This window comes from Lycium barbarum, chromosome 10 (genome assembly GCF_019175385.1).
Source record: "Lycium barbarum isolate Lr01 chromosome 10, ASM1917538v2, whole genome shotgun sequence".
NCBI classification, from domain to species: Eukaryota; Viridiplantae; Streptophyta; class Magnoliopsida; order Solanales; family Solanaceae; genus Lycium; species Lycium barbarum.
This window is the reverse complement of record NC_083346.1, coordinates 55700710-55844888: the sequence shown is the minus strand read 5'-3', so window position 1 is coordinate 55844888 and position 144179 is coordinate 55700710.

Genomic DNA, 144179 nt, shown 5'->3' with positions numbered 1-144179 from the left:
ATCTATTAGAACTTTCAAGACAATTTGAGAAAGGAGAAAAACAAGAGCAAGAACACCACAAAAAAAAAGGGCCATTCGGCCAAGACCCATAAATTTTGCCCCTTAAAATCTTGCTTCAAAAATTGTTTTCTTGTGGTATTTCTACTAATTCAAGGGTCCTCTACAACGTGGTGTAGTTATTTCGGGAGATAAGTCGCTTGTTTTGTAGATTTGGCACTTGGGTCAAGTGAAAAAGCTAGGAAGAAAAGGTAAGAATTAATTCCTTTTTATGTGTTATGAAGGTTTTATTTATGTTGTGGAATGTAGAAAGAAGAAGAATTCATGAAAATATGGAAGTTGCATGATGAATATACATATATATATATAGTCGTGTGCATGTGTTGTTGTGTAGGCAAAAATGAGTTAATTTTATGTAGTATTCTAGTTGTGGTTGTTGTGAACTCTACATTGGAAATGAAAGTTTAAAGGTTTTGGTTGAAGTTGGAAATGAGAGGGGTGAGCCGTGGGTGTGCATGTGTGTGTAGAAGGATGAACCAATTTTATTTATGATGTTAATTGTGTTGTTGTAGCCTTGTGGTGTCAATGGAAGAATGCTAGTCCATATTAGCATGAAATATTGGTTGTTAAATTGTTATGGGAAGTTTTGTGATTTTATGGTAGATTTATGTAATGATGAAAATGAAATTGTTAAGGTGCGAATTATGATTATTGTTAATGAAATTGGAAGATGAAAATGTGTTATGAATATTTATGTCGAAGATTAGAAGTTTCGGATAAATTATGGTTTTGGTGGAATTTTTGTATATTTTGTAGAATGATATGAAATGCTTCCGAATTGTATTGGAATGAGCTTGATTAGTAAATGACTATGAAAACATTGATATTGGATTGGAAGTGCGAAGTTAGATTAGGAGTTGTCGCACTATTTAGAAAGGAATACTATTCATGCTAGAATGCGTTTTAATTCGATTGTTGATGTTGTTGGTGTTGTTGTGGTTGTTGTTGTTGACTTTTTGGCCGAGTTAAATTCTCGGGGATGCTGTATGTATAGGGGAGATGCTGCCCAAATTTCTGTAGACAAGTATGAGTTAAGATTGAATTCCTAAAGGCTTGTAATTGATATTTGGTAATTATGACCAATTGTAGATTTTGGAGGAAACGGGAATTGAGTTTGGAGAGGCGTAAGGAGCGTATAAGGTATGTAAAGCTTTACCTTTCCTTCTCTTGGCATGTCTTAGACCTAATGGGTTTAGATACGAGCCTCGGGGACGATTCTATTCCTAGAAATCCAAGTTTGAGTTTAACCCTTTTTCATTCAATAGAATTGAATCATATGTTCTATGGTTTGTTGAATGAATGGTGTAAGAGCCTATAAATTACCTAAAAGGATATGAGATTGTCCTAACACCTTCATAGATGACTCCATAGGCTTAATGTACATAATTTGAGCCCACCACCTCAATTGACCCGAGGTGGGCCCACTATTCCCGATTCCTCTCCTCTCCTATGGTGTGTATTGACTTATTTTCGAACGATTTCAAAAGGGAACGTTTTAACTACCCTTCTAACTATTAAACGATAATTGTTTTAAATATTCCATGGAGTCTTATAAACTATTTTGGAACATGGAAACGATTCCAGAAAAATTTATTTTTACGTAACCTATTGTGGTATCCGAAATACATGCACTGTGATTATCGTGCGATTTCATTATTAAGGTTTGTTATCGAGATATTCCATCGAGTCCTTGTAAATGTATTATGTTTTATACTGCATTTATTTTCTCACTACTCCACTCGTGGATGCCTCAATGTTTCCTTCACTGAGCCCGGGCCAGGATATGTTATCAAGCGTATTCCACTGCATTGTTCGCCGTGCCTCGAGGTGAGGGGGCAGGTATACATGTACATGGGTTGTGGAGTATGCTGTGCCATGTACGCCTATTCTGATATGATATGATATGATACGATATGGCCATCTGATATGATATGATATGCTACGGAGTTATTCCCTACTTTGGAGTATGATGTGTTGTGGCGCTAGTGTCGGGGTGGCGACCACGTTCTGTTCACCGAGTCCCTTGACGGGGGTCGGATATGGCATATGATTTTGCATACACTATTTATGTTTTGTAAATATGCATTTGATATTCTGGACATTACACTCATTTTCTATACGTTCTGTTCCGATTATGATTTTATTACTATACTCCAGGCTTTACATATTCAGTACATATTCCGTAATGACCCCCTTTCTTCGGGGGCTGCGTTTCATGCCGCGCAGGTACAGACGACCGATTGGCTGATCTGCCCACTTAGGATTTTATTCTGCTGTCTTGGAGTGCTCTCTCGTCCGGAGCCTACATTTTGGTACAGACGTTTTCTATTGTACATATATATGTTATTCAGGGGTATGACGGGGCCCTGTCCCGTCTTATGATTCTGTTATTGTTCCGTAGAGGTCTGTAGACATACTTGTGGGTTGTGTATATGTTTTGGGTTGATATGTTCTGCGATAGCCTTATCGGCTTCCCCGCGTTATATCTGTTTATCTGTGGTAATTAGTAACGCCAATTGCCTTCTATATCTGTATATTCTATTTATATGCTAGTTTGGGTTATTGGGTACGTACGGGTGTCCAGCACGGACACTAGTCGCGGCCCACGGGGTTGGGTCGTGACAATTTCATCCACTCATTTCCTTATAAAACCTTCCGATATACCTTATATACGTCCTTCACTCATTAAATATACTTAATACTGCTTGCTCCTTATATTCCAAAGTGGTTTTACTTAACCATAACTCAACGTACTTTTGTTTCAAATTTTGATAAGTGCTTCTTCGAAGATTCAGAGTGTAACATAGGAGATCAAAAATGTATGTTAAGGCAAATCCCTTTCTTTCTAAAGGCATGATTCTTTCTTACAAACCTATACGTGTTTTCCATAACATTCTTATTTCCGAAAGTTAGAAGTTCATTATTTTTAGAGTTTCTTATGATGTTAAAGATAAGATGTTTTATATGATGACCATGATGACCATGACGATTCCATTCTAGAAGTTCCAAAGTTTATGGTTTGATGCTATTGTGAGATTATTGAGTTAATTCATAAATTCCTTGATTTTCTTCATTGTTGTTGATCTCACCTCATGTTAATTGGGGAAAGGTGGTGGAACAACAACAAGAAACCCTAGAGCTTCTCTCTCTAGGCGATTGTTGACCTAGTGAGAGAAGACAACTTTCAGGCCATTCATGGCGTCTCCGACCACCATGCAGCCTCCACAAGAGGTTGCGCAACCTACATTGCCTTCAACACATCCCATGCAAACCCTAGACTATGCCAAACTATTGAAACCTTCAACTTTAAATGCTACTGATTCAAAACAGCCAACTACCATGACTGTTTTACCTATTCCTATGAAATCTATTGTGTATCACCATGGTGAACCAACAATACAATATACCATCGAAGAAATAGACATGATGATAATTCATGAGAAACTACAATATGCAGTAGTGGGGAAATTTAGCTATGGACTGCCAGATCTGCTTGCATTACGTATGTTGATTCCACAACAATGTGAACTAAAGAGTACTGCCACCATAGGACTGCTAGGCAATAGACATGTTCTGATCAGGTGTGAGTTGTTCGAAGATTATGTAACATTATTGTCGAAACCATCCTTTTGGATCAAGGAGAGTGGAGGATATTATCCCATGAGGACACTCAAATGGGATCCATGGTTTAATCCTGAAGAGGAGACTTCCATTGTCATTGCTTGGATCTCGTTTCCTACACTAGCACCAAACTATTTTGGTCAGTCGCAGCTGTTCTCTATGGCCTCAGCAGTAGGCAAGCCATTGACTTTGGATGTGGCAACCAAAAATAAAACAAGGCCAAGCTGTGGTCGTGTGAAAGTTGAAGTGGATTTGTTGGTTGAACATCCTAAAAGAGTGCAAATACAGGCTGTGGATAGCAAAACTGGAGAAAGTAAATCAAGGTGGGTGAAAATTCACTATGATTTCCTGCCTAAATATTGTAAGGAATGCTGTTTGCAAGGCCATGATGAAGAAGGATGTTGGAAGTTCAATCCTGATTTGTTACTAGAGAATGAGAGTGAGGAGGAAGTTAATGGTGTTAATGGAAATAAAGGGAAGCATGCTGCAGGCCCTAACAATGTTAAGGAACCAAACAAGATGGCAAATAAGGTAAAACAGGTTAATAACAAGCAGTCACACCATGCAGATAATAAAAATCCCAGATAAGTAATTAAGGTGTTGGAGAGTGGCAAGGTAGTTAGTAATGTGCAGAATGTGTATAAATGGAAGACTCAGAATGGAAAGAAGCAGGTTGAGATTGGCAGCAATGCTCAAAACCAGGCTGCTTTGACAATAACAAAGGAGAATGGTGGTGCAAAGAAAGCAAGTGAAGTACATAAATCTAATGCTGTGCAAACCATCAACAAGTTTGCAGCATTAGAAAATGATTATGGTATACAAGAAGATGTTTTTATGGCCTTGGATGTGATACAAGTACAACAAGAACATGCAAATGCAGTAAATACTCAAAAATAGTTGGTTGTTGCACCTGGGGTTAATGGGGTGGCAGCTGATGTTGCAGAGAGGGTATTGAATACCAATGCAGCTATATTTACTCCTGGTAAGCCACATTCTTTACCTATTAATACTAAAGAATGGGTTGAAACAGTTTTTCAATCAGGAGTAGATAAGGTCACCATTAATCAGGCCTGTCATGATATTCCTTTAAATACATTTGCTGAGGCTGGAGGCACTAGTAGTGCAAGGAAGTTGTTGTTACACCTCAGAAACTTTCCCGTTGGTACGCAAGTAAATGAACTAATGATGGGTGCGAGGAGTGCGAGTAACTTCTCTCTACATTTATTATATGAGTTTTCAAGGATTATAAGCCATCAATAACATTAAGACAAGTGAATCAAGGATAAGGGAATCACCAAGGACCATCCAAGTCAAGAAATCCAAATGGAGAAAAACTAGGGTTTTGCACAAAGAAGAGTATTATCAACCAAAGCTTGTTCCTACAAATTCTAAGGTAAGATTCATGATTTTTACAAGATGTTTAAGGTATTAGAGAACTAAAATACATGGATTGTAGAAAATGTGGTCAACTAGGTCATGAATGATGAATAGTGACATTTTGAGAAATAGTTTGAATTGAGTTATGCATGTTGTTGGGTTGTGATATGAATGTGTTATAAATGGTATTAAGATCATGAACTAAACACTTTAGACGAATGGACGAAGATGGGTGTTATGACCATGAATGTGGGTGAATTAGAGGCAAATTGAGGAATCTAGATAAGGTGGATAATGTGAATGACTAATAGCCATTGTTATGATATTAATGAAGGTATAAACGCTAGCATTGGAAGGGAACGTGCAAGTGTAGAATAGTTCGATGGAAAGGTATCTAAGGCTAACCCTTCTTTCATAAGGCATGGTTCTTGGCCAAATTCCTAAATTCCTCTATATGAGTATGTTGTCTTCACATGGTTGACATTCCGAGCTCATAAGCTCACGACCCTTGATATGTACTATGATTATACTACGTTCCTCGTATGACGAGTAAGTCTATAATGTAAATGTAACGATAATGATGAGGATAGTAATGATGATGAGAGTAAAATGAGACTAGAGATGCTTACGAGCTACGATATATGTATATGTATGCCTATGAGGGCTATGATAAGACCCCGAGCTTATGCTGCCGGGTAAGACTATATGTATATGACTATGTATAATGTATGCATACGATTACGAAACGCGCGCACACCTCTGCAGATGGTACGGATAACCCTGACGCCTTGGTAGGGCCAGGTATGTATGATCTTGAGCCTTGGTTGGCCAAGTATGTATAAGACACCGATCCTATGAGGTCGGGTATGCTATGTAAATGCTATGTATATGAAATGACTATGTATATAATATGAATATGAATGTGATAAGACTATGTATAAGGATACGAATAAGGACATGTATACGAATATGAGCACAAGTATGGTACGAGTGTTATTATGGGATACGAACGACGATGTATGCAAGTAAGCGACATGATGATGATGATATTACTGTCTCCCCTCCTATGCTATTTTCATATGATATCTATTATGCTTCTATATTGATGTTGATCATGCTTTACATACTCAGTACATTCTTCGTACTGACGTCCTTTTGTTTGTGGACGCTGCGTCATGCCCGCAGGTGCACAGGGAGACAGACTTGATCCATAGCTGCTTATTCAGAGATTGCATAGCAGAGCTCCATTTCTTTCGGAGCCGTAGCTTTTGGGTACTTATTCTTTTGTGTATGTAATTATGGGCATAGCGGGGTCCTGTCCCGCTCATACGATATGTCACACTCTTAGAGGCTCGTAGTCATGTGTATGTGGGTAGAGATGCTCGGCCATGTCGGCCCATGTTTTGTATATCTTTTTTTAGCCACGTCGGCCTTGTACTTATGATGTGGCATAGATGCCTATGATATGTTAAATGATGATGGTCGTCTAATGGAATCATTATGATTAAAGATAAGAAAAGCACGAATTGACTTATGGTTCACACAGATGCTATGTTATGTACGATAAGGGGGTGCTCGGGTGGGGTAGCACCGGGTGCTCGTCTGTCACGACCCAACCCCGTGGGCCGCGACCAGTGCCCTAGATGGGCACCTATACGTACCCGATACCCAAATTAGCATATTAACAAAATAATATAATAATAATATTAGTGGACGCTACAGAATTTAGCATAAAAAGCAGACTTGGCACACATAGGCCGATAAGGCCATCATAGAACAAAGTATCCCAAACATATGTACAGAACCCACACAGATATATCCACAGACCTCTACAGAACATATCATAATCATAAGACGGGACAGGGCCCCGTCATACCCAGAACAATGTACATATCCAGATAGTAGTGACAGACTGTACCAAAAGATGGGTTCTGAAGAAGAGAGCGCCCCAAAATAGCAGAAATGGGATCCTAAACGTGTGGATCAGCGAACCTGTCGTCTGTACCTGCGCGGCATGAAAACGCAGGTAAGTACGAAATATGTACTGAATATGTAAAGCGGAATCACAGAAGTCAAATCATAATGATTTCAGAAAATAAGTACAAAATCCAGAGTGTCAAATGCATATTTCCAAAATAGACAGAATGTGTACAGAAACATATGTCATATCATATCCGGTCCCTGCCACGGGACTCAGCAGACAGAACGTGGCCACCCTCCCGACGCTGGTGCCACAATACAGAGGAATCAGAAAAAGGGGCGTGGCCCCGTATCATAAAATGTCATATCAAAATGGCCATAACAGATCAGATCAGAATAGGCGGACATGGCACATCATACTCCTCAGACCCATGTACGCGTATACCTGCCCCCTCACATCGGGACGCGGCGAACAATGCAGAGAATCACGCTTGACAACATATCCTGGCCCGGGCTCAGTGTGGGAAACATTGGGGCATCCACGAATGGAGTAGTGAGAGACTAATGCAATTTAAAAATATCATAAACATTTTCAAAGACTCGAAGAGGCATATCAAAGATAAACAAATCCAATGAAGTCGGACGGAATCATAATATATGCATTTCGGATATCATAATAAAGTACAGAAATATAACCTTCCCGAAGTCATTCCGAGTGTCAAAATAATTTATAAGATTTTATAGAATATTTAAAACAATATTCGTTAGGCGATTAGTAGGGTAATCAAAACATTTCTTTCAAAAATTGCTTTAAAAGAAAGCTTTAATACATTAAGGGCAAAACCGGGAATAGTGGGCCCGCCTCGGGACAAATAAGGCGACGGGCTCAAATTATGCCCTCTAAGCTTATGGTATCACCTAAGAAGGTTCTACAAGCATTCTATGACTTTCCAAGTAATTTGGAGCAAAGTTGCATTATTTCAAGAAAAGTGTACCAAAGTAGTTCAATTCTACTGAAGGAAAAACTGAATTTTCTCTTGCGGATTCCGAGGGCCAAGAGGTCCTTCGAGGCCCGGATCCGACCCTAACACACTAAGGGCATGCCAAGGGAAGAATTGGGGTTGCTTTACATACCTTTCACGCTCCTTACGCCTTTCCAAACTCACTTCCCGTTTCGTCGAAAAACTGCAATTGGTCAAGTTTACCAATTGTAAGCTATAAATACCAAAGTTTCAACTTAATGCATATTTGGCTACCAAAATTTCGGCAGCACTTCCCCTATACATATGGCTCCCCGAGAATTCAACTCGGCTAGAAATCATCAACAACAACCCAAACGGCAACATCAATATCAACAACGAACATTAAAAACATAAATATCGTTCAACTAGTCATCTTTCTAACAAGTTGACATAATCTTCATTTCAACCCAAATTTCAACTAATATCAATAATTTCACATTCATCAACAATCAAGATCATCACCATATAGTTCTAGAAACATTTCATATCATTTTCCTCAAGTTATACACTCGATATACATAATATACAACCTTCCGTCAAAGTCATATCTTATGCAAAACATCAAATCTTTGGCCTACAACTTCATAACATGTTTCCAACTTCCAAATTCATCAATGATCATCACAATTAACAACCAAACAACTTCATTTCCTTAATGTCGGCAAATCATACTAAAACGACATAAGTTTCTACATTCCAATTCAATACAAACTTATATCATTTTAACTTCATTTACATTACAAACATCACAATAACACACTAACACACTAAACAACTTAATTCATTTTTATCCCAAATCCAACATACCACACGGCCAAGAACCCTCTTTGTCAACTTCAACTAAATCATTCAACTTTCAAACCCAATATGCATTTCATCACAATCACAACTAGAATATAACATGAATTCAACACATTGTGGGTATACCACCTATATATACACACGGCTACACCCCATATTCCAAACCCACTTTGCAAACTTCCATTTTTCCATACAATCAACACATTTATATATACTACAACACAATCAAAACTTCATAACACAATAAAAAGGTAGAAATTCTTACCTTTTCTTCAAGTCTTCTTCACTTGGAGATATGATCACTTTGGTGATTCTAATGCTTCCCACTCCAAAACAACTATACCAAATTACAAAGGAACCTTGACTTAGTAGGAAATCAACAAGAAATAAATTTTTTGGACAATATTTTGGAGGGCTAATTTTTGCTCTCCAAGCCGAGAGCCTCACTTTCTCTTCTTCTATTTTGCTCTTGTTTATCTTCTTTGTTGATCTTATCATAGTCTTCAATTGCTTAAATAATTGAAGTTCTTGGTCACATGACCAAGCACATGACCCATAAAATGGGCTTGGACCTAGCCAAAGTGGCCGGCCAAGCACCCCATTTTGGGCCTCACATTACTTCATTTTTTTTTAGCCCAATACTTATGAATCACATTTTGTAATTCCCGAAACAAATTTCCAAAATTCCAAAATTGCCCTTAGCCTTGTCCCACACTTTCATGACTCTATTCTTTCATACATAACTCCTATGTTCAACAAATTATCAAATTTGACCTTACATCTCAAAAATCCCATATATGACAAGTTTTTTCAAACGTGTGAAAACACGGGTTATAACATCCTCCCCCCCTTTAGAACATTCGTCCTCGAATGTAAAATTAATCTTATAGGGTTGTAAAATACTTTGGGGGAGTTCAGGTTTACAACCAACACATACGACATACGATTGATATTGAAATGAAATTAAGCAGGATTTAAGGTTACCTGTGGGCATAGGGAACAGATGAGGATATTTCTTCTTCATTTCCTCTTCGGCCTCCCATGTCATTTCCTCCCTATTATCGTTCCGCCACAGTACCTTAACAGAGGCTACATCTTTATTCCGGAGCCTCCTTACCTGACGATCCAAAATAGATACGGGCTGTTCCTCGTACGATAGTTGCTCCGTCACCTGAATATCATCCGCAGGAAATATTCTGGAAGGGTCACCAATGCATTTGCAGAGCATAGAGACATGGAATACCGGATGTACCGCTTCCAAATCAGATGGCAAATCTAACTCATAGGCGACATTTACAACTTTTCGAACAATCTGATAAGGCCCAATATAACGCGGACTGAGCTTACCCTTTCTGCCGAACCGCATCACGCCTTTCATAGCAGATACCTTCAGAAATACCCAATCGCCTACCTGAAACTCCAACGATCGGCGCCGTTTATCCGCGTATGACTTCTGTCGACTCTGGGCTGCTAACAGTCGCTCTCGAATAAGTTTCACCTTGTCCACGGCCTGCTGGACCATATCTGGGCCAATCAACTCTGTCTCGCCAATATCAAACCAGCCAATCAGCGATCTGCATTTCCTACCATATAAAGCCTCGTACGGAGCCATCTGGATGCTGGAATGGTAACTATTATTATATGCGAACTCAAGCAATGGCAAGTGATCATCCCAGCTGCCTCTGAAATCAATAACGCAGGCCCGCAACATATCCTCCAGCGTCTGTATAGTGCGCTCGGCCTGTCCGTCGCTCTGAGGATGAAAGGCACTCAGACTCACCTGAGTCCCTAGACCCTCCTGAAAAGACCTCCAGAAATGCGCCGTAAACTGGGCGCCTCTGTCAGAAATAATAGATAGAGGAACTCCGTGAAGCTTCACAATCTCCTTAATTTAGAGCCTGGCATAATCCTCGGCGGAATAAGTAGTCCTGACGGGAAGAAAATGGGATGATTTCGTCAGCCAATCAACAACGACCCAGATGGAATCATACTTCCGTGAAGTGCGAGGCAAACCTGTAATGAAGTCCATATTAATAACCTCCCACTTCCAAGTCGGGATTTCCATCTCCTGCAATAGTCCACCCGGCTTCTGATGCTCAATCTTGACCGGCTGACAATTAGGGCACTGGGCGACGAACTCTGCAATATCCCGCTTCATACCGTCCCACCAGTATATGTTACATCCGACATTTTTGCTTATTCGAAAATTCAAGGTAAATTGACTTGCAATGAATAAGGCCACAATTGGACCTTACTTGGCATGAATGTGTAGGTAATGAATACAATGGTGTGGAATTACGAAAGGTGGCCAAGGGCAAAATTTGGAATTTTGGAAATTTGCCTTATGGATTGCAATATGTAGCCAACAAGTTGGACTTAAAAAAAAATAATAAAACAAGGCCCAAAAGGGGAGGCCCAACCAGCCATGCTATGTAAAAAGAAGGGCCCAAGTCCATGATTTAATTAGGTAATATTATATATGGTTATACATATCCATAGAAGGTTCAAGAAAGCAAGAAAAAAATCAAGAAAAAGGAACAAGACCATTTCGAGTTTGAGAGGAGAAAAAGAAAGAAAAGAAAGAAAAATTTTGGAGCCTAATCCTTGAGTTTAAAATTCAATTCTTGTGGGAATACTACTACGTGCAAAGTCCTCTACAACTTGGTACAATTAGTTTGGCAAGAGGACAAGTTTAGTGCCAAGTGAAGAACTTGAAGAAAGGTAAGGATTTTATGCTTTTGATATGTTATGGAAGGTATATGTATGTTGTAGTATGTGTGAATGAATGAAAAACATGGAAATTTTATGTGTTGAAAAATATGCTTGTTGGCCGAATACATGTACATGTATTACATGTCTTGGATGATTTGAATTCATGTTGTAATTTAGTTGTAGTATGGTGGAAATTGTATTAGAAATGGAAGTGGAATGAATTAGTCAAAATTGAAGAATGTAGGAGGTGGCCGTGTGGTATTGTTATGTGTTGATGGAGTATGAATTTGATCTTGTTTGTATGTTAAGTATGTTATGGTGAAGTGAATGGAAAGACAACAATCTTTATTGCTTGGAAAAATGGTTATCAAGTTGTTGTAGGAAAGTATGCAACTTTGTTATGATTTATGTAAAAATGGAAATGAATGTATCAAGAGGCAAATTATGATTATTGTTGATGAATTTGGAAGATGGAAATGTATAATGAACTTGTATGTTGAAGGTTAGGAAATATTGGAAAAGTAGTGGCTTAATGGAGAGTTTGAATGTTTGCATATCTTATGTATATTGTGTGAAAATGGTATGATATGCCTTCGACGTATGTTGTAATGATTTTGATGGTTGATGAATATGAAAATGATAAGTTTGGTTTGGAAATGTAAGTTTGAAACGAAAGATGTTTCGTTATGTCGAAAGATGGCTAGTGATGCCACAGTGTATGTTTTAATGTCTATTGTTGTTTTGATGTTATTCTGGGTTGTTGTGTTGATGAATTGAGCCGAGCTAAGTCTCGGGGATGTCGTATATACAGAGGAAATGCTGCCGAAATTTCGGTAGGCAAGTATGTGTTAAGTTGGAATATTGAAAGTTTGAAACTAACAAATGGTAAACTTGACCATTTCCAGATTTTGGACGAAATTTGGATTGACGCCAAGCGAGCGTAAGGCGCTATCGAGGTATGTGAAGCATTTCCCTTTGTTCCTAGGCATGTTCTGGATGTGATAGGCTCGGCCGCGACCCTAAAGTACGACTCCGTCCCCCGAAATTCGAGACGGAAAACCGCTCCAATTCCTTCAATCCAATTGAAGCTATTTTCTTACAAATTGCCTTTAAAGTGAATATTTGTACAAAACTTCCCTAAACGGAGTCAGAACACTTCCAGATGATTTTGGATGACCTTATAAGGTCTACTATCGGTAATTTACCTATGTTGCCTCGAGTTGATCCGAGGCGGGCCCACGAGGCCCGATACCTTCTGTATGACCTTAATTACTTTAGTTTTGCCCGATTTTCTCAGAAAACACCTGGACTACTATTCTGATCACGATACGACTGTTTTTATACAAATCTTACAAAATAGTTTTTGACATTTGGAAATCTGGTTCTGGTTATAATCTGTCGTGCCTCCCCAAGTGACGTGTAGGCACGTACCTTGAAAACTATCCGAATACTTGGTTCGATCGGCCAGTTGGCCTACTTCTGTTCTGTTGAGTCTGTATGACGATCTGTATGTATGTGGTTCCTCATTAATCAGTTCGTGCACATGCTATGATTCCTTTCACCGGATCCCGGGCCGGTACGTATATCGTGCGGTGGGCCGCCGAGCCCCGTATGTGAATTCTGAAGTATGATGTGTCCGGTTTAGGGGTACCGTGTTATATGTCCGTCCCCGGTTACCGAGGATATATTACGAAGTATGATGAGTCCGGGCTCGGGGTGCTGTGTTATCTGTCCGCCCCCGGGTGTCGTGGTTATGTTATGATGTGTGATGGAGATCGGAGAAGAATTTCTGATATCTGACGTGTTGTGGTGCCAATGGCAGGAGTGGCGACCACGTTCCTGCACCCTACGTGTGATTCTTTCTGTCTGTATGACTTATGCTTCTGTATGTCCGTCTGGATTATCTGTCCGACTGGTTATGATTCTGTATGTCCGTCCGGATTATCTGTCCGACTGGTTATGCTTCTGTATGTCCGTCCGGATTATCTGTCCAACCGGTTACGATTCCGTCTGTCCGTCTGGATTATCTGGCCGACGGGTTCCGATTCTATACGTCCGTATGAATTCTGATTCTGTCTGTCTGGACTATGATTCTGTCCGTTTGTCAGGACTATGACTCTATCCGTCCGGCTTATGAGCCTGTCTAGTATATTTCTGTGCTTCCAGTCCAGATCATGATTATGTTTGATATATTTCTGCTTTGCATACTCGGTACATTTTTCGTACTGACCCCCGGTTCTTCGGGGGCTGCGTTACATGCCCGCAGGTACAGGCGCACTTGGTGATACGCCGCCAGTCTAAGGCTCGGATTCTGCTATTCTGAAGAGCTCCTTCGATCCGGAGCAAATACTTTTGGTATATATCTTCTGTTATCTATAGACTCTGTATGTATGGTATTTTGGGGTACGGCGGGGCCCTGTCCCGTCATATGATTCTGTATGTCTGTAGAGGCCTGTAGATAGATGTGTGGGTTACGGGTTTCGTCTGTATGTTAGCCTTATCGGCTTATCTGTAAATGTCTGCATGTTCAGGTATATACATATATATGTTTGCGCGCGTGCCGTATCTGTATCGGCCTACTTCTGTAACATCTGTTTTAAAAAAAAAAAAATCTGTATGATACGAAATTCAGTCAGGTAGGTATGTACGGGTACCCAGTTAGGGTACCAGTCGCGGCCCTCGGGGTTGGGTCGTGACAGTATAAGCATCGGAGATCATGATACATCTTTGTAGACCCAGGATGGACCGAATAGCGAGCATAATGTGCCTCGCTCATAACCTGCTGCCGAAGGCCTGCAATATCAGGTACACACAACCTCCCTCTGTATAACAAAGTGTCGTCCGGTAAAAACTCGAACGGAGCCCTCTCCTTATCATAGGTTGTGTCCCTGTACCGAGCTAAGACAGGATCTTCGTATTGACGCCTTTTAATATCGTTCCTGATGGACGACTCAGAAACCCCTCGAACAGAAATCCGGGTGTCTCCAGAATCAGCCAGACGAACCCCGAGACTAGCCAACTGCTGAATATCACGGGCTATCTCTCTCCTGTCTGGCTGTAAATCAGCCAAACTGCCCATAGACTTCCGACTGAGCGCATCTGCAACAACATTAGCCTTACCCGGATGATACAGAATATCTATATCATAATCTTTCAGAAGCTCCAGCCACCTCCGCTGCCGCAAATTAAGCTCTCTCTGTCTGAAAATATACTGGAGACTCTTATGATCAGTATAGATATCCACATGAACGCCATATAAATAGTGTCTCCATATCTTCAGAGCATGAATCACCGCTGCAAGCTCCAGATTGTGGGTAGGATAATTCTTCTCATGCTTTTTGAGCTGCCGGGAAGCATACGCTATAACTCTGCCGTGCTGCATCAATACACAGCCCAACCCCATGCCAGAAGCGTCACAATAAATAACATACCCGTCCGGTCCCTCTGGAAGAGTCAGAACTGGGGCTGTAGTCAGCTTCTCCTTCAGCAACTGGAAGCTCCGTTCACAAGCGTCAGACCACTGGAACTTAGCTCCCTTCTGAGTCAGCCTTGTCAAAGGCGCTGAAATCGAAGCAAACTTCTCCACAAACCTCCTGTAATAACCTGCTAACCCCAGGAAACTGCGTACCTCTGTGGGCGTCGTAGGTCTGGGCCAATTCTTCACGGCCTCAATCTTCTGTGTGTCCACCCGGACACCATCAGCTGCAATAATATGCCCCAAGAAAGCCACTGAAGACAGCCAGAATTCACACTTAGAAAATTTTGCATATAATTTCTGATGCCGGAGTACCCCTACCACCAATCTCAGATGATCTGCGTGCTCTGCCTCAGACCGAGAATAAACCAGGATATCATCAATGAATACAATTACAAACATATCCAAGAATGGCCTGAATACCCGGTTCATCAAATCCATGAATATTGCGAGGGCATTAGTAAGCCCAAAAGACATAACCCTGAATTCATAATGCCCATATCGGGTCCGGAAAGCTGTCTTAGGGATATCGGCCTCTCGTACTCGTACCTGGTGGTAGCCGGTTCGAAGATCTATCTTCGAAAAACACTTGGCGCCCTGCAGCTGATCAAACAAATCATCAATCCTGGGGAGGGGGTATTTATTCTTTATAGTTACCTTATTCAGCTGCCGATAATCAATACACATACGCAGCAACCCGTCCTTCTTACGCACAAATAATACCGGGGCTCCCCAAGGCGAAGTACTGGGTCTGATGAAGCCCTTATCTAACAAATCCTTCAGCTGCTCTTTCAACTCCTTTAATTCTGCAGGCGCCATTCTGTACGGAGGAATCGAGATAGGCTGAGTGTCTGGGAGTAAATCAATAGAGAAATCTATCTCCCTCTCTGGAGGAAGACCTAGAAGCTCGTCGGGGAAAACATCTGGAAACTCATTAATCACGGGGACTGACTGAAGTGTCGGCGTCTCTGCTTTCAAGTCCTGCACCCGTACCAGATGATAGATATAACCCTTTCTGATCATTTTCTTCGCCTTAAGGTACGAAATAAACTTACCCTTCGGCGATGTTGTATTACCAGCCCATTCCATAACTGGCTCCCCGGGAAACTGGAAGCGAACCACCTTATTCTGGCAGTCAACATTAGCGTAACAGGAAGCTAGCCAATCCATACCCATAATAACATCAAATTCAGTCATATCTAACTCTACCAGATCTGCCTTAGTGTCACGGTCACAAACAATTACGGAACAATCTTTATATACCTGTTTCGCTACAATAAAGTCCCCGATCGGTGTGGCTACCTCAAATGGCTCTATAGGTTCAGACATAATACCAATTTTACCAGCAACAAGGGGTGAAATATATGATAAAGTCGAACCTGGATCAATTAATGCATACACAGACCGAGAGAAGACCAATAAAGTACCTGTAACGACATTAGGAGATGCCTCCTGATCCTGGCGGCTGGCCAAAGCATAAATGCGGTTCGAAGGACCGCTAATACCAGAAGCTCCACCACGGCCTCTGCCGCGACCCGCTGGTGCTGGAAAACCCTGCCCCGTAGGGCGCATAGCCACTGACGAAGATGAAGACCCAGCAGCTGTTCCGGTAGGCTGCGCTGCACCACCCGAACTACCCTTATACGGGCAATCTCTCACAGAATGGCCCTGACGACCACAAGAAAAGCATGCACCGGTGGCTCTGTAGCACTCCCCCGGATGATACCTGCCACAAAGAGAACACTGAACCCTGGGTGGCCTCATCTGACCAGAACCCCTATCTGTCCGCGAACCTGAAGCCCTGGAGTTCTGGCCTGCTCCTGAATACCCTGGGCTATCGAACCTGCGACCTGTAGGCTGGGGAGGTGCGCTCTGCGCCGGCTGAGATGAAAATCTGCTAGGCTGCTGCGGCTGTTGGGGCTGTCTGCCCCGAAAATCTCCAGATGACCTGGCCCTCTTGGGCTGTCTCCGATCCTGGCCCCTGTCAGGCTGGTGTCCTCCTCTGCCCCGATCCTCCATGCCCTGGGCATGGGCCTGAATACGGGCAATGTCCATACCGGGCTGAGCAGCCAATACTAAGCAGCTATCAACAAAATACCGATCCAGCCCCATAATATATCTGTGCATCCGGTCCGCCATAGTAGTCACCACAGCAGGTGTATATCGGGCCAAGGAATCAAACTCCAAACTATAGTCCCGGACACTGCGGCCCTTCTGCCTCAATAATAAGAATCTATCAGATGTGGCTCGTCGCAACTCTGGGGGCAGAAAATGTCCAAGAAATGCCTGAGAAAAATCACCCCAAACTGCTGGAGGAGCGCCGTCCCCTCGGGATAGCTCCCATGACTCGTACCAGTTTGCCGCCACATCATATAACCGGTACGAAGCTAACGCGACTGACTCTGTCTCGGAAGCATTAATCAAATCTAGAGTGCGCCGCATCTTCCTGATAAACTCCTCAGGATCCTCTTCGGGCTTTGTCCCGAAGAACTCTGGAGGACTACAAGTCAAAAACTCACGGGCTCTCGAACTATCACGTCTGACTGCCCGGTCACCTCCCAGTCCATGCCCCTGAACCTGCCCTGCCACAAGTCTAGTCAGTAACTGGACTGCCTCCCTCATAGACTGATCCTCAGTGCCTGGCCGTGGAGCTGGAGGCTCAGGTACTGGAACTGTGGGAGCTGGCGGTGGAGCCGCCCCCCGATCTGCAGCTACGGCCGCCCCAATCTCCTCCACGAGTGGCGGTGTAGAAGAACCCTCTGTCTGGGGAAAAGTCTCCGGAGCAATATGTGCCTGGGCCCTGGTAATCCTCTGGACCCGGCTAGTCTCTCCCAAGGCTGCTGACTTGGCCTTTTAGGCCGCTGTTGCCTTTTTTAGAGGCATATCTGCAAATATAGCCACTCGTTAGGGAGGGGTCATCCTGATAACACAGCTCTATCGCACGATCTAAGACAGAAAGAAGGGTAGTATCCTAAATGCCCTGTAGCCTCCTGTTTATAGGTGTGGTGCACAACACACCGATAAACAAGACTCTACTAGACACGGTCTGTGGACAATCCGAGGACGAACCGCTCTGATACCACTTTTGTCACGACCCAACCCCGTGGGCCGCGACCAGTGCCCTAGCTGGGCACCTATACGTACCCGATACCCAAATTAGCATATTAACAAAATAATATAATAATAATATTAGTGGACGCTACAGAATTTAGCATAAAAAGCAGACTTGGCACACATAGGCCGATAAGGCCATCATAGAACAAAGTATCCCAAACATATGTACAGAACCCACATAGATATATCCACAGACCTCTACAGAACATATCATAATCATAAGACGGGACAGGGCCCCGTCATACCCAGAACAATGTACATATCCAGATAGCAGTGACAGACTGTACCAAAAGATGGGCTCTGAAGAAGAGAGCGCCCCAAAATAGCAGAAATGGGATCCTAAACGTGTGGATCAGTGAACCTGTCGTCTGTACCTGCGCGGCATGAAAACGCAGCCCCCGAAGAAAGGGGGTCAGTACGAAATATGTACTGAATATGTAAAGCGGAATCACAGAAGTCAAATCATAATGATTTTAGAAAATAAGTACAAAATCCAGAGTGTCAAATGCATATTTCCAAAACAGACAGAATGTGTACAGAAACATATGTCATATCATATCCGGTCGCTGCCACGGGACTCAGCAGACAGAACGTGGCCACCCTCCCGACGCTGGTGCCACAATACAGAGGAATCAGAAAAAAAGGCGTGGCCCCGTATCATAAAATGTCATATCAAAATGGCCATACCAGATCAGATCAGAATAGGCGGACATGGCACATCATACTCCACAGACCCATGTACGCGTATACCTGCCCCCTCACATCGGGACGCGGCGAACAATGCAGAGAATCACGCTTGACAACATATTCTGGCCCGGGCTCAGTGTGGGAAACGTTGGGGCATCCACGAATGGATTAGTGAGAGACTAATGCAATTTAAAAATATCATAAACATTTTCAAAGACTCGAAGAGGCATATCAAAGATAAACAAATCCAATGAAATCGGACGGAATCATAATATATGCATTTCGGATATCATAATAAAGTACAGAAATATAACCTTCCCGAAGTCATTCCGAGTGTCAAAATAATTTATAAGATTTTATAGAATATTTAAAACAATATTCGTTAGGCGATTAGTAGGGTAATCAAAACATTTCTTTCAAAAATTGCTTAAAAAGAAAGCTTTAATACATTAAGGGCAAAACCGGGAATAGTGGGCCCGCCTCGGGACAAATAAGGCGACGGGCTCAAATTATGCCCTCTAAGCTTATGGTATCACCTAAGAAGGTTCTACAAGCATTCTATGACTTTCCAAGTAATTTGGAGCAAAGTTGCATTATTTCAAGAAAAGTGTACCAAAGAAGTTCAATTCTACTGAAGGAAAAACTGAAATTTTCTCTTGCGGATTCCGAGGGCCAAGAGGTCCTTCGAGGCCCGGATCCGACCCTAACACACTAAGGGCATGCCAAGGGAAGAATTGGGGTTGCTTTACATACCTTTCAAGCTCTTTACGCCTTTCCAAACTCACTTCCCGTTTCGTCGAAAAACTGCAATTGGTCAAGTTTACCAATTGTAAGCTATGAATACCAAAGTTTCAACTTAATGCATATTTGTCTACCGAAATTTCGGCAGCACTTCCCCTATACATATAGCACCCCGAGAATTCAACTCGGCTATAAATCATCAACAACAACCCAAACGACAACATCAATATCAACAATGAACATTAAAAACACAAATATCCTTCAACTAGTCATTTTTCTCACAAGTTGACATAACCTTCATTCTAGCCCAAACTTTCACTAATATCAATAATTTCACATTCATCAACAATCAAAATCATCACCATATAGTTCTAGAAACATTTCTTATCGTTTTCCTCAAGTTATACACTCGATATACATAATATACAACTTTCCGTCAAAGTCATAACTTATGCAAAACATCAAATCTTTGGCATACAACTTCATAACAAGTTTCCAACTTCCAAATTCATCAATGATCATCATAATTCACAACCAAACAACTTCATTTCCTTAATGTCGGAAAATCATACTAAAACGACATAAGTTTCTACATTCCAATTCAATACAAACTTATATCATTCCAACTTCATTTACACAACAAACATCACAACAACACAACTAACACACTAAACAAACTTAATCCATTCCATTCCAAACCACTCCATACCACACGGCCAAGAACCCTCTTTGTCAACTTCAACTAAATCATTCAACTTTCAATCCCAATATGCATTTCATCACAATCACAACTAGAATATAACATGAATTCAACACATTGTGGGTATACCACCTATATATACACACGGCTACACCCCATATTCCAAACCCACTTTGCAAACTTCCATTTTTCCATACAATCAACACATTTCTATATACTACAACACAATCAAAACTTCATAACACAATAAAAAGGTAGAAATTCTTACCTTTTCTTCAAGTCTTCTTCACTTGGAGATATGATCACTTTGGTGATTCTAATGCTTCCCACTCCAAAACAACTATACCAAGTTACAAAGGAACCTTGACTTAGTAGGAAATCAACAAGAAATAAATTTTTTGGACAATATTTTGGAGGGCTAATTTTTGCTCTCCAAGCCGAGAGCCTCACTTTCTCTTCTTCTATTTTGCTCTTGTTTATCTTCTTTGTTGATCTTATCATAGTCTTCAATTGCTTAAATAATTGAAGTGCTTGGTCACATGACCAAGCACATGACCCATAAAATGGGCTTGGACCTAGCCAAAGTGGCCGGCCAAGCACCCCATTTTGGGCCTCACATTACTTCAATTTTTTTTAGCCCAATACTTATGAATCACATTTTGTAATTCCCGAAACAAATTTCCAAAATTCCAAAATTGCCCTTAGCCTTGTCCCACACTTTCATGACTCTATTCTTTCATACATAACTCCTATGTTCAACAAATTATCAAATTTGACCTTACATCTCAAAAATCCCATATATGACAAGTTTTTCCAAACGTGTGAAAACCCGGGTTATAACATCGTCGCGGCCCCCTAGCCGGGTCGTGACAAAAGTGGTATCAGAGCAGTTCAGTCCTAGGATGTGTCTACGAGCCGTGTCTAGTAGAGTCTTGGTTATGGGTGTGTTGCGCGCCACACTTACAAACGAGAAGCTGCGGACATTTTAGGAATATATGACCTTCTTTCTTCATAAGAATCGTGCGATAGAGCTATGATGTAAGAAATTCTTGTGCCTAAATCATGTGTTGTGTATTTCAGAGATGCCTAAAAAGAAAAAGGCGACAGCAGCCCAAAAGGGCAAGACGGTGGCAGAAAAGCGGGCTGAAAGAGCACCGCCACCGGTAGTAGAGGAAGATGAGTCCCAGAGTGCGGCTCAATCTCAGTCCTCCCAGACAGTGCCTATTACCGAGGAGCACGTGGGAGCCTCAGTGTTACATCCGACATTTTTGCATATTCGAAAAATTCGAGATAACTTGACTTGTAATGAATAAGGCCATATTTGGACCTTGCTTGGCATGAATGTGTCGGCTATGAACACATCGGTGTGGAATTATGAAAGGAGGCCAAGGGCAAAATTGGAATTTTGGAAACTTGTTCCATGAATTACAATGTTTAGCCAACAATTTGGGCTAAAAAAAAAATAGAAAATGAGGTCCAAAATGGGAGGCCCAACCGGCCACACATGGCCTAGCCCATATAATTAATTAATTACCATGTGATATTATATATGCATCCCTATCCATAGAACCTTCAAGAAAGATAAAGCAACGCAAGAACAAAAAAAAAAAGGAGAGGGTTCGGGTGAGAGAAAGAGAGGAGAGAAAAAAAAAAGAAAATTCTTGGAGCCAAATCCTTGATTCAAAAATCCAATTCTTGTGAAATTATTACCAAGTGCAAGACCCTCTACAAGATGGTGTAAGTATTTTGGCAAGAAAGTGATTTTGTAGCAAGTGGAAAACTTGAAGAAAAGGTGAGAAACAATTCGTTTTCTTATGTTATTAAGTTTGGTTTATGTTGTAATATGTAGAATTGAGTAGAGTGTATGGAAATATGGAAGTTTGTAAAGTGGGTATGTTGTTTGGAAGTTGGCCGTGTGTATGCATGAATTGCATGTCCATAATGACTTGAATCTTTGTTGAAATCTAGTGTAGTTATGGTAGAAATTGTATTAGAAATGAAAGTGGAATGAATTAGTGAAAGTTGGAGAATATAGTATGTGGCCGTGTGGTGTGTGTGGATGATGGAGTGTGAATTTAAACTTGGTAGTATGTTAAGTGTGTTATGGTGAAATGAATGGAAAGATAATAATCTTTATTGTCATGGAAAAATGGTTATTAAGTTGTTGTAGGAAAACATGCAACTTTGTTATGGTTTATGTAAAAATGGAAATGAAAGTATCAAGAGGCAAATTATGATTAATGTTGATGAATTTGGAAGATGGAAATGTAATATGAACTTGTAAGTTGAAGGTTAGGAGAATTGGATAAATTGCGGCTTTGATGGAAAGTTTGTATGTTTGTATATCTTATGTATATCTTGTGAGAATGGTATGGTATGCCTCCGCATCGTGTTATAATGACCTTGATGGGTGATGAATATCAAAATAATAAGTTTGGTTTGGAAATGTAAGGTTGAAACGAAATATGTTTCGTTATGCCGGAAAGATGGCTAGTGATGCCATATTGTTTGTTGTAATGCATGTTGTTGCTATTGATGTGGTTTCTGGGTTGTTGTGTTAATGAATTGAGCCGAGCTAAGTCTCGGGGTCGTCATATATACAGAGGAAATGCTGCCGAAATTTCGGTAGGCAAGTATGCGTTAAGTTGGACTATTGAAAAAGTTTGAAACTAACAATTGGTAAACCTGACCATTTCTAGATTTTGGACGAAATTGGAGTGGAAGCGAAGCGAGCGTAAGGCGCAATCGAGGTATGTAAAGCCTTCCCCTTTTATTCTTAGGCATGTTCTGGATGTAACAGGCTCGGCCGCGAGCCTTAAGTACGACTCCGTTCCTCGGAATTCGAGACGGAAAACCGCTCCAATTCCTTCAGTACAATTGAAACCATTTCCTTACAAATTGCCTTTAAAGTGAACTTTTGTACGAAACATCCCTAAACGGAGTCGGAACACTTCCAAATGATTATGGATGACCTCATAAGGTCTATTATCAGTAATTCACTTATGTCGCCTCGAGTTGGTCCGAGGTGGGCCCACAAGGCCCGATATCTTCTGCATAACCTTAATTACTCCGGTTTTGTCCGATTGTTTTTCAGAAAACCTCTGGATTATTATTTTGATCATGATATGACTATTTTTATGAAAAATCTTACAAAATGACCTCTGGACATTGAAGAATCTAATTCTGATAATAATCTGTCGTGCCTACCCAAGTAGGATATAGGCGCGTATTATCCATACTATCTGGATACTCTGATTTGGCTCGCCGTTTGGCACCCTTCAGTCTGATTGAGTCTGTATGTATGTGGTTTCTTATTAATCTGTTCGTGGCTGTCTCAATACATTCCTTCACTGCGTCCCGGGCCAGGTTCTGTTATCGTGCACATTCCTCTGCATTGTTCACCGCGTCCCTCGGCGTGCGGGCCGGGATCTGTTATATCTGTATGATTATGATATTATGATCTGTGTATGGGGATGGTGGCCAGGATGGCATATGATCTGATCTGATTCTGTCTGTCCACCGCGTCCCGTACAAAGAGGGTCGGGTTCTATTACCGCGCCCCCAGACAGGGCCGGGATCTGTATGTATGTATGCATGTGCCATCAGCATTTATATAAGCACATGACTCTGTATGATTCTGTATGACTGTGCATGCATAATTTTGTCCGGCACACGTTTGTCTGTCCGTATGTATTATGATTCTGTCTGTCAGTCTGGACCATGATTCTGTCTGTCCGTCTGGATTATGACTCTGTCCGGTATACTTCCGTCTATCTGTTCGACTTATGATTCTGTCTATTATATTTCTGTGTTTCTGGTCCAGATTATGATTATGTTTGATACATTTCCGCTTTACATACTCGGTACATTTTTCGTACTGACCCCCGGTTCTTCGGGGGCTGCGTTACATGCCCGCAGGTACAGACGCACCTGGAGATACACCGCCAGTCTAGGGTTCAGATTCTGCTATTTTGAAGAGCTCCTTTGATCCGGAGCGAATACTTTTGGTATATATCTTCCGACATCTGTATATTCTGTATGTATGATAATTCTGGGTACGGCGGGGCCCTGTCCCGTCATCTGATTCTGTATGTCTGTTAGAGGCCTGTAGATATGTATGTGGGTTACGGGTTACATCTGTTCGGGTAGGTGCGTACGATTTTGTGACTCCGTCTGTTATGTTAGCCTCATCGGCATATGAAAAAGTTTCAGTATGCATATGTATATATATTTTCGCGCACGCCGTATCTGTATTGGCCTGAATCTGTAAACACCTATTTGAAATATTCTGTCTGGTACGCCGATTCTGTCAGGTAGGTACGTATGGGTATCCAGTTAGGATACCAGTCGCGGCCCACGGGGTTGGGTCGTGACAGAAGTGGTATCAGAGCGGTTAGTCCTCGGTATGTCTACAGGTCGTGTCTAGTAGAGTCTTATTTATCGGTGTGTTGTGCACCACATCTATAAACAGGAGGCTACAGGACATCTAGGATGTTACCCTTCTTTGGATTCTTAGATCGTGCGATAAAGTTGTACGATTAGGATGATTCTCCCATACGAACTGCTGTATCTACAGCGTGGCTCCAAAAGAGCAGAAGTGTCAGTATTTGGGGGAAATGTTTCTGACCCTCTTCCTGCAGGTGATTGTAGGTTGATAAAGAATGAAGAGGAGTGCTTCTGATGATGGTGATGGGGGTGCTAAGAAGGCCCCTAGGATATCACCAGGACCGAGTAGGCAGATCCCCAGCTACTCAATTGAGACAGACCCTTCGGAGGATCCAGAGACAATTCCTCCAGAGTGTCTGATCCCCAGAGCAGAGAATCCCAGGGAAGATAGTTATGATACCGACCCCTCGGAGAACCCAGCGACGATACCTCCAGAGTTTCTTACCCCCAGGGAGGAGGATAGCCCCGATGCTGAGCCACTAGAGCATTCCTCTGGGACGCCTGAGGAGGAGGTTCCGGAGGACAAGCCAGCATCTCCTGTAGTGGAGCATTATGTTAGACAGGCTTCTCCGGAGAGTGTTACGCCCTACTCCAGTCCTTTGTCCTAGCCATCCGTGAACCAGGAATTGCCGGGCTACCTATACTCCTCCGATTCAGATGCAGGTAATAGCGGGTGCCAGGCGAGTGGGGGTCAGACGGATGATGATGATGAGGGACACAGTTCCCACGGCAGCTCCCCAGGTTAGACCCAAGATTGATCAGTTATGAGTATATAAGTTTCCTAGAATTTTCGATGTGTGTATGATATCTGTAAAAGTGTTGTTCAATGACGACGACGGAAATTTAAAAAGGATTAGAGACCTAGTGATTAAAGGCAAGGGCGACTGAGATGTCCCCACCGTCAATGTAAATCTAGAAATCCCGGATGAAAGTGAACAGGAAAGTGCCTCCGATGCCATTTGAGTCGGGCATGTGAGGTAATCCTCGACATCCGTATACTCCTATCTGTAATTGTTAGCCCCGTGTGGCTATGAGGCGACATGATATGATATATATATATATGTGTATATGTGTTGGCCCTGTGAGACATGGTTGGCATTTCTGGTGTACAGGTTCCGGATAGTAAGAAATACAGAGGAACCTGTGCCCAAACTTTTCCAGGAATTTAGTTTCCTTCTGTTTGTGGTTGGAGAGCATCTTACGGTAATATTTTATCAGATTTCATCGACTATTTGGAGACGGAATTCGTGGGACGAAGACTTAAATCCGTGGGTTGTCTGTAATCGTAGGTATATGTGTATGAAAGTGAATATTGAAGATTCAGAAAAGCAACAGGGTAATTGTATGACTTAGCCCGGGGTGGGACCCGCTACGAGAATTTTCTGAAAATTTGCTAAGACCCCGATCTTCCCTAAAATTATGTGACAAAGGTCGTGCGGGGCAATCGACGAAATTATATTAGCCCTAACACATCAAAATGCATGAAATTTTCGAGGTTAAGCGTGCTAAGGCCAGGCCAATTCTAGGATGGGTGACCCCCGTGGGAAGTAATGCAAAAGATTTTCACAAGTGTAAGTATGATGGATATAAATGGAAATTTAGGGTAACCTAAGGGAAAAGAGAATGTGTGGAGTAACTAGTGCCCCTACAGGAGACGCGCAGACCGATGCGGACTAAATGGGCAAAAATAAAAAGCGCAATACCGCTCGGAAATTGAGCGAATTTGAATAACGGTCGGAGGTGTTCGCCAGTAAGATACTTGCAAATGTATATGTATGTGTGTATGTATATGTGTATGATTTTCGTCTGGTACCCATATGGGTCAAGAGCCGAGTCCCGGCGACAAAAATTATGATTGACGAAAGGTTTTACTAAACCGAATAGATAAAACGAAGCGGGGGGTGAGGACGCGAATGTTGTCAAGGAATAGAAAAACCCCTATTACATTATAACTCAGTCTGGTATGACGATGTCTGGAAAAGAAAATGAGTATGGACAGTAGGAAAGACGAAGGATAAGAAGTGTGAATAAGCGGAATATTTGAAAGAGTTGATAAGTGACACGTGAGATGATCTGTATGACAACTTGGCGAACAAGTTTACAAATAAGGGAAATTTTCATAAATCACTGGAGCCTTAATAGGAGTGATCTGATTTTAATCCAGATTCTATCTGTTATACTTCTGCACTTCCGATTCTGATAAGGCTCAGCCTATTATGCCTCTGTACTTCTGAACTCGATTATGTTTCCGTCTGATAAATCTCTGTATGTCCGATTCTGATCATGAATCTGTCTGATAAATCTTTGTACGTCTAACTCTGAATACGTTTCTATCTGATATACCTCTGTATGATTGACTCTGATTACGAATCTGTCTGACACACCTCTGTATGTCTGACTCTGGATATGAATCCGTCTGATACGTCTCTGTACGTCTGATTTTGATCACGCGTCTGTCTGATACATCTTCGTATGTCTGACTCTGATACGAATCTGTCCGATACATTTCTGTATGTCCGATTTTGACTACGAATCCGTCTGATAAATCTCTGCACGTCTGACTCTGATCTCGGATCTGTCCAATACACTCCCATACATCGTATTTTGACCACGAATCTGTCCGCCATAGCTCGGTATACCTGACTTTGATTACGAGTCGGTTTAATACGCTTCTATGTGTCCGATTCCAATTATGAATCCGTTTGGAATAAAGTGCGTGGTATGAAGTGGGATTATGATAACGTGGCAAGGAACCGAGGGGAATAACAAGAAATGATATCGATTATGATGTCTGAAAAGCATTCGTCTGTTTCGAGAATATAGCTTATGGTCCTGTGATTATGTGGGGTATGAAAAAATAAATTATGAGGGCATTTGAATCAGTGACGTGAAGAATTACCTCATCATGTTGGTGAAGGAGCCAAGTCGGAAAGTCAACAAAGGACGATTATAAAAAAAAGAACTCTCCCGAAGTAGTATGATGCCCTATGAGGTCGATTTAACATTCGAGGAAGAATGTTTTAAAGGGGGGGGGAGGATGTTACATCCGACATTTTTGCATATTCGAAAAATTCGAGATAACTTGACTTGTAATGAATAAGGTCATATTTGGACCTTGCTTGGCATGAATGTGTCGGCTATGAACACATCGGTGTGGAATTACGAAAGGAGGCCAAGGGCAAAATTGGAATTTTGGAAACTTGTTCCATGAATTACAATGTTTAGCCAACAATTTGGGCTAAAAAAAAATAGAAAATGAGGTCCAAAATGGGAGGCCCAACCGGCCACACATGGCCTAGCCCATATAATTAATTAATTACCATGTGATATTATATATGCATCCCTATCCATAGAACCTTCAAGAAAGATAAAGCAAAGCAAGAACAAAAAAAAAAAGAGGAGAGGGTTCGGGTGAGAGAAAGAGAGGAGAGAAAAAAAAAATCTTGGTGCCAAATCCTTGATTCAAAAATCCAATTCTTGTGAAATTATTACCAAGTGCAAGACCCTCTACAAGATGGTGTAAGTATTTTGGCAAGAAAGTGATTTTGTAGCAAGTGGAAAACTTGAAGAAAAGGTGAGAAACAATTCATTTTCTTATGTTATTAAGTTTGGTTTATGTTGTAATATGTAGAATTGAGTACAGTGTATGGAAATATGGAAGTTTGTAAAGTGGGTATGTTGTTTGGAAGTTGGCCGTGTGTATGCATGAATTGCATGTCCATAATGACTTGAATCTTTGTTGAAATCTAGTGTAGTTATGGTAGAAATTGTATTAGAAATGAAAGTGGAATGAATTAGTGAAAGTTGGAGAATATAGTATGTGGCCGTGTGGTGTGTGTGGATGATGGAGTGTGAATTTAATCTTGGTAGTATGTTAAGTGTGTTATGGTGAAATGAATGGAAAGATAATAATCTTTATTGTCATGGAAAAATGGTTATTAAGTTGTTGTAGGAAAATATGCAACTTTGTTATGGTTTATGTAAAAATGGAAATGAAAGTATCAAGAGGCAAATTATGATTAATGTTGATGAATTTGGAAGATGGAAATGTAATATGAACTTGTAAGTTGAAGGTTAGGAGAATTGGATAAATTGCGGCTTTGATGGAAAGTTTGTATGTTTGTATATCTTATGTATATCTTGTGAGAATGGTACGGTATGCCTCCGCATCGTGTTATAATGACCTTGATGGGTGATGAATATCAAAATAATAAGTTTGGTTTGGAAATGTAAGGTTGAAACGAAAGATGTTTCGTTATGCCGGAAAAATGGCTAGTGATGCCATATTGTGTGTTGTAATGCATGTTGTTGCTATTGATGTGGTTTCTGGGTTGTTGTGTTAATGAATTGAGCCAAGCTAAGTCTCGGGGTCATCATATATACAGAGGAAATGCTGCCGAAATTTCGGTAGGCAAGTATGTGTTAAGTTGGACTATTGAAAAAGTTTGAAACTAACAATTGGTAAACCTGACCATTTCTAGATTTTGGACGAAATTGGAGTGGAAGCCAAGCGAGCGTAACGCGCAATCGAGGTATGTAAAGCCTTCCCCTTTTATTCTTAGGCATGTTCTGGATGTAACAGGCTCGGCCGCGAGCCTTAAGTACGACTCCGTTCCTAGGAATTCGAGACGGAAACCGCTCCAATTCCTTCAGTACAATTGAAACCATTTCCTTACAAATTGCCTTTAAAGTGAACTTTTGTACGAAACATCCCTAAACGGAGTCGGAACACTTCCAAATGATTATGGATGACCTCATAAGGTCTATTATCAGTAATTCACTTATGTCGCCTCGAGTTGGTCCGAGGTGGGCCCACAAGGCCCGATATCTTCTGCATAACCTTAATTACTCCGGTTTTGTCCGATTGTTTTTCAGAAAACCTCTGGATTATTATTTTGATCATGATATGACTATTTTTATGAAAAATCTTACAAAATGACCTCTGGACATCGAAGAATCTAATTCTGATAATAATCTGTCATGCCTACCCAAGTAGGATATAGGCGCGTATTATCCATACTATCTGGATACTCTGATTTGGCTCGCCGTTTGGCACCCTTCAGTCTGATTGAGTCTGTATGTATGTGGTTTCTCATTAATCTGTTCGTGGCTGTCTCAATGCATTCTTTCACTGCGTCCCGGGCCAGGTTCTGTTATCGTGCACATTCCTCTGCATTGTTCACCGCGTCCCTCGGCGTGCGGGCCGGGATCTGTTATATCTGTATGATTATGATCTGTGTATGGGGATGGCGGCCAGGATGGCATATGATCTGATCTGATTCTGTCTGTGCACCACGTCCCGTACAAAGAGGGCCGGGTTCTGTTACCGCGCCCCCAGACAGGGCCGGGATCTGTATGTATGTATGCATGTGCCATCAGCATTTATATAAGCACATGACTCTGTATGATTCTGTATGATTTTGTATGACTCTGCATGCATAATTCTGTCCGGCACACGTTTGTCTGTCCGTATGTATTATGATTCTGTCTGTCAGTCTGGACCATGATTCTGTTTGTCCGTCTGGATTATGACTCTGTCCGGTATACTTCCGTCTATCTGTTCGACTTATGATTCTGTCTATTATATATCTGTGTTTCTGGTCCAGATTATGATTATGTTTGATACATTTCCGCTTTACATACTCGGTACATTTTTCGTACTGAACCCCGGTTCTTCGGGGGCTGCGTTACATGCCCGCAGGTATAGACGCACCTGGAGATACACCGCCAGTCTAGGGTTCAGATTCTGCTATTTTGAAGAGCTCCTTTGATCCGGAGCGAATACTTTTGGTATATATCTTCCGACATCTGTATATTCTGTATGTATGAGAATTCTGGGTACGGCGGGGCCCTGTCCCGTTATCTGATTCTGTATGTCTGTTAGAGGCCTGTAGATATGTATGTGGGTTACGGGTTACATCTGTTCGGGTAGGTGCGTACGATTTTGTGACTCCGTCTGTTATGTTAGCCTCATCGGCATATGAAAAAGTTTCAGTATGCATATGTATATATATTATCACGCGCGTCGTATCTATATTGGCCTGAATCTGTAAACACCTATTTGAAATATTCTGTCTGGTACGCCGATTCTGTCAGGTAGGTACGTATGGGTATCCAGTTAGGATACCAGTGGCGGCCCACGAGGTTGGGTCGTGACACTCAGCCCCAGCTCCAGCTCCTCCACCGAATGCTTCGGGCCAAGACGTGAGAGAGGCCATTAATTTGTTGACTCAGTTGGTTGCGGCCCCGACTCAGAGGCCAAGCGCAGGGCAAGGTGACAGGGCTGTTAGTGCAAGGGCCCGTGACTTCATTGCTTTGAAACCCCCAGAATTCTTTGGGTCGAAACTGTAGGAGGATCCCCAAGACTTTATTGATGGTATGCTAAGGACGCTCCGGTTGATACATGCTTCAGACATTGAGTCGGTAGAGCTAGCGTCCTATAGATTGAGAGATATCTCGATCCAGTGGTATATAGTATGGATGGCTCGCGGGGAGCCAATGCACCTCCACCGGCATGGCAAGAGTTTGTTGACGCTTTTCTCCGTCATTATATGCCCCCAGAAGTTTGGCGAGCTAGGGCCGATAAATTCTTGAATCTGAGGCAAGGTAGCATGAGTGCTAAAGAGTATAGTCTCCGCTTCAATTCCTTGGCTAGGTATGCTTCAGCCATGGTAGCGGATATGGGCGATCGGGTGCACCGGTTTGTGAAAGGCATATGGCCACACTTGATGGATAAATGCTTAACTGCGTCCCTTCAGGATGGCATGGATATTGCACACATTCAGGCACATGCTCAGGAATTAGAGGAACACCTACAGCAGCGGAGAAATAAACGTGAGCAAGATAGGGGACATAGCAAGAGAGCTAGACCTTCAGGTTCGAGGAGCGAGTCCAGGGGTGGACACAGACAGCAGCTTCCCAGCCATTCAGGCTATTCTATGACCAGTCCACCTCCACGATTTTCAGGCCAGGGCCTTGATAGATCTGCTCGTTCAGTGCCGAGTCCGAGTTATACAGGACTTCAGTTCAGAGGTGATTTAGGCCAGTCAAGGCCACCCATACGACCGTGTTCCCAGTGTGGGAAGATGCATTGGGGTCGATGCCGATTTGGTTCAGATGATTGCTATTCATGTGGTCGGCCAGGCCATATTATGCGTGATTGCCCCTCAGTACATGTTAGAGGTAGGACCCAGCCATCAGGGTCGGTAGCCGGATCTTCGGCATCTGTACGCCCTACGGGGCCAGGTTCACATGTGCCAGCTGGCCATGGTAGATGCAGAGGGAGAGCTCCCAGTACTAGCGGTTCTCAGCATCATATTTATGCTTTGGCTGGACGCCAAGATCTTGAGTCTTCTCCTGACGTGGTCACAGGTATATTATCGGTATTCTCTCATGATGTATATGCTTTGATTGATCCGGGCTCCACATTATCATATGTTACTCCATATATTGCGGGTCGATTTATAATTGAGCAGGAGTCTATCAAGCCTTTTGAGGTGTCTACACCCGTGGGTGAATCGGTGATAGCTAGCCGAGTGTATAGAGATTGTGTAGTCGTGATATGTGACCACCGTACTATAGCTGACTTGCATGAACTAAAGATGGTAGATTTTGATGTCATTATGGGCATGGATTGGTTGGCTTCTTGCTACGCCAATGTTGATTGTAGAGTGAAAATGGTTCGCTTCCAGTTTCTGGGAGAACCAGTCTTAGAATGGAAAGGAAATACGGCGTCACCAAAGGGTAGGTTTATTTCCTATCTAAAGGCAAGGAAGATGATCACGAAAGGGTACATTTATCACCTAGTACGAGTTCGAGATGTAGAAGCTGAGACGCCGACTCTTCAGTCAGTTCTGGTAGTGAACGAATTTCTGGATGTGTTCCCGGAAGGGCTTCCAGGCCTTCCTCCCGAGCGAGAGATCGATTTTGCGATTGATGTGTTGCTAGACACTAATCCCATATCTATTCCTCCTTATAGGATGGCACCCGCAGAATTGAAAGAGTTGAAGGAGCAATTAAAAGACTTGCTTGAAAAAGGCTTCATTAGGCCTAGTTCATCCCCGTGGGGAGCACCCGTATTGTTCATCCGGAAGAAGGATGGCTCCTTGAGAATGTGCATTGATTATCGGCAATTGAATAAAGTGACGATTAAGAACTAGTATCCCCTTCCGAGGATTGATGATTTATTTGATCAATTGCAAGGTGCCAAATGGTTTTCAAAGATTGATTTGAGGTCCGGGTATCACCAGTAAGAGTTAGGGAGAAAGATATCCCTAAGACAGCTTTCAGAACAAGATATGGCCATTTCGAGTTCCGAGTAATGTCGTTTGGGCTAACTAATGCACCGGCAGTGTTTATGGACTTAATGAACAATATATTCAGGCCTTTTCTGGATCTATTCGTGATTGTATTCATCGATGATATCCTAGTGTATTCTAGATCCGAGGCAGAACATGCGGATCACTTGCGTATTGTCCTTGGAGTTCTTCGAACCCGAGAGTTATTCGCGAAGTTTTCCAAATGCGAGTTTTGGATGAACTCAGTGGCATTTCTGGGCTACATTGTTGCAGCTGACGGTATTCGAGTGGATAGCCAAAAGATTGAGGCAGTGAAGACTTGGCCAAGGCCCACGACCCCTACGGAGGTTCGTAGCTTTTTGGGCTTAGCAGGTTATTACAGAAGATTTGCTGAGGATTTCTCTTCTATTTCTCCACTGCACACCAAGTTGACTCAGAAGTCAGCTAAGTTTCAATGGACAGATGCTTGCGAGCGTAGTTTCCAAGAGTTAAAAGACCGACTGACTTCAGCCCCAGTCTTGACACTTCCAGAGGGATTGGAAGGATATGTTATTTATTGTGATGCTTCAGGCGTCGGGCTAGGCTGTGTATTGATGCAAAATGGTAAGGTGATTGCGTATGCTTCTAGACAATTACGGAAGCATGAGCAGAATTATCCTACCCATGACTTAGAATTGGCCACGGTGGTCCATACTTTAAAGATATGGAGACATTACTTGTATGGTGTCCACGTGGATATTTATACAGATCATAAGAGTCTCCAGTACATCTTCAAGCAGAAAGAGTTGAATTTGCGGCAACGACCATGGCTAGAGTTGCTAAAAGACTATGATATTGAAATCCTGTACCACCCCGGAAAGGCAAATATTGTGGCTGATGCTCTTAGCCGCAGGTCGATGGGAAGTCTAAGTGATGTACGACCAGAAAAGAAAGAGGTGGCCCGTGATCTTCAGCAGTTAGCTAGCCTAGGAGTCCGAGTGGTGGACTCAGGTAGCAGCGGAGCTATTATTCAGAATTCAGCAGTTTCATCGTTAGTAGCGGAAGTAAAAGAGCGACAATATGAGGATCCCATGCTAATGCAGTACAGAGATACACTCCCTCAGAAGGAGGGGTCATCATTTGACATTTCGGAAGACGGAGTTCTCCGATGTCGAGGCAGGTTATGTGTTCCCGATGTGGCAGGTCTACGCCATCAGATTTTGAGAGAAGCTCATTGTTGCCGTTACTCCGTTCACCCCGGAGCGACGAAAATGTATCATGATCTTAAGACTATATATTGGTGGAATGGGATGATGAAAGACGTAGCGGAATTCGTAGCTCAGTGTCCTAATTGCCAACAAGTGAAGATACAACACCAAAAGCCGGGTGGCTTATTGCAAGCTATAGAAATCCCAACTTGGAAGTGGGAAGTGATTAATATGGATTTCATTACAGGGTTATCCCGTTCTCGACGTAAATATGATTCTATATGGGTGATCGTGGATAGACTCACAAAGTCAGCGCATTTCTTACTGGTCAGAACGACCTATATGGAAGAATATTATGCCAAGCTTTATCTTAAAGAGATAGTGAGACTCCATGGCGTTCCAGTATCTATTATCTCCGACAGAGGAACTCAGTTTACAGCCAAGTTTTGGGGGTCTTTCCAAGAAGGTTTAGGGACCCAAGTGCGCCTAAGCACGGCATTTCACCCACAGACCGATGGGCAAGCTGAACGTACTATTCAGACTCTTGAAGATATGTTGCGGGCATGTATGATAGATTTTGGAGGAAATTGGGATGACCATTTGCCATTCATTGAGTTTGCCTACAATAACAGTTATCATTCTAGCATTCAAATGGCACCGTATGAGGCTCTATATGGGCGAAAGTGTAGATCCCCAATTGGGTGGTTTGAAACCGGAAAAGCTAAGTTGATAGGGCCAGACTTGGTCCAGGAAGCAATAGAGAAAGTTAAACTCATACAAGATCGGTTGCTTGCGGCTCAAAGTCGTCAAAAGTCCTATGCGGATAATCGTCGAAGAGACTTAGAGTTCGAAGTGAAAGATTGGGTATTCTTGAAAGTGTCGCCGATGAAGGGCGTGATGAGATTTGGCAAAAAGGGGAAGCTCAGTCCCCGGTATATTGGGCCATACGAAATTGTGCGCAAAATAGGCAAAGTGGCCTATAAGCTAGATCTACCTCCATATTTGGAGTAAGTACATCCAGTATTCCATGTCTCGATGCTTCGGTAGTGTGTTGGAGATCCTACGAGGATCGTCCCAGTGAATGATATTCAAGTGACAGAAAAGTTAACTTATGATGAAATACCCATTGCCATATTAGATAGGCAAGTACGGAGGCTTAGAAACAAAGAGGTGGCCTCAATTAAAGTTCTGTGGAGAAATAACAATCGAGAGGAAATGACATGGGAAGCGGAAGAGAATACGCGATCCAAATACCCACATTTATTTCAGCCCTTAGAAGAAGTCCAAGATGAGACGTCAAAATCATAAGGTATGCATGTTTTCCCTTTTATACATTCAGGTCGTGTGTGGCCAAATTTCTAGTGCTGTTGTATTATTTCCCTGTGAGGCATTGTTATTGTGGGTTGTTGTGGCAGGGTGGTAGTGCCACATTACAGAGGAAACTCCGGCGAAATTTTTATAGAATTCCCCAAGCCTTTAACATTCGAGGACGAATGTTCCTAAGGGGGGTAGAATGTTACTCCTCGGAAAATTTCCCGTTGGTACGCAAGTAAATGAACTAATGATGGGTGCGAGGAGTGCGAGTGTATAATGTTTCATGGGAAATGTATGTAAAGGGATGTGGATGATTAGAATGAAAAGTCGAGAAATGAGAAAAATTGAAAATTGGCAAAACTGCCCAGTGGTCGTATATTGCAAAATACGGACCGTAAAGTGCAATACGGTCCGTAAATTGGCAGTCGTAAACTGCCATGCAAAGGCTTCAGCTTTCTGCCAGTGGTCGTAAAGTGCAAATACGGACCGTAAACTGGTATACGGTCCGTAAACTGCCAGGTCGTAAACTGGCATGCCAAACTTCAACATTCTGCCAGCTGAGGAAGAGGTATAATACGACCTGGTGAACGGACCGTAAAGTGATTTACGGCCCGTAAACCATGGTCATAAATCACCATGCATGCAGGCCAAAGTCTCTGGTCCTGCTTAAGCTTAAAGACAACCACGAGGGACGGTCCGTAAAGTGGAATACGGACCGTAAACCTCCATGGACGATCACTGTTCACCCAGCACAGATTTTCCAATTCATTAAATATGAGGATCAACACTTATTTTATTTCATTACAACATTACACCACTTCTCTCTATAACTTCTGTCTACATTTATTATATGAGTGTTCAAGGATTATAAGCCATCAATAACATTAAGACAAGTGAATCAAGGATAAGGGAATCACCAAGGACCATCCAAGTCAAGAAATCCAAATGGAGAAAATCTAGGGTTTTGCACAAACAAGAGTATTATTAACCAAAGCTTGTTCCTACAACTTCTAAGGTAAGATTCATGATTTTTACAAGATGTTTAAGGTATTGGAGAATTAAAATACATGGATTGAAGAAAATGTGGTCAACTAGGTCATGAATGATGAATAGTGACATTTTGAGAAATAGTTTGAATTGAGTTATGAAAGTTGTTGGGTTGTGATATGAATGTGTTATAAATGGTATTAAGATCATGAACTAAACACTTTAGACGAATGGACGAAGATGGGTGTTATGACCATGAATGTGGGTGAATTAGAGGCAAATTGAGGAATCTAGATAAGGTGGATAATGTGAATGACTAATAGCCATTGTTATGATATTAATGAAGGTATAAACGCTAGCATTGGAAGGGAACGTGCAAGTGTAGAATAGTTCGACGGAAAGGTATGTAAGGCTAACCCTTCTTTCATAAGGCTTGGTTCTTGGCCAAATTCCTAAATTCCTCTATATGAGTATGTTGTCTTCAATGGTTGACATTCCGAGCTCATAAGCTCACGACCCTTGAAATGTACTATGATTATACTACGTTCCTCGTATGACGAGTAAGTCTATAATGTAAATGTAACGATAATGATGAGGATAGTAATGATGATGAGAGTAAAATGAGACTAGAGATGCTTACGAGCTACGATATATGTATATGTATGCCTATGAAGGGCTATGATAAGACCCCGAGCTTATGATGCCGGGTAAGACTATATGTATATGACTATGTATAATGTATGCATACAATTACGAAACGCGCGCACACCTCTGCAGATGGTACGGATAACCCTGACGCCTTGGTAGGGCCAGGTATGTATGATCTTGAGCCTTGGTTGGCCAAGTATGTATAAGACACCGATCCTATGAGGTCGGGTATGCTATGTAAATGCTATGTATATGAAATGACTATGTATATAATATGAATATGAATGTGATAAGACTATGTATAAGGATACGAATAAGGACATGTATACGAATATGAGCACAAGTATGGTACGAGTGTTATTATGGGATACGAACGACGATGTATGCAAGTAAGCTGTCACGCCCCGACTTTACTAGGGTGTGATGACTATGTATATAATATGAATATGAATAAGGAGTGGAAAACATAGTAAAGCTTTCATTTTTTTTCATCGTACTCAATCAATATTGTCTGTGATCATATGGACTTTATAACATAACATAAAATGACACATAGGCTAGTGGAGCCATTCACAATACCGACATCATATACCCACGACTCTGTCTGCAAAGTCTCTAACATTTATTAGACATCGTAGCACATGTACTCTGACTCGGTAGCGCTCCAGGAACAAGTGGAGCTTGCCAACTCTGCTGGAATGTCTTCTATATTAGCTTCAACTCATCTGGGTGTACCTGCGCGGCATGAAACGCAGGCCCCGAAGAAAGTGGGTCAGTACGAGCAATGTACTGAGTATGTAAGGCATGAATAATAACATATGAGGGACACATAGCATGGATAATGATACAAAGTAAATATAGAGCATATGATGAGATGAAGGGGTAACATGTACTTATAAATGCCCTTTTTTGGCGGTACCATGCATGCTTAGCACTGCGGAACGTGCAGCCCGATCCATATGTGCATATGCTATAACATATTGCTGCCGAACGGGCAACCCGATCCATATGTGCATATAATACTTTACTTTCTTGGAAAACATCTCTTTTCGTATATATAGAAAATAGAACATATCATATTGCCGAGGCGTCGGCTCCGATCCATTTAGCCATATATCCTGCGTCCGGGCATCCCGCCTCCGGGACGATATCATGTATCATACTCCAACTGATCAGGTGGCTGTGCGTCTATAGCGCCTTACCTTTCCCCTTACCCCATATACATATACATGTATCATGTTCATATATCAATGTCTATAGCGCTCTGGCCCCTTTTTCCCATATACATATATGTGTATCATGTACATATGTCAGCGTCTATGGCGCTCTGGCCCTTTTTCCCATATACATATATCGTGTGAGCAGCATGCAGGAGAGCCCAAGAAATACTATAAGTCTATCGGGGTGACGTAAGGTCGGTAACCTCCGATTATATTATGGAATAATCATAATCGCCATGTCTCACCTTGAAGGAACTAAAATTATAAGGCGAGGCTATCAATAAAGAGTAGCGTTAAGAGAAAACATATAATAAAATCATAAACCTCATATTGTCATATTAATGGTAGGAACATATCATCAACGTATCTATCGTAGACATTTTCTCATATTTGACTTCATCATTGTCATTATAAAACATATCCATCGTCATTGTCATAAAAGCTTACAAAACCAAAAAAAACCTTTTGTTTTAAAAAAATACGGACATTTTGGAAAACATTGACGGGTTATTGGAAAAATAATCATTGCCTTGGGACCATAGACTTCTAACCTTTAAAGACAAGGAAAATATTTTACATCTATAAATTCATAACGTTAGGAATCATGCCTTTGAAAGAAAGGGACGAGCCTTAACATACCTGTTCCACGTCCTATTAGCTACGCTTATGTGTCCGAGCTTGTAAGTCCACATTTAAGATAATTCACACTAATATTAGCCTTTTCATCGTACACTTGTACCATACTTCAAATTATACTATTTTATATTCTGCCGAAAATCGGGCAGCATCTCCCCTGTTTATATGCCTAGCCCGAATTCTTAATTCAGCAACCAACAACAACAACAATACCAACATAAATTATAATGTTTCAAACTCCAACATATCTCATAAAACAGCCCACACGCTGTTTTTCAACTTTTATAACTAATTAACTCAGTATACAATTATTTAATCGCGTCTTCTTCGTAAATAAACTGGTATTAACATAAATAAGAAGAGATTCATACCTTTCTCCCTTTAATATTGCTGTATCTCCACCTTTTCACGCTAATTTTAGGCCACCACACGCCCGCTATATGATTCTGCAGCAAAAACTATACGCTATCCGGACTGAAATTGGGAAATTATACCTGGTTTGGGCAAAAATTTGGCTTGGGGAGTTGGGGAGAACTCTCCAGATTTTTGGAGAGTTTTTGGGGTGTTTTTTGTGTGTGTTGATCTGCAAAATGGGGGATAACCCCCTTTTTATAATCGTTTCGGTTCTGTTGGAACCGACACGAAATTTCCTCTGCGCGTTCGCGTCCCCTGTGGGTGCGTTCGCGTCGCCTGTGGGCGCGTTCGCCCAGGTTTCAACAAATTCCTTCTGCGCGTTCGCGTAGTTACTTTTCTGACTGGACCTTCGTTCAGTAAAATGGTCATAACTTTTGATCCCGATATCGTATGAGGGCCCACGACATATGGTTGGAAATATATTTCAATTATCTACAACTTTTATTTCTGGGGGTTTTCCCAAATTCCAAACTTATAATGCCGGGTTTGCCCTTTCAAGTCAGATCATCCGGAAACGTTTCCTTAAATCGTCCTTTTGGAGGGCTTATGCCCATTTTTGGCTTATGGGTCCTTCTTAGGACTTGCTCGACTTTCCATATACTACTTGTATGTATCTTCATATATCCTTTATTAAACTCCGATGTGTGGGCCCCACTTAGCTTGCAGCAACGAGGGTTTTTTGTCAAATAACGTATGAACTAATCTACACCATATGGTCTCCAAATGTCATATATATGTTATTATTACCTTCTTATAACACCACCTTCATTCCGAACTTGATTCTCGAATTTTCGTTCAACGCGTTCGCGCCACGTGGGGCCGCGTTCGTGCTGTATCGACCCTTTGGCCTGTACTAGCCGTCTACAGTTTTGATAACGCGAAATTTTTCCGGGGTGTAACATAAGCGACATGATGATGATGATATTACTGTCTCCCCTCCTATGCTATTTTCATATGATATCTATTATGCTTCTATATTGATGTTGATCATGCTTTACATACTCAGTACATTCTTCGTACTGACGTCCTTTTGTTTGTGGACGCTGCGTCATGCCCGCAGGTGCACAGGGAGACAGACTTGATGCATAGCTTCTTATTCAGAGATTGCATAGAAGAGCTCCATTTCTTTCGGAGCCGTAGCTTTTGGGTACTTATTCTTTTGTGTATGTAATTATGGGCATAGCAGAGTCCTGTCCCGCTCATACGATATGTCATACTCTTAGAGGCTCCTAGTCATGTGTATGTGGGTAGAGATGCTCGGCCATGTCGGCCCATGTTTTGTATATCCTTTGTTAGCCACGTCGGCCTTGTACTTATGATGTGGCATAGATGCCTATGATATGTTAAATAATGATGGTCGTCTAATGGAATCGTTATGATTAACGATAAGAAAAGACCGAATTGACTTATGGTTCACCCAGATGTTATGTTATGTACGATAAGGGGGTGCTCGGGTGGGGTAGCACCTGGTGCTCGTCGCGGCCCCCTAGCCGGGTCGTGACAAAAGTGGTATCAGAGCAGTTCAGTCCTAGGATGTGTCTACGAGCCGTGTCTAGTAGAGTCTTAGTTATGGGTGTGTTGCGCGCCACACTTATAAACGAGAAGCTGTGGACATTTTAGGAATATATGACCTTCTTTCTTCATAAGAATCGTGCGATAGAGCTATGAGGTAAGAAATTCTTGTGCCTAAATCGTGTGTTGTGTATTTCAGAGATGCCTAAAAAGAAAAAGGCCACAGCAGCCCAAAAGGGCAAGACGCTGGCAGAAAAGCGGGCTGAAAGAGCACTGCCACCGGTAGTAGAGGAAGATGAGTCCCAGAGTGCAGCTCAATCTTAGTCCTCCCAGACAGTGCCTATTACCGAGGAGCACGTGGGAGCCTCAGCCCTAGCTCCAGCTCCTCCACCGAATGCTACGGGCATAGACGTGAGAGAGGCCATTAATTTGTTGACTCAGTTGGTTGCGGCCCCGACTCAGAGGCCAAGCGCAGGGTAAGGTGACAGGGCTGTTAGTGCAAGGGCCCGTGACTTCATTGCTTTGAAACCCCCGGAATTCTTTGGGTCGAAACTGTAGGAGGATCCCCAGGACTTTATTGATGGTATGCTAAGGACGCTCCGGTTGATACATGTTTCAGACACTGAGTCGGTAGAGCTAGCGTCCTATAGATTGAGAGATATCTCGATCCAGTGGTATACAGTATGGATGGCTCGCGGGGAGCCAATGCACCTCCTCCGGTATGGCAAGAGTTTGTTGACGCTTTTCTCCGTCATTATATGCCCCCAGAAGTTCGGCGAGCTAGGGCCGATAAATTCTTGAATCTGAGGCAAGGTAGCATGAGTGCTAAAGAGTATAGTCTCCGCTTCAATTCCTTGGCTAGGTATGCTTCAGCCATGGTAGCGGACATGGGCGATCGGGTGCACCGGTTTGTGAAAGGCATAGGGCCACACTTGATGGATAAATGCTTAACTGCGTCCCTTCAGGATGGCATGGATATTGCACACATTCAGGCACATGCTCAGGAATTAGAGGAACACCTACAGCAGCGGAGAAATAAACGTGAGCAAGATAGGGGACATAGCAAGAGAGCTAGACCTTCAGGTTCGAGGAGCGATTCCCGGGGTGGACACAGACAGCAGCTTCCCAGCCATTCAGGCTATTCTATGACCAGTCCACCTCCACGGTTTTCAGGCCAGGGCCTTGATAGATCTGCTCGTTCAGGGCCGAGTCCGAGTTATACAGGACCTCAGTTTAGAGGTGATTTGGGCCAGTCAAGGCCACCCATACCACCGTGTTCCCAGTGTGGGAAGATGCATTGGGGTCGATGCCGATTTGGTTCAGATGATTGCTATTCATGTGGTCGGCCAGGCCATATTATGCGTGATTGCCCCTCAGTACATGGTAGAGGTAGGACCCAGCTATCAGGGTCGGTAGCTGGATCTTCGGCATCTGTACGCCCTATGGGGCCAGGTTCACATGTGCCACCTGGCCATGGTAGAGGCAGAGGGAGAGCTCCCAGTACTAGCGGTTCTCAGCACCGTATTTATGCTTTGGCTGGACGCCAAGATCTTGAGTCTTCTCCTGACGTGGTCACAGGTATATTGTCGGTATTCTCTCATGATGTATATGCTTTGATTGATCCGGGCTCCACATTATCATATGTTACTCCATATATTGCGGGTCGATTTATAATTGAGCAGGAGTCTATCAAGCCTTTTGAGGTGTCTACACCCGTGGGTGAATCGGTGATAGCTAGCCGAGTGTATAGAGATTGTGTAGTCGTGATATGTGACCACCGTACTATAGCTGACTTGCATGAACTAAAGATGGTAGATTTTGATGTCATTATGGGAATGGATTGGTTGGCTTCTTGCTACGCTAATGTTGATTGTAGAGTGAAAATGGTTCGCTTCTAGTTTCCGGGAGAACCAGTCTTAGAATGGAAAGGAAATACGGTGTCACCAAAGGGTAGGTTTATTTCCTATCTAAAGGCAAGGAAGATGATCACGAAAGGGTACATTTATCACCTAGTACGAGTTCGAGATGTAGAAGCTGAGAGGTCGACTCTTCAGTCAGTTCCGGTAGTGAACGAATTTCCGGATGTGTTCCCGGAAGGGCTTCCAGGCCTTCCTCCCGAGCGAGAGATCGATTTTGCGATTGATGTGTTGCCAGACACTAATCCCATATCTATTCCTCCCTATAGGATGGCACCCGCAGAATTGAAAGAGTTGAAGGAGCAATTAAAAGACTTGCTTGAAAAAGGCTTCATTAGGCCTAGTTCATCCCCATGGGGAGCACCCGTATTGTTCGTCCGGAAGAAGGATGTCTCCTTGAGAATGTGCATTGATTATCGGCAATTGAATAAAGTGACGATTAAGAACAAGTATCCCCTTCCGAGGATTGATGATTTATTTGATCAATTGCAAGGTGCCAAATGGTTTTCAAAGATTGATTTGAGGTCCGGGTATCACCAGTAAGAGTTAGGGAGAAAGATATCCCTAAGACAGCTTTCAGAACAAGATATGGCCATTTCGAGTTCCGAGTAATGTCGTTTGGGCTAACTAATGCACCGGCAGTGTTTATGAACTTAATGAACAATATATTCAGGCCTTTTCTGGATCTATTCGTGATTGTATTTATGGATGATATCCTAGTTTATTCTAGATTCGAGGCAGAACATGCGGATCACTTGCGTATTGTCCTTGGAGTTCTTCGAACCCGAGAGTTATTCGCGAAGTTTTCCAAATGCGAGTTTTGGATGAACTCAGTGGAATTTCTGGGCCACATTGTTGCAGCTGACGGTATTCGAGTGGATAGCCAAAAGATTGAGGCAGTGAAGACTTGGCCAAGGCCCACGACCCCTACGGAGGTTCGTAGCTTTTTGGGCTTAGCAGGTTATTACAGAAGATTTGTTGAGGATTTCTCTTCTATTTCTGCACCGCTCACTAAGTTGACTTAGAAGTCAGCTAAGTTTCAATGGACAGATGCTTGCGAGCGTAGTTTCCAAGAGTTGAAAGACCGACTGACTTCAGCCCCAGTCTTGACACTTCCAGAGGGATTGGAAGGATATGTTATTTATTGTGATGCTTCAGGCGTCGGGCTAGGCTGTGTATTGATGCAAAATGGTAAAGTGATTGCGTATGCTTCTAGACAATTACGGAAGCATGAGCAGAATTATCCTACCCATGACTTAGAATTGGCCGCGGTGGTCCATCATTTAAAGATATGGAGACATTACTTGTATGGTGTCCACGTGGATATTTATACAGATCATAAGAGTCTCCAGTACATCTTCAAGCAGAAAGAGTTGAATTTGCGGCAACGACTATGGCTAGAGTTGCTAAAAGACTATGATGTTGAAATCCTGTACCACCCCCGAAAGGCAAATGTTGTGGCTGATGCTCTTAGCCGCAGGTCGATGGGAAGTCTAAGTGATGTACGACCAGAAAAGAAAGAGGTGGCCCGTGATCTTCAGCAGTTAGCTAGCCTAGGAGTCCGAGTGGTGGACTCAGGTAGCAGCGGAGCTATTATTCAGAATTCAGCAGTTTCATCGTTAGTAGCGGAAGTAAAAGAGCGACAATATGAGGATCCCATGCTAATGCAGTACAGAGATACACTCCCTCAGAAGGAGGGGTCATCATTTGACATTTCGGAAGACGGAGTTCTCCGATGTCGAGGCAGGTTATGTGTTCCCGATGTGGCAGGTCTACACCATCAGATTTTGAGAGAAGCTCATTGTTCCCGTTACTGCGTTCACCCCGGAGCGACGAAAATGTATCATGATCTTAAGACTATATATTGGTGGAATGGGATGAAGAAATACATAGCGGAATTCGTAGCTCAGTGTCCTAATTGCCAACAAGTGAAGATAGAACACCAAAAGTCGGGTGGCTTATTGCAAGCTATAGAAATCCCAACTTGGAAGTGGGAAGTGATTAATATGGATTTCATTACAGGGTTACCTCGTTCTCGACGTAAATATGATTCTATATGGGTGATCGTGGATAGACTCACAAAGTCAGCGCATTTTTTACCGGTCAGAACAACCTATATGGCAGAAGATTATGCCAAGCTTTATCTTAAAGAGATAGTGAGACTCCATGGCGTTCCAGTATCTATTATCTCCGATAGAGGAACTCAGTTTACAGCCAAGTTTTGGGGGTCTTTCCAAGAAGGTTTAGGGACCCAAGTGCGCCTAAGCACGACATTTCACCCACAGACCGATGGGCAAGCTGAACGTACTATTCAGACTCTTGAAGATATGTTGCGGGGAAGCTCAGACTCTTGAAGATATTCGTACTATTCACCCACGGACCGATGGGCAAAAAGGGGAAGCTCAGTCCCCGGTATATTGGGCCATACGAAATTGTGCGCAAAATAGGCAAAGTTGCCTATGAGCTAGATCTACCTCCAGATTTGGAGTAAGTCCATCCAGTATTCCATGTCTCGATGCTTCGGAAGTGTGTTGGAGATCCTACGAGGATCATCCTAGTGAATGATATTCAAGTGACAGAAAAGTTAACTTATGATGAAATACCCATTGCCATATTAGATAGGCAAGTACGGAGGCTTAGAAACAAAGAAGTGGCCTCAATTAAAGTTCTGTGGAGAAATAACAATCGAGAGGAAATGACATGGGAAGCGGAAGAGAATATGCGATCCAAATACCCACATTTATTTCAGCCCTTGGAAGAAGTCCGAGATGAGACGTCAAAATCATAAGGTATGCATGTTTTCCCATTTATACATTCAGGTCATGTGTGGCCAAATTTCTAGTGCTGTTGTATTATTGCCCTGTGAGGCATTGTTATTGTGGGTTGTTGTGGCAGGGTGGTAGTGCCACATTACAGAGGAAACTCCGGCGAAATTTTTATAGAATTCCCCAAGCCTTTAACATTCGAGGACGAATGTTCCTAAGGGGGGTAGAATGTTACACCTCGGAAAATTTCCCGTTGGTACACAAGTAAATGAACTAATGATGGGTGCGAGGAGTGCGAGTGTATAATGTTTCATGGGAAATGTATGTAAAGGGATGTGGATGATTAGAATGAAAAGTCGAGAAATGAGAAAAATTGAAAGTTGGCAAAACTGCCCAGTGGTCGTATATTGCAAAATACGGACCGTAAAGTGCAATACGGTCCGTAAATTGGCAGTCGTAAACTGCCATCCAAAAGGTTCAGCTTTCTGCCAGTGGTCGTAAAGTGCAAATACGGACCGTAACCTGGTATACGGTTCGTAAACTGCCAGGTCGTAAACTGGCATGCCAAACTTCAACTTTCTGCCAGCTGAGGAAGAGGTATAATACGACCGGTGGACGGACCGTAAAGTGATTTACGGCCCGTAAACCATGGTCGTAAATCACCATGCATGCAGGCCAAAGTCTCTGGTCCTTCTTAAGCTTAAAGACGACCACGAGGGACGGTCCGTAAAGTGGAATACGGACCGTAAACCTCCATGGACGACCACTGTTCACCCAACACAGATTTTCCAATTCATTAAATATGAGGATCAAGACCTATTTTATTTCATTACAACATTACACCACTTCTCTCTATAACTTCTCTCTACATTTATTATATGAGATTTCAAGGATTATAACCCATCAATAACATTAAGACAAGTGAATCAAGGATAAGGGAATCATCAAGGACCATCCAAGTCAAGAAAACCAAATGGAGAAAAACTAGGGTTTTGCACAAAGAAGAGTATTATCAACCAAAGATTGTTCCTACAACTTCTAAGGTAAGATTCATGATTTTTACAATATGTTTAAGGTATTGGAGAATTAAAATACATGGATTGTAGAAAATGTGGTCAACTAGGTCATGAATGATGAATAGTGACATTTTGAGAAATAGTTTGAATTGAGTTATGAATGTTGTTGGGTTGTGATATGAATGTGTTATAAATGGTATTAAGATCATGAACTAAACACTTTAGACGAATGGACGAAGATGGGTGTTATGACCATGAATGTGGGTGAATTAGAGGCAAATTGAGGAATCTAGATAAGGTGGATAATGTGAATGACTAATAGCCATTGTTATGATATTAATGAAGGTATAAACGCTAGCATTGGAAGGGAACGTGCAAGTGTAGAATAGTTCGACGGAAAGGTATGTAAGGCTAACCCTTCTTTCATAAGGCATGGTTCGTGGTCAAATTCCTAAATTCCTCTATATGAGTATGTTGTCTTCACATGGTTGACATTCCGAGCTCATAAGCTCACGACCCTTGATATGTACTATGATTATACTACGTTCCTCGTATGACGAGTAAGTCTATAATGTAAATGTAACGATAATGATGAGGATAGTAATGATGATGAGAGTAAAATGAGACTAGAGATGCTTACGAGCTACGATATATGTATATTTATGCCTATGAAGGGCTATGATAAGACCCCGAGCTTATGATGCCGGGTAAGACTATATGTATATGACTATGTATAATGTATGCATACGATTACGAAACGCGCGCACACCTCTGCAGATGGTACGGATAACCCTGACGCCTTGGTAGGGCCAGGTATATATGATCTTGAGCCTTGGTTGGCCAAGTATGTATAAGACACCGATCCTATGAGGTCGGGTATGCTATGTAAATGCTATGTATATAAAATGACTATGTATATAATATGAATATGAATGTGATAAGACTATGTATAAGGATACGAATAAGGACATGTATACGAATATGAGCACAAGTATGGTACGAGTGTTATTATGGGATACAAACGACGATGTATGTAAGTAAGTGACATGATGATGATGATATTACTGTCTCCCCTCCTATGCTATTTTCATATGATATCTATTATGCTTCTATATTGATGTTGATCATGCTTTACATACTCAGTACATTCTTCGTACTGACGTCCTTTTGTTTGTGGACGCTGCGTCATGCCCGCAGGTGCACAGGGAGACAGACTTGATCCATAGCTGCTTATTCAGAGATTGCATAGCAGAGCTCCATTTCTTTCGGAGCCGTAGCTTTTGGGTCCTTATTCTTTTGTGTATGTAATTATGGGCATAGCGGGGTCCTGTCCCGCTCATACGATATGTCATACTCTTAGCGGCTCGTAGTCATGTGTATGTGGGTAGAGATGCTCGGCCATGTCGGCCCATGTTTTGTATATCTTTTGTTAGCCACGTCGGCCTTGTACTTATGATGTGGCATAGATGCCTATGATATGTTAAATGATGATGGTCGTCTAATGGGATCATTATGATTAACGATAAGAAAAGCACGAATTGACTTATGGTTCACCCAGATGTTATGTTATGTACGATAAGGGGGTGCTCGGGTGGGGTAGCACCGGGTGCTCGTCGCGGCCCCCTAGCCGGGTCGTGACAGTTGTGGAATGAGCAGGTATAGTAAGATGGGGAGGAAGGTAAAATAGTAGGAGGAAAAGCTGATGGTATACAGTCTATTGACTCTATTGCATCCTCCCAAGAAATCCACAAGATGGTTGACAGGATGGATGATGCTGTGGAGGAAAGCAATGTCAATCAGAAGCAGCTGGATCAAAATCATGATAGGACAAAGGGACAAATTAAAGTTGAGCAATCTGCAACAATGTAGCTGAGCCATGTAGAAAATACACAGGCCACTCAAACTCCATCAAAAGGCCCAACCAAAAACCAACAAGTCATGCATATAGATGTAGTGCATGAAGCTAAGAATAGTGCAAAGAGACAGGCTTATCCCTCTAATCAGTCCATGTATGGTGGACAGGACAATGCTGAAGTTCTTAATCATCAACAAAGCCCTGATAGTATAGGTGGAAAGCAGAATCAATTGGCAGTACAAATATCAGAAGGGCCTATTATTCCTAAGGTTGGTAACTTGCAAGTTGCAACAGTTGGAGGGGAAGAGCCCAAAATAGACTTAGATGAGGAGTCAATTGCTCAGAATTTTATGAATGTTGCAAGGGAGGGGGATTTATCTCCCAAGCAGGTAGAGAAGTTTATTGGCAAAGGAAGGAGGAAACTTGTCAAAGAGAATCATGCATCTCATATCATTGGGGTGCACACAAGAATAATTGCATCTAAATCCCAACTTTAGTGATGAATGCACTAATTTGGAACATACGATCAGTAAACACTAAAAAAGCTTTTAAGAGGCTTTTAACAATGCATACAAAATATACGTTCTTTCTTATAGGTTTGATGGAACCATTTCAATAGGCTTATAAGTTAGAATCTTATAGGAGAAGGCTGGGAATTAAGACTGCTATGAACAATGTATCTGGAAAAATATGGGCTTTCATTGATGAGGAGTATGAAGTCACAGTGTTAATGGACACTAACCAGCAGCCTACTTTGAAATTATTCAATTGGAATACTGATTTTGATATGATAGTCACTCTAGTTTATGCTAAGTGTGACAGAAGTGAGAGAATTGAACTGTGGGATTCAATGTATAATCTTGCATCAGACAAGACTCTCCCTTGGCTGGTTGGTGGAGATTTCAATGTCATTGTAGAGGAGGAGGAGAAATATGGTGGCTTACCTGTAACTTTGAATAAAGTAGAGGACTTTAGACATTGTATTCAGTCCTGTAATCATAGTGACTTGGGTTATAAAGGAAGCATTTTCACCTGGTGGAATGGAAGGGCTGCAGATGAATGTGTGTTCAAGAGGCTAGATAGATGCCTTGGAAATTTTAAACTGCAACAGTAATTTCCAGGTCTGGATGTTAGCCACTTAATCAAGTTGGGGTCTGATCACTCTCCACTTCTAGTAGAATGTAAATAGGAGGTGCAGCAATTTAAGAAATCTTTTAAGTTCTTAAATTTCTTGACAAAGCATGCATATTTTCTACAGCTTGTGAAGGATAATTAGCAGACAGATGTGGTGGCCAATTCTTTCATGACCTTTAATGTCAAGCTTAAGAAGCTGAAGAAGTGTTGTCTCAGTGGAGTAAAATAACATATGGTGATTTCTTCCAGAATATCACTAATCTTGAAGAAGTCATCAAAGCTCATGAGGCATTGTTTGAGGCAGATCCTTCAAATACCAATAGGGAGAAACTTCAAAAAGTGCAAGCTGAGATGACAAGAGCATTGCATATAGAGGAGGAATATTGGAAACGGAAATCTGGCATGACATGGTTCCAAGAAGGAGATAAAAATTCAAAATTCTTTCTTGCACATGTTAAAGGAAGGAGGAAAAGGCTGCAGTTGAAAAGAATACAGGATTCTCAGGGTCAATGGCTTGAAAATGAACACTAAATTGCTGAGGAGGCTGTTAGGTTCTATCAAGCTCAATTCCATGAAACAGTAGTTCCTACTCAGTTTGACATTTTGAAGCATGTCCCTTGCATGGTCACAGATGAACAGAATGAAGAATTGACTGCTGATCCTACTATGGAAGAAGTCAAGCATGCAGTTTTTGGCTTGAATAATACAAGTGCTGGAGGGCCTGATGGTTTTACAGGCATGTTCTTTCAAGCATGTTGGGAAATTGTTGGAGGGGATATATTCAGCATGGTGTGGGATTTTTTCAGAGGACATGAACTTCCAAGGTACATAACTCACACAAATCTGGTGCTGTTGCCTAAGAAGCAGAATGTGCAGACCTTTGGTGACATGAGACCAATAAGCTTGAGCAACTTTGTTAATAAGATTTTCTCTAGAGTTATACATGAAAGGATGGTTCACCTACTGCCTAATTTAATTTCTCAGAATCAAGCAGGTTTTGTGAAGGGTAGGAGTATAGTATAGAATATCTTGTTGACACAGGAGATTATTACTAATATTAGACTTAGAACCAAGAAAAGGAATCAGGTTGTACCTAATGTAGTGATGAAACTAGACATGACAAAAGCCTATGATAGGCTGTCATGGATATTTCTCACAAAAGTGATGAGGAAAATGGGATTTTGTGAGATGTTCATAAGTTTCACATATGAACTAGTTGGGAATAACTGGTATTCTGTGCTTATCAATGGCCAACCACATGGTTTCTTTCACTCAACTAGGGGTGTTAAGCAGGGTGATCCTTTGTCTCCTACACTATTCATCATAGCAGCTGAAGTTCTGTCAAGGGCCTTAAACTCACTGCATAATAACTTGTGGTTTACTGGTTTTGGCTTGCCTAAGTGGAGTCCAAAAATCAATCATCTTGCCTATGCAGATGATACCATCATTTTCACATCATCATGTGAGATTTCACTTGGCTTGATCATGAGGGTCTTGACTGAGTATGAAGCAGCCTCAGGACAGTTGATCAACAAAGCAAAGAGTTCTGTGTACTTACATGATAGGGTAGAAGAGGAAATATTTCAAAAGGTGGAAAGGGTAACTGGTATTTCTAGGAAGGAGTTTTCTCTGATATACCTTGGCTGCCCTATATATTACAGCAGGAGTAAGATGGCATTCTACTCAGAACTGCTGGAAAAGGTAAGAAACAGGTTGCAGAGTTGGAAAGGAAAACTTTTGTCCTTTGGAGGAAGGGCAGTACTCCTACAACATGTGCTGCAGGCAATGCCTATGCACCTATTGGCAGCTGTGGATCCTCCATCTTTTGTAATAGATAAGCTGCACAAGAGTTTTGCTCAGTTTTACTGGAGTAATAATATAGGAGAGAGTGGCAGGCATTGGGCAAAATGGAAAAAGGTCTATCTGCCTGTGCAGGAGGGAGGTTTGGGATTTAGATCAATTGCAGACATGTCAATGGCCTTGTTTGCTAAGTTATGGTGGAATTTCAGGACTAAACCATCCCTATGGAGTGTTTTCATGAGCAACAAATATTTAAAGAAAAATAACTCAATTCTTGTCCCTTGGAAACAAGGGTCTCATGTATGGAGGAAAATGTTGCAGGCTAGGGACCTGATGGATCATCAAATTTGGTGGCAGCTGAGAATGGGCTCTTCATTATTCTGGTTTGATAACTGGACTGGGCTAGGTACATTATATTTCATTGTCCCTCCTGAATTTCAATGTAATGAAGCCATAGAGAATGTTTCTGATGTAGTTACTGATGGTAGGTGGCATGTGCCTGCCATCAGAAATAATTTGCCTGAGGATTTGGCTGAATACATCTTGCATGAAGTAAAGCTGTCACGACCCAACCCCGTGGGCCACGACTGGCACCATACTTGGGCACCCTGACAGACTTACATATCCAATTATCAAATCCAAACTTAACTCAAATTTCATATTAGCCATTTAAACATAATTCAAATCAAAACTTGTCTTAAGCGGTCACACGTATCAAAATATCATATCAGAACAGGAAGGAGCGGCGGAATACACATTGCCGTACGAATGAACATATACAAATATACAGGCCATTTGGCCGTATCCAAATCTGATAGGTTGGCGGAATATACGTCGCCAATCGTATGTACAGATACAACATAAGGGCCATTTTGGCCACCATAACTGACGGACCGCACTAAGACACAAATCGTGACTAAAGCAGACACACATAGGACCCTCGACCCACATATATGACTACAGGCCTCTACAAATGCAGAACGAAAACATATGACGGGACAGGGCCCCGCCGTATCCCAAAATAGTCAAATATACATATGCATATACATCACAAGGGATATGTACCGGCATATGGGCTCCGGATCAAAGGAGCACTCTGTAATAGCAGAACGTGTGACCTACACTGGCAGATCACTGATCTCTATACCTGCGGGCATGAAACGCAGCCCCCGAAGAAAGGGGGTCAGTACGAAAGATGTACTGAGTATGTAAAGCATAGAGTACAGAAATGTATATCACAACTGCAAAACAAACCGGATACAAAAGGGGAATACTGACCAGTATATCAAAATCTGTACCAAAACATATATATACATAATGCAGATAAAATCATGCAAAGCTCAGGAACGTGGTCACCACTCCGACGTTGGTGCCACACACAGCATAACACCAGAAGGTTCAAATCTACGTACATCCCCAAACACACATATCATCATAGCATATCGCCAACCATATCACAGCATAACTCCAAACGGAACCCGACCCTATGGCGAGGTCTCGGGAACCGTAACACAGCATACAGCCGAATTAATCATAGGGCGCACGAATCATAACCGGCCCGGGAACCGGTGAACGAAGTCATAATAAGGGCACGAGCGGAGTTGTGAGCAGACAATGCAATTTATATATCAAAATACTTTTGCAAACTTGATAAAATCATATGTTGACTCATTAGTCAAAATAGTTCGAACAATTAATCAAAGCGGGGTTCATTTCACAAAAATATTTCCAAAATGGTAATTATGGTTCAAAATATAGTTTAGGATATCGTGGAGATCCAAACATTATTTTACGATAGCCAAATTCATTAACAAAAGTCCTTTGCCGACATTATACAAAAATGAGACTAATAGAACAAACAGAAGAGTCTCGGGGTTAGCGGGCCCACCTCGGGTCAAGTCGAGGTGGCGGACATGAATCACGGACATTTGGGGTCTATGGAATCATACATGAAGGTTCCGAAGCGATTCGAATACATTTATAAAAATTTCGGGCATTAGATCACTTTTTAACACAAATGAGAGTTTTATGTTTCAATTGAATTGGATGAATAGTACCCAATTTCTAATTCGGATTTCCAAGATCAAAACTGCCCTCAGGGCTCCGATATCGACCTAGTATACCTAGGACATGCCAAAAGAAGGAATGGGGTAGCCTTACATACCTTTCGTGCGTCTTACGCTCGTCAAAACTCAAATCCCGTTTCGCTCAGAATCTGCAAATGGCCAAAGTTACCAATTAAGAATTTCAAGACTCCAAGAATTCATTTAACTATGCATTTGTCTACCGAAATTTCGGCAGCACTTCCCCTATACATATAACACCCCCGAGAATTCAACTCGGCCCAAAACATCAACAACGGCAACACAACAATACCAACAACATCAACAATCATCATAAAATACATTATAACATAACTAGTCTTCCTTTCCACATAGTCCAACAACTTCCATTGCAACTTAATAATTTCAAACTAATATCAACATTTCCATATTCATTAACTAACTTAAGACCATTTACATACGATTCGGAACCATTTCACATTATTCCATAAAGTGTATAAAAGTTCCACCAAAACCATAATTCGTTTAAAACTTCTAATCTTTAACATACTTATTCATAACACGCTTCCATATCCCAAATTCATCAACAATTATCATAATTTCCACCTTAACAACTCCATTTTCATAATGTCATAAAATCATACTAAAACGACATAAACTTCTACATTCCATTTCAATGCAAACTTATATCATTCCATCTTCATTTACATTGCAAGCATCACAATAACACAACTAACATGTTAAACCAAATTAATTCATTCTCATTCCAACTTCAAATACCACACGGCCAACATTCAATTTTTCCATCTTCCATCAAATTCATTCAACTTTCATTTCCAATATACATTCCATCCTACATACAACTAGAAGGCAACATACAATTCAACTCATCACACCTATACATTACTACACACACATGGCCACACATACACATGCACACCCACTTTGCAAACATCCATATTTTCATGAATTCCACTTATTTCCATATACTACAACACAAACAAACCTTCATAACATAGTAACATGGAATGAATTCTTACCTTTTTCTCCAATCTTCTTCACTCAAACATGTTGTCATATTGAAGAAACAAGGGCTCTTTCTTCCCAAACAATTGCACCATGTTGTAGAGGGCCCTTAATATTGTAGGAATACCACAAGAAAATAATTTTTGGAGGGAGATTTCAAAGGGATAAAATTCCATGGTCATGGCCGAATATACTCTATTTTTTTGCTTCTCTTGTTTTGTTCTTTCATTTCTTATGTTTCTTGAAGCTTCAAAGGATAGAGACCTCTTTTAAATATAATTGTCACATGACTAATCACATGACAATTTCATATTGTGGGTTTGGGCCAAGGCATGAGCCATGGCCGGCCAAACCTCTCCATTTGGGCCTTCATTCTCTTATTTGTTTTAGCCCAATGACTTATAATGCTCGTTTAGTAATTTCCGAAACTAATTTCCAAAATTCTAATTTTTGCCCTTGGCCTTCCTCCGGGTTTCCACATCAATATTTTCATGAGCAACACACACATATATTAGTTCAAATTAACATATGACCTTATTCCTTACAAATCAAAATTATTCCGAATTTTCCCGAATACGGGAAAGTACGGGATATAACAAAAGCCACCTGCTAAACCTGGAGAGATTGACAAGCCTTGGTGGATGTTGGAGCAAAATGGATAATTTACTGTCAAATCTGCAGGGGAATATTTAAGGAGCAGAGGTGAAAAGAAGGAGGTGTACAAGAAAATTTGGGTCAAGGGATTGCCATTCAAGATAGCTTTTCTGATGTGGAGAGTATGGCACTTTAAAATTCCTCTTGATGAGGTAGTAAAGAGCTGGGGATATCATATGCCTTCCAGGTGCTTTTGTTGTGTAGAACCAAAGGAAGAGACTATCCCTCATATATTCTGGAGAAGTACCACTGCACAAGCAACATGGAAATTTTTTTGTGCAGCAGCTGGAATAAATGTTGATGGTATGCACTTGCATCAGGTAATTATGCAATGGTGGACAGCTGATGTTCCAGCCAGACTTCAGAATATCTTCTATGCTGTCCCATCTATAATAGTTTGGCAGCTTTGGAAGAAAAGAAATGGAAATAAGCATAGGGACACGGTGTCAACTAGCAGAGTTATTTATCAGGCTTCTACTGATGTTCAGCAGTTGGTGAGAAGTAGGAAGCCTGGAATCAAAACAATTCCACATAGGTGGCATGACATTCTAAAGATTTTGGAACAGTTTGTGCCAAAATTACAAGTCACCAAGGTCATATGGAAATTTCCAAATGGGGGTGTTTGCAAGTGTAACACAGATGGGGCAAGTAGAGGTAATCCAGGCATAAGTTCCTTTGCCTTTTGTGTGAGAAATTCATCAGGGGATCTGATATATGCAGAGGCTAGGAAAATGGGAGAGTGTACAAATACTGAATCTGAGACTAAAGCACTGTTGCAGGCTGCAAGATATTGCTTGTCTAAACATGTCTATTCCTTCATTCTGGAAACTTATTCTTTATTATTAAAGAATATCTTGGATAGAGAGTGGAAACCGCCATGGAACATTACATTTGAGGTGGAGAAGCTGCTAGATATCATGGACTATGTAGAGGTACAGGTTTTGCATATTATGAGAGAGGGTAACCAGTTGGCTGATCATCTTGCTAACTATGCCCGTGATCATGGAGAGGTAGAGGCCAACTCATTTGCAGAACTGGATTCAAAGGGAAGAAAGATTCTTAATAGTGACAAGCTACAGTGTCCCTATTTAAGAATCAGAACAAAAAGGAAATATTGAGTATGGAGTCTGATGTGGAATCCATCATGCATCATTTTACTCAAGTCCATTTGGGGGAGAGTAAGATGAGATGTTTTATGTTATATCCCGTGTTTTCACACGTTTGGAAAGACTTGAATTATATTGGATTTTTGAGATATAAGGTCAAATTTGATATTTTGTCGAACATAGGAGTTATGCATGAAAGAATAGAGTCATGAAAGTGTGGGACAAGGCTAAGGGCAATTTTGGAATTTTGGAAATTAGTTTCGGGAATTACAAAATGTGGACTATAAGTCATTGGGCCAAAAATAATGGAATGGAATTTAAGGCCCAATGCATATGAAGTGGACGGCCATGGTGTGGCCCAAGCCCACAATTTTTATTAAATTTCCATGTGATTAATTAACATAAGGAATTATATTATATATAGTTATCTCTATCCATTAGAAGACTAAAGATAAGAAGTCAAGAACAAGAGCCAAACAAAGGGGGGGTTTCGGGTGAAGCTAGGGGAAATTCACCCCCAAAAATATTGCTCCAAAAATTTATTTCTTGTTGATTTCCTACTAAGTCAAGGTTCCTTTGTAACTTGGTATAGTTGTTTTGGAGTGGGAAGCATTAGAATCACCAAAGTGATCATATCTCCAAGTGAAGAAGACTTGAAGAAAAGGTAAGAATTTCCACCTTTTTATTGTGTTGTGAAGTTTTGATTGTGTTGTAGTATATAGAAATGTGTTGACTGTGTGGAAAAATGGAAGTTTGCAAGGTGGGTTTGGAATATGGCTTGTAGCCGTGGGTGTGTGTGTGTTGTGTGGTGATAATGTGTTGAATTTATGTTATATTCTAGTTGTGATTGTGATGAAATGCATATGGGAATTGAAAGTTGGATGAATTTAGTTGATGTTGGAAAAAAATAGGCATATGGCCGTGTGGTGTATTTGGAATGGGATAGAAAGGAATTGAGTTGTTTAGAGTGTTAAAGTGTTGTTGTGATGTTTGTAATGTAAATGAAGTTAGAATGATATAAGTTTGTATTGAATTGGAATGTAGAAACTTATGTCGTTTTAGTATGAGTTGCCGACATTAAGGAAATGAAGTTGTTTGGTTGTTAAATTGTGATGATCATTTATGAATTTGGAAGTTGGAAACATGTTATGAAGTTGTATGCCAAAGATTTGATGTTTTGCATAAGTTATGACTTTGACGGAAAGTTGTATATTATGTATATCGAATGTATAACTTAAGGAAAATGATATGAAATGGTTCTAGAACTATATGGTGATGATCTTGATTGTTAATGAATGTGAAATTATTGATGTTAGTTTGAAAGTTTGGGTTAGAATGAAGGTTATGTCAATTTGTGAGAAAGGTGACTAGTTGAAGGATATTTGTGTTTTTAATGTTCATTGTTGATATTGATGTTGTCGTTTGGGTTGTTGTTGATGATTTATAGCCGAGTTGAATTCTTGGGGTGCTATATGTATAGGGGAAGTGCTGCCGAAATTTCGGTAGACAAATATGCATTAAGTTGGAACTTTGGTATTCATGGCTCACAATTGGTAAACTTGACCAATTGCAGTTTTTCGACGAAACGGGAAGTGAGTTTGGAAAGGCGTAAAGAGCTTGAAAGGTATGTAAAGCAACCCCAATTCTTCCCTGGGCATGCCCTTAGTGTGTTAGGGTCGGATCCGGGCCTCGAAGGACCTCTTGGCCCTCGGAATCCACAAGAGAAAATCTCAGTTTTTCCTTCAGTGGAATTGAACCACTTTAGTATGCTTTTTCGAAAAATTATGCAACTTTGCTCCAAATTACTTGGAAAGTCATAGAATGTTTGTAGAACCTTTTTAAGTGATACTATAAGCTTAGAGGGCACAATTTGAGCCCGCCGCCTTATTTGTCCCGAGGCGGGCCCACTATTCCCGGTTTTGCCCTTAATACATTAAAGCTTCCTTTTTAGGCGATTTTTGAAAGAAATGTTTTGACTATCATACTAATCGCCTAATAAACATTGTTTTAAATATTCTATTAAATCTTATAAATTATTTTGACACCCGGAATGACTTCGGGAAAGTTATACTTCTGTAATTTATTATGATATCCGAAATGCATTTATCATGATCCCGTCCGACTCCATTGGATCTGTTTGGCTTTGATACGCTTCATCGAGTCTTTGAAAACATTTATGATATTTTTAAATTGCATTAGTTTCTCACTACTCCATTCGTGGATGTCCCAATGTTTCCCACACTGAGCCCGGGCCAGGATATGTTGTCAAGCGTGATTCTCTGCATTGTTCGCCGCGTCCCGATGTGAGGGGGCAGGTATACGCGTACATGGGTCTGTGGAGTATGATGTGCCATGTCCGCCTATTCTGATCTGATCTGTTATGGCCATTTTGATATGACTTTTTATGATACGGGGCCACGCCCCTTTTTCTGATTCCTCTGTATTGTGGCACCAGCGTCGGGAGGGTGGCCACGTTCTGTCTGCTGAGTCCCGTGGCAGGGACCGGATATGATATGACATATGTTTCTGTACACATTCTGTCTATTTTGGAAATATGCATTTGACACTCTGGATTTTGTACTCATTTTCTGAAATCATTATGATTTGACTTCTGTGATTCCGCTTTACATATTCAGTACATATATCGTACTGACCCCCTTTCTTCGGGGGCTGCGTTTTCATGCCGCGCAGGTACAGACGACAGGTTCGCTGATCCACACGTTTAGGATCCCATTTCTGCTATTTTGGGGCGCTCTCTTCTTCAGAGCCCATCTTTTGGTACAGTCTGTCACTGCTATCTGGATATGTACATTGTTCTGGGTATGACGGGGCCCTGTCCCGTCTTATGATTATGTTATGTTCTGTAGAGGTCTGTGGATATATCTGTGTGGGTTCTGTACATATGTTTGGGATACTTTGTTCTATGATGGCCTTATCGGCCTATGTGTGCCAAGTCTGCTTTTCTGCTAAATTCTGTAGCGTCCACTAATATTATTATTATATTATTATCTGTTAATATGTTAATTTGGGTATCGGGTACGTATGGGTGCCCAGCTCGGGCACTGGTCGCGGCCCACGGGGTTGGATCGTGACAAAAGTGGTATCAGAGCGGTTCGTCCTCGGAATGTCCACAGACCGTGTCTAGTAGAGTCTTGATTATCGTGTGTTGTGCACCACACCTATAAAGAGGAGGCTACAGGGCATTTAGGATACTACCCTTCTTTCTGTCTTAGATCGTGCGATAGAGCTGTGTTATCAGGATGACCCCTCCCTAACGAGTGGCTATATTTGCAGATATGCCTCCAAAAAAGGCAACAGCGGCCCAAAAGGACAAGTCAGCAGCCTTGGGAGAGACTAGCCGGGTCCAGAGGATTACCAGGGCCCAGGCACATATTGCTCCAGAGACTTTGCCCCAGACAGAGGGTTCTTCTACACCGCCACTCGTGGAGGAGATTGGGGCGGCCGCAGCCACAGATCGGGGGGCGGCTCCACCGCCAGCTCCCGCAGTTCCAGTACCTGAGCCTCCAGCTCCACGGCCAGGCACTGAGGATCAGTCTATGAGGGAGGCAGTCCAGTTACTGACTAGACTTGTGGCAGGGCAGGTTCAGGGGCATGGACTGGGAGGTGACCGGGCAGTCAGGCGTGATAGTTCGAGAGCCCGTGAGTTTTTGACTTGTAGTCCTCCAGAGTTCTTCGGGACAAAGCCCGAGGAGGATCCTGAGGAGTTTATCAGGAAGATGCGGCGCACTCTAAATTTGATTAATGCTTTCGAGACAGAGTCAGTCGCGTTAGCTTCGTACCGGTTATATGATGTGGCGGCAAACTGGTACGAGTCATGGGGGCTATCCAGGGGGGACGGCGCTCCCCCAGCAGTTTGGGGCGATTTTTCTCAGGCATTTCTTGGACATTTTCTGCCCCCAGAGTTGCGACGAGCCAGATCTGATAGATTCTTATTATTGAGGCAGAAGGGCCGCAGTGTCCGGGACTATAGTTTGGAGTTTGATTCCTTGGCCCGATATGCACCTGCTGTGGTGACTACTATGGCGGACCAGATGCACAGATATATTATGGGGCTGGATCGGTATTTTGTTGATAGCTGCTTAGTATTGGCTGCTCAGCCCGGTATGGGCATTGCCCGTATTCAGGCCCACGCCCAGGGCATGGAGGATCGGGGCAGAGGAGGACACCAGCCTGACAGGGGCCAGGATCGGAGACAGCCCAAGAGGGCCAGGTCATCTGGAGATTTTCGGGGCAGACAGCCCCAACAGCCGCAGCAGCCTAGCAGATTTTCATCTCAGCCGGTGCAGAGCGCACCTCCCCAGCCTACAGGTCGCAGATTCGATAGCCCAGGGTATTCAGGAGCAGGCCAGAGCTCCAGGGCTTCAGGTTTGCGGACAGATAGGGGTTCTGGTCAGATGAGGCCACCCAGGGTTCAGTGTTCTCTTTGTGGCAGATATCATCCGGGGGAGTGCTACAGAGCCACCGGTGCATGCTTCTCTTGTGGTCGTCAGGGCCATTCTGTGAGAGATTGCCCGTATAAGGGTAGTTCGGGTGGTGCAGCGCAGCCTACCGGATCAGCCGCTGGGTCTTCATCTTCGTCAGTGGCTATGCTCCCTACGGGGCAGGGTATTCCAGCGCCAGCGGGTCGCGGCAGAGGCCGTGGTGGAGCTTCTGGTATTAGCGGTCCTTCGAACCGCATTTATGCTTTGGCAAGCCGCCAGGATCAGGAGGCATCTCCTAATGTCGTTACAGGTACTTTATTGGTCTTCTCTCGGTCTGTGTATGCACTAATTGATCCAGGTTCGACTTTATCATATATTTCACCACTTGTTGCCGGTAAAATTGGTATTATGTCTGAACCTATAGAGCCATTTGAGGTAGCCACACCGATCGGGGACTTTATTGTAGCGAAACAAGTATATAAAGATTGTTCCGTAATTGTTTGTGACCGTGACACTAAGGCAGATCTGGTAGAGTTAGATATGACTGAATTTGATGTTATTATGGGTATGGATTGGCTAGCTTCCTGTTACGCTAATGTTGACTGCCAGAATAAGGTGGTTCGCTTCCAGTTTCCCGGGGAGCCAGTTATAGAATGGGCTGGTAATACAGCATCGCCGAAGGGTAAGTTTATTTCGTACCTTAAGGCGAAGAAAATGATCAGAAAGGGTTATATCTATCATCTGGTTCGGGTGCAAGACTTGGGAGCAGAGATGCCGACACTTCAGTCAGTCCCCGTGGTTAGTGAGTTTCCAGATGTTTTCCCCGACGAGCTTCCAGGTCTTCCTCCAGAGCGGGAGATAGACTTCTCTATTGACTTACTCCCAGACACTCAGCCTATCTCTATTCCGCCGTACAGAATGGTGCTTGCAGAATTAAAGGAGTTGAAGGAGCAGCTGAAAGATTTGTTGGATAAGGGTTTCATCAGACCCAGTACTTCGCCTTGGGGAGCCCCGGTATTATTTGTGCGTAACAAAGACGGGTCGCTGCGTATGTGTATTGATTATCAGCAGCTGAATAAGGTAACTATAAAGAATAAAACCCCCTCCCCAGGATTGATGATTTGTTTGATCAGCTGCAGGGCGCTAAGTGTTTTTCGAAGATAGATCTTCGATCCGGCTACCACCAGGTACGAGTACGAGAGGCCGATATCCCTAAGACAGCTTTCCGGACCCGATATGGGCATTATGAATTCAGGGTTATGTCTTTTGGGCTTACTAGTGCCCCCGCAGTATTCATGGATTTGATGAACCGGGTATTCAGGCCGTTCTTGGATATGTTTGTAATTGTATTCATTGATGATATCCTGGTTTATTCTCGGTCGGAGACAGAGCACGCAGATCACCTGAGATCGGTATTAGGGGTACTCCGGCATCAGAAATTATATGCAAAATTTTCTAAGTGTGAATTCTGGCTGTCTTCAGTGGCTTTCTTGGGGCATATTATTGCAGCTGATGGTGTCCGGGTGGACACACAGAAGATTGAGGCAGTGAAGAATTGGCCCAGACCTACGACGCCCACAGAGGTACGCAGTTTCCTGGGGCTACCAGGTTATTACAGGAGGTTTGTGGAGAAGTTTGCTTCGATTTCAGCGCCTTTGACAAGGCTGACTCGGAAGGGAGCTAAGTTCCAGTGGTCTGACGCTTGTGAACGGAGCTTCCAGTTGCTGAAAGAGAAGCTAACTACAGCCCCAGTTCTGACTCTTCCAGAGGGACCGGACGGGTACGTTATTTATTGTGACGCTTCTGGTATGGGGTCAGGCTGTGTATTGATGCAGCACGGCAGAGTTATAGCGTATGCTTCCCGGCAGCTCAAAAAGCATGAAAAGAATTATCCTACCCACGATCTGGAGCTCGCAGCGGTGATTCATGCTTTGAAGATATGGAGACACTATTTATATGGCGTTCATGTGGATATCTATACTGATCATAAGAGTCTCCAGTATATTTTCAGACAGAGAGAGCTTAATTTGCGGCAGCGGAGGTGGCTGGAGCTTCTGCAAGATTATGATGTAGATATTCTGTATCATCCGGGTAAGGCTAATGTTGTTGCAGATGCGCTCAGTCGGAAGTCTATGGGCAGTTTGGCCGATCTACAGCCAGACAGGAGAGAGATAGCCCATGATATTCAGCAGTTGGCTAGTCTCGGGGTTCGTCTGGCCGATTCTGGAGATACCCGGATTTCTGTTCGAGGGGTTTCTGAGTCATCCATCAGAGACGATATTAAGCGGCGTCAATATGAAGATCCTGTCTTAGCTCGGTACAGGGACACAGCCTATGATAAGGAGGGGACTCCGTTCGAGTTTTCACCGGATGGCACTTTATTATACAGAGGCAGGTTGTGTGTACCTGATATTGCAGGCCTTCGGCAGCAGGTTATGAGTGAGGCACATTATGCTCGCTATTCGATCCATCCTGGGTCTACAAAGATGTATCATGATCTCCGATGCTCATACTGGTGGGACGGTATGAAGCGGGATATTGCAGAGTTCGTCGCCCAGTGCCCTAATTGTCAGCAGGTCAAGATTGAGCATCAGAAGCCGGGTGGACTGTTGCAGGAGATGGAAATCCCGACTTGGAAGTGGGAGGTTATTAATATGGACTTCATTACAGGTTTGCCTCGCACTCCACGAAAGTATGATTCCATCTGGGTCGTTGTGGATAGGCTGACGAAATCAGCCCACTTTCTTCCCGTCAGGACTATTTATTCCGCCGAGGATTATGCTAGGCTCTATATTAAGGAGATTGTGAAGCTTCACGGATTTCTGATAGAGGCGCCCAGTTTACGGCGCATTTCTGGAGGTCTTTTCAGGAGGGTCTAGGGACTCAGGTGAGTCTGAGCACAGCCTTTCACCCTCAGAGCGACGGACAGGCCGAGCGCACTATACAGACGCTGTAGGATATGTTGCGGGCCTGCGTTATTGATTTCAGAGGCAGCTGGGATGATCACTTGCCATTGCTTGAGTTCGCATATAATAATAGTTACCATTCCAGCATCCAGATGGCTCCATACGAGGTTTTATATGGCAGGAAATGCAGATCGCCGATCGGCTGGTTTGATATTGGCGAGACAGAGTTGATTGGCCCAGATATGGTCCAGCAGGCAGTGGACAAGGTGAAGCTTATTCGAGAGCGACTGTTGGCAGCCCAGAGTCGACAGAAGTCATACGCGGATAAACGGCGTCGACCGTTGGAGTTTCAGGTAGGCAATTGGGTATTTCTGAAGGTATCTCCTATGAAAGGCGTGATGCGGTTCGGCAAAAAGGGTAAGCTCAGTCCGCGTTATATTGGGCCTTATCAGATTGTTCGGAAGGTTGGAAATGTCGCCTATGAGTTAGATTTTCCATCTGATTTGGAAGCGGTACATCCGGTATTCCATGTGTCTATGCTCCGCAAATGCATTGGTGACCCTTCCAGAATATTCCCTGCGGATGATATTCAGGTGTCGGAGCAACTATCGTACGAGGAGCAGCCCGTATCTATTTTGGATCGTCAGGTAAGGAGGCTCCGGAATAAAGATTTAGCCTCTATTAAGGTACTGTGGCGGAACGATAATAGGGAGGAAATGACGTGGGAGGCCGAAGAGGAAATGAAGAAGAAATATCCTCAATTGTTCCCTATGTCCACAGGTAACCTTAAATCCCTGCTTAAATTCATTTCAATACCAATCGTATGTCCTATGTGTTGTCTATAATCAGAAACTCCCCCAAAGTATTTTCCAACCCTATAAGATTAACTTTACATTCGAGGACGAATGTTCTAAAGGGGGGGAGGATGTTATATCCCGTGTTTTCACACGTTTGGAAAGACTTGAATTATATTGGATTTTTGAGATATAAGGTCAAATTTGATATTTTGTCGAACATAAGAGTTATGCATGAAAGAATAGAGTCATGAAAGTGTGGGACAAGGCTAAGGGCAATTTTGGAATTTTGGAAATTAGTTTCGGGAATTACAAAACGTGGACTATAAGTCATTGGGCCAAAAATAATGGAATGGAATTTAAGGCCCAATGCATATGAAGTGGACGGCCATGGTGTGGCCCAAGCCCACAATTTTTATTAAATTTCCATGTGATTAATTAACATAAGGAATTATATTATATATAGTTATCTCTATCCATTAGAAGACTAAAGATAAGAAGTCAAGAACAAGAGCCAAACAAAGGGGGGGTTTCGGGTGAAGCTAGGGGAAATTCACCCCCAAAAATATTGCTCCAAAAATTTATTTCTTGTTGATTTCCTACTAAGTCAAGGTTCCTTTGTAACTTGGTATAGTTGTTTTGGAGTGGGAAGCATTAGAATCAACAAAGTGATCATATCTCCAAGTGAAGAAGACTTGAAGAAAAGGTAAGAATTTCCACCTTTTTATTGTGTTGTGAAGTTTTGATTGTGTTGTAGTATATAGAAATGTGTTGATTGTGTGGAAAAATGGAAGTTTGCAAGGTGGGTTTGGAATATGGCTTGTAGCCGTGGGTGAATGTGTGTTGTGTGGTGATAATGTGTTGAATTTATGTTATATTCTAGTTGTGATTGTGATGAAATTCACATGGGAATTGAAAGTTGGATGAATTTAGTTGATGTTGGAAAAAAATAGGCATATGGCCGTGTGGTGTATTTGGCTTGGGATAGAAAGGAATTGAGTTGTTTAGAGTGTTAAAGTGTTGTTGTGATGTTTGTAATGTAAATGAAGTTAGAATGATATATGTTTGTATTGAATTGGAATGTAGAAACTTATGTCCTTTTAGTATGAGTTGCCGACATTAAGGAAATGAAGTTGTTTGGTTGTTAAATTGTGATGATCATTTATGAATTTAGAAGTTGGAAACATGTTATGAAGTTGTATGCCAAAGATTTGATGTTTTGCATAAGTTATGACTTTGACGGAAAGTTGTATATTATGTATATCGAATGTATAACTTAAGGAAAATGATATGAAATGGTTCTAGAACTATATGGTGATGATCTTGATTGTTAATGAATGTGAAATTATTGATGTTAGTTTGAAAGTTTGGGTAAGAATGAAGGTTATGTCAACTTGTGAGAAAGGTAACTAGTTGAAGGATATTTGTGTTTTTAATGTTCATTGTTGATATTGATGTTGTCGTTTGGGTTGTTGTTGATGATTTATAGCCGAGTTGAATTCTTGGGGTGCTATATGTATAGGGGAAGTGCTGCCGAAATTTCGGTAGACAAATATGCATTAAGTTGGAACTTTGGTATTCATGGCTCACAATTGGTAAACCTGACCAATTGCAGTTTTTCGACGAAACGGGAAGTGAGTTTGGAAAGGCGTAAAGAGCTTGAAAGGTATGTAAAGCAACCCCAATTCTTCCTTTGGCATGCCCTTAGTGTGTTAGGGTCGGATCCGGGCCTCGAAGGACCTCTTGGCCCTCGGAATCCGCAAGAGAAAATCTCAGTTTTTCCTTCAGTGGAATTGAACCACTTTAGTATGCTTTTTCGGAAAATTATGCAACTTTGCTCCAAATTACTTGGAAAGTCATAGAATGTTTGTAGAACCTTTTTAAGTGATACTATAAGCTTAGAGGGCACAATTTGAGCCCGCCGCCTTATTTGTCCCGAGGCGAGCCCACTATTCCCGGTTTTGCCCTTAATGTACTAAAGCTTCCTTTTTAGGCGATTTTTGAAAGAAATGTTTTGACTATCATACTAATCGCCTAATAAACATTGTTTTAAATATTCTATTAAATCTTATAAATTATTTTGACACCCGGAATGACTTCTGGAAAGTTATAATTCTGTAATTTATTATGATATCTGAAATGCATTTATTATGATCCCGTCCGACTCCATTGGATCTGTTTGGCTTTGATACGCTTCATCGAGTCTTTGAAAACATTTATGATATTTTTAAATTGCATTAGTTTCTTACTACTCCATTCGTGGATGTCCCAATGTTTCCCACACTGAGCCCGGGCCAGGATATGTTGTCAAGCGTGATTCTCTGCATTGTTCGTCGCGTCCCGATGTGAGGGGGCAGGTATACGCGTACATGGGTCTGTGGAGTATGATGTGCCATGTCCGCCTATTCTGATCTGATCTGTTATGGCCATTTTGATATGACTTTTTATGATATGGGGCCACGCCCCTTTTTCTGATTCCTCTGTATTGTGGCACCAGCGTCGGGAGGGTGGCCACGTTCTGTCTGCTGAGTCCCGTGGCAGGGACCGGATATGATATGACATATGTTTCTGTACACATTCTGTCTATTTTGGAAATATGCATTTGACACTCTGGATTTTGTACTCATTTTCTGAAATCATTATGATTTGACTTCTGTGATTCCGCTTTACATATTCAGTACATATTTCGTACTGACCCCCTTTCTTCGGGGGCTGCGTTTTCATGCCGCGCAGGTACAGACGACAGGTTCGCTGATCCACACGTTTAGGATCCCATTTCTGCTATTTTGGGGCGCTCTCTTCTTCAGAGCCCATCTTTTGGTACAGTCTGTTACTGCTATCTGGATATGTACATTGTTCTGGGTATGACGGGGCCCTTGTCACGACCCAACCCCGTGGGCCGCGACTGGTACCCTAGCTGGGTACCCGTACATACCTATCTGAACGAATTTCGTATCGTACAGATTATTATTTTTTTTTTCAAACGGATATTACAGAAGTAGGCCGATACAGATACGGCACGCGCGCAAACATATATATATATATACCTGAACATGCAGACATTTACAGATAAGCCGATAAGGCTAACATACAGACGAAACCCGTAACCCACACATCTATCTACAGGCCTCTACAGACATACAGAATCATATGACGGGACAGGGCCCCGCCGTACCCAGAATTTCCATACATACAGAACATACGGAAAACAGAAGATATATACCAAAAGTGTATGCTCCGGATCAAAGGAGCTCTTCAAAACAGCTGAATAAGAACCCTACGCTGGCGGCGTATCACCTGGTGCGTCTGTACCTGCGAGCATGTAGCGCAGCCCCCGAAGAACCGGGGGTCAGTACAAAAATGTACCGAGTATGTAAAGCAGAAATATATCAAACATAATCATGATCTGGACTGGAAGCGCAGAAATATAATAAACAGGCTCATAAGCCGGACAGACAGAGTCATAGTCCCGACAGACGGACAAAATCATGGTCCAGACAGACAAAATCAGAATCCCTACGGACATACAGAATTGGAATCCATACGGACATACAGAATCATAACCAGTCGGATAGATAATCCGGACGGACAGACAGAATCATAACCAGTCGGACAGATAATCCGGACGGACAGACAGAATCATAACCAGTCGGACAGATAATCCGGACGGACAGACAGAATCATAACCAGTCGGACAGATAATCCGGACCGACAGACAGAATCATAACCAGTCGGACAGATAATCCGGACGGACAGACAGAATCATAACCAGTCGGACAGATAATATGGACGGAGAGACAGAATCATAACCTGTCGGACAGATAATCCGGACGGACAGACAGAAGCATAACCAGTCGGACAGATAATCCGGACGGACAGACAGAATCATAACCAGTCGGACAGATAATCCGGACGGACAGACAGAATCATAACCAGTCGGACAGACAGAATCATAACCAGTCGGACAGATAATCCGGACGGACAGACAGAATCGTATATAGGGTACAGGAACGTGGTCGCCACTCCTGCCATTGGCACCACAACACAACATATATCAGAAATTCTTCTCCGATCTCCGTCATACATCATGACATAACCACGGTACTCGGGGGCGGACAGATAATACAGCACCCCGAGCCCAGACACATCATACTTCATAATATATCCTCGGTAATCGGGGACGGACATATACCACAGTACCCCGGAACCGGACACATCATACTTCGAATTTCACATATGGGGCTCGGCGGCCCATCCGCACGATATACATACCGGCCCGGGATCCGGTGAAAGGAATTATAGCACATGCAGGAACTGATTAATGAAAAACCACATACGTACAGATCGTCGTACAGATTCAACGGAACAGAAATAGGCCAACTGGCAGATCGATTCAAAGTAATCAGATAGTTTTCAAACTACGCGCCTACACGTCACTTGGGGAGGTACGACAGATCATAACCCGAACTAGATTTTCAGATATCAAAACCATATTGTGAGATTTATATAAAAACAGTCATATTATGTTCAAAATGATAGTTCAGATGTTGCCTGTGAAAAACGGACGGAAATGAGGCAATTTAGATCATTCACGGGGTATCGGGGCTCCGTGGGCCCACCTCGGACCAACTCGAGGCAAGATACATAAATTACAGATAAAAGACCTTATGAGGTCATCCATAATCATTCGAAAGTATTCCGACTCCGTTTAGGAAGGTTTCGTACAAAAGCACCCTTTAAAGATATTTTATAAGGACATGGTTCCAATCTTACTGAAGGAATTGGAGCAGATTTCCATATCGAATTCCGAGGAACGGAGTCGTATTTAAGGCTCGCGGCCGAGCCTATTATGTTCAGAACATGCCTAAGAATGAAGGGAAAGACTTTACATACCTTAGCTGCGTCTTACGCTTGTCCAAATTCAATTCCCGTTTCGCTCAAAATCTACAAATGGTCACATTTACCAATTGTCAATAGTAAGACTTTTAGCATTCTTTAATTCACTATTTGTCTACAAAAATTTGGGCAGCATCTCCCCTGCTTATATGCCTAGCCCGAATTTTTAATTCAGCAGTCAACAAGACAACAACAATACCAACATCAATAATATCTTTTTTTCATATCAACATATTCCATAAAACAGCCCACACGCTGTTTTCCAACTTTCATAACTAATTAACTCAGTATACAATTATTTAATCGCGTCTTCTTCGTAAATAAACTAGTATTAACACAAATAGGAAGAGATTCATACCTTTCTCCTTTTAATATTGTTGTATCTTCCCTTTTTCACCTTATTTTTATGCCACAACACACCGCGATACGATTCTGCAGTGAAAATTATACGCTATCCGGACTGAAATTGGGAAATTATACCTGGTTTGGGCTAAAATTTGGTGGTGGAAAGTTGGAGAGTTTTCTGGGATTTTTGGGGTGGTGTTCGTGGTTTTAGACTGAAAATGAGGGGGTCTCCCCCTCTTTATAATTGTTTTGGAAGCTGCTAGAAGCAGCTGGAAAAGTGTTCATCGCGATCGCGCTGCCTTCTGGCGCGATCGCGTAGAGTAAATGATTTCCTTCTGCGCGTTCGCGCCCCTCTGGGCGCGTTCGCGCAGGGTGAAAATTTCTGACTGGATGTTCGTTCAGTAAAACGGTCATAACCTTTGATCCCGATATCGTATGAGGGCCCACGACCTATGGATGGAAAGCTAATTCAATTATCTACAACTTTTATTTCTGGGCGTTTTCCCAAATTCCAAACTTATAATACCGTTTTTGCCCCTGGAAGTCAGATCATCCGAAAATGCTTCCTTAAATTGTCCTTTTGGAGGGCCTCCACTTTGATTTAGCCCAAGGGTCCTTCTTGAGTTGTGTTTAACTTCACATATGTGAGTCATATAATTTGTCACATGTCCCAAAAAAAAATCTTGACGTGTGGGCCCCACCTCAGCTTACAAATAATTCGACGTTCGAAAATGCAGGATATAACATTCTCCCCCCCTTTTGAGCATTCGTCCTCGAATGTTTGATTGACCTTAGGGGGTCTCGTGACACTTCGGGGAGGTTCCATTCTTTCCTTCAAAATTCCTTTCAACTATACGATTGGCATCAACATCTTTCACCTCTTGTCACACTTCTCGGTTCCTTACAACGTTATCATAATTTCACGTTACATCAAACAGGTTCATAACTAGAGGCAGACGCACAAAAGCATATCGGACAGATCCATAATCAGAGACAGATGTACTGCACTATATCGGACAGATTCGTAGTCGGAGTCAGACGTATAGAATTATATCAGACAGATCCACGATCAGAGTTAGAAGTATAGAGATGTACCAGACAGATTCGTATCCAGAATCAGACATACAGAGGCGTGTCAGACAGATTCGTAATCAGAGTCAATCGTACAGAGGTATGTCAAACAGAAACGTGTTCAGAATCAGAAGTGCAGAAGTATAACAAACAGATTTTTGATCAGAACCGGACCACTCTTATTAAGGCTCCAGTGGTTTATGAAAATTTCCCTTATCGATATTTCATTATTAATCCCGACAATAATACCACAGGGTTATTTATTTTTTTTTTTTGTTTCCTTCCCAGGGGGGTCACCCATCCCAAAATTACTTTAGCCTTAGCACGCTTAACTTCGAAATTTTCATGCATTTTGATGCGTTACAGCTAGTATAATTTCGTCGACCGCCCTGCACGACCTTTGTCACGTAATTTAGGGCAAATCGGGATCTTGGTACATTTTCGGAAAATTCTCGTAGTGGGTCCCACCCCGGGCTAAACCGTACAGTTATCATTTCGCCCTTCCGAATCCTCGGTGTCTATCGAGTTAGACATTACCTTACCCTTACTAGTACCCGGAAGAAGGAAATCACATGACGTAACAAAATACAGACTTGTTCATACTCATATCCCTCAAAAGAGATCAGTAGCATACTTGGGTGTGCACTGGAAGACTCTCCTGGGTCCTGCCGGCCGATCAAAGCAAATACGCGGTTCGAAGGACCGCTATAACCCGAAGCTGCACCGCGACCTCTGCCACGACTCGCTGGTGCTGGTGCTGGTGCTGGTACTCCTCGCCCCGTGGGGCGTATGGCTGCCGAAGGGGAAGATAAGCCAGCAACTGACCCGGTAAGCTGGGTTGAACCACCTGGACCACCCCTATATGGACACTCTCTCATCGTATGGCCTTGTTGGCCACAAGAATAGCAAGCACCAGTGGCACGATAACACTCGCCGGGGTGGCGCCTCCTGCAATGAGGACATCGAGGTATGGATGGCCCCATCTGACTGAAACTCCCATCTACCCGCGAACTCGAAGCCATAGAGTTCTGTCCCAAAAACTGTGGGGGCGTATTGTATGCTGGCTGGGACGGATACCTGCTACCCTGCCACTGAGAAAACTCACCCGGGAATCCCCCTGAATATCCGGCCGATCTGGCTCTCTTAGGCCGGCCCCTATCGGGACCCCTATCAGGCCGACGCTCCCTACGCCGATCCTCCATGCCCTGGGCATATGCCTGTACCCGGGCAACATGCATTCCTGGCTGGGAAGCCATCGCCAGGCAACCATCAATCAAATAGGGGTCTAGCCCCATCACATACCGGTGCACCCTGTCGGCCATCTCTGCTACTATAGCGGGTGCATACCTAGCCAATGAGTCGAACTCCAGGATATACTCTCGAACACTCCTACCGTTCTGTTTCAGATGCAAGAATCGATCAACCCTGGCTCTCCGTAGCTCTGGAGGTAGAAAATGCTCAAGGAAGGCCTTAGTAAACTCGGCCCATACTGCTGGGGGAGCTCCGTCGCCCCTGGAGAGCTGCCAAGACTCATACCAGTTCGCCGCTACCTCGTATAACCGATACGAAGCCAACTCAACGGACTCAGTCGGCGAAGCCTTAATCAACCGTATCGTGCTCTCCATCTTTCTAATAAACTCTTGGGGGTCCTCCTCAGGATTTGTCCCGGAGAATTCTGGAGGATTACATGTCAAGAACTCACGAGCCCTGGAGCTTTCATATCTGTCCGCACGACCACCCCCAAATCCATGTCTACGAACCTGCTCTGCCATCAGCGTGGTCAACAACTGGACCGCATCTCGCATAGCCCTGCTCTCCGCCCCTGCCTGTGGAGCTGGAGGCTCGGGCACTGGAACCTCGGGAACTCGCGGTGGAGCCGTCTCCTGATCAGCAGCTTCTGCTGCTCCGATATCCTCCGGCAAGGGGGGTGTAACAGATCCAGATGATGGGGGCACATCCTCAAGTGCAGGCTGCACACTGGCCCTGATAACTCTCTGGGCCCGGCTGGTCTCCCCTGCCTCGACCCCCGCCTTGCCCTTCTGGGCAGCTGTTGCCTTCTTCGGAGGCATCGCTGAAAACATAACAGATCGTTAGGAGAGGATCATCCTAATCATACAGCTTTATCGCACGATCTAAGAATCCAAAGAAGGGTAACATCCTAGATGCCCTGTAGCTTCCTGTTTATAGATGTGGTGCACAACACATCGATAAAAAAGACTCTACTAGACACGGCCTGTAGACATTCCGAGGACTAACTGCTTTGATACCACTTCTGTCACGACCCAACCCCGTGGGCCGCGACTGGTACCCTAGCTGGGTACCCGTACATACCTATCTGACCGAATTTCGTATCGTACAGATTATTATTATTATTTTTTTTCAAACGGATATTACAGAAGTAGGCCGATACAGATACGGCACGCGCGCAAACATATATATATATATATACCTGAACATGCAGACATTTACAGATAAGCCGATAAGGCTAACATACAGACGAAACCCGTAACCCACACATCTATCTACAGGCCTCTACAGACATACAGAATCATATGACGGGACAGGGCCCCGCCGTACCCAGAATTTCCATACATACAGAACATACGGAAAACAGAAGATATATACCAAAAGTGTATGCTCCGGATCAAAGGAGCTCTTCAAAACAGCTGAATAAGAACCCTACGCTGGCGGCGTATCACCTGGTGCGTCTGTACCTGCGGGCATGTAGCGCAGCCCCCGAAGAACCGGGGGTTAGTACAAAAATGTACCGAGTATGTAAAGCAGAAATATATCAAACATAATCATGATCTGGACCGGAAGCGCAGAAATATAATAAACAGGCTCATAAGCCGGACAGACAGAGTCATAGTCCCGACAGACGGACAAAATCATGGTCCAGACAGACAAAATCAGAATCCCTACGGACATACAGAATTGGAATCCATACGGACATACAGAATCATAACCAGTCGGATAGATAATCCGGACGGACAGACAGAATCATAACCAGTCGGACAGATAATCCGGACGGACAGACAGAATCATAACCAGTCGGACAGATAATCCGGACGGACAGACAGAATCATAACCAGTCGGACAGATAATCCGGACGGACAGACAGAATCATAACCAGTCGGACAGATAATCCGGACCGACAGACAGAATCATAACCAGTCGGACAGATAATCTGGACCGACAGACAGAATCATAACCAGTCGGACAGATAATCCGGACCGACAGACAGAATCATAACCAGTCGGACAGATAATCCGGACGGACAGACAGAATCATAACCAGTCGGACAGATAATATGGACGGAGAGACAGAATCATAACCAGTCGGACAGAAAATCCGGACGGACAGACAGAAGCATAACCAGTCGGACAGATAATCCGGACGGACAGACAGAATCATAACCAGTCGGACAGATAATCCGGACGGACAGACAGAATCATAACCAGTCGGACAGACAGAATCATAACCAGTCGGACAGATAATCCGGACGGACAGACAGAATCGTATATAGGGTACAGGAATGTGGTCGCCACTCCTGCCATTGGCACCACAACACAACATATATCAGAAATTCTTCTCCGATCTCCGTCATACATCATGACATAACCACGGTACTCGGGGGCGGACAGATAATACAGCACCCCGAGCCCGGACACATCATACTTCATAATATATCCTCGGTAATCGGGGACGGACATATACCACAGTACCCCGGAACCGGACACATCATACTTCGAATTTCACATATGGGGCTCGGCGGCCCATCCGCACGATATACATACCGGCCCGGGATCCGGTGAAAGGAATTATAGCACATGCACGAACTGATTAATGAAAAACCACATACGTACAGATCGTCGTACAGATTCAACGGAACAGAAATAGGCCAACTGGCAGATCGATTCAAAGTAATCAGATAGTTTTCAAACTACGCGCCTACACGTCACTTGGGGAGGTACGACAGATCATAACCCGAACTAGATTTTCAGATATCAAAACCATATTGTGAGATTTATATAAAAACAGTCATATTATGTTCAAAATGATAGTTCAGATGTTGCCTGTGAAAAACGGACGGAAATGAGGCAATTTAGATCATTCACGGGGTATCGGGGCTCCGTGGGCCCACCTCGGACCAACTCGAGGCAAGATACATAAATTACTGATAAAAGACCTTATGAGGTCATCCATAATCATTCGAAAGTATTCCGACTCCGTTTAGGAAGGTTTCGTACAAAAGCACCCTTTAAAGATATTTTATAAGGACATGGTTCCAATCTTACTGAAGGAATTGGAGCAGATTTCCATATCGAATTCCGAGGAACGGAGTCGTATTTAAGGCTCGCGGCCGAGCCTATTATGTTCAGAACATGCCTAAGAATGAAGGGAAAGACTTTACATACCTTAGCTGCGTCTTACGCTTGTCCAAATTCAATTCCCGTTTCGCTCAAAATCTACAAATGGTCACATTTACCAATTGTCAATAGTAAGACTTTTAGCATTCTTTAATTCACTATTTGTCTACAAAAATTTGGGCAGCATCTCCCCTGCTTATATGCCTAGCCCGAATTTTTAATTCAGCAGTCAACAAGACAACAACAATACCAACATCAATAATATCTTTTTTTCATATCAACATATTCCATAAAACAGCCCACACGCTGTTTTCCAACTTTCATAACTAATTAACTCAGTATACAATTATTTAATCGCGTCTTCTTCGTAAATAAACTAGTATTAACACAAATAGGAAGAGATTCATACCTTTCTCCTTTTAATATTGTTGTATCTTCCCTTTTTCACCTTATTTTTATGCCACAACACACCGCGATACGATTCTGCAGTGAAAATTATACGCTATCCGGACTGAAATTGGGATATTATACCTGGTTTGGGCTAAAATTTGGTGGTGGAAAGTTGGAGAGTTTTCTGGGATTTTTGGGGTGGTGTTCGTGGTTTTAGACTGAAAATGAGGGGGTCTCCCCCTCTTTATAATTGTTTTGGAAGCTGCTAGAAGCAGCTGGAAAAGTGTTCATCGCGATCGCGCTGCCTTTTGGGCGCGTTCGCGCAGGGTGAAAATTTCTGACTGGATGTTCGTTCAGTAAAACGGTCATAACCTTTGTTCCCGATATCGTATGAGGGTCCACGACCTATGGATGGAAAGATAATTCAATTATCTACAACTTATACTTCTGGGCGTTTTCCCAAATTCCAAACTTATAATACCGTTTTTGCCCCTAGAAGTCAGATCATCCTAAAATGCTTCCTTAAATTGTCCTTTTGGAGGGCTTCCACTTTGATTTGGCCCAAGGGTCCTTCTTGAGTTGTGTTTAACTTCACATATGTGAGTCATATAATTTGTCACATGTCCCAAAAAAAAATCTTGATGTGTGGGCCCCACCTCAGCTTACAAATAATTCGACGTTCGAAAATGCAGGATATAACAGCCCTGTCCCGTCTTATGATTATGTTATGTTCTGTAGAGGTCTGTGGATATATCTGTGTGGGTTCTGTACATATGTTTGGGATACTTTGTTCTATGATGGCCTTATCGGCCTATGTGTGCCAAGTCTGCTTTTCTGCTAAATTCTATAGCGTCCACTAATGTTATTAATATATTATTATCTGTTAATATGTTAATTTGGGTATCGGGTACGTATGGGTGCCCAGCTCGGGCACTGGTCGTGGCCCACGGGGTTGGGTCGTGACATTTTATTTCTAACCAGGTGTTCTTTTTTGCAGGTTACAATCTTAGCAGAGGGAACAAGGTACAAGGCATCAGTAAGATTCAGAATTTGAATCATATCTGTCATGATATGGAACAGAAGTGGTTCAATGGAGAGGAGATCAATGCTACTTTGATTCTTGCACAAAATATGATAAGTATGCATTTTTATCAGTGTACCAAGGGCCAAGGTTGCTGGTTTTTCATGGATTCACATGTGGATATCCTGGAGAACCTGCCACCTTTGATAATTGCAGTATGGAAAGTGTAGAAACAATGCACACACATGAACTCTTTGGTATCAAGGCTGCAGTGTGTGGTATTAGCACTTGGTGCTCATTCCAATGCATGTTTGGTATCAAGGAGGGAGTGTGGTGAGATTCATGAAGGTTTTGAAGGCAGGAGGATAGATATTGATAATTAAAGTACAGGCAGCTGGTCAATGTCACACCCTAACCTTACTAGGGTGTGATGGGCACCCGACCCCATATTCGGAGCCGAGCGAACCCTCTGACTCTTATTACATACATACTCTGTTCAGACTTTCAAACCAAATAAACATAACACACACAGTAAGATTTTCAGAAACTTTCTGTCTATCGTTCTCAAATCAAACAAAATCTGTAATCATGTCAAATTTGTAACATATCACAAAATTTCACATCGGCTGATTAAACCGCTTACAAAACTGATGTTCTGTACCCACGACTCTGTCTGCAAAGTCTCTAACACAATAAGAAATCACAATTTATATACGCTCTGACCCGACAACACTCCGGAAAGAAGTGGAGTTAGCCAGTCTCGCTGAAACACCTCCTAGCAAGGCCTTCTACATCATCTGGGTGTACCTGTGCGGCATGAAACGCAGCCCCCGAAGAAAGGGGGTCAGTACGAAATATGTACTGAGCATGTAAAGCATAGAGTAATATGAACAGAATCACAAGCAGGATAAATAGTGCAGAAGATTAGAACAGAAAGTAAGCACGATATGAAAGGTAATAAAACACTTACTGGAAACACAAACCATGCTTGCCAAGAACGGTATCCGGTCCCTTACGGGACCCGGCGAAACGTGGCGCCACCCTGCCTTTGGCGCCACTGTTATATCCTGCATTTTCGAACGTCGAATTATTTGTAAGCTGAGGTGGGGCCCACACATCAAGATTTTTTTGGGACATGTGAAAAGTTATATGAATCGTATATGTAAAGTTAAACACAACCCGTGAAGGGCCCTGGGGCCAAATCAAAGTGGAAGCCCTCCAAACGAATATTTTTAAGAAAACGTTTTCGGATGACCTGATTTGGAGGGACAAACACGGCATTATAAGTTTGGAATTTGGGAAAACGCCCAGAAATAAAAGTTGTAGATAATTGAAATAGCTTTCCAATGGTAGGTCATGGGCTCCCAGGCGACGTCGGTACAAGGAGATATGGATGTTTTAAGGTAGAAAGGTCAAGCTGGGCAGTGAAATGGGCTCAACCCGATTCCAATTCCGCTCAGGCCCATTACCCACGCTTTTAATAGAAAAAAATCAGTTTCTCTCCCTCATTTTCAGATCAAGAAACCTGGAAAACTCTAGAGAAAAAGAGAGAGGAGAGCCTAGAGAAAAGAAATCAGTTTTTGACCAAAATCGGAGCCCAGAATCCCGAAGCCCATGAAGAGAAAAGTGTTCTACGTCGCGTTGCCTTCGATTTGAGCTAAAAATAAGAGGGTGGACGTGGTGGCTGTGCACTTAAGGTATGAATAAGGTTTTTTTTTTATTGTTAACAAGTTTATTTAGAGTTTTAACGGATTAGAACGAAGAAATAACGTGATAAATTCGTTTGTTGGTATGGCTGAATTGTAGAATGGGGTTTGAAGAAAATTTTGGATGAAAACAAATGTATTTTAACTTGTAGAATGTGGAGGATGTTGTTACTGATGTTGTTAGTGTTAATTTTGACCTCTTTGCGGAAATAAAATTATTAAATAGTTATATCGCGAATTGGTTGGTTGGGAAAATTTGGAAAATAATGTGCGGGCTGTTTTACGGCATATGTTGGTATTGATTTGGAAGTGTGAAGTCGAAATGAGGATTATTGCATTATGTCGTAAAGTAGACTAATTGCGTATATTTTGAATTATGAAAATTGTTGATGTTGTTGATGTTGTTGTTGGGTTGTTGTTGGTTGTGTTGAGCCGAGTTGAATCTCGGGGAGGCTATATGTATAGGGGAAATGCTGCCGAAATTTCGGTAGGCAAGTAATAAAATTTGGATTCTTAAAGGCTTGAATTTGACAATTGGTAAACATGACCATTTGTAGATTTTGGACGAAATTGGAAGTGAAGCTAAGCGAGCATAAGGCGCAATCGAGGTATGTAAAGCCTTCCCCTTTATTCTTAGGTATGTTCTGGATGTGATAGGCTCGGCCGCGAGCCTTAAGTACGACTCCGTTCCTCGGAATTCGAGACGGAAAACCGCTCCAATTCTTTCAGTACAATTGAAACCATTTTCTTACAAATTGCCTTTAAAGTGAATTTTTGTACGAAACTTCCCTAAACGGAGTCGGAACACTTCCAAACGATTATGGATGACCTCATAAGGTTTATTATCAGTAATTTACATATGTTGCCTCGAGTTGGTCCGAGGCGGGCCCACAAGGCCCGATATCTTCTGTATAACTTTAAATACTTCCGTTTTGTCCGATTTTCTCAGAAAACATCTGGACTATTATTTTTGTTATGATATGACTATTTTTATGCAATTCATACAAAATGACTTCTGAACATTTGAGAATCTGATTCTGATAATAATCTGTCGTGCCTTCCCAAGTCGGCTATAGGCGCGTACTATGCATACTATCTGGATACTCTGATTTGGCTCGTCGTTTGGCACCCTTCAGTCTGATAGAGTCTGTATGTGAGTCTGTATGTATGTGGTTTCTCATTAATCTGTCCGTGGCTGTCTCAATGCATTCCTTCACTGCGTCCCGGGCCAGGTTCTGTTATCATGCATGTTTCTCTGCATTGTTCATCGCGTCCCTCGGCGTGCGGGCCGGGATCTGTTATATCTGTACGATTATGATATTATGTTCTGTGTATGGGGATGGCGGCCAGGATGGCATATGATCTGATCTGATTCTGTCTGTCCACCGCGTCCCGTACTAAGAGGGCCGGGTTCTGTTTACTGCGCCCCCAGACAGGGCCGGGATCTGTGTGTATGTATGCATGTGCCATCAGCATTTATACAAGCACATGCCTCTGTATGATTCTTTATGACTCTGTATGACTCTGCATGCATAATTCTGTCCGGCATACTTCTGTCCGTCCGTCTGGATTACGATTTAGTCTGTATGTCCGTATGGATTCTGATTCTGTATGTCCGTATGGGTTCTGATTCTGTATGTCCGTATGGATTCTGATTCTGTATGTCCGTGTGCATTCTGATTCTGTATGCCCGTATGTTTTACGATTCTATCTGTCTGTCTGAACCATGATTCTGTCCGTCTGTCGGGATTATGATTCCGTCCGTCCGTTCGATTTATGGTTCTGTCCGCTGTATACATATGCTTCCGGTTCAGATTATGATTATGTTGTTATGTTTCTTCTTTGCATACTCGGTACATCCTTCGTACTGACCCCCGGTTCTTCGGGGGCTGCGCTACATGCCCGCAGGTACAGACGCACCAGGTGATACGCCGCCAGCGTAGGGTTCTGATTCTGCTGTTCTGAAGAGCTCCTTTGATCCGGAGCGTACACTTTTGGTATATATCTTCTGTTTTCCGTATATTTTGTATGTATGGAAATTATGGGTACGGCGGGGCCCTGTCCCGTCATATGACTCTGTATGTCTGTAGAGGCCTGTAGATATGTATGTGGGTTACGGGTTACATCTGTTCAGGTAGGTGCGTACGATTTCACAACTCTGTCTGCTATGTTAGCCTTATCGGCTTATATGTAAATTTCTGTATGTTCAGGTATGTATATGTTCGCGTGCGCCGCATCTGTATTGGCCTGATTCTGTACACAGCTGTTTAAAAAAAAAAATATGTACGGTACGAAATTCTGTTAAGTAGATACGTATGGGTATCCAGTTAGGATACCAGTCGCAGCCCACGGGGTTGGGTCGTGACAGAAGTGGTATCAGAGCGGTTAGTCCTCGGAATGTCTACAGGCCGTGTCTAGTAGAGTCTTGTTTATCGATGTGTTGTGCACCACATCTATAAACAGGAGGCTACAGGGCATCTATGATGTTACCCTTCTTTGAATCTTAGATCGTGCGATAAAGCTGTATGGTTAGGATGTTTCCTATGAATTGTTGTATCTACAGCGAGGCTCCAAAAGAGCAGAAGTGTCAGTATTTGGGGAAAATGTTTCTGACCCTCTTCCTGCAGGTGATTGCAGATTGACAAAGAATGAAGAGGAGTGCTTCTGATGATGGGGATGAGGGTGCTAAGAAGGCCCCCAGGACGTCACCAGGACCGAGTAGGCAGATCCCCAGCTACTCGATTGAGACAGACCCTTCGGAGGATCCAGAGACAATTCCTCCAGAGTTTCTGATTCCCAGAGCAGAGGATCCCAGAGAAGATAGTTATGATACTGACCCCTCGGAGGACCCAGCGACGATACCTCAAGAGTTTCTTACCCCCAGGGAGGAGGATAGCCCCGATGCTGAGCCATTAGAGCATTCTTCTGGGACGCCGGAGGAGGAGGTCCCCGAGGACATGCCAGCAGCTCCTGTAGTGGAGCATTATGTTAGACAGGCTTCTCCAGAGAGTGTTACGCCCTACTCCAGTCCTTTGTCCTGGCCATCAGTGAACCAGGAATTGTCGGGCTACCTATACTCCTCCAATTCAGATGCAGGTAATAGCGGGGGCCAGGCGAATGGGGGCCAGACAGATGACGATGATGAGGGACACAGTTCCCACGGCAGCTCCCCAGGTTAGACCCGAGATTGATCAGTTATGAGTACATAAGTTTCCTAGAATTTTCGATGTGTGTATGATATCCGTAAAATGTTGTTCAATGACGACGACGGAAATTTAAAAAGGATTAAAGACCTAGTGATTAAAGGCAAGGGCGACTGAGATGTCCCCACCGTCAGTGTGAATCTAGAAATCTCAGCTGAAAGTAAACAGGAAAGTGCCTCCGATGCCGTTTGAGTTGGGCACGTGTGGTAAGTGTCGACGTCGTTGTAATTCTTATTTGAAGTTAGCAGCCCCGTGTGGCTATGATATGACATGATATGATGTATATATATGCGTGCATGTGTTGGCCCTGTGAGGCATGGTTGGTATTTCTGGTGTACAGGTTTCGGATAGTAAGAAATACAGAGGAAACTCTGCCCAAATTTTTCCAGGAATATGGAGGTAAATATGTAGATTGAGTACAAAAAGGTTCCGCGATACTCGTCGGAATTTAGTTTTCTTCTGTTGGTGGTTGGAGAGCATCTTACGGTAATATTTTATCAGATTTCGCCGACTATTTGGAGACGGAATTTGCGGGATGAAGACTTAAATATGTGGGCTGTCTGTAATCATATGTATATGTGTATGAAAGTGAATATTGAAGATTCAGAAAGGAAACAGGGTAATGGTACGACTTAGCCGGGGGTGGGACCCGCTACGAGAATTTTCTGAAAATTTACTAAGACCCCGATCTGCCCTAAGTTACGTGACAAAGGTCGTGCGGGGCAATCGACGAAATTATATTAGCCGTAACGCGCTAAAATGCATGAAAGTTCCGAGGTTAAGCGTGCTAAGGCCAGGGCAATTCTGGGATGGGTGACCCCCCCGGGAAGTAATGCAATTTTTTTTACTAGTATAAGTATGATAGATATAAATGGAAATTTGGGGTAACCTAAAGGGAAAGAGAATGTGTGGAGTAACTACTGCCCTTGCAGGGGTCGCGTAGAACGAGGCGGACTAAGTGGGCGAAAAGAAAAGGTGCAATGCCGCTCGGGAAATTGAGCGAATTCGAATAACAGTCAGAGACGTTCCCCAGTAAGATATTAGTAAATATATCTGTATGTGTGTATGTGTATGTGTACGATTTTCGTCTGATGCATGTATGGCTCGAGAGCCGAGTCCCGGCGGCTGATGTTGTGATAGACGGAAGGTTTTACTAAATCGATTACATGAAACGAAGCAGGGGTGAGGACACGAATGTTGTCAAAGAATAGAAAAACCCCGATTACATTATAACTTAGTCTGGTGTGACGATATCTGGAAAGGAAAATGAGTATGGATAGTAGGAAAGATGAAGGATAAGAAATGTGAATAAGCAGAATGCTTCAGAAGAATCGATAAGCGACACGTAAGACAATTTGTATGACAACTTGGCGAACAAGTTTACAAATAAGAGAAATTTCCATAAATCACTGGAGCCTTAATAGGAGTGATCTGATTCTAATTCAGATTCTATCTGTTACACTTCTGCACTTCCGATTCTGATAAGGCTCTACCTATTACGCCTCTGTACTCCTGAATTCGATTATGTTCCCGTTTGATAAATCTTTGTACGTCTGATTCTGAATACGTTTCTGTTTGACACACCCCTGTACGATTGACTCTGATTACGAATCTGTCTAACACGCCTCTGTGTGTCTGATTCTGGATATGAATCTGTCTGATACATCTCTGTACGTCTGATTTTGATCACGCGTCTGTCTGATACATTTCCGTATGTCTGATTCTGATTACGACTCTGTCTGATACATTTCTGTACGTCTGATTCTGATTTCGAATCTGGCTGATACCTCTTTGTACGTCTGACTCCGATCTCAGATTTGTTTGACATACTTCCGTACATCTGGCTTCGACTATGAATCTGTCCGATATGCTTTTGTGTGTCTGGCTCTAGTTATGAACCTGTTTGATGTAACGTGAAATTATGATAACGTCTTAAGGAACCGAGAAGTGTGGCAAGAGGTGAAAGATGTTGATGGCAATCGTAACGTTGAAAGGAATTTTGAAGGAAAGAAAGGAACCTCCCCGAAGTGTCACGAGACCCCCTAAGGTCAATCGAACATTCGAGGACGAATGTTCTAAAGGGGGGGAGAATGTTATATCCTGCATTTTCGAACGTCGAATTATTTGTAAGATGAGGTGGGGCCCACACATCAAGATTTTTTTGGGACATGTGAAAAGTTATATGAATCGTATATGTAAAGTTAAACACAACCCGTGAAGGGCCCTGGGGCCAAATCAAAGTGGAAGCCCTCCAAACAAATATTTTTAAGAAAACGTTTTCGGATGACCTGACTTGGAGGGGAAAACACGGCATTATAAGTTTGGAATTTGGGAAAACGCCCAGAAATAAAAGGTGTAGATAATTGAAATAACTTTCCAATGGTAGGTCGTGGGCTCCCAGGTGACGTCGGTACAAGGAGATATGGACGTTTTAAGGTAGAAAGGTCAAGCTGGGCAGTGAAATGGGCCCAACCCGATTCCAATTCGTGTCAGGCCCATTACCCACGCTTTTAATAGAACAAAATCAGTTTCTCTCCCTCATTTTCAGATCAAGAAACCTGGAAAACTCTAGAGAAAAAGTGAGAGGAGAGCCTAGAGAAAAGAAATCAGTTTTTGACCAAAATCGGAGCCCCGAATCCAGAAGCCCATGAAGAGAAAAGTATTCTACGTCGCGTTGCCTTCGATTTGAGCTAAAAATAAGAGGGTGGACGTGGTGGCTGTGCACTTAAGGTATGAATAAGGTTTTTTTTTTATTGTTAACAAGTTTATTTAGAGTTTTAACGGATTAGAACGAAGAAATAACGTGATAAATTCGTTTGTTGGTATGGCTGAATTGTAGAATGGGGTTTGAAGAAACTTTTGGTTGAAAACAAATGTATTTTAACTTGTAGAATGTGGAGGATGTTGTTACTGATGTTGTTAGTGTTAATTTTGACCTCTTTGCGGAAATAAAATTATTAAATAGTTATATCGCGAATTGGTTGGTTGGGAAAATTTGGAAAATAATGTGCGGGCTGTTTTACGGCATATGTTGGTATTGATTTGGAAGTGTGAAGTCGAAATGAGGATTATTGCATTATGTCGTAAAGTAGACTAATTGCGTATATTGTGAATTATGAAAATTGTTGATGTTGTTGATGTTGTTGTTGGGTTGTTGTTGGTTGTGTTGAGCCGAGTTGAATCTCGGGGAGGCTATATGTATAGGGGAAATGCTGCCGAAATTTCGGTAGGCAAGTAATAAAATTTGGATTCTTAAAGGCTTGAATTTGACAATTGGTAAACATGACCATTTGTAGATTTTGGACGAAATTGGAAGTGAAGCTAAGCGAGCATAAGGCGCAATCGAGGTATGTAAAGCCTTCCCCTTTATTCTTAGGCATGTTCTGGATGTGATAGGCTCGGCCGCGAGCCTTAAGTACGACTCCGTTCCTCGGAATTTGAGACGGAAAACCGCTCCAATTCCTTCAGTACAATTGAAACCATTTTCTTACAAATTGCCTTTAAAGTGAATTTTTGTACGAAACTTCCCTAAACGGAGTCGGAACACTTCCAAACGATTATGGATGACCTCATAAGGTCTATTATCAGTAATTTACATATGTTGCCTCGAGTTGGTCCGAGGCGGGCCCACAAGGCCCGATATCTTCTGTATAACTTTAAATACTTCCGTTTTGTCCGATTTTCTCAGAAAACGTCTGGACTATTATTTTGGTTATGATATGACAATTTTTATGCAATTCATACAAAATGACTTCTGAACATTTGAGAATCTGATTCTGATAATAATCTGTCGTGCCTTCCCAAGTAGGATATAGGCGTGTACTATGCATACTATCTGGATACTCTGATTTGGCTCGCCGTTTGGCACCCTTCAGTCTGATTGAGTCTGTATGTGAGTTTGTATGTATGTGGTTTCTCATTAATCTGTTCGTGGCTGTCTCAATGCATTCCTTCACTGCGTCCCGGGCCAGGTTCTGTTATCGTGCATGTTTTTCTGCATTGTTCACCGCGTCCCTCGGCATGCGGGCCGGGATCTGTTATATCTGTATGATTATGATATTATGATCTGTGTATGGGGATGGCGGCCAGGATGGCATATGATCTGATCTGATTCTGTCTGTCCACCGCGTCCCGTACTAAGAGGGCCGGGTTCTGTTTACTGCGCCCCCAGACAGGGCCGGGATCTGTGTGTATGTATGCATGTGCCATCAACATTTATACAAGCACATGCCTCTGTATGATTCTTTATGACTCTGTATGACTCTGCATGCATAATTCTGTCCGGCATACTTCTGTCCGTCCGTCTGGATTACGATTTAGTCTGTATGTCCGTATGGATTCTGATTCTGTATGTCCGTATGGGTTCTGATTCTGTATGTCCGTATGGATTCTGATTCTGTATGTCCGTGTGCATTCTGATTCTGTATGCCCGTATGTTTTACGATTCTATCTGTCTGTCTGAACCATGATTCTGTCCGTCTGTCGGGATTATGATTCCGTCCGTCCGTTCGATTTATGGTTCTGTCCGCTGTATACATATGCTTCCGGTTCAGATTATGATTATGTTGTTATGTTTCTGCTTTGCATACTCGGTACATCCTTCGTACTGACCCCCGGTTCTTCGGGGGCTGCGCTACATGCCCGCAGGTACAGACGCACCAGGTGATACGCCGCCAGCGTAGGGTTCTGATTCTGCTGTTCTGAAGAGCTCCTTTGATCCGGAGCGTACACTTTTGGTATATATCTTCTGTTTTCCGTATATTTTGTATGTATGGAAATTATGGGTACGGCGGGGCCCTGTCCCGTCATATGACTCTGTATGTCTGTAGAGGCCTGTAGATATGTATGTGGGTTACGGGTTACATCTGTTCAGGTAGGTGCGTACGATTTCACAACTCTGTCTGCTATGTTAGCCTTATCGGCTTATATGTAAATTTCTGTATGTTCAGGTATGTATATGTTCGCGTGCGCCGCATCTGTATTGGCCTGATTCTGTACACAGCTGTTTAAAAAAAAAAATATGTACGGTACGAAATTCTGTTAAGTAGATACGTATGGGTATCCAGTTAGGATACCAGTCGCAGCCCACGGGGTTGGGTCGTGACAGAAGTGGTATCAGAGCGGTTAGTCCTCGGAATGTCTACAGGCCGTGTCTAGTAGAGTCTTGTTTATCGATGTGTTGTGCACCACATCTATAAACAGGAGGCTACAGGGCATCTATGATGTTACCCTTCTTTGAATCTTAGATCGTGCGATAAAGCTGTATGGTTAGGATGTTTCCTATGAATTGTTGTATCTACAGCGAGGCTCCAAAAGAGCAGAAGTGTCAGTATTTGGGGAAAATGTTTCTGACCCTCTTCCTGCAGGTGATTGCAGATTGACAAAGAATGAAGAGGAGTGCTTCTGATGATGGGGATGAGGGTGCTAAGAAGGCCCCCAGGACGTCACCAGGACCGAGTAGGCAGATCCCCAGCTACTCGATTGAGACAGACCCTTCGGAGGATCCAGAGACAATTCCTCCAGAGTTTCTGATTCCCAGAGCAGAGGATCCCAGAGAAGATAGTTATGATACTGACCCCTCGGAGGACCCAGCGACGATACCTCAAGAGTTTCTTACCCCCAGGGAGGAGGATAGCCCCGATGCTGAGCCATTAGAGCATTCTTCTGGGACGCCGGAGGAGGAGGTCCCCGAGGACATGCCAGCAGCTCCTGTAGTGGAGCATTATGTTAGACAGGCTTCTCCAGAGAGTGTTACGCCCTACTCCAGTCCTTTGTCCTGGCCATCAGTGAACCAGGAATTGTCGGGCTACCTATACTCCTCCAATTCAGATGCAGGTAATAGCGGGGGCCAGGCGAATGGGGGCCAGACAGATGACGATGATGAGGGACACAGTTCCCACGGCAGCTCCCCAGGTTAGACCCGAGATTGATCAGTTATGAGTACATAAGTTTCCTAGAATTTTCGATGTGTGTATGATATCCGTAAAATGTTGTTCAATGACGACGACGGAAATTTAAAAAGGATTAAAGACCTAGTGATTAAAGGCAAGGGCGACTGAGATGTCCCCACCGTCAGTGTGAATCTAGAAATCTCAGCTGAAAGTAAACAGGAAAGTGCCTCCGATGCCGTTTGAGTTGGGCACGTGTGGTAAGTGTCGACGTCGTTGTAATTCTTATTTGAAGTTAGCAGCCCCGTGTGGCTATGATATGACATGATATGATGTATATATATGCGTGCATGTGTTGGCCCTGTGAGGCATGGTTGGTATTTCTGGTGTACAGGTTTCGGATAGTAAGAAATACAGAGGAAACTCTGCCCAAATTTTTCCAGGAATATGGAGGTAAATATGTAGATTGAGTACAAAAAGGTTCCGCGATACTCGTCGGAATTTAGTTTTCTTCTGTTGGTGGTTGGAGAGCATCTTACGGTAATATTTTATCAGATTTCGCCGACTATTTGGAGACGGAATTTGCGGGATGAAGACTTAAATATGTGGGCTGTCTGTAATCATATGTATATGTGTATGAAAGTGAATATTGAAGATTCAGAAAGGAAACAGGGTAATGGTACGACTTAGCCGGGGGTGGGACCCGCTACGAGAATTTTCTGAAAATTTGCTAAGACCCCGATCTGCCCTAAGTTACGTGACAAAGGTCGTGCGGGGCAATCGACGAAATTATATTAGCCGTAACGCGCTAAAATGCATGAAAGTTCCGAGGTTAAGCGTGCTAAGGCCAGGGCAATTCTGGGATGGGTGACCCCCCCGGGAAGTAATGCAATTTTTTTTACTAGTATAAGTATGATAGATATAAATGGAAATTTGGGGTAACCTAAAGGGAAAGAGAATGTGTGGAGTAACTACTGCCCTTGCAGGGGTCGCGTAGAACGAGGCGGACTAAGTGGGCGAAAAGAAAAGGTGCAATGCCGCTCGGGAAATTGAGCGAATTCGAATAACAGTCAGAGACGTTCCCCAGTAAGATATTAGTAAATATATCTGTATGTGTGTATGTGTATGTGTACGATTTTCGTCTGATGCATGTATGGCTCGAGAGCCGAGTCCCGGCGGCTGATGTTGTGATAGACGGAAGGTTTTACTAAATCGATTACATGAAACGAAGCAGGGGTGAGGACACGAATGTTGTCAAAGAATAGAAAAACCCCGATTACATTATAACTTAGTCTGGTGTGACGATATCTGGAAAGGAAAATGAGTATGGATAGTAGGAAAGATGAAGGATAAGAAATGTGAATAAGCAGAATGCTTCAGAAGAATCGATAAGCGACACGTAAGACAATTTGTATGACAACTTGGCGAACAAGTTTACAAATAAGAGAAATTTCCATAAATCACTGGAGCCTTAATAGGAGTGATCTGATTCTAATTCAGATTCTATCTGTTACACTTCTGCACTTCCGATTCTGATAAGGCTCTACCTATTACGCCTCTGTACTCCTGAATTCGATTATGTTCCCGTTTGATAAATCTTTGTACGTCTGATTCTGAATACGTTTCTGTTTGACACACCCCTGTACGATTGACTCTGATTACGAATCTGTCTAACACGCCTCTGTGTGTCTGATTCTGGATATGAATCTGTCTGATACATCTCTGTACGTCTGATTTTGATCACGCGTCTGTCTGATACATTTCCGTATGTCTGATTCTGATTACGACTCTGTCTGATACATTTCTGTACGTCTGATTCTGATTTCGAATCTGGCTGATACCTCTTTGTACGTCTGACTCCGATCTCAGATTTGTTTGACATACTTCCGTACATCTGGCTTCGACTATGAATCTGTCCGATATGCTTTTGTGTGTCTGGCTCTAGTTATGAACCTGTTTGATGTAACGTGAAATTATGATAACGTCTTAAGGAACCGAGAAGTGTGGCAAGAGGTGAAAGATGTTGATGGCAATCGTAACGTTGAAAGGAATTTTGAAGGAAAGAAAGGAACCTCCCCGAAGTGTCACGAGACCCCCTAAGGTCAATCGAACATTCGAGGACGAATGTTCTAAAGGGGGGGAGAATGTTATATCCTGCATTTTCGAACGTCGAATTATTTGTAAGATGAGGTGGGGCCCACACATCAAGATTTTTTTGGGACATGTGAAAAGTTATATGAATCGTATATGTAAAGTTAAACACAACCCGTGAAGGGCCCTGGGGCCAAATCAAAGTGGAAGCCCTCCAAACAAATATTTTTAAGAAAACGGTTTCGGATGACCTGACTTGGAGGGGAAAACACGGCATTATAAGTTTGGAATTTGGGAAAACGCCCAGAAATAAAAGGTGTAGATAATTGAAATAACTTTCCAATGGTAGGTCGTGGGCTCCCAGGTGACGTCGGTACAAGGAGATATGGACGTTTTAAGGTAGAAAGGTCAAGCTGGGCAGTGAAATGGGCCCAACCCGATTCCAATTCGTGTCAGGCCCATTACCCACGCTTTTAATAGAACAAAATCAGTTTCTCTCCCTCATTTTCAGATCAAGAAACCTGGAAAACTCTAGAGAAAAAGTGAGAGGAGAGCCTAGAGAAAAGAAATCAGTTTTTGACCAAAATCGGAGCCCCGAATCCAGAAGCCCATGAAGAGAAAAGTATTCTACGTCGCGTTGCCTTCGATTTGAGCTAAAAATAAGAGGGTGGACGTGGTGGCTGTGCACTTAAGGTATGAATAAGGTTTTTTTTTTATTGTTAACAAGTTTATTTAGAGTTTTAACGGATTAGAACGAAGAAATAACGTGATAAATTCGTTTGTTGGTATGGCTGAATTGTAGAATGGGGTTTGAAGAAACTTTTGGTTGAAAACAAATGTATTTTAACTTGTAGAATGTGGAGGATGTTGTTACTGATGTTGTTAGTGTTAATTTTGACCTCTTTGCGGAAATAAAATTATTAAATAGTTATATCGCGAATTGGTTGGTTGGGAAAATTTGGAAAATAATGTGCGGGCTGTTTTACGGCATATGTTGGTATTGATTTGGAAGTGTGAAGTCGAAATGAGGATTATTGCATTATGTCGTAAAGTAGACTAATTGCGTATATTGTGAATTATGAAAATTGTTGATGTTGTTGATGTTGTTGTTGGGTTGTTGTTGGTTGTGTTGAGCCGAGTTGAATCTCGGGGAGGCTATATGTATAGGGGAAATGCTGCCGAAATTTCGGTAGGCAAGTAATAAAATTTGGATTCTTAAAGGCTTGAATTTGACAATTGGTAAACATGACCATTTGTAGATTTTGGACGAAATTGGAAGTGAAGCTAAGCGAGCATAAGGCGCAATCGAGGTATGTAAAGCCTTCCCCTTTATTCTTAGGCATGTTCTGGATGTGATAGGCTCGGCCGCGAGCCTTAAGTACGACTCCGTTCCTCGGAATTTGAGACGGAAAACCGCTCCAATTCCTTCAGTACAATTGAAACCATTTTCTTACAAATTGCCTTTAAAGTGAATTTTTGTACGAAACTTCCCTAAACGGAGTCGGAACACTTCCAAACGATTATGGATGACCTCATAAGGTCTATTATCAGTAATTTACATATGTTGCCTCGAGTTGGTCCGAGGCGGGCCCACAAGGCCCGATATCTTCTGTATAACTTTAAATACTTCCGTTTTGTCCGATTTTCTCAGAAAACGTCTGGACTATTATTTTGGTTATGATATGACAATTTTTATGCAATTCATACAAAATGACTTCTGAACATTTGAGAATCTGATTCTGATAATAATCTGTCGTGCCTTCCCAAGTAGGATATAGGCGCGTACTATGCATACTATCTGGATACTCTGATTTGGCTCGCCGTTTGGCACCCTTCAGTCTGATTGAGTCTGTATGTGAGTTTGTATGTATGTGGTTTCTCATTAATCTGTTCGTGGCTGTCTCAATGCATTCCTTCACTGCGTCCCGGGCCAGGTTCTGTTATCGTGCATGTTTTTCTGCATTGTTCACCGCGTCCCTCGGCATGCGGGCCGGGATCTGTTATATCTGTATGATTATGATATTATGATCTGTGTATGGGGATGGCGGCCAGGATGGCATATGATCTGATCTGATTCTGTCTGTCCACCGCGTCCCGTACTAAGAGGGCCGGGTTCTGTTTACTGCGCCCCCAGACAGGGCCGGGATCTGTGTGTATGTATGCATGTGCCATCAGCATTTATACAAGCACATGCCTCTGTATGATTCTTTATGACTCTGTATGACTCTGCATGCATAATTCTGTCCGGCATACTTCTGTCCGTCCGTCTGGATTACGATTTAGTCTGTATGTCCGTATGGATTCTGATTCTGTATGTCCGTATGGGTTCTGATTCTGTATGTCCGTATGGATTCTGATTCTGTATGTCCGTGTGCATTCTGATTCTGTATGCCCGTATGTTTTACGATTCTATCTGTCTGTCTGAACCATGATTCTGTCCGTCTGTCGGGATTATGATTCCGTCCGTCCGTTCGATTTATGGTTCTGTCCGCTGTATACATATGCTTCCGGTTCAGATTATGATTATGTTGTTATGTTTCTGCTTTGCATACTCGGTACATCCTTCGTAATGACCCCCGGTTCTTCGGGGGCTGCGCTACATGCCCGCAGGTACAGACGCACCAGGTGATACGCCGCCAGCGTAGGGTTCTGATTCTGCTGTTCTGAAGAGCTCCTTTGATCCGGAGCGTACACTTTTGGTATATATCTTCTGTTTTCCGTATATTTTGTATGTATGGAAATTATGGGTACAGCGGGGCCCTGTCCCGTCATATGACTCTGTATGTCTGTAGAGGCCTGTAGATATGTATGTGGGTTACGGGTTACATCTGTTCAGGTTGGTGCGTACGATTTCACGACTCTGTCTGCTATGTTAGCCTTATCGGCTTATATGTAAATTTCTGTATATGTTCAGGTATATATATGTCCAGTTAGGATACCAGTCGCGGCCCACGGGGTTGGGTCGTGACAGCCACACACATCTAACTCCAGAAGTTTTGCTCCGTAATCTCCGTCACACATTGTAATATCACATCATAATATCGCATCATATATCACATCATATATGGTTCGGCGAACCATAAACACATCATAACACCGTAACACATCTAACTCCAGAAAACATATATGGCACCCGGCCCTCAAGCGGGGACCCGGCGAACCATACGCACGATGTATACCGGCCCGGGACTCGGCGAAAGAAGTAATGACACATGCACGAGTAGAGTAGTGAGAAACTAAATGCACATAAATCCAGACTCGATGGATAATTATACTTACCGACCTCTGAGAGCTCAGAAACGAGTTTCGGGTCAAAGTGATTTAGTATGAGAAAGTTACGAGCGTTTGAAGTACAGAACGTTCTATAAGTGTTTCCGAAGCCATTTGGAAATTCAAGGTCATAATCATGTCAAGTACCTTTCGGATATCGCTATGGATCGAATCAAATAGGGCCTTTGGAGTCATATATATATGTATCAAAATATATCAAAGACTTAATGGAATAATCAAACGTATTTTCATTTGAAATCAAAACTTTAGTCATATTAATTATCCTTCGAATATCATTCGGAAACATATCAAACGGGACTTCGGACATCATGGGTAAACATTAGAACCATACGAAACAGCTTATGGAAATCAAGAACGTTAGCCATCCTAGTGGCTCTAAGAATGGGAGTCTCTTTGAAATCATATTGCCGCACTTTACCCTTTTCGCGTGCCTATCTTTGAATATTTACCCAAATAGTCTCTTACTTTGCCGGTAATTACTCTCGGGGGTTTCACTCCCTAAGGTTTCTTACCTAGCACCATTTTCCGACACTTTGATCTCTTCATCTTCCATCTACATTCTTCCCTTCTTTTCCAAATATCGTTATGTTAGACTCTCTAGTCTTAATCTGTAGTGAAAACGACATCATCTTATCTTATAACGCTTACACCATTTATTTTTGTTGTCACTTAAGCTTCTGTACCCTTTTTCTCGATTGAGGCCTTCCATACCGTATCGCCGGTTGCTGGAACACACGTATGCCCACCGAGACAATCACATATGGGATATCCTACGCATTCATATATACATATGTATAATTACTACTACCTTGCCCACAAAATATCTCCAAACGCTATTCAAGCCTATCCTACTTCCAAAGCTGTAATGCACTTTCTTTCCCTTTACCGATCTAGTCTGTCTCGTCCTACGCGACCTCTCATGGCCTCCAACTATCCCATATACTCTATTTTTCCCTTAGGTTACTCTAGCCTTTCATTTGTCTCTTACGTCTAAATCTTTAAGATTTCTTGCATACTTCCCAGGGGGTCACCCATCCCAATATTTCTCTCACCTTAGCACGCTTAACCTCGAAACTTTGGTGAAATCTGGTGCCTTAATGCTGATATAATCGCGTCCGCTTCCTCGCATGACTTTTATTACATGATCTGGAGCGAGTCGAGGTCTTACAGATCCCGAGACACTCTCGTAACACGTCCTTTCTTTTACAATTACCATTTTGCCCTTTTCGATCCTTAATATTCACCTCTCACTTTCATGTATACTTACCTTCCGTTCTGGATTCCCAGAGTCCCGATGGTAATGATCACACCCTTATCGTCATTACTTGTAAGTGCTCGGGTATCAGCCTGTTTGGATCCTACTCACCATTTTTACATAACAACCTGCAGCAAAATTAATTGTCGACGTTCTGAATCCTCCATCGGACCTTGTTCCTCTTATACCATTCCTTCTTTCCAAAATCTGTACAAAGCAAATATCACCAATGCCTTACAGAGCATACGACTATATTCTAGCCATTCGGAACTGCCAATTTCAGGTTACAGAACAAATATGTCAATACTTACCCGTGTGACTTTCCATGTCGCCACTTACCTTCTTTCGTCGTATGTAAGGCTTACATAAGGAATTTCATTTTCCTATGACTCGGCTCTATCGCACGATCTATGACAGAAAGAAGGTCAACAATCCCTAGATGCCCTGTAGCCTCCTGTTTATAAATGTGGCCGGCTTCACACCATAAACAGGACTCTACTGGACACGACTTTGCAGACAACCCTAAGGACAAATCTGCTCTGATACCACTTTGTCACACCCTAACCTTACTAGGGTGTGATGGGCACCCGACCCCATATTCGGAGTCGAGCGAACCCTCTGACTCTTATTACATACATACTCTTTTCAGACTTTCAAATTAAATAAACATGACACACATAGTAAGATTTTCAGAAACTTTCTGTCTATCGTTCTCAAATCAAACAAAATCTGTAATCATGTAAAATCTATAACATATCACAAAATGTCACATCGGATAATGAAGCCGCTTACAAAACTGATGTTCTGTACCCACGACTCTGTCTGCAAAGTCTCTAACACAATCAGAAATCACAGCTTATATACGCTCTGACCCAGCAACACTCCGGAAAGAAGTGGAGTTCGCCAGTCTCGCTGAAACACCTCCTAGCAAGGCCTTCTACATCATCTGGGTGTACCTGCGCGGCATGAAACGCAGCCCCCGAAGAAAGGGGGTCAGTACGAAATATGTACTGAGCATGTAAAGCATAGAGTAATATGAACAGAATCACAAGCAGGATAAATAGTGCAGAAGATTAGAACAGAAAGTAAACACGATATGCAAGGTAGTAAAACACTTACTGGAAACACAAACCATGCATGCCAAGAACGGTATCCGGTCCCTTACGGGACCAGGGGAAACGTGGCACCACCCTGCCTTTGGCGCCATACACATCTAACTCCAGAAGTTTTGCTCCGTAATCTCCGTCACACATCGTAATATCACATCATAATATCACATCATATATGACATCATATATGGTTCGGCGAACCATAAATACATCATAACACCGTAACACATCTAACTCCGGAATACATATATGGCACCCGACCCTCAAGCGGGGACCCGGCGAACCATACGCACGATGTATACCGGCCCGGGACTCGGCGAAAGAAGTAATGACACATGCACGAACAGAGTAGTGAGAAACTAAATGCACATAAATCCAGACTCGATGGATAAGTATACTTATCGACCTCTGAGAGCTCAGAAACGAGTTTCGGGTCAAAGTGATTTAGTATAAGAAAGGTACGAGCGTTTGAAGTAAAGAACGTTCTATAAGTGTTTCCGAAGCCATTTGGAAATTCAAGGTCATAATCATGTCAAGTACCTTTCGGATATCGCTATGGATCGAATCAAATAGGGCCTTTGGAGTCATATATATATGTATCAAAATATATCAAAGACTTAATGGAATAATCAAACGTATTTTCGTTTGAAATCAAAACTTTAGTCATATTAATTATCCTTCGAATATCATTCGGAAACATATCAAACGGGACTTCGGACATCATGGGTAAACATCAGAACCATACGAAACAGCTTATGGAAATAAAAAACGTTAGCCATCCTAGTGGCTCTAAGAATGGGAGTTTCTTTGAAATCATACATATACTTTGTCATGTTGGTTCCACAAAGATCATGCCAAATGAAACAAAGGGCAAGCCTTACATACCTGCACCACGTCCTATTAGCTACGCTTACTTATCCAAGCTTTCTAGTCTACATTCAAAAGAATTCACATAATCGTTAGATTCGTCGTCATACACTTGCCTTAGTTTCTCACATAAATTCACTTTATAATCTACCGAAATTTCGGCAGCATTTCTCCTGTAAATACACCATCCCCGAGAATCTAACTCGGCCAATTTTAACAACAACAAACCCGAGAATTCAACTCGGCCAAAGTATCAACAATAATACCAACAATCATATGTCTAACTTCAACAATTATTTCCAAAATACATTCTAACATGATTCGAGAACACTTTAATCAATTCACACAATATTCAAACAACCCAATTAATGCACACTTCCACCCGAAATCTCACAACACCATCAAAGACAACCACACATTACTTTCTTCCAAATTTATGAACTTCACTAAAATCATTAAACTTTCATTTTCATTATAGAATTCATTACCACATCAATAAAAAATACTAGACAAAATTAATTCATCACCCTATACAACACAACACACACACACGACCAAGCTCCACACCACACGGCCACCACTCCAACACACTAAATTCATGGTTTTCATTCATTTTACATCATGGAATCCACAACAAAACAATCAAACCATTAATTAAAATTAATTCATCACTTCTATACTACACCACTTCCATTCGGCCAACGTATACACACATATTTCATGAATTAAATCCCTTTTTACACACTCCCACATACATAAATCATCCATAACACAAGTAAAAGAGAGTTGAACACATACCTTTTCACTTAGCTCCTTCATTCGGCTAGACTTATAAGTTGCCCAAATGAATACTTTGCTTGTTCCAACAACCACTCCATGTTGTTAAGGGCGTTCCAATTGGTAGAGAAGCTAGAAGAAAATAATTTTTCTTGGTCAATTTTCCATGGCTAAATTTTGGGAGCCATGGCCGACCCTTGCTCTTCTTTCTTCTTCTCCTTTTCTTTTTCTTCAAAGTTCTAGAATTTGGTGTGTGAAATATGACTAATATGCCATATATATACATACATATAATTCACCCATGTGGGCCAAGCCCACCTTGGCTTGGACGGCCACATGGCCAAAATGGGCTATTCAAGAATTTTCTTGCATTTTGGGTGAAATTCCCATTTTGCCCCTAACCTTCCATAATTTTACCATGAACCATTTTGTGAATTTCCCTTTTTACCCTTGGCCTTTCTCAATATTTTCACACTAATAATATTCATAAATAATATTCATAACGACTCGTACATTAAAATAATTTTGGAAGATAGTCTTGCCTTTAAATTACCACGACCACCTTGAAATATTTGAATTTATAAAATACGGGATATAACATCCTCCCCCCCTTTAGAACATTCGTCCTTGAATTTTTGACTGATCTTATAGGGTTTTGTAACACTTCGGGGAGGGTTCCTCTTATAGTGGTCCTTTTCTCCATACCCATTCCTTATCCTTCGCCCTATTTTCTTTATAGTCGAACTCCTCGGTCTTTACATGAGTCCTCATTTCGTGTCATGGGTTTCCAATTCATTGCGCCAACTCCTTATCCTTGTTCTTCCCAGGTCATCTCTTCTTCGTTACTGTTTCGTTACAATACCTTAATAGAAGCCATGTCTTTGGTATGCAATCTTCACTTAACGATCCCATATGGCCACAGGTTGTTCCTTGCTCTCATTTAGCTATAGTATTGCGGTCTAGTTATACCTACGGTAACTTATGATGCGAGTTCACTTATCTTCTTAGTTCGCAACATCCTTGAGTTCTTACTACAACGTTTCTTTACTTCCTTCCCTCGCATTTCTCGACTCAAGTATACTTGTCTTTAATTTCTTTATGTTGGCGCTCGTTTCATCCATCGTTATTCCTTGTTGGCTCCCCGGCGTGGATTCCTCACAAATATGATTGAGTATCGCTTCACGTTGATGGTTCATATAATTTCATAGCGTATGTCCTTATGTTCCGTATAATTGATGGTCCATGAACTATTAGTATCCGATGAACTCCGTCATTCCACTCACAGGCGTTGCGTTCTTTCTTTTTTCTCAAAAAATTCAGACTACCCATTGTCGATACTTTCGTTATAATAGTCCTTGTTGTCCGAAATATCCTTTGACTCTTATCGTTTTTCTCTACTGTCCTTCGTGGACTTAACTTGTAGCCGTTTTCTTGCTCTTTTTATTACTCTTCGAAACATGTTGCTGCGTACTTAAGTACGACACAAATTTTCCCGGTATGAGGGATCCCAATCATGGCCTAAACGTATCATAATTCATATTAGCATGAAGCATTCTCTCAAGGTGTCTTCCATCTTTTCCCTTCATGTCTGCCTCACGGTACACTCATTGTCAATTCGTTTCTACTTCTTCCATGTATCCTTTTGATGTGCCGACATGTTTCGAATTTTAGTCCCGAGCTAATAAATTTCCTTTTCTGGCGCTTGAAAATATTGCGATCCCTTTTTGGCCTAATATAATATGGTCTCCCCCCCTTTATGGGGTTCCTTATGTGTCCACAGTCTTCGAGTACTTTCGTCTACAATAATTACCTTATTCCCCGTCCTTCTTCCCAACTTTGTGCATAACATATCGAAAACTTCTTATCATAAGTTTTTCTTTTACTTTCTGTCTATATCATCATTTTGTCCACATTTCCATACTCTTTCATCCGCTACTAATCCTTTCGCCCATTTAATTCACATACTCGTAAGTCTTATTAACTATGCGTTTGCACTGCAGCCATGCGCCCATTTATTTTGAACGTCCTGCTACTTTTACTTGCAGCACAGACTCCTTCCAGTTTACACTTCCTCTACCCTTGCTCATTGAACCCTTTGACTACACTTATAGCACTATGACTGAGCGGTTTTCCATGCACATTCTTTATATTTCATTTCATTTTCTCTAAGATCAAATCTTTCAGACCTTACATGAATTGTCGTCCCATACCACTAGCTTCCCAATCAGCAGTGTCAACTCGTCATCCTTATTCTTTCCTTGACGTGTAATTGGGTACCTACCGCTACCTTGGTAAGGTATTCTTCTTATGCCTATGGTTAGGGGTTTCCAATCGCCCTGCGCCTACTTTCATCCTTAACCCTCTTGGGTTTCTTCTTCTTTGAACACTCTTCTCCTCTCGGTATTGCGGCACCAACTCTGAAGTTTGTGAAATATTACTTTATACCCGCAATTCCGTTTCACTCTTAAGTCATCTTTTCAGTAAGGTACTTCCATATCTGAGGCAACCACATTAATATAGCTGCACATCTTATTCCTTCACATACCTTTCAAAGACCTAAATCTCCTAGCATCGTCGCAAGGCCCAATCAATCTTTTCTTGCTCGAGCTAATAAATTTCCTTTTCTGGCGCTTGAAAATATTGCGATCCCTTTTTGGCCTAATATAATATGGTCTCCCCCTCTTTATGGGGTTCCTTATGTGTCCACAGTCTTCGAGTACTTTCGTCTACAATAATTACCTTATTCCCCGTCCTTCTTCCCAACTTTGTGCATAACATATCGAAAACTTCTTATCATAAGTTTTTCTTTTACTTTCTGTCTATATCATCATTTTTTCCACATTTCCATACTCTTTCATCCGATACTAATCCTTTCGCCCATTTAATTCACATACTCGTAAGTCTTATTAACTATGCGCTTGCACTGCAGCCGTGCGCCCATATTTTTCGAACGTCCTGCTACTTTTACTCGCAGCACAGACACCTTCCAGTTTACACTTCCTCTACCCTTGCTCATTGAACCCTTTGACTACACTTATAGCACTATGACTGAGCAGTTTTCCATGCACATTCTTTATATTTCATTTCATTTTCTCTAAGATCAAATCTTTCAGACCTCACATGAATTCTCGTCCCATACCACTAGCTTCCCAATCAGCAGTGTCAACTCGTCATCCTTATTCTTTCCTTGACGTGTAATTGGTTTCCTATCGCTACCTTGTTAAGGTATTCTTCTTAAGCCTATGGTTAGGGGTTTCCAATCGCCCTGCGCCTACTTTCATCCTTAACCCTCTTGGGTTTCTTCTTCTTTGAACACTCTTCTCCTCTCGGTATTGCGGCACCAGCTCTGAAGTTTATGAAATATTACTTTATACGCGCAATTCCGTTTCACTCTTAAGTCATCTTTTCAGAAAGGCACTTCCATATCTGAGGCAACCACATTAATATAGCTGCATATCTTATTCCTTCACATATCTTTCAAAGACCTAAATATCGTAGCATCGTCACAAGGCCCAATCAATCTTTTCTTGCTTCACATCCCTCGCCATAGTCACTATACCTTCAGCCTCACTTATTGAAATTGATTCTCAGACCTCACACATCCCTCTTCCGTCCCATATTGCCGCACTTTACCCTTTTCGCGTGCCTATCTTTGAATATTTACCCAAATAGTCTCTTACTTTGCCGGTAATTTCTCTCGGGGGTTTCACTCCCTAAGGTTTCTTACCTAGCACCATTTTCCGACACTTTGATCTCTTCATCTTCCATCTACATTCTTCCCTTCTTTTCCAAATATCGTTATGTTAGACTCTCTAGTCTTAATCTGTAGTGAAAACGACATCAGCTTATCTTATAACGCTTACACCATTTATTTTTGTTGTCACTTAAGCTTCGGTACCCTTTTTCTCGATTGAGGCCTTCCATACCGTATCGCCGGTTGCTGGAACACACGTATGCCCACCGAGACAATCACATATGGGATATCCTACGCATTCATATATACATATGTATAATTACTACTACCTTGCCCACAAAATACCTCCAAACGCTATTCAAGCCTATCCTACTTCCAAAGCTGTAATGCACTTTCTTTCCCTTTACCGATCTAGTCTGTCTCGTCCTACGCGACCTCTCATGGCCTCCAACTATCCCATATACTCTATTTTTCCCTTAGGTTACTCTAGCCTTTCATTTGTCTCTTACGTCTAAATCTTTAAGATTTCTTGCATACTTCCCAGGGGGTCACCCATCCCAATATTTCTCTCACCTTAGCACGCTTAACCTCGAAACTTTGGTGAAATCCGGTGCCTTAATGCTGATATAATCGCGTCCGCTTCCTCGCATGACTTTTATTACATGATCTGGAGCGAGTCGAGGTCTTACAGATCCCGAGACACTCTCGTAACACGTCCTTTCTTTTACAATTACCATTTTGCCCTTTTCGATCCTCAATATTCACCTCACTTTCATGTATACTTACTTACCTTCCGTTCTGGATTCCCAGAGTCCCGATGGTAATGATCACACCCTTATCGTCATTACTTGTAAGTGCTCGGGTATCAGCCTGTTTGGATCCTACTCACCATTTTTACATAACAACCTGCAGCAAAATTAATTGTCGACGTTCTGAATCCTCCATCGGACCTTGTTCCTCTTATACCATTCTTTCTTTCCAAAATCTGTACATAGCAAATATCACCAATGCCTTACAGAGCATACGACTATATTCTAGCCATTCAGAACTGCCAATTTCAGGTTACAGAACAAATATGTCAATACTTACCCATGTGACTTTCCATGTCGCCACTTACCTTCTTCCGTCGTATGTAAGGCTTACATAAGGAATTTCATTTTCCTATGACTCGGCTCTATCGCACGATCTATGACAGAAAGAAGGTCAACAATCCCTAGATGCCCTGTAGCCTCCTGTTTATAAATGTGGCCGGCTTCACACCATAAACAGGACTCTACTGGACACGACTTTGCAGACAACCCTAAGGACAAATCTGCTCTGATACCACTTTGTCACACCCTAACCTTACTAGGGTGTGATGGGCACCCGACCCCATATTCGGAGTCGAGCGAACCCTCTGACTCTTATTACATACATACTCTTTTCAGACTTTCAAATCAAATAAACATGACACACATAGTAAGATTTTCAGAAACTTTCTGTCTATCGTTGTCAAATCAAACAAAATCTGTAATCATGTAAAATCTATAACATATCACAAAATGTCACATCGGATGATGAAGCCGCTTACAAAACTGATGTTCTGTACCCACGACTCTGTCTGCAAAGTCTCTAACACAATCAGAAATCACAGCTTATATACGCTCTGACCCGGCAACACTCCGGAAAGAAGTGGAGTTCGCCAGTCTCGCTGAAACACCTCCTAGCAAGGCCTTCTACATCATCTAGGTGTACCTGCGCGACATGAAACGCAGCCCCCGAAGAAAGGGGGTCAGTACGAAATATGTACTGAGCATGTAAAGCATAGAGTAATATGAACAGAATCACAAGCAGGATAAATAGTGCAGAAGATTAGAACAGAAAGTAAACACGATATGCAAGGTAGTAAAACACTTACTGGAAACACAAACCATGCATGCCAAGAACGGTATCCAGTCCCTTACGGGACCAGGGGAAACGTGGCACCACCCTGCCTTTGGCGCCATACACATCTAACTCCAGAAGTTTTGCTCCGTAATCTCCGTCACACATCGTAATATCACATCATAATATCACATCATATGTGACATCATATATGGTTCGGCGAACCATAAACACATCATAACACCGTAACACATCTAACTCCGGAATACATATATGGCACCCGACCCTCAAGCGGGGACCCGGCGAACCATACGCACGATGTATACCGGCCCGGGACTCGGCGAAAGAAGTAATGACACATGCACGAACAGAGTAGTGAGAAACTAAATGCACATAAATCCAGACTCGATGGATAAGTATAGTTATCGACCTCTGAGAGCTCAGAAACGAGTTTCGGGTCAAAGTGATTTAGTATAAGAAAGGTACGAGCGTTTGAAGTACAGAATGTTCTATAAGTGTTTCCGAAGCCATTTGGAAATTCAAGGTCATAGTCATGTCAAGTACCTTTCGGATATCGTTATGGATCGAATCAAATAGGGCCTTTGGAGTCATATATATATGTATCAAAATATATCAAAGACTTAATGGCATAATCAAACGTATTTTCATTTGAAATCAAAACTTTAGTCATATTAATTATCCTTCGAATATCATTCAGAAACATATCAAACGGGATTTCGGACATCATGGGTAAACATCAGAACCATACGAAACAGCTTATGGAAATCAAGAACGTTAGCCATCCTAGTGGCTCTAAGAATGGGAGTTTCTTTGAAATCATACATATACTTTGTCATGTTGGTTCCACAAAGATCATGCCAAAAGAAACAAAGGGCAAGCCTTACATACCTGCTCCACGTCCTATTAGCTACGCTTACTTATCCAAGCTTGCTAGTCTACATTCAAAAGAATTCACATAATCGTTAGATTCTTCGTCATACACTTGTCTTAGTTTCTCACATAAATTCACTTTATAATCTACCGAAATTTCGGCAGCATTTCCCCTGTAAATACACCATCCCCGAGAATCTAACTCGGCCAAGCTTAACAACAACAAACCCGAGAATTCAACTCGGCCAAAGTATCAACAATAATACCAACAATCATATCTCCAACTTCAACAATTATTTCCAAAATACATTCTAACATGATTCGAGAACACTTTAATCAATTCACTCAATATTCAAACAACCCAATTAATGCACGCTTCCACCTGAAATCTCACAACACCATCAAAGACAACCACACATTACTTTCTTCCAAATTTATGAACTTCACTAAAATCATTAAACTTTCATTTTCATTATAGAATTCATTACCACTTCAATCAAAAATACTAGACAAAATTAATTCATAACCCTATACAACACAACACACACACACGGCCAAGCTCCACACCACACGGCCACCACTCCAACACACTAAATTCATGGTTTTCATTCATTTTACATCATGGAATCCACAACACAACAATCAAACCACTAAATAAAATTAATTCATCACTTCTATAACACACCACTTCCATTCGGCCAACACCTATACACACATATTTCATGAATTAAATCCCTTTTTACACACTCCAACATACATAAATCATCCGTAACACAAGTGAAAGAGAGTTGAACACATACCTTTTCACTTAGCGCCTTCATTCGGCTAGACTTATAAGTTGCCCAAATGAATACTTTGCTTGTTCCAACAACCACTCCATGTTGTTAAGGGCGTTCCAATTGGTAGAGAAGCTAGAAGAAAATAATTTTTCTTGGTCAATTTTCCATGGCTAAATTTTGGGAGCCATGGCCGACCCTTGCTCTTCTTTCTTCTTCTCCTTTTCTTTTTCTTCAAAGTTCTAGAATTTGGTGTGTGAAATATGACTAATATGTCATATATATACATACATATAATTCACCCATGTGGGCCAAGCCCACCTTGGCTTGAACGGCCACATGGCCAAAATGGGCTATTCAAGAATTTTCTTGAATTTTGGGTGAAATTCCCATTTTGCCCCTAACCTTCCACAATTTTACCATGAACCATTTTGTGAATTTCTCTTTTTACCCTTGGCCTTTCTCAATATTTTCACACTAATAATATTCATAAATAATATTCATAACAACTTCTACATAAAAATAAGTTTGGAAGATAGTCTTGCCTTTAACGTACCACGACCACCTTGAAATATCTGAATGTATAAAATACGAGATATAACTGTCAACCAGTCTTAATATGTTGGAAAAACTTCGTACAGTGGTATCAGCACTTTGTGCTCAATCTGCAGAAGAATTGTCATCTAATGGAGACTACCTTGGTTGCATCAAAGTGATTTATGCATTAAGAATACACCTACATTGCTGCATACATAATTGCAGGAAGGTAACAAGGAACAACAGAAGAACAACAAGCAAAGGACAAACTTGGGACACAACTACATCAGTAGCAGCTATATGGCCATGCAGAATTGGTTTTTCTGCATTTATAGATGACAGGTTGTGTGTGCATATCTTACAGGGTGTAAAGTCACACAAGGAACCTTGGAGGCTGTTCATCAACACTCTAATCAATAGGACCACTCTAATATTCTGCAGTATATCATGTGTATATTGCAGTATATCAGCTGGTTTTTTGAGTCCCATACATGAGTTATTGTTAGTTAAAGGTTACATAATTGCAGACATGAGGTTCGGCAAGATTGTAGGGGCTGATATACACATGTATCATGCTGGTATACACAAATATACTCCTAATATACATGGACTGATGACCAAGTTGTGCATTAAGGTTTCAAACTTGGGACACAAATTGGTTGACAGGTAGGAGATTATCATTCACATTGGCTTACAGGATTGGATTAGCAGATTTCTACTTCAAATTTTAGTTTTTTACTATTTTGTTATTTGAGTCATTTGTAGTACCAACTTAAGCCATCATTTTAGACTTAAGTTGGTCATTAGATTAATCATGCTTTCTATTGGTCTATATGACCACCTTTGTAAAGACATTACCTTGCTTTGTTTTTGATAAAATATATAAAAGCAGCCCTAGGCCACAAACCTAGTGGAATTTACTAAAAAAAAAAACCTCATGTTACTTGTTCCTTCGAGGTGAGATATAGTGATGGTGATTATTTCATAATATAATCGGAGGATACCGACCTTATGTCACTCCGATAGAGTTGTAGCCTTTATTTGAGCTCTCATGCATGCTTTATGTATATGTATATGTATGATTACACCGGGCCTAGTTGGACGGGCAGACACTACTTCGGTGGGCGGCTTATGGATAATGATAATAATACCATGTCTATATGGCCGGGCAGCCACCACTAGTGGGCGGCGTTAGATGATCACCCCAGACGCATATAGCCGGGCAGTCACCACTAGTGGGCGGCGTGAGATGACTATCCCGGACGCGGACTAATAATGATAACACCGTGCATATATGGCTGGGCAGCACAACACCGTAATGTTGATTTAAAAAGTTAAAATTAGCATGCATGATATCCGCCTTAAGAGGCAATCAAATATACAAGTTATTTCTTTATCTCATGCTTCTTTATTCTTGTTTATGTTGTATTTCATGCCTTACATACTCAGTGCATTATTCGTGTTGACGTCCTTTCTTGTGGACGCTGAGCTCATGCCCGTAGGTAGTCAAGGAGACGGATCTGATCCTTAGGGGCTTCATCAGTAGAGTTTCAGAAATGCTCCAATTGTTCCGAAGCTGCAGCTTATTGGTACTACTCTTTGTGTATATATTTGGGCACGGCGTAGTCTTGCTCCGTCTTCATGGATTCCTGTATTCTATGTAGAGGCTCGTAGACAGATATGTGTAGCTAGTAGTCCTATATTGTCATCAGTTCATATTGTTATATCACATTTTGGTAGACTTGTTGTCCTATGTTTATGGATGTAGTTATTGATGATTATATATAGCGATGTTGTCACGACCCAACCCCGTGGGCCGCGACCAGTGCCCGAGCTGGGCACCTATACGTACCCGATACCCCAATTTAGCATATTAACAGAATAATAATATAATAATAACATTAGTGGATGCTACAGAATTTATCAGAAAAAGCAGACTTGGCACACATAGGCCGATAAGGCCATCATAGAACAAAGTATCCCAAACATATGTACAGAACCCACACAGATGTATCCATAGACCTCTACAGAACATATCATAATCATAAGACGGGACAGGGCCCCGTCATACCCTGAACAAAGTACATATCCAGATAGCGGTGACAGACTGTACCAAAAGATGGGCTCTGTAGAAGAGAGCGCCCCAAAATAGCAGAAATGGGATCCTAAACGTGTGGATCAGCAAACCTGTCATCTGTACCTGCGCGGCATGAAAACGCAGCCCCCGAAGAAAGGGGGTCAGTACGAAATATGTACTGAATATGCAAAGCGGAATCACAGAAGTCAAATCATAATGGTTACAGAAAATGAGTACAAAATCCAGAGTGTCAAATGCATATTTCCAAAACAGACAGAATGCGTACAGAAACATATGTCATATCATATCATATCATATCCGGTCCCTGCCACGGGACTCGGCAGACAGAATGTGGCCACCCTCCCGACGCTGGTGCCACTATACAGAGAAATCAGAAAAAGGGGCGTGGCCCCGTATCATATAATGTCATATCAAAATGGCCATAACGGATCAGATCAGAATAGGCGGACATGGCACATCATACTCCACAGACCCATGTACGCGTATACCTGCCCCCTCACATCGGGACGCGGCGAACAATGCAGAGAATTACGCTTGACAACATATCCTGGCCCGGGCTCAGTGTGGGAAACATTGGGACATCCACGAGTGAGAGACTAATGCAATTTAAAAATATCATAAGTGTTTTCAAAGACTCGATGAAGCGTACCAAAGACAAACAAATCCAATGGGGTCGGACGGAATCATAACAAATGTATTCCGGATATCATAATAAATTACAGAAGTATAACTTTCCCGAAGTCATTCCGAGTGTCAAAACAATTTATAATATTTAACAGAATATTTAAAATAATATTCGTTAAGCGATTAGTAGGGTAATTAAAACATTTCTTTCAAAAATCGCTTAAAAAGGAAGCTTTAGCATATTAGGGGCAAAACCGTAAATAGCGGGCCCGCCTCGGGACAAATAAGGCGGCGGGCTCAAATTGTGCCCTCTAAGCATATAGTGTCACCTAAAGAGGTTATACAGACATTCTATGACTTTCTGAATAATTTAGAGCAAGTTTGCATAATTTCAGAAAAAAACGTATCAAACAGGTTCAATTCTACTGAAGGAAAAACTGAAATTTTGTCTTGCGGATTCCGAGGGCCAAGAGGTCCTTTGAGGCCCGGATCCGACCCTAATACACCAAGGGCATGCCAAGGGAAGAATTGGGTTTGCTTTACATACCTTTCACGCTCCTTAAGCCTTTCCAATCTCACTTCCCGTTTCGTCGAAAAACTGCAATTGGTCAAGTTTACCAATTGTGAATTATTAATGCCATTATTTCAACTTTAAGCATATTTGGCTACCGAAATTTCGGCAGCACTTCCCCTATATATATGACACCCCGAGAATTCAACTCGGCTATAAATCATCAACAACAACCCAAACGACAACAACAATATCAACAATGAACATTAAAAACACAAATATCCTTCAACTAGTCATTTTTCTCACAAGTTGACATAATCTTCAATTCAACCCAACTTTCAACTAAGATCAATAATTTCATATTCAACAACCATCATGATCATCACCATATAAATCTAAAGACATCTCATACCATTTCCCTTAGGAGATACACTTGATATACATGATATACACTTTTCCGCCAAAAGCACAACTTATGCAAAACATCAAATCTTTGGCATATAATTTCATAACAAGTTTCCAACTTCCAAATTCATCAATGAACATCATAATTCACAACCAAACACTTCATTTCCTTAATGTCGAAAAATCATACTAAAACGACATAAGTGTTCACATTCCAATTCAACACAAACTTATACCATTCTAGCTTAATTCACATTACAAACATCACAATACCAACACTCCAACACATTACACAACTTGATTCATATTTATTCCAAGACCATTACACCACACGGCCATATGCTCATTTTGCAACATCAACTAAATTCATCCAACTTTCAATTCCCATATGCATTTCATTACGATCACAACTAGAATATAACATGAATTCAATACATTTTGGCTATACAACATAGACACCCTCACGGCTACACACCTACAACACACACCCACTTTGCAAACTTCTATTTCTTCATACAATCAACACATTTCTACATACTACAACACAAACAAAACTCAACAACACAATAAAAAGGTAGAAATTCTTACCTTTTCTTCAAGTCTTCTTCACTTGGAGGTATGATCACTTTGGTGATTCTAATGCTCCCCACTCCAATCCAACTATACCAAGTTACAAAGGAACCTTGACTTAGTAGGAAATCAACAAGAAAAGAATTTTTGAAGCAATATTTTTGGTACCTAAATTTCCAAGGCAAACCCGAAACCTCTTGCTCTTCTTTCTTGTTCTTGTTTTTTTTTTGTTATGCTTATCCTAAGGCTTCAATTGTATATATGTAGTTGAAGTGCTTGGTCACATGACCAAGCACATGACCAACTAAAAATGGGCTTGGGCCAAGGCCTAGCATGGCCGGCCACCCTTAGGAATTGGGCTTCATTTTTGCTTCACATTTTACAAGCCCAACAAAGTGTGGATCATATTTTGTAATTCCCGAAACTAATTTCCAAAATTCCAAAATTACCCTTAGCCTTGTCCCACACTTTCATGATTCTATTCTTTCATGCATAACTCCTATGTTCAACAAAATATCAAATTGATCTTATATCTCAAGAATCCAATATAATTCAAGTCTTTCCAAACGTGTGAAAACACGGGATATAACAGATGTATCTTTATCTTGTGATATATGCCCTTACAGATTATGATAACCATAAGTTGTCTTTGTGGTCCACCTCGGCATAATTATGAGATGTATGTTCAGAGGTGCTCGGTGGGTTAGCCCCGGGTGCCTGTCATGGCCCTCTAGTTGGGTTGTGACAAAGTGGTATCAGAGCGGTTCGTCCTAGGGTATGTCTATGAGCCGTGTCCAGTAGAGTCATGTTTCCGTGTGTGAAGCACGCCACACTTATAAACAGGAGGTTGCGGGGCATCTAGGAATAATTGACCTTCTTTCTATCTTAGATTATACGATAGAGACAGAGTCTAGGAAAGATTGTTTCTGACTCTCTTTTCCTGTAGGTAAGTACAAATTGACAAAGATGAAGAGGTCGGCTTCTGATATTGGGGGTTCAAGGAAGGCCCCCAGGGTGGACTCCGGACCGCAGGAGCCAGGACAGATTAGAAGGAGTCTTTTCTACTCCATTGAGATGGATCCTTCTGAGGATATTAAGACGATTCCCCAAAGCCTATGACTCCTATAAAAGAGGATCCATCAGAGGATAGCTACGAGACGGACCCATCTGAGGGTTTGTATGAGACACTAGTGGAGTAGGAGGCTCCTGAGGCTGCACCAGATTTAGCCCCTCCAGTTGCCCCTATGATTGAGCATTACGTCCGAGCAGCCACGAGCGTGAGTGTCACAGAGTATTCCAGCCTTTTATCTTGGCCTTCAGTCAATTAAGAGCTGCCAAAGTATTCGTATCCTTTAGAATCTGATGAGGGATATGAGGTTTGTTAGACGAGTAGATGGTGGGAGGACGATGAATGGGATATGAGGTTTACAACCTCCCACGACCAAGACCAGGACAGGTCGGCTCCAGGTATATGAATCTTTTATTCAAATTCCTATTGTTATGTGTGATTATTATAGGATGCTATTCAATAGCTGATGAATGGATGTTCTAAAGGAACCAATAACTGAAGTATTTATAAGTAATTGTGACTAAGATATTTCTGCTAACACTAGGAGTCTCGGGACGGGAAATGAAAAGTAGTCGTGTGTGTTGACTTGTGGTTATGAACAATTTTCTAGATATTGGGAGTACCAAAGGTTACGATAACATTTGTCCAAGTAGGAGAGTGAAGGACTTTACCAACCTTGAAGAAATGCATTACAGAGTTTTATTTGGCTTTCCAATTAGAACTTTAAATGATGAAAGGCTATGCGACAGTAACAAGGATTGGTGTGACCCTTATAAGAAAGTTTGTCTTGATTTCTCAGGCAAATGCGGTGAAGGTCCCTTGATGATAGAAAATAAAATAAAAGTGATGTCGGAATAAGAGAGGGAACAAGAGTAGGTATTCGAGTGGGGACCATTTACTAAGTCTATATTGCTAGAGGCTCATGATTAGGACATAGAAATTATGTTATGAAATCCTATAGATTCAGATGCACAGAAATATGAGAAACCACAATAGCCGAGAAAAAGTAGGAACATATGAGCCTTACGAGTGAAGTTTTAAATGATCGTGAGATATGAGATGGGCTTGCTAGGAAGAAGAGAGAAGATGCATTAAAGCTACATAATCGGGACAATTTTAAATAACATTAGGGGTACTTCGTAAGTGAGGTATTAGTAAACGATAAAAACTGATACAATCCGAGTGGAATCAAGGCCTTTTATAAGGAGCCAAGCGAGGGAACATCAAGCTATGCAAGCATTTTCATGAGGAGGGATGTACTTGAATAAATTCTAGAACCTTCCCGGGGATTTGAAGTGTTCATGATAGCATGGGAGGATGGTTTGTGTTACATCCCAGAAAATTTTGCGTTAATAAGGCTGCAGACGGCTTAGTGTGAGCTCAAGGAGGAGCAACTATTACAAGTATAAAGGATGAAATTCTACTGTATTAGCATGAGGATAGCATGAGTATGATATTTGGAATTCTTACAATAAGATGTGGAATGATACGTTAAAAGATATATAGCCCTCGTAACCGTAAGCTGAGGTAGGCCCATGTTTCGGGATTTTATAAAGGGCATATGAAAAGTTATATGAATAGTACATGGGAAGTTGATCAATTCTTAAGAAGGACTCTTCAACCAAATATGAGCATAAGCACTCCACAAGGATGATTTAAGGGTACGTTTTCGGGTGATCTAGCTTTACGAGGCCAACACGTCATTATCAGTTTAGAATTTGGGAAAACGCAAATTATTAAAGTTGTAGATAATCAAATTAGCTTTCCAACCATAGGTCGCGGGTCTTCATTAGACATAGGGATAAAAAGTTATGGATGTTTTAACGCAGAAATGTCAAGCTGGGCAGTGGGTGTTACACCTCGGAAATTTCACCGTACTTGTATGATGAGTGGAATGATGAAAAATTGAGTGAGTGATGTTTTATTAAGTCGTGAATGGCTAATTAAGAATTTTTGGAAATAAGAAAGTCGCGGAAAATTTTTCAGCACAGTGGTCGTATATGGCACTATACGGCCCGTAAAGTGATTTACAGACCGTATAGTGCAGTCGTCCTCCAGCTTGTCAAAAATCTCAACTTTCTGTAAATGTTGAATATGGTTAAAATATGACCCAGTTTACGGCCCGTAAACTGGTTTACGGACCGTAAACCAGGTCGTAAACTTCCATGTCCATCAGCCAAACTTTCTGTCTTTGAAATGGTTAAACACGACTTGGAGGACGGCCCGTAAACTGGTTTACGGACCGTAAACCTCGGTCGTAAATCGCCATAATCCCCAGCCAAACTTTCTGTTTTTGGGAATGCTTAAAAACGACCACAGTGGACGGACCGTAAATCAAAATACGGTCCGTATATGGTGGTTTACGACCACTGTTCACCCCGACGAGAATTCATTAAAGATCAGATTTTGTGATTTTAAAAAGGGACTTAGGCTTCATATTACTTCATTATTCACCCAACAACTCAAGAGACCTCTAGAACATTCCAAGTAATTCCTCCACAAGAATTCAAGAGAATTAAAGGGAATATCAAGACCAACAACACTAATTTCATGGACTCAAGTGTAAGAACACAATAAAGGATCATCTAAGTGAAGAAATTTCAAAGAAGGTGGAACTAGTGGAATCGAACTATGAATATTGAAGTGTTGTGAGTACTAATACGTTATAAATGATGTTTTATCATGAAACAAGCATTAAATTCATGAAAACGCAAGGATGAGCTAGAAGTAGAAATAAAGGAAAATTGGAGGAAAATGGTGGATTTTGCCAAATGTACGTAAATGACGATTGTCGATCATGATATTGCGAATGATATTATGAATATTGGGAGTTGATATATAACGTGAGAAAAGTGGAATGAGCGAAGGAAGCATTGTCCAACTTCTCCTAGAATTTGCGAAGCGTTCTTATAGTTAGTTTACTAATGGTGATACGAATTCTCTTATGAAGGTAACAAAGTGATATCGACGGAGAACAAGTGAGCGATATCTTAGCTAAACGACCAAGGTATGTGAGGGTAGTCCTTCTTTCTAATGGCATGAATCTTTTAGTTTGAATCCCTATTCCTTTCATGAGTTCTTACATTCTAAGAAGTTAAAAGCTTATGCCTACGAATGTCTATATGAGATGAGTTATGCGATATGATGACATTAGAATGATGATGATGTTATTCCTTGCCTACACTCACCTTATGTAATAGTCCTTTCAAGTGAGGCGGAATGTCCATGATGGTTCCATAATGTAATCGGGTGATCACGACCTTACGTCACCCCGATAGAGTAAAATTGATCATGAGTCTTATATACGCATTATGGTAAGATAAGTATTTTATGATAAGTATATTACTATAAGCATTTATATTGGGAATGTCATTAGCATTTCACACCGGGCCTAGTTGGCCGGGCAGACACCCCTTCGGCGGGCGGCGATATGGATACACCACGACCTACGGGCGTGGGCTGACACCACTAGTGGGCGGCATAAGATGGTACACCGGACGTGGGAGGCCTGGACGCGGGCTAATATTATTGATTATCACACCGTTCCGACATGGACGGGCAGCTTGCATATGATGCATACATGTTATGATGATGAGTATGAGTAAGATAGCATGCATTACTTCATTTATGATTATCAGTCAGATCCATATGTCTCATGTTGATGTTATTCCCATATTACTGATGTTTCCTTTCATTATGTACGCCCCTCATACTCGATACAATATTCGTACTGACGTCCTTTCTTCGGACGCTGTGTTCATGCCCACAGGTAGACAGGGAGGAGAGCTTGGCCCAGGTCCTCAGTAGCTGTCAGCTGATAGATAGCACTTCATTGTTCGGAGGTGCTTACGACTATTCTTTTTATGTACATTCATATATACATATTTTGGGCATGACGGAGTCTTATTCCGTCCATGTATTCATTATGTTAGTAGAGGCTCGTAGATACGCAGTGTGGGTTAGATGGTCTCACAAAATATTTCCATATGTATGTGTATTATTTTGATGGCCAAGGGGCAAATGTATATAAAGTATTTATATTTTGATTAAATATGATTTTCCTACAATTGGTATGTAAAATTGATAAAAGAGTATTAAATGAGCGAGACCAGCAGTAGAGTAAGCGGTGCTCGGTAATTGCTCCGGGTACCCGTCGCGGCCCCTAGCTGGGTCGTGACATTAGTGGTATCAGAGCAGTTCGCCCTAGGAAGTGTCTACGAGCCGTGTCTAGTAGAGTCTTGTTTATGGTGTGTTGCGCGCCATGCTAATAAACAAGAGGCTACAGGGCATTTAGGAAAATGACCATCCTTCTTCTCATAAATCGTGCGATAGAGCCATATCTAGGATTATATCATTCCTAAAAGTGCGTTATGGTTTCAGAAAAATGCCACCAAAAGGAAAAGCTACAGCTGCCCAGAAAGGCAAAGCTACGACGAAGAAACGGGCAGAAAGGGCGCCTCCGGCGGGGGTAGAGGAAAGTGAATCGCAAAGTGAGGCCGTGCCCAATGTAGAAGAGCAGGGAGGAGCCTCAGCTCCGATTCCTCCACCGGGTGCTTCGGGTCAACAAGTGTCCGAGGCTATACATTTATTGATGCAGTTGGTTGCCGCTCAGGCACAACGACAGAATGCGGGCCCAAGTGATAGTTCAGCTAGTACAAGAGCCCGTGATTTCGTTACTCTAAATCCTCCAGAAGTTTTTGGGTCGAAGTCGGATGAGGACCCACAAGGTTTTATCGATGAAATGCTGAGGACGTTAACACTTATGCCTGCTTCTGAGACTGAATCTGTAAAGTTGGCCTCATATAGACTTCGTGACGTGGCGGTACTATGGTATAAGAATTGGGTGATAACAAGAGGGGAGAATGCACCACCTCCTGTGTGGCAAGAGTTTGTAGATGCCTTTATTCGTCACTACTTGCCACCTGAAGTCCGCCGAGCTAGAGCGGACAGGTTCTTGAATTTGAAACAGGGAAGCATGAGTGCCCGAGAGTATAGTATGCAATTCAATTCATTGGCCCGGTATGCTCCGACTATGGTAGTTGACATGGGAGACCGAGTCTATAGATTTGTGAGTGGTTTAGGACCACACCTGTTCAGAGATTGCCTGACAGCCTCTTTGCAAGACGGGATGGATATTTCTCAGATGTAGGCCCACGTTCAGAACCTCGAGGAACAACAACGACATTAGAGAAGTGATCGTGAGGGTGATAGAAGACAAGGTAAGAGGTCTAGATCTATGGGGGAGAGCAGTGAGTAACGAGGGGGACCGAGACAGACATATTCTAGGCACTCAGGTCAGTCAGTGACTAGTGCACCTCCTAGATTCTCAGATAGGAGGGTTGATCGTTCTTTTCAGTCAGGCCAGGGGCAGAGTTCGAGGGCTTCAGATTCGCAGCCTTGGGGAGACTTTAGCCAGAGGAGACCTTCAGTACCGCGGTGTAGCCAGTGCGGTAAATTGCATTCTGGACAGTGTCGTCAGGGTTCGGATGCTTGCTATGCTTGCGGGCGAGTCGGTCACATGATGAGAGATTGCCCCTCAGCAAGAGATAGAGCTGGGACTCAGCCTACAGGTTCAGCAGCGGGTTCTTCTTCAGCACGCCCGACAGCACAGACTCCTCAGACTACAGCAGGAAGAGGCAGAGGTAGAGGGGGAGCATCTACTTCAGGTGCTGTTCAGCCCCGTGTGTATGCTTTAGCTGGGCGACAGGATCTTGAGTCTTCCCCAGATGTTGTCACAGGTACCCTGACTATATGTTCCCGTGATGTATATGCTCTGATTGATCCGGGTTCTACCTTCTCATATATTACTCCGTATATCGCTGATTGTGTTGGGGTGAGACCTGAGCCAATTAAACCTTTCAAGGTATTCACTCCGGTTGGTGATCCTGTAATAGCGAGGCAAGTATATCGGAACTGTGTAGTCATTATAGGTGATCGTCAGACAAAGGCTGATCTAATTGAACTTGAGATGATAGATTTTGACGTAATTATGTGTCTGGACTGGTTGGCATCATGCTATGCTAATGTTTGTTGCTGGAAAAAGGTAGTTCGATTCCAATTTCTGGGAGAGCCCATACTCGAGTGGAAGGGTAATACAATTTCCCCAAAGGGTAGGTTTACTTCTTACCTTAAGGCGAGAAAGATGATAGCCAATGGTTATATTTGTCATCTAGTTCGGGTTCATGACACGGAAGCGGAAGTGCCAACTTTCCAGTCTGTCCCGGTAGTGAATGAATTCCCAGATGTGTTTCCCGACGAGTTACCAGGCCTTCCTCTAGAAAGGGAGATCGACTTTGCTATTGATGTACTACCAGACACCGAGCCTATTTCTATTCCTCCGTATCGGATGGCTCCAGCAGAACTGAAAGAGCTAAAAGCACAGCTAAAGGATTTACTTGAGAAGGGGTTTATAAGGCCTAGTTCCTCGCCATGGGGAGCACTAGTCTTGTTCGTAAGGAAGAAAGACGGATCGCTACGAATGTGCATCGACTACAGGCAGTTGAACAAAGTGACGGTGAAGAACGGATATCCCCTTCTTAGAATTGACGACTTGTTCGATCAGTTGCAAGGTGCTAAATGGTTTTCCAAGATAGATCTGAGATCGGGTTATCATCAGGTGAGAATTAGGGAAGCAGATATTCCCAAGACTGCCTTCCGGACAAGATATGGTCACTACAAGTTTCGAGTAATGTCGTTCGGGTTGACAAATGCCCCGGCAGTGTTCATGTATTTAATGAATAATGTGTTCAGGCCGTTCTTGGACCTTTTTGTGACAGTGGTCATCGACGATATTTTGGTGTACTCTCGCACAGAATCAGAACATGCAGATCATCTAAGAATTGTTCTTGGCGTTCTACGAGATCGAGAACTGTATGCAAAGTTTTCGAAGTGCGAGTTTTGGCTTAATTCTATTGCATTCCTGGGTCATGTTATTTCAGATGATGGTCTTCGAGTTGACACTCAGAAAATAGAAGTTGTGAAGACTTGGCCAAGGCCTACGACGCCTACAGAAGTTCGTAGTTTTCTAGGTTTGGCAGGTTATTATCGAATATTCGTAGAGGGCTTCTCATCTATTTCAGCCCCATTGACAAGGTTAACCCAGAAGTCGGCTAAATTCCAGTGGAGTGATGCCTGTGAGCGTAGCTTCCAAGAGTTGAAAAACAGGTTGACCTCAGCGCCGGTGCTAACACTCCCAGAAGGATCAGATGGCTACGTAATATATTGTGACGCCTCCGGTGTGGGATTAGGATATGTGTTGATGAAGAATGGAAAAGTTATTGCTTATGCTTCGAGACAGTTGCGAAAACATGAACAGAATTATCCCACTCATGATCTTGAGCTAGCTGCGGTCATTCATGCATTGAAAATATGGAGACACTACTTATATGGTGTGCACGTGGACGTCTATACGGATCACAAAAGCCTTCAATATATTTTCAAACAGAAGGAGTTGAACCTGCGGCAAAGGAGATGGTTGGAATTACTGATGGATTATGATGTGAACATTCTATATCATCCAAGGAAGGCGAATGTAGTAGAAGATGCACTTAGCCGCCGATCGATGGGTAGTTTATGTGGAGTTCCTTCGGAAAAGCGAGAAATGGTTCGTGAAGTCTATCGGTTAGCAAGTCTCGGCGTACGGCCCATTGATTCAGGAGATGTAGGTATTAGCGTCAATGACCCCACAGTTTCATCCTTGAATCTAGAAGTGAAGGACCGGCAAAATGAAGATCCTCAGTTAAGCCACTATCGAGATCTATCTCAGGAAAAGAAAGAGTCTCCATTCGAAGTTTCCATAGAAGGGGTTCTTAGATATCGAGGCCGGCTATGTGTACCGAATGTGGAAAACTTGCGCCAACGGATTTTAGAGGAAGCACATTATTCCCGGTATTCTATTCATCCAGGTGCAACCAAGATGTACCACGATCTCAAATTGGTATACTGGTGGGATGGCATGAAGCGAGACATCGCAGAATTTGTAGCACTGTGTCCGAATTGCCAGCAAGTGAAGGACAAGCATCAAAAGCCAGGAGGGTTATTGCAAGCAATGGAAATTCCTACGTGGAAATGGGAAGAGATTAACATGGATTTTGTGGTAGGATTACCCCGTACGCGAGGGAAGTATGATTCTATATGGGTGATCGTGGATAGACTCACGAAAGCAGCTCATTTTCTCCCTGTTAGAACCACATATTCAGCGGAGGATTATGCCAAATTGTATCTCAAGGAGATTGTACGACTTCACGGTATTCCTTTGGCCATTGTCACAGACAGAGGGGCACAGTTCACAGCCAAATTCTGGAAGTCCTTCCAAGAAGGTCTAGGTACCCAAGTTAAGCTCAGCACAGCGTTCCATCCGCAGACTGACGGACAAGCCGAGCGCACTATTCAGACCTTAGAGGATATGCTACGGGCATGTGTATTGGACTTTGGCGGTAATTGGGATGAGCATTTGCCTCTTATTGAATTTTCCTATAATAACAGCTATCATTCCAGCATTCAAATGGCCCCGTATGAAGCCTTATATGGAAGAAAATGCAGATCTCCAATTGGATGGTTTGAAACCAGAGAAGTACAATTGATAGGCCCCGACTTGATCCAACAAGCAGTTGAAAAGGTTAAAGTGATTCGAGACCGACTGTTAACAACTCAAGGTCGCCAAAACTTGACTTCCATAAACTGTTTCATATGGTGCCGATGCGTATCTATGATGTCCAAGTCCTGTTTGATATGTTTCCGAATGGCTTTGGAAGATGAGTGATATGACTAAAGTTTGATCCTTAAATGCTAGCATGTTCGATTGTTCCATTGAGTCTTGGATATAATCTGATATGTACATATGGTTCCAAAGGTATGTTAGACTTAATCCATAACTATATCCGAAAGATACTTGATATGGTTATTGCTTTGATTTCCAAAAAAAAAAATAATAATAACTTCTGAAACGCTTTTAGAAGGTTCTGTACTTCAAGAGCTCATAACTTTCGTTTACTAGTTCCGATTGATCCGAAACTTGTTTCTGGGTCTTCAGATGTCGGTAAATATATTTTTCCATTGAGTCTTGAAAGTTATTTATTTATGTGCATATAGTTCCTCACTACTCTGCTCGTGTATGTGTTGTGATCAATTCGCCGAGTCCCGGGCCGGTATATATCGTGCGCATGGTTCGCCGGGTCTCTTGCTTGAGGGCCAGGTGCCATATATGTATTCCAGAGTATGATGTGTTACGGTGTTATGACGTGTTCATGGTTCGCCGAACCACATTTGTGTATATGTATATTCTGATCTTATGATGTGATATTATGATGTGTGATGGATATTACGGAGCAAAACTTCTGGAGTATGATGTGTGTGGCGCCAAAGGCAGGGTGGCGCCACGTTCCCCAGGTCCCGTAAGGGGCCGGATACCGTTCTTGGCATGCATGATTCGTGTTTCCAGTAAGTTGTTTTTATGATTCTGCATATCGTGCTTAATGTCTGTATTAACCTTCTGCACGTGCCACAACAATATAATATGTGTATATGGATCGGGCTGCACGTTCCGCAGCAAATACATTTGTGGATCGGGCCGAACGTTCCCCGGCACTAATATGTTATATATGTGGATCGGGCCGTACGTTCCTCGGCACTATTATGCAACATATGAATCAGTTATGTGTAAATGTATATGATGACATACGCTGTTGGCACGCACAGTCTGTGTTTGGAAAGTACGCATTTTCGCACTCTGGATGATCTACTTATTTTCTGTACTCCTTCTAACTCATGACATCGGTATACACGATTTACATTCTGAAAATAAGTGTTTTGAGTATTCTGACAATGTACTTACTTTTGCACTGTTTGCTTCGATTATGGTTCTGTTTCCTGTATTCCATGCTTTACATACTCAGTACATATTCCGTACTGACCCCCTTTTCTTCGGGGGCTGCGTTTCATGCCACGCAGGTACACCCAGATGAGTAAAGGGCATTGCTGGAAGATGCTTCAGCTGGATTGGAAACTCCATTTGCTCCTGGAGTGTTGCCGAGTAAGAGTATATGTGCTATGATGTTTTGTTTGAAGTTAGAGACTTTGCAGACAGATTCGTGGGTATAGAATGTCAGTTTTGTAAGCGGCTCCATCAGCCGATATGTCATTCTGTGTTATGTAATAGATTCTACATGATTCAGATTTTGTTTGATTTGAAAATAACGATGAAAAAGAATATTTCAGAACCACTGTACTATGTACTTCATCTTTATTTGATTTAAAAGTCTTAAAAAGATTCTGTATGCACTGAGAGTCGGAGGGTTCGCTCGGCCCTAAGTAAGGGTCGGGTGCCCATCACACCCTAGGGAGATTAGGGTGTGACAAAGTGGTATCAGAGCAGGTTTGTCCTAGGGGTTGTCTGCAAAGTCGTGTCCAGTTTGGTCCTGTTTATGGGTGTGTAGCAGGCCACATTTATAAACAGGAGGCTACAGGGCATCTAGGGATTGTTGACCTTCTTTCTGTCTCAGATCGTGCGATAGAACCAAGTCATAGGAAAATGGAATTCCTTATATAAGCCTTACATACGACGGCAGAAGGTAAGTAATGATACGGAAATTTATAGAAGTAAGCCTTGATGTATTTGTTCTGTTATCTGGAAATTAGAAGCTCGGGGTGACTGGGATATGTCGTATGACTGTATGCCCTGTGAGGCATTATTGGTATTTGCTGTGTGTGGATTCTGAATAGTAAGAACTGGAAAAAGAAGATTCAGCCAGAATTGTTCAAAAATCAGGTCATTTAGTCAAGTACGCCTAACGGGAAAAAGTGTGGAGAGGAAATGTCACACATAGACAATAAGCGAGATACGTTGTTTCAGAAAGGCTATGGACTGGCATGACATGAACAACGATGGCGAGAATGATGAATAGCAGTCCAAAGGATTAAGATGGATAATATTCGAGGTTTAGAAAGAATATGGTCTGCTGAAGAATTCAGAGGAAGTCGATAATCAGTTTTGCTGGAGACTATTATGTAAGAATGATGAGTGAAAAAAAAAATCCGAACAGGCTGATGCCCGAAGTATTCACAAGTAACGGCGATGAAGGTACATTTGCTATCATCGGGAATCTAGGAATCTGGGACGAAGAATAGTTATATACAATAGTGAAAAAGCGAACACTGGAAATTGAAAAGGGTAAAATAGTAATTATAAAAGAAAAGACGTGTTACGAAAATGACTCGGAATCTGTAAGACCTTAATTTGCTCTAGATCATGTAATAAAGGTCATGTGAGGAAGTGGACGCGATTATATAAGCATTACGGCACTGGATTCCATCGAAGTTTCGAGGTTAAGCGTGCTAAGGTGGGGGAAAATTTGGGATGGGTGACCCCCTGGGAGGTATGCAAGAAATCCTAAAGATTTAGACATAAGAGACAAATGAGAAACTAGAGTGGCCTAAGGGGAAACTAGAGTATACGGGATGGTTGAAGACCATAAAAGGCCACGTAGGACGAGACAGGCTAGACTGGAGAAGAGACAGGAAGTGCGTCACAGTTCTGAAATTTGAATAGGCTTGAACAGCGTTTGGAAGTATTTTGTGTGCTAGTTGATAGTAATTATATATGTATATATGTATATATATATATATATATATATATATATATATATATATATATATATATATATATATATATATATATATATATATATATATATCTGAATGTGTATGATATCTCATATGTGATCGTATCGATGGACATGTGAGTCCCAGCAACGGGCGCTACGGTAAAGAAGGCGTTAATTAAGTAGAGGTATCAAAGTTCGAGTGACAGCAGAAAATAGACGGTACAAGGGTTACAAGATAAGCTGCTATTACCCTTACTACCGGTTAAGATTGGAAATTTTAATACAACGATATTGGAAAAGAAAGTGAGGGAGTAGCTGAAAAATAAACGGATCAAAGTGTCGGAAGAAAATGAAAGGTAAGAAACCTCAGTGAGTGAGGTCCCCGAGAGAAATTACCGGCAAAGTACGAGACTATTGGCATAAAAATTCAAAGGTAGGTACCTAAAAAGGGGTAAAGTGTGGTAATGTAGAACAAGAAGAATGTGTGAGGTTCGAGAACCAATTTCAATAAATGAGGCTAAAGAAATAGTGACTACGACAAGGAATGTGAAGTAAGAGAAAGAATGATAAAGCCTTGTGGCGATGTTAGAAAATTTCGGCCCTTGAAAGGTATATAAAGAAATAAAGGCGCAGCTGCATTAATATGATTGCCTCAGGAATGGAAGTGTTTTTTCTGAAAGGATGACTTAGAATTGAAACGGATCTGTGAGCTTAAAGTAACATTTCACAAACTTCAGAACCCATATGGCAAATAATAAGAAAAGAAAAATGTTCGAGAGGGAAAGAACCCAAAAAGGTTAAGAATGAAAGTAGAAAAGGTATACTAATGGGTTAGTCAAAGGAAGAGCAGAACATTTGGGAATAAAACAATTGAAAATCTTTAATCGTAGGAGTAAGAAGGATACTATGACAAGTAACGAAAGAAGCCCGATTACGCACCAAGAAAGGAATAAGGATAATGGGTCAGCACCGTTGATTTGGAAATTAAAGGCGTGGAGCGAGAATTCATATGAAGTCTGAAAGATTTGATCCTAGAAAAAAAAATGGAATGAAATATAAAGAATGTGCATGGGAGACCGCTCGGTCACAACATCATAAACATGGTTAAAGGTTCGATGAGCGAGGATAGAAGGAATGTAATTTGTAAGGATTTTATGCTAAAGTCAAAGTAGCAGGACGCATAGCTGCAACGCGAACGCGTAGTTAAGAAGAACTACGAGTAAGTAAGCAAAAATAGGTGAAAGGATTAATAGGGGATGGAAAAGTATGAGAATGTTGACAAGAATGATAATGTAGACAGAAAATGAAAGGGAAAGCTTATGGTAATAAGTTTCGATATATTGTGCATAGAGTTAGACAGAAAGACGAGGAGTAAGGTATAAACGAAGACTTCACAAAAGGACTGTTGGCATTTAGAGAGCCCCTTAAAGAGGGGGGGGGGGGGGGGGAGACCATAATATATTAGGCTTAAAAAGGAATCACAACATTTTCAAATACTGGAAAAGGAAATTTATAAACTCGGGATCAGAGTTCGAACATGTCGGCACATTAAAAGGATACATGAATAAGTAGAAATGAATTGACAATGAGTGTACCGTGAGGCCGACTTAAAGGGAAGGGTTGAAAGATACCTTAAGAGAATGCTTCATGCCAACATGAATTATGTTATGTTTATGCCATGATTTGAATCTCTCTTATTGGGCAAATTTGCGCCGTACCTACGTACGTAGCGACATGTTCTAAAGAATAATAAAAAGAGCAGGAAAAGGCTACAAGCTAAATTCGCAAAGGATAACGGAGAGAACGGTAAAAACTCAAAGGGTAATTCGGATGACAACGACTATTATCACGAAAATATCAACAATCGATAGTTTAGAAACTTTTGAAAGAAAGAAAGAACGCAGTGCCTACGAACGAAATAGAAGAGTTCACCGGATACCAAAAGTAGTTCATGGACCTTTGATTATACGGAATTTGAGGATATATGCTGTGAAATCATATGAATTATCGACGTGAAGCGATGCTCGATCATAATTGTGAAGAATCCACACCGAAGAGTCAACAAAGAATAACGATGGATGAAATGAGCGCCAATACAAAAAAATCAAAGACAAGTACACTTGTGTTGAGAAATGTGAGGAAGGAAGTGAAGAAAAACTTGTAGTAAGAACTCAAACATGTGTGAACTAAAAAGTTATGTGAATTCGGATCATAAGTCACCATAAGCGCAATTGGACTACGAAGGATAATAGTTGGCAAAGAAACATTATGTACATATGTTTCTGGGTAAATAATTAGAATGAAAGATTAAAAAGGATAGCGACAAAGACATAAAGAAACAGGGAGCGAAGAAAAGAGAACCCCACAAGCCGATGGATATTTATGGCATGGTAAGCGAGACTGCAGTACTGTAGATTAGATAAAAATAAGGAATGGCCTGTGGCCATATCGGATCAAGTGGAGATTACGTACCAAAAGATGTAGCCTTTGTTAAGGTATTGTGACGAAACAATAACGAAGAAGACATGACTTAAGAAGGACAAGGATGCTAACTTGGTATGGTGGGTTAGAAAACCCGTGACACGGAATGAGGATTCATGTCAAGACCGAGAAGTTAGATTATAAAGGAAAATAGGGTAAAAGATCCGGAAGGGGCGTGAAGAAAGGGATAACTATAAGAGGGACACTCCCAAAGTGTTATAACACCCCATGAGGTCAGTTGAGCATTCGAGGACGAATGTTCTAAAGGGGGGAAGGATGTTATATCCCGTAATTTTGCACATTCGGATAATTTGAGATAATTGTGACTAGTAAGAGATAAGACAATATTTTTATTTTATTTAATATATACGTTGCTCGTGGAAAATATTGATGCGGAAATATCGAGGAAGGCTAAGGGCAAAATTGGAAATTTAGAAAATGGTTTAATGAATTACAAATATTAGACATAGGTAAGTGGGCTTGGAAAAAAAAAGGAAAAAGCCCAAGAAGTGGCCGGCCACATGGAGTGGTCCAAGGCCCACATGGAAAGCCCAACTTTGATAAATAAAGGATGAGAATTAGAGCTTATTTTCCATTCACCACCCTTAGAACTTTCAAGAACCTCAAAGAAGAGAAAACATAAGGGCCTATTCAGCTATGACCAAGGAAAAATTGAGCCTTCAATTTTGATCCAAAAAAATTATTTTCTTCTAGTATTCCTACTAATTTGAAGGTCCTCTTTAACGCGGTACAATTGTTGGAGCAAGAAATCCCCTCTTTGTTGCAAGTTCATAATTCTAGACAAAAGAGAAATCAAGGGAAAAAGGTAAGAATTAATTTCCTTTTATATGTTATGAGTGGTTTGGGTATGTTGTAGTATGTAGAAATGAAATTTGTAAAAATATGGAAGTTGTGTGGTGGCCGTGTATGTGTAGTGTGTGTGTGGCCGTGTATATGTGTTGTAGTGTGTAGGGATGATGAGCTAATTTTATCTAGTATTTTGGTTGTTGTTGTAATGGAATCTATGATGAGAATGGAAGTTTAATAATTCTAGTTCAAGTTGTAATTGTTGGAAAATTGTTTTAGAAGTTAATGTGAATTGAATATAGTGTTCTTGCACTTATGGAAAATAATGTTGTTAGTGTGAGAATTGTTGGTATAGTTCATGAATTTGGAAGAAGAGAAGGTATTGTAGTTGTTGTGTCGCATTTGGAAGGTTTTGGGTAAAGTAAAAAAAATGTTGATTGGGTTGTTGGAATGTCATGCTAATTGTTAGAAGCATTCTTGAATCATGTTAGAAAAATTTCGGATTAATACTTGAATGTGGGGTCATTGGTGTTAGCTTGAATATATGTGATTAAATTGGATAAACGAAATGCCGTTAGATTGTGTGATGAGGGTTGTTAATGTTAGAATGTGTCTTGAATTGATTATTGATGTTGTTGGCATGATTATTGTAATTGTTGTTGTGGATATTGTTATAATAATTGTTGGTATTGTTGTTGATATTTTGGCCGAGTTAAATTCTCGGATTGTTGTTGATGGAATTGGCCGAGTTGGAAACTCGGGGATGGTGTATTTACAGGGGAAATGCTGCCAAAATTTCGGTAGAATATAAGTGAATTCCTTTGAAAAACTAAGGCAAGTGAATGATAATGAATCTAATGATTATGTGAATTCTTTTGTATGTAGACTAGCAAGCTTGGATAAATAAGCGTAGCTAATAGGACGTGGAACAGGTATGTAAGGCTTACCCTTTTCTTCCTTTTGGCATGATCTTGTGAAACAAGCATACGGTATGTATATGATCCCAAAGAAACTTCTATTCTTAGAGCCACAAGGATGGCTAACATTCTTGACTTCCATAAACTGTTTCATATGGTTCCGATGCGTATCTATGATGTCCAAGTCCTGTTTGATATGTTTCCGAATGGCTTTGGAAGATGAGTGATATGACTAAAGTTTGATCCTTAAATGCTAGCATGTTCGATTGTTCCATTGAGTATTGGATATAATCTGATATGTACATATGGTTCCAAAGGTATGTTAGACTTGATCCATAACTATATCCGAAAGATACTTGATATGGTTATTGCTTTGATTTCCAAAAAAAAATAAAAAAATAACTTCTGAAACGCTTTTAGAAGGTTCTGTACTTCAAAAGCTCATAACTTTCATTTACTAGTTCTGATTGATCCGAAACTTGTTTCTGGGTCTTCAGATGTCGGTAAATATATTTGTCCATCGAGTCTTGAAAGTTATTTATTTATGTGCATATAGTTTCTCACTACTCTGCTCGTGCATGTGTTGTGATCACTTCGCCGAGTCCCGGGCCGGTATATATCGTGCGCATGGTTCACCGGGTCCCTTGCTTGAGGGCCAGGTGCCATATATGTATTCCGGAGTATGATGTGTTCATGGTTCGCCGAACCACATTTGTGTATATGTATATTCTGATCTTATGATGTGATATTATGATGTGTGACGGAGATTACGGAGCAAAACTTCTGGAGTATGATGTGTGTGGCGCCAAAGGCAGGGTGGCGCCACGTTCCCCAGGTCCCGTAAGGGGCCGGATACCGTTCTTGGCATGCATGATTCGTGTTTCCAGTAAGTTGTTTTTATGATTCTGCATATCGTGCTTAATGTCTGTATTAACCTTCTGCACATGCCACAGCAATATAATATGTGTATATGGATCAGGCTGCACGTTCTACAGTAAATACATTTGTGGATCGGGCCGAACGTTCCCCGGCACTAATATGTTATATATGTGGATCGGGCCGTACGTTTCTCGGCACTATTATGCTACATATGAATCCGTTATGTGTAAATGTATATGATGACATACGCTGTTGGCACGCACAGTCTGTGTTTCGAAAGTACGCATTTTGGCACTCTGGATGATCTACTTATTTTCTGTACTCCTTCTGACTCATGACATCGGTATACACGATTTACATTTTGAAAATAAGTGTTTTGAGAATTCTGAAAATGTACTTACTTTTGCACTGCTTGCTTCGATTATGGTTCTGTTTCCATGCTTTACATACTCAGTACATATTCTGTACTGACCCCCTTTTCTCCTAGGGCTACGTTTCATGCCACGCAGGTAGACCCAGATGAGTAAAGGACATTGCTGGAAGATGCTTCAGCTGGATTGGCAACTCCATTTGCTCCTAGAGTGCTGCCGAGTCAGAGTATATGTGCTATGATGTTTTGTTTGAAGTTAGAGACTTTGCAGACAGAGTCGTGGGTATAGAATGTCAGTTTTGTAAGCGGCTCCATCAGCCGATATGTCATACTGTGTTATGTAATAGATTCTACATGATTCAGATTGAATATTTCAGTACCACTGTACTATGTACTTCATCTTTATTTGATTTAAAAGTCCTAAAAAGATTTTGTATGCACTGAGAGTCAGAGGGTTCGCTCGGCCTAAGTAAGGGTCGGGTGCCCATCACACCCTAGGGAGATTAGGGTGTGACAGTTATAATATGATTGTGGCCCTGTGAGGCAAGTTGATATATTATGATTGTGGCCCTGTGAGGCAAGTTGATATATTTTGATTGCTGCCCTCTAAGGCTTGTTGGTTAGCTGTGTACATGTGGGTAGTACAAATTACAGAGGAGGTTCTGCCAAAATTTTCTTAAAAGTGAATGTGATCAGTATATGTATGTGTGCTATGATCAGTAAGATACACAAGTGTAAACTAAAGAATGAAAGGTTAATAATAGTTGTAAATCGACTGAAAGGAAGGTTATAAGATGGGTTCAGAATGATTTTGAGAGTTAGGTTGAAATTACTCGAGGATATAGAAGTGAGTCGAGGGTTAAGTTAAGTTCTCTCAGGGATTAGAAGTAAGGTTGATGAACTAAGATTAATGTGATTCGAATAATGTGATAATATTATGAGAAGAGACTTAAGAGGGGAAGCAATGATAAGCAAAGAGTCAGTCGATTGGTGAGTTTGTATAAAAAAGAGTACGCTTAAACGAGTAAAGAATGAAACAAGGAAGAGAAAGAAACATGATTATATGTGCTTGAGGAAAGGGAGTAATGTGTTCCTCATAGAAATCAATATAACTGAAAGCATCAAAGAGGTAAAGGGAAGTTGAAGCTTATAGAGGAAAGATAAGTATCGAAAAGAACGTTAGGAATTGTGAAGGGTTGAGTGATATTAGAAAGTGTTAGAATTGGATACGAGTATTAGTCTTCATTTAACATTTAAGGACGAATGTTTCTGAGAGGGGAAGCATGTTAAATCCCAGAAAATTTCGCGGTAATGAGGCTACAGACGGCTTAGTGTGAGCTCAAGGAGGAGCAAATATTATAAGTATAAAGGATGAAATTATACTGTATTAGCATGAGGATAGCATGAGTATGATATTTGGAATTCGTACAATATGATTTGGAATGATACGTTAAAAGATATATAGCCCTCGTAATCGTAAGATGAGGTGGGGCCCACATGTCGAGATTTTATAAAGGGCATATGACAAGTTATATGAATAGTACATGGGAAGTAGATCAATTCTTAAGAAGGACTCTTAAGCCAAATATGAGCATAAGCACTCCAAAAGGATGATTTAAGGGTACGTTTTCGGGTGATCTAGCTTTACGAGGCCAACACGCCATTATAAGTTTAGAATTTGGGAGGACCCAAAATATGAATGTTGTAGATAATTGAATTAGCTTTTCAACCATAGGTCGTGGGTCTTCATTAGACATAGGGATAAAAAGTTATGGACGTTTTAGCGCAGAAAGGTCAAGCTGGGTAGTGGGCTCGGCCCAACCCGACTCCAAGTCGGGTCAGGCTCACTTCTCTTGCTATTTAAGGAAAAGTTTCGCCCTTATCTGCCTCATTTTCATACCAAAAGATCCAAAATATTTTAGGGAGAGGGAAGAGAGCCCTTAGAGAGAGAAACCAAGTTTTGATCAAGTTCGAGGTCCCGAATCTTGAGGCTCGTGAAGGATAAAGTGTAGTACGAGTTGTCGTAATCATTTTAAGCTAAATATTGATCTTAGGGGATGATATTTTCGTGGTTGAGCTACTGCTAAGGTATGTATTATCTTCTCATCTTTGTTATTGTGATGATTACGTAGAGATTTAACGGATTAAAGTGTTAGAAATATAGTTATAATTATCGTATACCGAATATTAAGGCGTTGTGGTTTAGGGGTTGTTTTGGATGGAATTTTAAGATGAGGTTAGTTATATTATTGTTGTAAATTTTTAGATTTGTTGTTTTTGTTGGTTATTAGCTGAATTTGGAATTGTTGGGTTGGTAGGATTATAGAGGAGATGCTGACCAAATCCCGTTAGGCGAAAGAATAAATGATTAGGTAGAATAATCTTGTTGGTCTAGTCTTGATTCCTATATTGTTGATTGTATTCTAGGTTACTAAGCTCAGGAAGGGACTCGAGGATTAGCTTAAGGCGTAAATAAGGTATGTAAGGCAAACCTTTCTTCTTTTGGCCTGATCCTCATTGTTATTAATTATATATGTACTCCATATGATTCCATTCTTAGCCGAGTAAAGTCTAACTATTTCTTATGATGACTTATTGATGTTGTACTCCTATTCTGTCCTGAAGGGACATCCATAAGGTGCCAAGTTGAGTTGTCTATATGGTTTTATTAATGATTTCAAGAAAATGAGTTTTATACTAAAGGAAACATAAAGTTTTATTGTCAAAACCACTCTGAAGGGGTTGTGATATTTTACTACCTCATTTCATTTACGATTTATGTTTATATTCCATAGTATCATCCCTTTGTATTGATATGATCATTTATTCTTTGGGTAGGGCAATAGGATGAAATTGAGTAGAATATAAGTAGTAAGAATTTCATAACAATTCTACCCTTAAACCTGGAAGTATGTCCCCCTAAGTCTAATGAGATACAAATTTGATAACTTCTTATGTGTCCTCCTAAGTCTAGTGAGATGCAAATTTGATAACTTCTTATGAAAGACTAAAGCTAATAACTGGATTGCGATGAATTGATTAGTGACTTATGCTTTCAATTGAAAATGATTTTTGTGGATTGGTTTTGTGTTGATATGATGGTGATATTAAGCCGGAAGCGGCTGCACGAAGGGGCCACCCTAGCTAAGCCGGAAGCAGCAACCCGAAGGGGCCATCATTATTATGCCGGAAGCGGCCGTCCGAAGGGACTATTGTGATACTAGCCGGAAGCGGCTGTCCGAAGGGACCATTCTTTTAACATGTCAGAAGCGGCATGTGTGTTGGATTGCATTATTTACTTAAAGATTATTTTGAGACTTCGTGTGCACATTTATGTTTCTTCCAGCGAAGGCTGCAGGTATTGAGTTAGATTGTGATTTCTTCTCTCCTAAGTAAAATTATGATTATGATTTGTTACCACTTTACATAGTCAGTACATTTTCCGTACTGACGTCCTTTTGCCTGGGAACGCTGCGTTCATGCCCACAGCCCCAGATTGTTTGTCAGGTTAAGTGTATAGCTAGGATGCTTGGACGTCAGCTGGGATTGGAAAGTTCCACCTCATTTTGGAGTTGTGCTGAGTCATGTATAGGTATGTATGATTATGGGTATGTCAGGGCCTTGTTCTGACTCATAATGTTCAATTTACTTCTTAGAGACTTCTGCAGACAGTGTCCTGTGGTATGTTTGTCGAGATGTCGAAAAAGTGATGTCAGTTGAGTTATTTGTGGATTTTAAAAGAATATGTATTTTAGATGATTTCAGTTGGTTTAAAGTACTTATTTGATTGAAAGTTTTCATAATCATTATAAAGATAATGATTTCTATTTGGAAAAATTTATGTTCTTTAAGGTTTTTGAAATGACAAGTTTTGATAGAGGGAATGTCAAGGCTTCGCTCGACTCTAATGAGAGTCGGGTGCCCGTCATGCCCTACCACTGTTAGGGTGTCACAGTTTGGAGAAGAGGGTTGAAGATGGTCATGCTTGCAATGTGGTTATGTTACACCTCGAAAATTTCCCCGCGAACGTACAATGAAAAGTTGAAGAATTTCATTTCAGCCCAGTGGTCATAAAATGGAATACGGCCCGTAAAGTGATTTACTGTCACACCCTAACACTGGTAGGGAATGACGGGCACACGTCTCTCATCAGAGTCTAGCGAACCCTTAGACATTCGCTTTATCAAAACCTGTCATTTCAAAAACTTTTAAAAACATGAAACCTTTCCAAATAGAAATCATTATCTTTATAACGATTATGAAACCTTTCAATCAAATAAGTACTTTAAACCAATTGAATTCATCTAAAATACATACTCTTTTAAAATCCACAAATGACTCAACTGATATCACTTTGTCGACATCTCGACAAATATACCACAGGACACTATCTGCAGAAGTCTCTAAGAAGTGAACTGAACATTATGAGTCAGGACAGGGCCCTGACATACCCATAATCATGCATATCTATACATGACTCAGCACAGCTCCAGAATGAGGTGGAACTTTCCAATCCCAGCTGACGTCCAAGCATTCTAGCTATACACTTAACCTAACAAACAATCTGGGGCTGCGGGCATGAACGCAGCATTCCCAGGCAAAAGGACGTCAGTACGGACAATGTACTGACTATGTAAAGTGGTAACAAATCATAATCATAATTTGACTTAGGAGAGAAGAAATCACAATCTAACTCAATACCTGCAGCCTTCGCTGGAAGAAACATAAATGTGCACACGAAGTCTCAAAATAATCTTTAAGTAAATAATGCAATCCAACACACATGCCGCTTCTGACATGTTAAAAGAACGGTCCCTTCGGAAAGCCGCTTCCGGCTAGTATCACAATAGTTCCTTCGGACGGCCGCTTCCGGCATAATAATGATGGCCCTTTCGGGCTGCTGCTTCCGGCTTAGCTAGGGTGGCCCCTTCGGGCCGCCGCTTCCGGCTTAATAATGATGGCCCCTTCGGGCAGCCGCTTCCGGGTTAATAATGATGACCCCTTCGGGCAACCGCTTCCGGCTTAATAATGATGGCCCCTTCGGGCAGCCGCTTTCGACTTAATATCACAATCATGTTGACACAAACTTAATCCACAAATATCAATACAAAGAGATGATACTGTGGTATGTAAACGTAAATCGTAAATGAAATGAAATAGTAAAATCTCGCACCCCCTTCGGAGTGGTTTTGAAAATCAAACTTTATGTTTCCTTTAGTATAAAAATAATTTCCTCGAAATCATTAGTAAAACCATATACACAACTCAACTGTCACCTTATGGGTGTTCCCTTCGGAACAGAATAGGAGTACAATATCAATAAGCCATCACAAGAAACATTTAGACCTTACTCGTCTAAGAATGGAATCATATGGAGTACATATAGAATGAATAGCACAAGAATCATGCCAAAGGAAGAAAGGTTTGCCTTACATACCTGCTAGCGACTATTCATAAATCCGTTCGCCTCGTCGCTCTTTTAGCCTATTTAATATAAGAGTAACGTTATCGTTAGTAGATATACTTTCTAGTTCACAAATCTATAGCCCATTGACGTAGGACTTATCCTTTAGCTTACACAACCTCGTTTAGGGTTTTCTATTAGTTAAAGACTTAGCGAAAATCGGGCAGCACATCCCCTATATATTCACCTATCTCAAATTTCCAATTACCCTCCTGTTAACACAGAAATACCAACAACAACATATAGACATAGTTATATCTTCAATCTTCTCAACTTAACAAGGACGACAATATGTTCACAACACCATAACTTTTACTTTAATTATCAAACTCCTTTACTTTCGTCACACGATCCATAACAACCATAGCGATAACCACGCCAAAATTAATCACCATTTTTAAGCTAAAACAATCCATACTCACGGCCAACACAACAACCTAACATCATCACATACAACTCTTTATATTCAACACACAATTTCCTATAACATCGATTTCATGCATTTTCTTAATTCCAATTTCGTCCAATCCAACTCTAATAATTCCATTACAATGCTATTAACACAATTACATCATAAAACAAGAAAATCTTACCTTAACTTTTCTCGGAGGAATTTCTACTCTTAATTGCTCCAATTTCGCAATTTCTTCTTCCTCAATTCAATATCCAATGTTGCTATCACCTCGTTGAACTTGCAAACCACTTGAACTTCATCAACATGGCAACATTATATATTTTTTCCATCCATGGCTGGCCGAGCAGCCATGGAAATTATTAGAGAATTTGTTTTCTAAATTGCAATAAAAGAATGCATAGAATGAATAATTTGTTGATTCATTATTCAACATTTATATATGGTTCTCTTTACAATGACACGTTAGTGCCACTAACCTTGACCACTTGCTGCCATGTGGCAGCCTACTTGGTGCCGCGTGGCAGCCCATTAATATATTTTTTTTAAAAAAAATTTGGGTGGGGCCCACTTCTATTAATTAAATTAATTAATTTTAATAAATCATTAATCCTTACTTAATAATATAATCACAATTAATTAGTTCCTAGTCTCCAATAATATTTCCATACTAAATAAAATTTATAAACAATTTATGTACTAATTAAAATTGCAAATTACAAGATTTCTATTTCGTGTCCGAAAATGATTCTTCATTTAACTTGGGTCGACTTGCTTGCGAATAATTTGACGTATGAACATACGGGGTATAACATTTACGGACCGTAAAGTGCCATCGTCCTTCAACATTTCAAAATTTCAACTTTCTGTCAAATGCTTCAAATGGTTAAAAACGACTTGGAATACGGACCATAAATTAAAATACGGCCCGTAAACTGGGTCGTAAACTGCCATGATCTTCAACCAACCTTTCTTTTTTGATATTCTTAAATACGAACACGTTATATGGCCCATAAACTGGTATACGGTCCGTAAACTGTGGTTTACGACCACTGTACACCCCGACTGTAGTTCATTAAAAATCAGATTTTGAGGTATTAAAGGGGACCCTAACCTCATTTCATTTCATTTCCTCATCCATACAACTCAAGAACTCTCTAGAGAATTCTCCAAAACACTTCATCCAAGAGAATCAAAGGAAAATCAATGATCAACAACACCAATTTGTGAAACAAAGTGCATGAAACCTAATTGGAAGTCATCTTCTTCAAGAAATTCCAAAAGAGGAGAGATAGGGTTTTGGTGAAAGAGGAAGAACTCAACTCTAGACTTGTTCCACCCTTATCTAAGGTAAGTATTCATGACTTCATCATGTTGTTTAAGGCATTAGGAGACTAAGAAGCTTGAATTGTAGAAAGCCATGGAAAATAGGCCTTAAATGAGTGAGTAGTGGCACCATTGCATGATAATTGAATGGAATCATGAAAGTTGATATGTTATGATTATGAATACATTATAAATGAAGCATATACCATGGAATAGGTGTGAAATAAGCAAAATTATGATGATGAGCTAAAACCATTAAATGTGGAAAAATTGGAGAAAAATGATGGATTTTGCTAAGTGTAAATAAGTGAGGAATGTTGATACTATATCGTGAGTGTTGTTGTAAATGTTTGGGAGTTGAAATAGAATATGGGAAAAGTAGTAGGAACAAAGGAGATACTGCCCAATTTTCTCTAGAGATAACGACGCATTCTTATAGTCGATTAACTAATGTTAATACGATTCTCTCGTGAAGGTAACGACGTGACCTCGAAGGAAGGCAAGTGATCGATAATGTAGCTAAACGACAAGGTATGTGAGGCCATTCCTTTTCTTTCTATGGCATGAATCCCATGATATGATTCTTCTTCCTTTCCATGATTCTCCTATAACCGGGAAAGCCAAGAGCCTAAGATCATCAATAGCTATATGAGTCAAGAGATATGATATGACGTTCTTATAAAGTAAATGATGTTGTTCCTTGTATACACTCACCTTACATACTAATCCCTTCAAGGTGAGGCAGAATGTTCATATATGTTCATAATGACATCGAGGGTGTTATGTCCCGTGTTTTCGCATATTTGGAAATCGAAAAAAATGATTAAGACTTGTGTGTTATAAGGAAATATTTTGATTCCAGTTAATATGAATATGTTGGTTATGAAACTATTGGTGCTAAGACATTGGGGAAGGCTGAGGGTAAATTTGGAATTTCGGAAATTAGTTTCGGGAATTACAAAACGGGATTTTAGCGAATTGGGCCAAGAAAATTGGAAGACAAATTGAGGCCCAAGAACCAAAGGTGGCCGGCCAAAGGCTTGGCCCAAGCCCCTTATTAAGTGGTCATGTGACTTTCACATGACCCTTAGTTAGGATATATATCACTATCCCTTTAGAATTTTCAAGAAGCCAAATCAAACAAAAAAAAATTTGAAGTAACACCCCATTTGAGGCTCTCGGCCGAACCCTTTAGGGGGAGAAAGAAAAAAATTTCTAGCCTTTGTTTTAATCCTAAAAATCGTGTCCCTTTTGTAGTTATAGCAAGTGCAAGACGCTCTTCGACGGGATACAATTAGTTTGGCAAAAAAAGCACGTTTGCGACGAGTCAGATTTTCAAGAAAAGGTAAGAATTTTGCCCTTTTAATGTTATGGAATTGGTATGAATATGATAAGGATTGAGAATAGACGAGAATTTCGTAGTTTGGTGTGTGTATGAAACCGTGGGTGTGTGTGTGTGAGGTGTAGTGGCCGTGACTTATATGGTGTGTAAGGCAACGTGACTTTGATTTGTTTAGTTGGTTAGTTGCGTCGTTGTGACATTTATGACGTAAATGAATGTTTAACGAATTGAATTGGCATTGGAAATGGTTGCGGATTATTATGGGAAAGTATATGATTTTTGTATATTCGCGTATATCCTTGTATAATTATGATATTAAGACTTCAAATGTGACTTATGGTTGTTGTTAATGAATTTGGAATAAAACAATGCGAGTTAGTAAGTTCGTCGTAGTTGTTGACGTTTGGGATGCAATATGGAAAGCAGCGAATTGTTTGAACTTATGTATATTACTTGGAATATTATTGGGACGTGTTTGAATAATCTTGAATGAGTAAATGAATACAATAATGTGGATGTTAGTTTGGTATTTCGAAGTTTGAATGAAAGCTGTTGATTTATGTAGAAAGAAAGAATATTGAAGTTAGAATGATTTAGTTGTGGCTTATGATGTTTGTGATGTTTGGGTTGTTGTGTTGATGTTTATTGAGCCGAGCTAAGTCTCGGGGGTGTTAGATATATAGGGGAAATGCTGCCGAAATTTTGGTAGACAAAAATGAAGTTAAGGAAATTCTTAAGCCTTAGAATCTCTAATTGGTAACTTTGACCATTTGCAGATTCTGGACGAAACGGGATTTGAGTTTGGGGTGAGCATAAGACGTTTATAAGGTATGTAAAGCTCCCCACTTCTTCTTTTGGCATGTCTTAGTATGTTAGGTTGATATCGGAACCCCGGGAGCAATTCTGCTCCTCGAAATCCGATCTATAAAATGGCTACTATTCATTCAATTCAACTGAAGCCTAATGACCCTATTTTGGCTAGAAAGCAAGTAAGCGTCCGAAACTTATGCAAATGCAATCGGATTACTTCGAAATCTTTATGCATGATCCCATAGACACTAAATGTTCGTAATTTATGTTCGCCACCTCGACTTGACCCGAGGTGGGCCCGCTAACCCCGAGATGCCTTATTCGTTCTATTAGGCTTTCTTTTTGGATAAGTTTCGATAAAGAATCTTTGATTTTGAAATTGTCCTCTATGAAATAATGTTTGATTACTATGATATACTAAGCTATGTTGTGAGCCATACGTACCACTTTGGAAACATTTTTGTGAAATAAACTTCTGTACTAACTAATTATCCGACTACCTTGGTTAATGAAATGACTTATGAAGTACTCAAGTTTTGAAAGGCTATTTTGATATACAATTGCATTGTTTGCTCACGACTCCGCTCGTGCCTTATTATGACTTCGTTCACCGGTTCCCGGGCCGGTTATGATTCGTGCGCTCTATGATGATTCGGCCGTATGCTGTGTTACGGTTCCCCGAGGCCGCGCCATAGGGCCGGGTTCCGTTTGGAGTTATGCTGTGATATGGCTGTGATGCGATACGCTCATATGTGTGTGTTCGGGGATGTACGGAGATTTGAACCTTCTTGTGTTATGCTGTGTGTGGCACCAGCGTCGGAGTGGTGACCACGTTCTTGAGCGTTGCATGATTTTGTTTGCATTATATATTTATATGATTTTGATACAAAATTTTGATACTCCGTTCAGAACTCCTCTTTGTTATCTTGTTTGCTTTCAGTTGTGGCCTATATTTCTGTACTCCGTGCTTTACATACTCAGTACATATTTCGTACTGACCCCCTTTCTTCGGGGGCTGCGTTTCATGCCCGCAGGTACAGATGCCGGTGATCCACCGCTGTAGGCCTTACTTTCTGCTATTTCGGAGTACTCCTCTTTGATCCGGAGTCCACTTTTGGTACATACATCTTTTGCCATGTGTATATTTCTGTGCATTTGACTATTTGGGTACGGCGGGGCACTGTCTCGCCATATGTCTTTGTTTTGGATTCGTAGAGGCGTGTAGTCATATATGTGGGGCGAGGGTCCTATATGTGTTCGTTTGATTTTGATCTTTGGTCTTAATGCGGTCCGTTGCTATGGTGGCCCCAAACGGCTTTATGCTTATGTTTGTACTTATGACCCGCGATGGATATTCCGCCGCTCTTTCCTGATTTGATATGATATTTTGATACACGTGACCGCTTAAGACGGATTTTGATATAAATTATGTTTGAAATGGCTTTTATGAAATTTGGTAATAAGTTTGGATTTGATAAATGAATATGCGATTCGGTCTGGGTGCCCAAGTAGTGTGCCAGTCGCGGCCCACGGGGCTGGGTCGTGACAAAAGTGGTATCAGAGCGGTTTGTCCTCGGAATGTCTACAGGCCGTGTCTCGTAGAGTCTTGTTTATCGATGTGTTGTGCACCACATCTATAAACAGGAGGCTACAGGGCATTTAGGGTGTTACTTTTCTTTGGAATCTTAGATCGTGCGATAGAGCTGTGCTATTAGGACGATTTTGATCTGACCCGTTATTGTGTTTGCAGTGATGCCTCCGAAGAAGACAGCGGCGGCCCAGAAGGGCAAGGCAAGGATGGGAGAGACTAGTCAGACACAGAGAGCTACCCGGGCTCGTGTCTATGATTTGCCCGAGGTTGTGCCCCATTCTGAGGGGTCCGCTACACCACCATTGGTACAGCCTGGAGCAGGTCCTTCAGCAGCTCCAGAGGCCCGAGTACCCGCTCCCGAGACTCCAGCTCCTCAGCCAGGGGCGGAGGACAGGACCCTGAGGGAGGCTGTGCAGTTACTGACCACATTGGTAGCGGGGCAGGCTTGCAGACGCGGGTGAAGGGATGATAATGATGACGATAGGCGTGATAGCCTGAGAGTTCGAGAGTTCCTATTGTGTGGCCCTCCAGAGTTTTTCGGGTCTAAGCTCGACGAGGACCCCCATGACTTTATTCGGGGGATGCGGCGCTCACTCGACTTGGTCAGGGCTTCAGAGACTGAGTCTGTTGAGCTGGCTTCGCATACACTATGGGATGTTGCTGCTCACTGGTATGAGTCCTGGGAGCTATCCAGGGGTGAGGGTGCTACCCCAGCTACTTGGGACGAGTTCGTGACTGCTTTCACTCACCACTTTTTACCCCCAGAGTTACGGCGGGCGCGGGTTGACCGATTTTTGCATTTGCAGCAGAGGGGTCGGAGCGTCTGTGAGTATAACATGGAGTTTGATTCTTTGGCCCGGTATGCACCTGCCATAGTAGCAGATATGGCCGATCGGATGCACAGATACGTGATGGGGTTAGACCGCTATTTGATTGATGGCTGTATGGCGGTGGCATTGCAGGCAGACATGGATATTGCCCGACTACAGGCTTATGCCCTGGGTGTGGAGGACCGACATAGAGCTGATTAATCTAGCAGAGATCGGGACAGGAGGCCGCCCAAGAGGGCCAGATCCGCAGGTTATTCTGGAGATTCACGAGGCGGACAGCCTCAGCAGCAGCAGTCAGGCAGACATCCTCCTCCGTCAGGCCGGGGTACACAGCCAGCCGGTAGGAGATTTGACAGTGTAGGACAGTCTGGGGCCGGTCAGAGCTCCAGAGCATCAGGGTCACAGATAGCTAGAGGTCCCAGCCAGCCCAGACCACCCATGCCCCGTTGTTCCCATTGCGGGAAATCACACCCGGGAGAGTGTTATCGACTTACTGGAGCCTGTTTTTCATGCGGTGGTCAGGGCCATCTTATGCGAGATTGTCCGTTGGCGAGCGGTTCTGGTAGCGTGGCTCAGCCGACGGGATCAGCCGCTGGTTCATCATCTGCTCCATCAGTTGCACGCCCTGCGGGGCGAGGTATGCCGGCATCGGCGGGACGCGGTTGTCACGACCCAGCCCCGTGGGCCGCGACTGGCACCCTACCTGAGTACCCAGATCAAATCGCACATTCATTTACCGAATCCAAACTTATTTCAAAATTTCATAAAAGTCATATCAAACATAGATTATATCAAAACATGTCTTGAGCGGTCGCGCAAATCAAAATGTCATATCGAATCCAAACGGAGCGGCAGAATAGACATCGCCGGTCATAAGTGCAAATATAAGCATAAGGGCCATTTAGGGCCATCATCACAAACTGACCGCTGTAAGACCAGAAAACAAAATCAAACAAACATACATAGGACCCTCGCCCCACATATATGACTACAGGCCTCTACGAATTCAAAACAAAGACATATGGCGAGACAGGGCCCCGCCGTACCCAAATAGTCAAATGTACAGGACATATACATAGCAAGAGAAGTCTGTACCAAAAGTGGACTCCGAGTCAAGAAGGAGTACTCCGAAATAGCAGAGAGTGAAGCCTACAACGGAGGATCACCAATGTCTGTACCTGCGGGCATGAAACGCAGCCCCCGAAGAAAGGGGGTCAGTACGAAATATGTACTGAGTATGTAATGCACGGAGTACAGAAATATGAGCCAAAACTGAAAGCAAACCGGATATCAAAGGGAAGTACCAATCTGTATGTCAAAATCCGTATCAAATCATATAAATATACATAATGCAAACTAAATCATGCAAACGCTCAAGAACGTGGTCGCCACTCCGACGCTGGCGCCACACACAGCATAACACCAGAAGGTTTCGAATCTCCGTACATCCCCGAACACAAACATAAGTGAGCGTATCGCATCACTAGCCATATCACAGCATAACTCCAAATGGAACCCGGCCCTATGGCGAGGTCTCGGGAACCGTAACACAGCATACGGCCGAATTATCATAGGGCGCACGAATCATAACCGGCCCGGGAACTGGTGAACGAAGTCAAAATAAGGCACGAGCGGAGTCGTGAGCAAACAAATGCAAATCATATTTCAAAATAGCCTTTCAAAACATAATGATTTCATAAGTCATTTCATAACCCAAAATAATCGAATACTTAGCTAATACGAAGGTTTATTTCACCAAATGTTTCCAAATTGGTACGTATGGCTCAAAACAAAACTTAACATGTCGTAATAGTCAAAACATATTTCATAGAGGGAAGTTTCAAGGTCGAAGATCTCATATCGAAGTTCATCCAAAAAGGGAGCCCAATAGGACAAATAGGGCGTCTCGGGGTTAGCGGGCCCACCTCGAGTCAGATTGAGGTGGCGAACATAATTTACGAACATTTAAAGGCCAAAAGATCATATATAATGATTTCAAAGTGACCCGATCACATTTCGATAGGTTTCGAACATTTGGTTGCATTCTAGCCAAAATAAAGCCTTTAGGCTTCAATTGAATTGAATGAATAGTAGTCGTTTTGTAGATCGGGTTTCGAGGAGCAGAAATACTCCGGAGGTTCCAATATCCACCTAACATACTAAGACATGCCAAACGAAGAAGTGGGAAGCTTTACATACCTTATGGACGTCTTATGCTTTCCTTAAAATCAAATCCCGTTTTGTCCAGAATCTGCAAATGGTCAAAATTACCAATTAGAGATTCTTAGGCTTAAGATTTCCATTAACTTGATTTTTGTCTACCGAAATTTCGGCAGCATTTCCCCTATAAATCTAACACCCCCGAGACTTAGCTCGGCTCAAAATACATCAACAACAACAACCCAAACATCATCAAACAACACAAACCATAATCAAGTCATTCTAGCTTCAAAGTCCTACCTTACTACACAAGTTGACAATCTTTCATTCAAACTTCACAATTCCAAACTTATATCCACATTATTGTATTCATTCACTCATACAAGATTATTCAATCACACCCCACATATATTCCAAATCATATACAAAGTTTCCCGAAATTCATTCCTTTCCATATTTCATTCAAAACATCAAAAATTACGACGAACGTTCTAACTCTCATTGTTTCACTCCAAATTCATTAACATCAACCATTAGTCATATTTTAAAGTCTTTAGCATCATAGATATACAATGATATACACAATTATACCAAACGTATACACTTTCCCATAATGTTCCGAAATCGTTTTCCAACACCAATTCAATTCATTAAATGATCATTTACGACAAAAAGGCCGCAACGACACATTGAACAAACTAAACAAGATCAAACTCACACTTCTTTCTCCTTCTTAGGGCTCACGGCCACTATGCAAAACACACACACACACACACGGCTTCATTCACACATCAAAGTTACGGGATTCTCGCCTATTATTAATCCTTAACATATTCATACCAATTCCATAACATTAAAGTAACAAAATTCTTACCTTTTCTTGAAAATACGACTTGTCGCAAACGTGATTGTTCCTCCAAATAAATTGTATCACGTTGAAGAGCGTCTTGCGCTTGCTATAACTACAACAAGGACACGATTTTTAGGATTAAAACAAGGCTAGAAAATTTTTTATTTCTCTCTTTCTCAAGCTCGGCCGAGAGCTATGCTAGGAGTATTGTTCAATTTTTTTTTTTTTTTTTGTGTTTGGTATGGCTTCTTGATAATGACAAGGGAAGATATGGATATATATCAACTAAGGGTCATGTGAAAATCACATGACCACTTAATGAGGGGCTTGGGCCTTGCCTTGTGGCCGGCCACCCCATTGGACTTGGGCCTAAATTTTGTTCCAATTTTCTTGGCCCAATTCATTAGAAGTCCCGTTTTGTAATTCCCGAAACTAATTTCCGAAATTCCAAATTTACCCTCGGCCTTCCCCAATGTCTTAGCACCAATAATTTCATAACCAACATAGTCATATCCACTAAAATCAAATATTTCCTCATAACACACAAGTCTTAATTATTTCTCGATTTCCAATTATACAAAAACACGGAACATAACATTCTCCCCCCTTTAAGAACATTCGTCCCCGAATGTTAAATTAACCTTATAAAGTCTTATGACCCAGGCGGGGGAGTTCTTTATTATTAGTGGCATACAAAAATTATTTTTATCAACCAACATAACAAACTGAAAGGTTTAGATTACCTGTGGACGTCGGGAACAAATGGGGGTATTTCTTCTTCATCTCGTCCTCTGCCTCCCAAGTCATCTCCTCCCGATTATTGTTGCGCCACAGGACTTTGACGGAGGGCACTTCTTTAGTGCGTAGTCTCCGCACCTGTCGATCCAGAATAGATACAGGCTGCTCGTTATAAGATAACTGCTCCGTCACCTAAATGTCATCAACTGGGAATATCCTGGAAGGATCACCAATACATTTCCGCAACATAGACACATGAAACACCGGGTGTACGGCCTCCAAGTCAGATGGTAAGGCTAGCTCATAGGCGACCTCGCCTATCTTTAGAACGATCTGATACGGCCCAATGTACCGGGGGCTCAACTTACCCTTTCTACCGAATCTCATGACACCCTTCATGGGCGACACCTTCAGGAACACCCAGTCGCCAATCTGGAACTCTAACGGTCGACGTCGTCTATCTGCATAAGCTTTCTGTCGACTCTGAGCAGCCAATAATCGTTCTCGAATAAGCTTTACCTTATCTACAGCTTCCTGGATCACATCTGGCCCAATCAGCTTAGTCTCGCCCACGTCAAACCAACCAATAGGAGATCTGCATTTCCTGCCATAAAGGGCCTCGTACGGAGCCATCTGGATGCTGGAGTGATAACTGTTATTATAGGCAAACTCAATAAGAGGCAAATGATCATCCCAGTTGCCTCGAAAATCAATAACGCAGGCCCGCAACATATCTTCGAGCGTCTGAATAGTGCGCTCGGCCTGTCCGTCGGACTGAGGGTGAAAAGCTGTACTGAGGCTCACCTGAGTCCCTAATCCCTCCTGAAATGACCTCCAGAAATTAGCTGTAAACTGGGCACCTCGGTCAGTAATAATAGATATAGGGACTCCGTGAAGTCTGACTATCTCTCTGATATACAATCTGGCATAGTCCTCAGCCGAATAAGTAGTCCGAACCGGAAAGAAATGGGCTGATTTCGTCAGCCTGTCAACAATAACCCAGATAGAGTCGTACCTGCGTGGAGTGCGCGGTAACCCAACAACGAAATCCATATTAATCATCTCCCATTTCCAGGCTGGAAACTCCATCTCCTGTAATAATCCACCGGGCTTCTGATGCTCGATCTTAACTTGCTGGCAGTTCGGGCACTGACTAACAAACTCAGCAATATCTTTCTTCATGCCGTCCCACCAATACAAACACCTGAGATCCCGATACATTTTAGTGGAACCAGGATGAACAGAATACCGTGCATTATGGGCCTCGCCCATAATATGCCGCCGTAATCCCGCAACGTCCAGTACACAGAATCTGCCGTCGTATAATAATACTCCTTCAGGCGAGATCTCAAACTGAGTCTTTGCTTTATTAAGAGCCACATCTCTGTACTGAATCAGAAGAGGATCTTCAAACTGGCGCTGCTTTACCTCCTGAATAATAGATGATTCAGCAACTGCACGAATAGAAATCCCAGAATCTCCAGAATCTGCCAAACGAACTCCGAGGCTGGCCAGCTGATGAATATCACGAACCAAATCTCTCTTATCAGATGGTACACCAGCCAGACTGCCTACAGACTTGCGGCTAAGCGCATCAGCTACCACATTGGCTTTCCCCGGATGGTACAGAATATCAACGTCGTAATCCTTTAGTAACTCAAGCCATCTCCGCTGCCGCAAATTTAGCTCCTTCTGCTTAAAAATATACTGAAAACTCTTATGGTCCGTATAAATATCAACATGGACCCCATATAAATAATGCCGCCAAATCTTTAAAGCATGAATTACTGCGGCCAACTCAAGATCATGAGTGGGATAATTCTTCTCGTGCGGTCTGAGCTGCCGGGAAGCATAGGCTATGACTCGACCGTGCTGCATCAATACACAACCTATCCCAATACCAGAGGCATCACAATAGA